General features: G+C 51.1%; 4 protein-coding genes across 8 annotated transcripts; 2 read left to right on the top strand and 2 right to left on the bottom strand.

Annotated features, from left to right (window-relative positions):
• Positions 1-58,370: 58,370 nt before the first annotated feature.
• LOC142063042 (endothelin receptor type B-like) lies at positions 58,371-71,892 on the top strand. 2 transcript variants are annotated; one of them, XM_075106339.1, is made up of 8 exons: positions 58,371-58,455; positions 62,900-63,427; positions 65,289-65,401; positions 66,151-66,355; positions 67,051-67,200; positions 67,942-68,075; positions 68,718-68,826; positions 69,714-71,892. In XM_075106339.1, exons 2-8 carry the CDS (start codon positions 62,930-62,932, stop codon positions 69,858-69,860), a joined length of 1,356 nt encoding a protein of 451 aa, XP_074962440.1. In that variant the 5' UTR covers positions 58,371-58,455; positions 62,900-62,929; the 3' UTR covers positions 69,861-71,892. The 2 variants fall into 2 exon arrangements, with proteins under 2 accessions (XP_074962440.1, XP_074962439.1); XM_075106338.1 differs by lacking the exon at positions 58,371-58,455 and adding an exon at positions 58,472-58,528.
• LOC142063044 (DNA-directed RNA polymerases I and III subunit RPAC2-like) lies at positions 71,329-84,396 on the bottom strand. 2 transcript variants are annotated; one of them, XM_075106343.1, is made up of 6 exons: positions 84,287-84,348; positions 81,585-81,759; positions 79,324-79,421; positions 77,563-77,639; positions 76,405-76,487; positions 71,329-76,055 (listed from the first exon to the last, which is right to left on the bottom strand). In XM_075106343.1, exons 2-6 carry the CDS (start codon positions 81,636-81,638, stop codon positions 76,008-76,010), a joined length of 360 nt encoding a protein of 119 aa, XP_074962444.1. In that variant the 5' UTR covers positions 81,639-81,759; positions 84,287-84,348; the 3' UTR covers positions 71,329-76,007. The 2 variants fall into 2 exon arrangements, with proteins under 2 accessions (XP_074962444.1, XP_074962445.1); XM_075106344.1 differs by lacking the exon at positions 81,585-81,759 and having other exon boundaries at positions 84,287-84,396.
• A 29-nt stretch (positions 84,397-84,425) lies between these two features.
• On the top strand, positions 84,426-105,942 carry VAMP7 (vesicle associated membrane protein 7). Of its 2 annotated transcripts, none has more exons than XM_075106340.1 (8): positions 84,426-84,574; positions 91,574-91,732; positions 94,937-94,994; positions 96,642-96,779; positions 101,568-101,658; positions 102,274-102,341; positions 104,751-104,843; positions 105,652-105,942. In XM_075106340.1, the coding sequence occupies exons 2-8, from the start codon at positions 91,587-91,589 to the stop codon at positions 105,718-105,720; spliced, it is 663 nt and encodes a 220-aa protein (XP_074962441.1). In that variant the 5' UTR covers positions 84,426-84,574; positions 91,574-91,586; the 3' UTR covers positions 105,721-105,942. The 2 variants fall into 2 exon arrangements, with proteins under 2 accessions (XP_074962441.1, XP_074962443.1); XM_075106342.1 differs by lacking the exon at positions 84,426-84,574 and adding an exon at positions 85,726-85,983.
• A 4,117-nt stretch (positions 105,943-110,059) lies between these two features.
• LOC142063041 (SLAIN motif-containing protein-like) lies at positions 110,060-137,416 on the bottom strand. Of its 2 annotated transcripts, XM_075106335.1 has the most exons (9): positions 137,273-137,416; positions 133,800-134,530; positions 122,597-122,730; positions 119,906-120,055; positions 116,152-116,292; positions 113,865-114,182; positions 113,521-113,658; positions 113,040-113,358; positions 110,060-111,139 (listed from the first exon to the last, which is right to left on the bottom strand). In XM_075106335.1, exons 2-9 carry the CDS (start codon positions 134,507-134,509, stop codon positions 111,082-111,084), a joined length of 1,968 nt encoding a protein of 655 aa, XP_074962436.1. In that variant the 5' UTR covers positions 134,510-134,530; positions 137,273-137,416; the 3' UTR covers positions 110,060-111,081. The 2 variants fall into 2 exon arrangements, with proteins under 2 accessions (XP_074962436.1, XP_074962438.1); XM_075106337.1 differs by lacking the exon at positions 119,906-120,055.
• Positions 137,417-139,664: the final 2,248 nt, after the last annotated feature.

The raw sequence follows: 139,664 nt of genomic DNA, 5'->3' as shown, positions 1-139,664 counted from the left end.
TGGGTATTTGTGCACGTGCAAGAGACATGATGTATAAGGAGGCTGGTGTTTCTCACAGGGGCTGCCTCTCGTTTGCTACAGTACAGCTTTATCCATGAGCTCCCGGCGTGGAAACCTTGCTACGACTCCAGAATGTACCAGGGAAAAAAAAACCCACTGACAACAATGCGTGTTTAGGATCCATTTACCAGGGGGATTTTCCCCCCCCCCCTTCTCTTAATCCCTCTTGAGCTGAGCGAACGTGAGCAAAAGAATAAAAAAACACACACAAAAAAGAAAGGGTGAGAGTGAGGGAGAAAGAGGATTTCCTTCAAATCTGCTCTTTCTGCCCATGATGGAGTCTCATTCCCATAATCATTTTGACAGGTGTGCAATGGTTGAAAAGTTAGGGGGTACGAGGGCGAGGCGGGGAGGGGGAGCACCAGAAACCCGCTTTCTTGGCGCGGGCGGCCCAGTGCGCCCAGCGCGCTGATTAGACATGACAAGCACACCTGCCGTCTCCGCGGCCCTGCAATTAAAGCCTCTTTGAGGTCCCAGGAAGTGACCGCATTAGAAAAGCCCCTCGCAGCCAGCTCCTTAGCATATTTCCAGTGTCATTAGCAAAGCGGCAAAGGCAAGGCACATCGGCGGAGGGCTCTGACATGACCCGTGCTCCCTTCCCGCTCGGGGAGGGGATGCAAAGTGACTTTTAAAGAGGAGTCTTTTTTTTTTTTTTCTTCTTTTTCTTTTTTTTCTTTAAATTTTATTTCCAAGCCCCTCTCGCTGCTCCCTCCCTCCTGCTCTTGGAAATGTTCCATCTTCTTCGGGGTCGGCAGGGGGAAGGGAGCCAGAATTCATTAAAGACAGAAAAGGACTTTGCTAAAACTGGGCAGCTTCTGGGAGGAAAAACCAATTCTGGATTCCAGTGTGCATTCTCACTCTGTTCCCTGCTTTCTCTTCTGCCTCCTCTTTTCTGCATCCTCTCCTCCGTCGCCTCCCTGTCCCCATCTCCTCTCCCACATCCTGCTCTCGGCGTTCCGCCCCCGGGTGCCCCTTGCCTGGCTGCTTGCGGCCACCGTGAGCGGTGGGGAGCAGGTGGCGAGTGCCCGGTGCACAGCGCGGAGACCCCGGCGGGAGCCGGCTCGCCCTTGCAGCACCGCGTGAGGCCAGTGGCCTGGGCACCCGCGCCAGGCATCCGTCCATCACCCCGCCTCCAAGGGCAGTCCAGCCTAGCAGCTCCTCTCCAAGAAGGGAGAGGAAGGGCCAGGGCCAGACCTCCAAGAAGGTCCCCAGGGCTAGAAGCCTCTGACGTGGGTGATGGGCAGGACTTTTCCTGAATGTCAGAGAGTCACAGAGTCACAGACTGGCAGGGGCTGGAAGGGACCTCTGGAGATCATATCCAACCCCCTGCTTGAGCAGGGACACCCAGAGCAGGGGCACAGGACCGTGTCCAGGCATGGGTTCACATCACTGTGCAGATCTGAAGGAGGTCTGGGAGCTTGTTGTGGCCCCAAGCCCTATTCCCACATGAGCTGGGAGGTCCCCAGAAGGAGTTTGCCCTTGGTCCTCAATGTTCATAAGACCTCCTGGGGAGGGAGGCTGTACCCCTCAAAATTCCTCAGTCTTCATCACAGGTCAAGTCCTAAACCCATCTCCTTTCTTACTCAATTCACCCTCCCTCCTTGCACCTCCCAAGCTCATTCTAAAGACAGGAATTCCTCCCTGGCCTTCAGACGCAGCACTTCTGCCATGCTGTGGAAGATGCTTAGAAGAAGATGCTTTCTCTTCCCTCCGCAAGCCCTCCTCACTGTCCCCCTTCAGCGTCTGGCCTCGCTGAGCACGTTCCTTCACTCCCCTCCTAAAGGAGCTCTAACTGTATCCCCCCTCGCTTGTGTAGGCACCCGGACCTTCTTGTTGGCCAAGACCTCGATCCCCCACGACCTTGCCAGGCTCATACTAACCCCTCCACCACGGCAGGACGGGGCCGTGCCCCAGCAGCACCGGAGCTGCGAAGGCACCGTATCACCCTGCGGCGCGCAGCCGGCAGGTGAGTGTGACTATTAAGTGTAACAACCCTGACAATAATAAATAATGGACACAGAGCTTTCCTGCGAAAGCGTTCAGGGTTGTTAGACTCGGCTAAGAAGCCCAGGCCTCGACAGCAGAACAAAAGGGTCCCTCAGGGACCGTTGCTGATTCCTTCGTGAACAGTGGGGATTAGCAAAGCCGCTTTAGCAAGGTACCGATAGGTCCTTCAGCTCCAGAGTATGCAGAGGCTTGAATGGATTCAGGCACGCAGCTCTGCAGAGGTGGGGCAGGGGCTGCCTCCGTTTTGCGCAGGCCAAGAGGAAGCACGTGGCAGGTTAAATAACTTCAAAAGCAGAGCCCCAGGGCCGTATCCTGGCGTGACTCAGGGCCAAAGCAGCAGCCGGTACCACTCTACCCAAGGATGCTTCTTCAGGGGGTGGTGCTCACGGTGGAGGAGCATCCAAGCCAGCTCCACCTCGGAGGTGCCAGTCCTCTGATGATTCACACCAACCCAGATATTCCTCCTGGCGATCTTGGTGGCACCTGAGCAGTAAGACAGGACTGCACAGTGCTGTGGCGTGTCCCCAGCGCCACCAATTCCTCAGCCGGAATTAAGCACAAGGGTGTCTGGGGGGAATTATTTTGGTAAATGATGTGCCTGGCTCTGCCTAACAGCCGCTTTGGGGCACTGCGCTGCTTCCAGTGACACCGGCTGTCCTTCTGGGCCCTTCTCCTCCAAGAGTGAAGGTAGGCTCGGAGCAAATTGGCCCATTGGTGGGGTGGGAATGAGGGGCAAGGAGGCTCCCTGGGCTCTTGTCTGATCTGGGGATCATAACAGGAAAAAAGAAACAGAAATATTGATTTGTTGAAAAGCTTCAAGTTCAAATATTCTTCCTTTTTTTTTTTTCCCCTCAATTCCTTCCAAGTGTCTTTGCAGAAATCTCAAAAATAAAATACTTCAAGCATCTCCCTTGAGGCTTTGCCTTTGTGCCACCATGGCATTGAGGACAGCAAGCTCTGGCTCCAAGAATAACAGACCCAAACCATGCTGAGCTAAAGGAGAGGAGGGAGAGCAATAGCTGTGGAAAGGAACATGGCCATGGACCTAAAATAATGGCACCAGACAGCTGGTCTTCAGCAGTTTTGGCTGTCGGACAGGCCTGTGCATCAAACCCTCTGTATCCACTTTGGGTGCAAAGGTCTGGATTATGTCCTTTATAATGCTCATGACAACACCACCAGCCAGCTAGTACACCTCCTACTCCTCCACCTCTGACCTACAGGCTGCCTGGAGGGGTGTTTTACAGTACAAGGATAGCAGAAGAGAGGAAGGTCCCTCTGCGAATGGATATAGCTCTGCAAACACCCCATGTGATGACACTCAAGTCCTGAGAGCTTCTCCCGACCCATGGTGTGTGGATTCCAGCCTTATAATGGTATCTGATTCCCAGCCCAGGCTCCTCCGAGAGCAGGCCAGTGCCCGGGTGCTCCATATGCCACTGCCTGCAAGCGTGAGTGGAAGCCAGCACAGCAGGTCCCCCAGAGCAGCTTCAGCTTAGCTGCTTCCAGTGGTTAACAGTCCAAATCTAAGTTGGCCAGTTCCCTTCTTATCCAGGGAGAAACAGCTGCAGGGACTTCCCTGGGGAACCCCCTTAGGACGTCCCTGCAGTGACTGCTCTCTCCTTAGGTGATGAAAAAAAAACAAAACAAAGCAGGTTTAGCTGCTCACACACATGCCTTTGGAGGCAAATCCCACCCTGCAGGTCCACGGCCACCTCTTGTCACCACCACCGCTGTGCGCTGAAAGCTTCTGCGAGGAAGCTCCCTTAGGAGCACCCCTCGCGCCGGTGCAGAAGGGCTGCAGGGATGCTCAGCGAGCGGTGCCCGCCAGCGTGCCGCCGGTCACAAGCGGCGTTACTCCACGCTGCTGCCCTGCCTGCGGAGCACGAGGCCGGGGCGGCAGACATGCCTGTCCTTTGCCTGCTGCCCAGAGCATGTGGCAGCAGCGAAGGGGGCGGAAAGCTGCACGGGAGCGGGAGGTGGAGCATGAGACGAGCGGAGAGTAAAGAGGAGGATGAGGAAAGAAAGAGGTGAAGGGAGAACGAGGAGCTAGAGGAGGGGCAAATACTGCAGGAGGAGTGAAGCAGAGCCTGAGGATGAGCTCTGAGCCCACTTCGTCACTCCAGGCTCCCCCAGGGGACAGGTATCCAGTCTGCGGAGCAGGCGAGCGCTGTTCCAAAGTAATGGTTAAATCAATGTGTTTACGGATGATGACACTAGAGTGACACACAGTGGAGAAGCCTCATGAAAAAATAAACAGGTAATAATCACACTGCGATGTGCACACTCCACTTCTCATTATTACAGAAAAAAAAGCCCACCAGGGTTCAATGCTTGAGGAGATTAACCATTCCCTCCCTGGATGGGACCCTGCCCAGGGGGTGCTTGCTCTCAGGGGGTTCCCCAGCTCCTGCCTCCCCCATCACAGAGCAAAGGGGTGCAGCAGTACTTGCAGGCGGGGAGATCTCTCTTAGCACAAGTTGAGCGATGTGTCTTATGGGGAAGTGTGGGGAAGAGGCGCTCACAGCCTGGGTAAGCAGGAGAAAGGCTCCAGATCTAGAAGAAGGTGGCAGCTCCAGTAAGAGCTTGCTGGCCTCACACAAGAGAAGCTTCCACTGCTATTTCTGCACAAACCGGCTGCTGCTGTGGGCATTGATGACCTCCACATCTCCCCCAAAGCCCATTTCTGTACCCATGGCTTCCCACGCACACACGGGCAGGCCCTGGGGACCTGCTCCCAGGCGGCTCAGTGCAAGTACAGACCCTCTGAGCCAAGTTGTCTCCTCAGATCCTGCCCTCTGCCTTCCTGCCACAGCTGCCCCTGAGGTCACAGGGGAGCTCTGGGCAAGTAAAACCGAAGGGGATCAACTTTTCAGATGTGTTATTTAATATGCTCATTTGCAGACAACTTCAGGAGAAACATTTCATGAGCAAATGGTGAATAACGCCACTTGGCTGGGTCAGCACAAGCAGTGACTCATCTGCGAGACCCTGGGGAGAGCTGGTGGGTCACGCAGGGCTCTGCAGGACCTCCAACACCAGTGACAGGCTCTCTCCATAAAGCAGTGTCAATCCAGGACACCTCCTCACCCAGACCTGCCAGACCACGGCTGTCTGTGGCCATGGAGAGAAGCAGGAGTGTCGACTTGAGGTTGTGATCACCCATAGAAAAGGGCTTGACCTGTTGGACTGTGCTGCCTTTCATTGACACTAATGGGGACCCAGAGCCTCTGGGTGTCTGGGTGACTTGCTGCACCAGCCACAGCCCTCACTGTCACGACCCCAGTGGGGAATTTACAGCAACAAATATGTCCTACGCTCTCCTAAAATGGATTCACAGCCAAGTGGTTGCTGCCGCTGCCCTGGGCTGCTCATTCATTCAAACTTTGACTGATATATAGAGAAAAGGTGGGAAGGGAGCACCTGTACCTGTATGTGCCTCAGTGTCCTTCACATGCCCCTTCACTGGGGCATGATGGCAGGAGAAGAGACTTGCTTTGATTCCCTCACTCTTCAAATCTCCACAAGAGACAGGAAAACCCCTACAAGTGTGTGTTTCATGAGTTCTGGGGAAGATTCCACCCTTCCTAAATCTGTTCCAAGAGCAACCAAACTCTTCTTTGCTGTGCACTTTCATTGCCTACCCTTTCTGTGTTTGACTACCTGATCTATGCCCCCTGTACAGGAGTATCTCCCAGTAGTGTCAGTAGTGGCTAGGTAAAGTAACGGAAAAGCCCTAGAGGGATCTAGGAAGTGGATTCAATACTGGGAAAATATTCCTGGGAAGACTGAACTGATCTCTTCCCTCTCTTGCAATAGGAAAGTTTGAAAAGAACCTTGCCTCCTCATAGGAGCAAGAGATTGTCTTCATCCCTTCCTGCTGCACGTCTCCTAATCTGTTTTCTAGCACCTCCTTACCTCCTCTGCCAGATGTATTCAGGAGTCGAAAAGTGCACAGAGGTGATGGAAGCTGGTGTTGCATCAAGTGGGCAGAACTACCCCTAACTTGAGCTGGAGAAGAAAGCAGCACCCAGTAGCTGGGAGAGCAATTTGCTGTGGCTGTGCTCCACCCTCGCCCACCACCGTTCAGAGGTGAGGTCTCTCAAAACAGCTCAACACCCTGCCGGGGTGGGAATTGCGGCCCAGAAGTTATCAGGGAGGAGAGGACAGAATACTTGTCCTCGTCACTGTGCCTGTCAAAGAGCTGGCTGCAGATGCGAGGTTTATAAATCCAGTCCTGGTGCGGCTGGAAGGAGCAGGAAATCACCATCTCCTACTTTACAGGATGCAAACAAGGGACACTTGATAAATTTATTATCAGATAGTTTAAGAAAAACAGTTGTTTTCATGCAAGAGGGGAACTCACTGCTGCAGGATCCTGGCGAGGCTAGACGCATAAATGACTTTGAAGATGTTGTTGGTGTGTTGGAGAGAACCGGTGCCACAGGGTAGAGTCTGTCCATCCACTGCTCAGCCTTGCCAACACAACTGCTTCCCCGAGTGCACGTATCCGTGAAGGCGCTGGCTGTGCGGGTTTTGCACCTAGGGCGACAGCCAGCTTGGGGTTGCGGTTCACCATTTGCACGCTGAGAAAATGGGGTATGGAAGCAAGGCTGGGAAGGGACACCCAGCTTGGTTCAGCCTTGCTTAGCTGCACGCAGTCATGTAACCGGTCCTGCAACCATCAGAAAAGAGCACATCTCCTCATCCACAACAAAACCCACCTGTTCCGCAGGCTTCCCAGCGCTGTCCCGCCCTCCAACAAGCTTAAAACTTGCATAAAATAGTTCAAGTCCCCAAATCTTTGTGTTCCAGGAGGAAAGCAACGGAAACTGAGAGCATCACAGTTACCCTGGGGCGAGACAAACGCTGACGCTTCTTACACCGCCCCTCCACCTCTCTGCCTGCTGTGATTTCAGGATACGAGATCTTTACTGTGCCAGGGTACCTTTAGATCTTAAATGTTTAGAGGAAAACATGGAATAGCCACCCAGAAGCCAAGCTACATGGTGAGAAAGGGAAAAATCCCTCCTGCCCTCAGAAAAGATCAAGAGGAACACTGAAACACGGCGTTAATGCAGTAGAAATGAGATGTGAAGAGGCGGCAGTCTCCCCTTCATTTCGCCATAGTGCCTTTGCCGCTGTTACAAGCTTTCCCGCAAGGGGCTGAGGTTTGGACAGCAGAAGAGGGAGCTCCCGTCCCTCCCTCCTCCATCTCCTGCCTTGGCAGGGCAGGAGCTCGGTGGGGTGGCTGGGGCAGAGGGGCGGGGGGCAGAGGGTGACAGCAGCACGGTGACAGTGCAAGCAGACACAGGACGGAGGGAGGGAAGGGGCTCTCTCTGAGGCACTTGGTCTGCCCAGGCATTTGCCCTTCAGCCTTTCGAGAAAGAGCAGTGAGGACTCCAAGGTGGTGGGTGCTGCTTCTCAACCGCTGTCTCCAGAGGGCCTTCAAGCACCAGATGTGTCCCCTGTCCACATGGCAGCTTTTCAGACAGGCGTGTTGAGTTAGGGGAGGGCATCACCCCAGCCTCAGGAAAGCCTGTCTCCTGTACAGCCCATAGGCAAGGTCTGGACGGCATGGGACGGGGGCAGGAACCACCACCTCCATTACCTGCAGTTCCCTCTTTGCCTCCAGCCAGAGAAAGCCCTGCTGTGGACACAAGCAAGGGCACAAAGCCATCTCGTCCCCTGCCCGCAGCCGGCAAGCTGTGTGCCCGTCTCCTTCCACTAGTCTCGTTTCTTGAATCTGTTGACTCTGGAACAGCTTCAAAGTGTCAATGCTGGCCATCTCCCAGGGAGAAGGAGCGCTTTGTAAAATGTTAGCCGTGTCCCTATTCATTACGAAGACGTGAAAGGCCGGCAGCACAGACCAGTCACTTCGCTGCTGCGCGATGGGAACAGCTTCTCGGCTTGGGCAGCCGAGACGGGCAGCTTGGCCTGATCCAAGGGGCATGCAGCCCCTTCCCTCCAGCATGCACAGCACCCTGGGCATTGCCCCCAGCCCCTCGGCACCCTTGGGGCGGCCCTCGGCGTGGAAGGATGGATGGAGAAAGCAGCTGAGCCACCGCTCCTCCACCTGGCAGCGTGTGGGTGGTGAGGGAAAGGAGGGGGAACCAAGGAGGAGGATAAACTACAGCTCCTTGTTAGTTTATCCAAGATAACCAATATTAGACACAATATTAGTTCACTGTGCAAACTGGCAGCCCTGAACTAAGACGTTCAAATGCCATCATGGCGTGCGAGGGCTTGGGATGCATCCGTAAGTCCATGCACAGGCCACACTTAAACTTCTACCTGCCACCAAACATGTATATGTGGAAGCATGCCCTCTGCTTGCTCGGCTCCGAGCTCTGCTCACGCCCCCGACAGGCACACAAACAGGTTGGCTTCGTGCGAATTCTCAAGACAGGTATGTTTTGCCCCAAATCATTGTTAGTTTCCACTTCCAGGCAGCAGAGCTGGCTCAGTTTTGGCCGCAACAGAAAAACATTTTGCATGAGGAACGTGGATCTTGCCCTAAATCTGCTCAGGAGGCGGCTCAGATCCAAGCACAGGGTTGCGCTCCTGTATGGGTGCAGCCTAGGCTGCGTGATGCCCTGGAGGATACAGACTATTGCCCTCTCCTGATCTTCCTGAAGGGTTGATCTCGTTGCCTGAGGTCCCCTCTGCTCGCTGCATGGGATCCTTTGACTCCAGCCCCACACTTAGATACGGTGGGGGAACCCAGAAGCCAACGGAGGGGTCTATGAGCCACTGAAAAGCAACTGAATTCCAACCCCACCCTCCCCTGAAGCATCTATGTAAGCTCCTTTTGGGAAGGATTTTGTTAATGCAGGGGGGATTACATCAACAGCTCCCTTCCGTGGCACTACTTTGTTTGGGATGTTGGACAAGCAAATCAATCAGCCTCAATCCAACCCTGAGGAGCGGATAAATGTTTCTCGCCTTTATTGTGAAGGCTGGGAAACTGAGGCACATAGGGATTTAAGTGGCTTTAAACGAAAGAAAGGAAAAAAAGAGAAGATAATCACAAAGCAAGTCAGCCACAGAGAGGGGGATTGAACGCAAACCTCCCGGGTGCCAGCCATCAGCTCAAACATCTTCCGTCTCACGGACGAGGCTCCCCGTTCCTGCCACAGCTGCAGAGCGCTGCTCGAACCGGGGCTGCGCACGGGGTCCGGCCTCTGCACCTCCTTGAGAGATGGGCTGGGTCACGGGCAGGTGGGCAGAGGGCTCCTGGACAAGGACACAGGGACGGGCAACACAGACGGACAGGAGAGTGAAACTCCAGCTCTGCCCAGGCGGGAAGGGGAGGTGGGGGGAAGAAGACAAGCTTTTGTTAAGAAAGTGGCTGGACCCTCAGGACCGAGAGCTCATTCATATTTCAAATACCAGTTAGACAAACAAAACAAGAACCAGAGAGGCAAGCAAGGAGCCCGTTTGTCATATCAAAAGGGGTTTCAGTGGTACCTTCCTTGCCCTCCTGTCCCCTTGAAGTTTGTAGCTGGGGGGGAGAAGGGACAGCTCCCTCTCCAGCTGAATGGCTCCCTGCCACAGCTGGAGACGGCCTGTGTGTAATTAACCTCCAAGCCAATCCCCCAGTGGTGGCTGCCAGGCAGATCAAAGGACTCACACATCTTTGTCTGAAACCGGCAGCCAAGGGGAGCTGGGAGGAAAGCAGAGTAGGGGTGGGAGAGAGAGCGAGAGCGCGCGTGTGTGCTCCTAATTGATAAAAAGGGAAGAGCGTCTTCCTCCGAGAGATCTCAAGCCCCATCAAAATGCAGGAGAAGAAGAAGAAGGGGAAAGAAAAAAGATTTCCTTTCCCTTACAGGAACATGCCAAAATCCAGCTGTTTTCAACAGAAGAGGTGGTCACTGCTATGGGGGGGCCAGGTCAGCCCCCAGCCAGGGCTGGAAGGAGAGGGCATCGCTGGCTGTGGCATTGCTCGGTGGGCGTGTGAGCCAGGGTGCTGGCTTCCACCTTCGCCCAGGGTGGGGAGGATGGAGGGGCTATTCGAGGTTTGCTGTGGGGCTCCTTTGCAAGGCGAGGATCTGCAGCAGCACTCAAAAGGATGAGGTCAGCCGCCTGCCTCATCTCCTGCACCACCAGTAAAAAGAAGGATGGAAACCAGCATGGTTTACACGTAACCTTGCATCTTCTGGCATGGGGCATGGCCAATTTGTTTACCACCTAACTGCTTCTTTTGGAGAGTGGCCCAGGCAAATGACTAGGCCAATGACGAGCTCCGGGCTGGAGCTCAAACTAGTGGTCTTGACGAAGGAACCACCAGATGTGACAGATGCCAGTGTCAGAAGAGGACAGAATAAAAACATCGTTGTGAAGGATAGCTGGATTTTGCAGGTGGTTAAAGGGGATTGACTTGAGAAAGGGTTGGACATAACAGATAACTGGAGGGACTACTGAGGGACCTCTGGGTCTGACTTAGGACAAGAACCCAAACCTCTTGCTCTGACCACAGCACAGGGGTCTAACCATAGAGTCATCAAGGTTGGAAAAGACCTCTGGGATCATCAAGTCCAAGCACCAACCCAACACCCCCAGGCCTCCTAAACCATGGCCCCAAGGGCCACGTCTGCACAGTGTTTGATCCCCCCAGGGACGGTGACTCCCCCACCTCTCGGGGCAGCCTGTGCCAGGGCCTGACCGCTCTGGCAGGGAAGACATTTTCCCTCATCTCCAACCTAAACCTCCCCTGGTGCAGCCTGAGGCCGTTCCCTCTCGCCCCGTCACTGGTGACCTGGGAGCAGAGACCAGCCCCCTCCTCACTCCAGCCCCTCTCAGGCAGCTGCAGAGAGCGAGAAGGGCTCCCCTCAGCCCCCTCTTCTCCAGGCTAAACCCCCCCAGCCCCCTCAGCCGCCCCCCAGCACACTTGTGCTCCAGACCCTGCCCCAGCCCCGCTGCCCTTCTCTGGACACGCTCCAGCCCCTCAAGGCCCTTCTTGTCCCGAGGGGCCCAAACCTGAGCCCAGCATTCGAGGTGGGGCCTCCCCAGGGCCGAGCACAGGGGCCCCATCCCTGCCCGGCTCCTGCTGGCCACACCAGTGCTGACACAAGGTGCTCCTTGGTCAGGATGACCAGGAGGGAGCAGGTTGCCTTCCCTGCTGCTGGTAGCACACCTGATGGGACAGACTAAGCATCCTGGTGTCACCAGGCATCTTCCTGATCAGTTCTAACCCTGAGGCTGCAGGACAGAGGTCTTTCCTAGAGCCTCATGGAGGAAATACACCTCACACAGCTTCACCCATCCCAAAATGAGGCATCTGAGTCTAAGCATCCCTTTGCAACTAGTGGAGAGGGACGGCAGCGCTGCCCAAAGCTGATCCACTCATCCTGAATTTGAAGTGTGAGGTGGAGGGAAAAACCCACCTGCCAAAGGGACCGGCTGTTTCCCATCAACTGCAACAAAAACCTGGACTCTGAGCAACTGGAAGGTACATCAGACTTTTCTGCACCACAGTCCAAGGGGCTTCATCGGGTTGCTCCTGAACTGTGTCCAGCAGTTTGTGTTTGGCTGAAGCACAGTTTTAATAAATAGCATATTTCTTGATCCACAGGCTTCAGTGAGGTTGGCCTTTTCTTGACCAAATGCCAAAGGCTACGTCCACACCAGAGCGTAGAGATGAAAATACAGACATCTCCGTACGGCACGTCCTCAAGGGCAGGGCAGTTCTGTAGCCAGGGGCATCCTTGAATAGTGCATATATTTACCCCAATAACTGCTCACACTGTTGTTTACACTGTGTTGTTTTGCTGTATGCAAAGTCTCACTTGGGAATAAAGCAACCTGATTCGGTTAATTTTTAAGTCATATTTTAAAAAATGCACTAAATAAAAGGGTTGAAGGAAAAATTTCAATTATTTACTGTAATGCAAATCGGGGTGAGCACCATCACAGCATCAACCCGTTTCAGGCAAGTGAAAGTCAGTTCATGAAGAAGGCGAGGCCAGATTTATCGTTTTGGCTGGCTACGGTTTCCAGTCTCATTGCGGAAGCCTCCCGTCTTGCTTTGTTTTGCTTTTAACTCAGGAAGAGAGAAGTCAAAAGAGAAACTTGCTGGTGATCAGGCGATGTAGTATTTAGACTGTCAACATGGGCATAAGTGACTGAGAAGGGAGGAAGCGGGAGTTGTTTGTAGATATTTTGCTCTGGAAATATGCAAAGAACCTTCAAAGGGACTGCAGGACCTGATAAAAGAGCCTATTAAAACTGGGCAATATGTCAGGTTATGTGCACAATGTGTTCATCAGAAGCCTTCCACGCCTGGACCGGTGCAGCCAATATGGAAGAAGGGGATGCCAACACTCTTTAAAACAAAAGCAGTGGTCTGAAGGCGATGCAGCCCTTACCACTTGGATCTGAAAAGAAACAGAGCCTGAAACGAAAAGATGCTGCTTACAGAATTGCACAGCTGAGTCTTCAGCACGTCCCTGTGGGTGCACAGGGTTATGGGGCACAGCTCACGTACGGGGTCCCTTCCTCCAGTGCTTCGCTTTTCAGCTGGAGACACCCACAGGTCCATTCTGCGCCTTGTGGAGAGCAAAAATGCCATCGATGAAACCCCAACGTGCACGGCAGATGCGGGGTTGATGGCACACTTCAGCTCTTGATATTTGACGAGATCCAAACTCCCAACTTGATCTGGAAGAAAAGGCATTTCCCAGCTCGGTGCTCTCCAAGGTGTGGCAGCTGGGCTTGGGTGTAGTGCAGCTAATCCAGTGTGATAGCCACGTCCCAGCCCAGACAAAAGCAGGAAACTATATCCTCTTCTTGGTAAAAAGAAGTGTTTTATTGCTCATATTTTTAGGACAGAAATAATTGGGGTAATAAAAGCAGAAAGAGGTTGGTTGGGGTTTTTTTTATTCCCCAAGCGAAACTGCCATAAGAGATCCCCATCGGGGGCTGGCTCAGTCCTGGAACACCCAGACTGCAAGGAGGAAAAGGCAGCCCAAGTCCTGAGGGCTCCAAAATATTGCATCTGTGCCCGGGAACGTAGCAACTCCCCAAACTTACCATGTCTCAGGTGGGAAGCTGAGGTTGCTCTGTGCTGATCGGGGGAGAAGAGCCGCCTTCAGAGCTTTGGGCACCACGGGATGCTTGGCTTCGCCCCTGCAGAGCTGTCCTCATTGTGCCCTGCGCCTGGGGGCTACGGGATGCACCCGGGAACCGCCTTGCTCAGACCATGGACCAAGGTGAAGCTCACGGGTGGGACAAGGCATTCGGGACCCGGAGCCTGGTGTTCATTTCCAGCACCTGCAGGACCCACCAAGGGAAAGGAGCTGGATAACAGACATAATCAGTGGGAACTGCTTTTAGCCGTAAGATTTCCACAGACTGTGCTTTTGCTGTCAAAAAATCTTTCTTGACCTACTCAGGTTTGAGTTAAGCTAATACTCTTGTTCCTTCAAGTCCAGAGCAGCTAATGAGGCCGTGTTCTTGCTGCTTTTTTTTTCTCCAGTGCTCATCCTGCTAGTATCTCAGCCCCTGTTCAGTTATACTGCAATAATATATACCGTAAGGCTTTCCTAACCCTGAGATTCCCCCAGGCAGATTTTGTAGAGTATCCATTTAAAATGGTATTAATGAAACAACTTTTACTTAATTAAAGCCAATTATTGACTAACCCACACGCCCAGCGATGCTCACTTGCTGACCAGTATAAAATGATTGGATTTCCCATCTCACCACCTGACTCTGAGCAAGGATTTTAGATATTAGCCGGCTTTCTGAAAATCAGTGTGCTGTTAAATGGCAAGCAGCCAGGCTTGTGGCAGGCCAGTAGCTCATGGCTGTTTTTACTGGGTGAGTTTTTACCGGGCACTTCAATGGAGGTACCGGGGTCAGGTAAGGGCAGGTTTTTGCAGAGCCGAGAATTTAGGGCTGCAGTTTTTCTACTTTATGGCAAATTTGCAGTAACGTCGTTACGAAGCTTCGTCATGAACTTCAGTAAAGCTTATTTTTGGTCTGAAGACATGTCTGTGGAGGACAAGAAGACCTGGAGGCAAGCAGTCTGCAGGTTATTGTAGCAGATAAGATTTTGGGTTTTGGGGTGGGTTTTCTTGTTCCGTTGTGATTTCCGGAACTAATTTTTATGCCCTAAACCAGCAAATTCCAGGGATTCCTTCCCATTCGCACCATGGAGTTATTTGGCTATTCATTTAATCACATTTCTTCCCCTGAACGGGACTCATACTACCGCAACGTCTCACTTCAGCGTTTCTGTTAAAAAAAAGAGGGTTCCTATTTCTCGGGCACCCCCTCCAAGCAGCCTGAGTGTCACCTCCCTCGCCCAGCCTGAGGGCTCAGCACCCATCCACGCAGCCGCGTCCCAGACGTCGCCTCTGCTGGTTTCCAGCGGGGCTGTCAGATGAAAGAGGACCCTTGTTCCCACCATTTTGTAGCAGCACCCTAAATCCTGTCATGAATCCAGCCCTTTGTTTCCGCAGCTCGTGCCTGCAAAGAGATGAAAGGTGCTCCAAGAAAACAAGTTACTCCGCAAGCAGAAGAACTAATGAAGCCCAATTCCCCGCAGGTTTGCCTCTTGTAGTTGGATTCTCTGATGTCTGGAGCGGTGTGAACTCAGACTAGAAGATGCCCCCCACCCAGGGCCTTCCAAGCGTCTTTCTTCTCCCAGGTGGATTCTCCAGTGTCTCATTAAGGTTCAACACATGCTGCAGGCTTGCCCTCTCTCAGGCTGTTAGTAGGGTTTTGGTGTTACACCCAATTGCTTTATTTCATCGTATCTTTTCAGACCGAATTTATCAACCAGAGCTAAATGTGGTTAAAGCTGGCCAATGAGTTCAGGTGTCACTGGGTGGAAAGACAGGTAGTAGATGCACAGACAAAACTCTGTGATTGCATACAGCTTTCTTCTTTGGAAAAGAGATTAGAAGTAGGCGTTCTACTTCTAGGTGCCTCAAACTTGCAAACGATCCCTGTTTCAGGATGGCCCAAAACCAAATGGACACAAATTTTCAGCTCAGTCCATGAATATAAGACTTCCTTATCATGAACAAGCTCAAAGCATGCTCCACTCCCTCCCTCCAGCCCCACGGGGGATTGCAGCTCAAGCGGGACATGAAGGTAACGGTCCAGAGCCCCGTCTCAGCACCGGCAAGTGCAAGCGCACATGGTAAGGCACAGACATGGGCTCAGGAGAGCAGAGTAGACGAAGATCAGTGAAGGAAAGACATGTATGTGTGAGGGTGCTTGCATGAACCAGCTTGCACGCACGCAGTAGGTCAGAGCCGATATTCACCCATACCCCTTGTGTCGCGGACGATGCAAAGTCAGCAATGGTCTAGACTGGTTGACCGTGCTCAAGAGACGTGACCTGTCTCGTGAGAAACCAGGGCTGAATTGCAAAGCTGGCTGAATCTTCTGGTGAGAAAACAGAAGCGCACGCAGCTTTCAGTGGCAGCCTCAGCTGTAGTGGTGGGCTGCCTCTCTTGCTGGGGCAGAGCAACCTGGCTGATGCGTACGGTGCGTGCAGATCAGGAGAGAGCTCGCTGTCACAGGCAGCGATGCTGGGGTGTAGCCCTTCCACTGGGGAGGAAGGAATCAGTATCAAAATCAATAGCTCTTCTTCTCAGGCAGGAGAATTATCTAAGCAGGGAGAAGTGGTTCCCTTGCAGCTGGTTGATTTTGGTAATCCATTATTAATGCTTGAGTTACAGGCCTGGCACTCTCAAAGGTCATGTTGGTATAAGAGCACATCAATTGTTTCCAAACATTTCACCCTGCAGCACCTTTGCCGTGGCCAGGGGAGCTAACGTGGCAATTCTTGTTAGCCTTTGCCTGTGGTTTCTCTCTATCAAGGTCTCCAGAAAGCCTTCTTCAAAATACCATGATAAAATCTGGATACAAGGGCAAATATCAGGACACACCTCATCCCTTTGGGGCTGCTTTTCATCCCTGTCAGAGAGGGGAACTGCTGAGCAGGCTATCGCCTTCCTTGCCACCCTGGGGTGCTGGTTACTGAACAGTCTCAGAGGGGATCAATGGCATTATAGACAGGAGACCTGAATGAAAAACCGAAGGATGCCATCAGAAGGAAGGATGTTGAATTTGGGTGAGGTCGTGGTTTAGTTTAGGAGTTGTGATACTGTTTAGATCCAGGCTCAACAGTCTTGACATCTAGTGTTCATGTGGCTTTGAAGCAGATGGGTGAAGCTACCTTACATAATTTCCTCCCATAAGATTTCCACCACTTTGACAGTTTATCTCCCAAGAACATCTCGAATTTTCTGAGAACAGCTGTATCACAGCATGGAATAGCCTTGAGCCAAAATCCCAAAGCCAGATCCAACTTCAGACACGAGCCTGCAGCTGAAACCTATTTTTACTATTGGCCAGCCCCAAAGAGCCTGAGCTCTAAGAAAGGTTATCTGATGTTTAGTTTAGAAAGAGATTATAGGCCCTCAAAGAAGCTCTTGACTAATAAATAAATAAATGAAATCAGTCAATTGTCTAAGGAACTCTTTAGAATTACGCCTGAAGCCACAATGGGATACTAGAGAAGTTCCTTCACTATGTTTTACAGGAGTAAAAATTTGCCCTAAGCTGTAAGACTCAAGAGAGGACAGAAAACATTTGGTTTTGTACCCACCATCACAACCAAATGTTCTCCTCCAGTCAGGCACCTTCTCCGTGGTGAGCACAGGGCAAGGCTCGCTTTAGTGCTCAAGCTTCACGCAGGGCAAGAGCTTCACCCAGGAAGGACACTAAAGAGAGGGCGGTGACGTCTTCAGAGTGAGCAAACGCTCCTCTGAGCCACCAGATAAATGAAGACTGCTCTCCGATGGATGCGCCCTGTGTGACTGGAGGCTCCAATATCTAATTAACTAGAAGGAAAGCATTTTGGGTGTTCAGCGTCGCTGCTGGGTAGATAGTCAGGTGTCTCACGAGGGCTGAACTCAGTAGGTTAGTTCATGAGACCTTTTTCTCCATATGGCTGCGAGTTTCCTTGAAAGCTGTAGGAACACAGCCTTGTGAGATCCTCATGCTTCTGCCAAACCTGTGAATTTGGCATGTAATAACTGTTATTCTGGCGGGGCAGACAGCCGTGCTTGCACACGCACAGAGATGGCATCGTGACGCAGGCAGCGCTCTCACAAAACCAGGATTAAAAACTAGCACACTTCTTGCAGGAGGGTTTGCGAAGACGCAAACTGCGCGCTCCGAAGCACGCTTACAAAGCACGTATTTCTGTGGCGAGCCTTCAACGCAGCCGGGGCGCACGCGTATTTCTCTGCAGGAGGACTTTCTCAGGGAGTGGGCTTGTGCCCCTCACCCTGTTCCAGCTGAAAAGGGCGGTGTGAAGGCCATGTCCCGCTGAAGGATTCATTTCAGACCAAGTGGGGTTTAGCCATTGTATTTCAGAAGGGCACAGGCTGGCATCTGAGAGCCCCCTTGCACACACCTGAAGATGCTGGAAGGCAGGTCTAGAGAGCAGGGATGCAGTAAAGGCTTGCAGCACTGCAGAGCTTCCAGGACTTAGTCCACCTATAGGTCAGACTGAAACTCTCTCCTGGCTTAAACTGCACCTCCCCACACCTCCTGCACAACTGTTTCCGCTATGCTAGGAGCCCTCTCCCTCCCTCCTTAGCCCAGGAAGGCGAAGTCTGTTTAGTACAGCGTTTTATGTTGGTATCATCAAGCTGGACATTAAGTAAAGGGCAAATCAGCCAGCACCGAACTAGGCTGGGCACAGATGGTGGGCAAGGTCACCTGTGGGAGATGCTGAAGAACAGGCAAGACAGACTTTTAGCTGGGTATGGTTTAGGCTTGATCCACCTTCATAACAAAGGACTAACTTTCTGAGGTCTCCACCCAGCATCATTTACCAGAATTTTCTTGAGTTACTAAGTTCTCCCCCTACAAAAGCTGTGGACAAATTCCATCTCCATCAGTGTTCCATGCTTTATGCTGAAACCCTTTATTTCACAAGTCCATTTGCTTCAGGAAAAGCTGAGTGGACTCTGCCTATGGAATCCATCTGGGATGGGGAGACAATCTGAAGACACAGCAACAAAACCCCGCTTTTTCCATGGAGAAATAGAGAACATAGCTGAGAGTAAATCCCAGCAAACTATACGAGCAAGGGGGCCCGTCTCCATTTTACCAGAGGAGCTGGTCACTTCACCAATAGCTATGCTCAGAAATACGCTTTTATCAATAGCTGAATACACTCAAGCCAGCATTTAAATGACTCGCATTAGTGTCTCTATTGCCCCTGTACCATGTCATGAGGTCACCTATTGCACATGTTAATGACCCCTAGGGTGAGAGAGTGGTTTCTGGTGTCTAGCCCACACTCCTCTTTATTCAGTCCCTGTGCATGCCCTAGGTTTTCGCCCTTGTCACTTATTTTATTCTGAATCCAAACACTGCCACACAATGCACTTGACCTTTGCCCTGGAGGGAACACACTTGGGATGAAGGAAGAATTCACTCTTTATTCCTTTCTAATTCTAGTTGTTACTATACCATCACGGACAAATCCCCACTTACACAATAGAAATCAAGTCGTCTGTTCTCGCTAGTTCTGGGACTTTGGACAGGGGTTCCTCCTCCTGCCACAGACGGTCCAGCTTCTGCCCGCATCCGGTTTTCACATTCTACATCTGTCCCGGTTAACCCTTGTCACGATGTGGCAGCAGCTGCAGAAGGGATGAGCGGGATGGGTTTCCTGCCCCTGCCACCCTGGTTGCATGTGACACGAATCTGGCAGAGGCAGGTAGCTGCCTTGCACTGCGTGTGTGGCACATTTCACAGCCCAGCACATGTTTCCTTGCTTTTTTGGGGGTTTCCTGGGACTATTCATCTGTTGTGGATGTGTGGCCCGTGTAGGGTGAGCTCTGGGCTGCCAACGTGGGGTGAGGGACATCCAGCTTTCAAAATAGGCACCCAACTGCACAAGGCATCCATCTAGCCAAACCGTGTGAGACCTAAGGAGAAATGGCAGGTCCAGAGGTCCAGACTGCCAGCAAATGGCCATCTCAGCCTATTTCCTCAACAGTCCTGACTCCTCCTGCTTTAAATTATACACTTTCCTGAGCAGCCACTCTGCCTGAGGCTTGCTTTCTGGTTGGAAGTCGATTCTGTCCCTCTAAGATACAAACCACCCTCGGAAAGTGCTCCCATTTTCTGGATCTGGCAGGATCTCCAGGGCATCCTTTGTGCTCTTCTTTGGGCCACATGCTGAAAAGCAGACTGGAAGAAGTTGGCCATTTCGCTGAAGCCAGCAGAGCTCCTCCAGGGTGATGCTGCTCTGAAACAGAGTAAAGGCAATGGGCTGGATGCTGCTGATTATTTGAGTTAAACACCTGAAAACTGGCCAGGAACTGCAGCCAAGCACAATGTTTCAAGCTGGTTTTTCAATGGAAATGAGTTCCCAACATTTGAAATATAGAGTGAGATGTGGGGGGGAAGAAAAGAGATTTTCCTCACACCCTCATTTAGTTTTAATCAGCTTTTAAAAGTGCACTGAAACCTCCAGGTTTCCTTATTAGCGGGACCCTCCCTCCCTGATTTCATGGTCAGAGCTGGGTTAGACCAGCTTTCCCACAACACACCTTGCTCTCAAACCAGCAGTAATTTGTATGGAGTCCACATGCTGATCCCATGATAGACTCATATTTACTTACTGTGGCTGGGACACGGATCTGCTCTCAGAAATCTCATCTGTACAGATGCAGAAGGCTGAGGTCAGGCTTGGCTCATCTTTCCTAGTCTCCAGTGTACCTTCAGACGTTCAACTGCTCCGGGTCATTTTTGTATCGGCGATTCCAGTGGGTAACTGGGCCCCACATCTTCTTGTTACCTATTTGTGTTGATTTACTGCCTTGAAGTTGCATAAGTGGACAAAAACCTACCCTGAGCATCTCAAATCCTGAGTGCAGCGATGACTCCTAGACCAAAGAGCATCTACCCAAATGCATAACAAAAGGCAGCAGATGCAAGGAGACTGGTTTGTAAAAAGCTCAACCCATGGAGACTGTAGTCAGTCTGGTGAGCACAGTAACAGCACAACCACTGTCACAGCTCCTGGGAAGATGCCCAAGCTCAGGGTTTGCAAGAGGAGGGAGCCTTGGGGGTGTTTACGGAGAGCTCCTCCAGGCTGCTGGGACTCTTCTATCTCCACATCGAATGGAGCGGGGTGGGAATGTCCCAGATATCAGCCCACAGCCTGGGCCATTCCACCTGCAGCAAGGCAGCTGACGAAGTGCCTCATGCACTCCTTGACTTCTTAGCTGTCCATCATCTACATGGGACACCCCAAGGGAGACTCAGCTGGAGCCAAAACACTTAACCCCCTGAAAGACCAGTCCCTGTTTTCCCAGAGAACCAGAGAACAGCCTTCTTCGTCTACGAGCATTTATTCATCCTTTATTTTTCTTCTTTTTTTTTTTCTTCCTGTTGTGTTAACAGAGCATCTAATGTGACTAAATAGGACAACCTGCTCTCCCATCCCCATGAAAAATAAATGATGTGCTTTCTCTTGACTACCTTCCCCCCCCCGCCCCCGGCACTTTTCCCACCAGGCAACTCTTGGACCTGTCCTCCCTTGGGCAGAGCTCACGGAGGGGCCTGGGAACCAACCCAACCGCACGACCGCAGTGGGAGCCATTGGCTTGAGCCAGCGAAGCATGGTGGTGGCAGGAGTTTGGGGGAGTCAGAGGAGGGTGGGGGGAAGGACAAAGGGGGTGGGTGTGTGTATGTGGGGGTGGAATCTATGTGCAGAAAGCAGCCAAGTGGCAGCTTACCCTGTTAAATATTAATCACCTCTGCTTCTGCAATTTCGGCAATGCGTCTAGGCCCACCACTGCTGAATATTTCATTAACACCACTCACTTCCAACTGCACTTCTCCCACTTTTCTTTCTCCCATAGACCCCTCTCCCATCCCTGCCCCCCCTCCGTCCCCTGCCATTGCCAGTGCCAGCCACGCCGTGACGTCCATCCCCTAACCCCACATCCTTAACTCCCCAGAGGTGAGCACCAGCCCAGCCCTGCTCTGTCCACAGTCCACCGGTCGTGGTGTCTGTGCAGGGAGACGGCGGCAAGGCCATTCAGGGGAAAGAAGATCATCAACTCCACTGGGAGAAAAATATAAGTGCGCATCAACAAGTCCCGTGCTAAATAATACATGAGGCAGGTCAGGGCAGAAATGCTGACTCTGGGCTGGGAGCTTTTTAAACCACGTAGTCTATGTTTCTTCATCACTGGCTTGCTCTGTGCGAGGACTTCGGGAGTGCAGTCAAATGTGCTAGGGTGAGCTTTGTTGGTCCTGAGCAATTTTCACCTCAAGCTCCTAATGGCAGCTTCCCCCTGCCTGCTTCTAGCCACCGATGGAGACGAGCCCACGTGGTGTGCAGCACGTTGGGTGGCCGCAACCAGCCAGGGCAGGGGCAGGAACTGGGACCAGAGAAAGGACCTTGCAGGAGATAGGAGGGTCCACCAGGGAACCCAAAGCAAGACAATGTGCTTATGCTCTAATCCAGACTTAATGGTCACTGTGCAAGCTTACCCCTCTATTCTCCCCAGATGTAGGTGCCTCTTATTAACACCAGCTGCAAATCTCTGCCCCTCCCTCCTCCAAGCCCTTTCTTTTCCGTCCATTCTTTCCTTCTGTTCCACCCTTTCTCTTTTCTCCATTCCCAAGCCTTACTTTTTTTCCCCTGTATATTATTAAATTACTTTTAAATCTTAAAAAGTTATTAGAAAGTTCAGGTTGACCTTTGAACATTGCACTTCGGAACAATTACCTCCTCCCACTGAATTCAGGTTTAAAAGTTCATAGATTCCAGTGTGATTATGTGGAGGGGGGGGAACCAAAACAAGCTAATCTGGGTCCAGACTATCTCTCCCCATGGCACACGCCAGCACCCACTTCACTGGTGGAGACTTGTTATGCTGAGGGGGAGATGCGCAATACGGATGGACTTACAGCCTCTTGCTCTAAGAGGAGGTGGCCGTGGTGGCATAGAATCGTAGGGTTTGGGTTGGAAGGGACCTTTAAAGGTCACCTAGTCCAGTCCCCCTGCCATGAGCAGGGACATCTTCAATAGATCAGGTTGCTCAGAGCCCCGTCCAACCAGGATACCTCTGTCCTCACTGAAACGTCTGGCTGCGAAGCATTTAAGTCGGAGCTGGTCCTCTCTCCTTCCCTGCCACCCTTTGTAATGAGTAGAGAGAAAAAAGCAACTTGCAGCTCGTGACCTTTGCAGGTTCTGCGAGTCCCGTTTCTCTCCACTGGCCTGGGATGTCTAGCTTGGATTTGTACGTCTAATTTTCACGATAAACCACCCCGAGACCATTAGCCAGAGTGAAAAGAGGCAAAAGGGAGCAGACAATTATTGTATCTGAGGTAAATGAAAGGCTCTCTGCCTGCCATTGCCTCTATGCGATCAGCTGGAAACAAAGCTAAGTTAGCCACCGTGGTATGTGTCTTGACGTCATCGCTGATGCTATATGACAGAGTTAACGACTCACTTGGAGGAAGACACTCAGGCATCGGCTGGAATTAGTTGTTCCTCTTCCAGCTACAGAAAGTGCAAATCCCAGGCAGGTTTTAATGTTGGTATCTGTCAAGAACAAAAATATAAGATTTTGATCAATAGCCGAGGGAATGCCTCAAGCCAACGGTACGTTTGTTGCAAGGGAGGGTTTTCTATGCAAATCTCATCGGGGGATCAAGATATTCCTTTTGTGTAATATATTAAATAAAATGTGCACTAAAGGAATTACTTGAAAATATTGAACGCGATAACTTCATCTGATTAACGTAGCGTGCTTTCTTTCCCCCTTTTTATTAAAAATTCACAAGTCTTCCCGTCCCTTATCTCAATTAAGCAACTTGTTTGTCAGGATTATTTGTTACGCGTTTTCATAAACATTTGATGAATTATATGCAAACATCTCACTAATGTATTAACAAGACTGAGGTTTTAATTACACAACACTCAAGGAAAGTGGGCTTAAGGCTCCTCCAGTGAAGTTAATTGTGCTTCCTTGTGTCTCTGTGCATTGCAACGGGAATTTTCCTCTGGGGGAAATCACATTGCCGTCTGCAGTGGCAACAGACCCGCCTAGAGCCTCTGCTAGCACCAGCTGGATGAGTATCATTCAATGCTACCGCTTCAAGAGCTTCGCTAGCCTTTGCTAAAAGGCTGCCGCTTCAGCTCAAATTTTGGTAGCAAGAAGAGGAGCTGGGAGACGACACCATCCGTTTTACATGAGTTCTTATTCGTTATTTGCCACAGGGAGGTGGCATTTTCAAGGGACGTCCAGTACAACAGCAGAAGGGTCGCGCTTGGTCCACTCCCTTGAGCTTCTTGGTTTATGAGGACGAGGAAAGTTTCAGGCTATCTGCTGTCCTGGTCTGCTACGTAGTCAGTGCAGAGATTCAGGCACCACACCAAAGGTCATCGCCTTCTGCAGATGGTCAGCCTTCAGCCCTAAGGCCTCCCCCTTGCCTACACAGGGAGCTGGGATATTTTGATGTCAGGATAACTCACGACCTGCCTGAACTGGGCTACTGGTGTCAGTGCCTGGGTGTTTCACAGCAAGCCTAGCTGGCAGCCTGGGTGAGGTTCACAGGCAGGCAGGCAAGGAAAAAGTGGTTGTCCGGGTCTGACGTGCCAAGAAGTGAACAAGAGAAGCCAGGTCTTCAGGTCAACAGATTGACCATGGCATCACAGGTCATTCATGTATCTGAGAGCATTCAGACCCAGTGCTGATGCTATAATATTCTTTACTTTGCCCGTCTGCACACCGAGATTGATTTAAGAACTGTGAATGGAAAACTGGACCTGTTTCAGTCAGTGTTAGCTGCTGCTTTAAACTATGTTGAACTCAACTGCTTCGAACCCACTCTAACCCTGATTTTCTTCATTTTTTTGAGACTTGATGACCAGCACCTTCCAGAGCTCCCCCGCAAGGGACACCCATTGTGCGGCTGTCCAGTTTATATCCACTCAGCCAAGAAGTACTGGCATCTCCAGGGGTTCCTCCGTCCTACATCTGCCACCAGAATGAGGTGAATTTGCAGTTCCTGAGACAGGTCTAAGAGCTGTTCCTACCCCTGAGAGCGTGGAAGGTCAGAGGCACGATAGCCCCATGCCCTCCCTCCGCCCCCATTACCACCGCCTGATTCAGCATCCGCCCCACGTTGCTGGGCAAGGCGAGGCCGAGCAGAGCACTGTCCTGCTCCCGCCGCAGCTTCACCCAGCCACGGTCTTTCACAGCGTAGGTCAGGGCTTGCACCATAACTTGCAAACAGCTGGATTTTCTCATGATCTTTCTCCTGAGGCAGGATTTGTCTCCATCCATTCCTCCTGGCATGAACAGGCAACGTAGAGGGCCATCTGCACGGAGGACCTGTGCTGCTGTACAACCACAGGGTCCCAGAGCCCCGTAAATCCCTCACTCCTTGGCGTTGTCGTGAGCATCGTGGAGGTGCCCGGAGCAATAACTCACCAGTGTTCAGGTTCCAGCTCTTGAGCAGAGGCAAAGAGCGTTTGGTTCAAGCCAAAGCACTGTCAGAGGTTAAGGAACCCCCCCGTTATCGCTGCACACTTCGATCAGTCTGGGGCAGAGGACAGAGCCGCGCTCTTGGTCGTAGGTACTCTACGGAAGGTTTAACAGACCTTGTGTCAAGGAGCGACCACCATGGCCCCTGCTATACAGTCATCAACCTCTCACTTTACATTTTCCCTTAGAGATGGTAACTTGAGCGAGGAGGAGGAAGGGGAGGATGCTGGAAGGAAGGGAAGCCACGGAGCAAGCCAGGGCTGAGCAACGGCTGGGGGGTTTCCTGACACATGCGCAGAAGAGAGGATTTCCCCCCTAGCTCCTCTCTTAGTCAAACTCTTCTTTCCTCAGCCCTCTTTCCTTAAGAGAAACTCCTGCACAAACCTTTCCTTGCTTCGCCTCACCTCCTTTCTGTGTCTGGACAGCACTTCTTGCTTCGATGGATGTCTCTAAATAGCTCATCATTGCCTACGCTGCAGCTATTCATTAAAGGTTTCAATATCCGTTCAGCTCTCTGCTGGGATCTGGGCTCCTAGAAAACCTCAGCACTGAGGTTTTCCTTCCTCAAAAGCCCAAGTCAGACCTGAAACATTTTTGCAAAATCATTGGATTTTGATTTCCACTGGGTTTAGAATATTTCACATCCTAAAAACAATTTAGAAATCCCTGAAAATCCACTTGAAAATTACATATTAACTTTGTTCTGATACTTGTGAGAGCATTATTTGCTCAGTATCGTTTCTTTATGTTTCTGTTGGAGCTGTGCATACCTCATGACTTGTTAGCATTAACGGCATGTCATGACATATTATGATACGATAGGACGGCCGACTATACTATTCCTTCTACTTTTAACATTACTTTAAAACTTCTGATTTTATTTTCCGTTCTTTTCACTTTGCAAATTGGACCATTTGCAGTGTTTGATATCCTTATTTCAGCCAGGCAACAATTTCAGACTATTTTTTTTTTTCCTAAAATCAGCTGCTACCCTAATTAGTACTGAGCCCTTCTCTCTTTCGGAAGTATTAAAACATCAAACTGTTTCATTAGGCCAGTGAACGTTACTGCCTTTGATTAATAAAATAAAGTGAGCATGTAATGCTAATTAGAGTATTAGCCGTTCATTACTGTGTCATTTATTTTGTGACATGTAACCAATAACGGGTCTTACAGGACTTGTTCTAGGCATCACTCATTTCTCCTGCAGGCTTCTCACGATGGCACACGCGCTCAATTCAGTTACAACATTAAGCCTAAGGAGTAAAATTTGAACGGCTCTTTAGACAAAATTGAAAAGAAATAAATCGTTTCAAGACTCGTCTTCCATGGACGAGGAACTCCCCTCTCCGAGCACAGCAAAACCAAGTTTTGAACCGCCTGGGCTTCCCTGCCAAAGGATATCGAGCTCTAACCGTGCCGGTGGCGCCGCCCGCAGTTCTGCCAGCACGGCGGTGCCTGTGAACGCCCCATCCCGCCGACGCCTGGGACCGCGGGACGCGAGGGGCAGAATCGGTCCTTCCCGCGCCCCTTCCCGCTCCCCACCGAGGGCGACAGCCTCCGCCTAGGCGTGAGCTGGTTCTTCTTTCCCACTCCCAAAGTGTACCCGGGGTAGCCAGTGAATACAAATCAAGGCAGTAGCGTTAATATTCTCATTACATTTAAATCTAATGGGCTTTTTTAATATTCAGAATCAAAGGCACTTCACCACCAGTAGATTTTTTTATACTTTTTTTTTTTTTTTAAAAAAAAGGGAGCCCTGCATCTCATTCCACTCTTCCTCCTCCTCGCCTTTTCTTTTTTAAATTTTTTTTAAAATATTTTTTTTATTTTAAGCCAGGCTAATCCACCAGGGAAGGGCCGTGCCTATAAACAGATGCCACTCACAGAGGGTCTGGGAGGCCTTCACATCATTAGATGATGGTGAACTTTGAACTTGTGATTTGGAGGCTGTGTTTGCGGAGGAGGAGGAGGCGGCAGCGGCAGCAGGGATGAGGCCGGGGCGGAGGGTGGAGGGAGCTTGACGGGGCCTCTCTGGTGAATTGCTGGCCTACCCAGCACAGGAACGCTCAGGACTTCAAATCGGCTCCAGTCACTTTGAAGCTCCTCTCTCTTAATCTCTCTCTCTCTTTCTCTCCCTCTCCCTCTCTCTGTCTTTTCCCCCCTTGCATCTATGAATCATTCATGCCTTTTTTTTTTTCCCCTCAGAGGTTCCTTTAGGAAAAAAAAATAATAAAAGAAGAAAAAGAAGGAAAAAAAAGGGAGAAAAAAAAATATACACACACGCTCACACAAAGCCCTGCCTGTGTTTATGTCCTTATTGCTCTGTGTAGCTTATTATCGCCAATGTTGAACAAATTACTTACATGGTGTTTGCAATGTGCTGCCATCCCTCAGAGCGATGCTCGTGATAGGGCTGACTATTTTATTTTAAATGTTAATGGGGGCACCAGGTTCAATGTAAATACACGGTGAATAGTATTTACACAGTGCGGGGAAAAGAGCCTGGCCCCAGTGCTGGAGCTGCCAAATGCAAAGGTGAATTTGCACAGGCATTTGCCAGAGCCCAGGAGTCAGGGACTAGGGCGAGCACAGCGACCGCAGTGGGGTGGGAGAAATGCTTTTGGATTTATGTAGGTCCATACGTACCCGCGGGAAGGGTTTGATAGCCTTTGGGAAAGTACACGAGTTTCAGTGCAAGCACACAAACCTGGTCCTGAAAATTAGATGCTTTGACTTTGAGAACATACCTCTGCTCCCAGGCAAACCCAGGAAGGGCTTGGTCCCACGTCTGTGGTTGCACCCGCGTTTGCTCTTGGACTTTGCTGAAGAGAAGGGTTGAACCTGCCTTGCCCGTGGGAGCAGCCCCTGGCCTGGGCCACCCCAGGTGCTCCTTGGATCTTGTCTTGGAGAGCCCCGGCACACACGAGGCCGAGCAGGCCGGCAGAGCATGCTCACACATGTGCAGTCTGACCGGCTACAAAGCAGAACAAGTGAGAATTCACCGCGTCTTCACCGGGACGGGGGTCCAGGCGTGCATCCTATGGGGACTGCTTCCCCCCGAGAGCCAAGCGGAGCCCAGGACTGGCTCCCGCACGGAGGCCGGGGTCGGGCACAATGGGAAACGAGGAACAGCAACGGCTGTTTGCAGAGGGACGGTCACCGGGAGGGGCGGAAAGCCCATCATGTGAGGGAGAAGGGTCGGTAGATGGGATTGGGGGGGGGACCCATCACCTCCGAGTAGGTGAGCAGTGGTGTTACTATAGCAGCAGGGGAGCTTTAAGGAACCAGCATCGGTTTTCAGAAAGATCCCTTGGGTCTTGACCACCCCAGCATCCGTGGATTTCATTTGCCACCTCTTGCGGTTGCAACCGATCTGCTCCTGGCGACCGGCACGAACGCTCCCACCACAGCAAGCCTGAGCTCGGGAGTTCACGGAGCTGCAGCAGAGGCAGACCTGGCCCAGCAGCTGCTGCTCGCCACCCTGAAGAACACAAACATCTTGGATTTACTGGAAATAGCTCCCTTTCGGAAGCCCCACCGCCTGGCTGAAGTCATCAAACTAGTCGCACCGGCTCACCGCCACCCTGCAAGACTTGTTCAGACCCCGCCACGGCGCTCGCATCGCTCACGCTCCCCTTCTCCGCTCTCGCGCGTGTCTAACGCTTGCAAAAGCTGCTATTGCAACATCATGTTTGACTCCTGGAGCGCATCTCAAGCCCTCAAAGCAAAAGGACACCCCGGGGTGGGGGGGGAAGCGGGGGAAACCGACGCGTTGAAGGGTGGGCGTGGGTTGCTCGACACCACCCAGCTGGTTAGCGGGGGTGGGAAGAGAGCCAGCGCTGGAGCCTGCTGTTGCGCCTCGCACTGCTGTGAGGTTAGGAGTAGGGGCTTCGCCGCATTTGGAAGGAAATTCAAGGAGGATACCCAGCCTTTCTTAGCTCCTGGAAGGCCTAAGTAGATTGATGTGGGGTTAATGCCATTAGATGGGGATTTTAAAATGCAGGGGGCTTTGTACAAGGCTTGTTTCCCCCCGACACCTGGACTTGGCAGCAGATAGGTCCTGCTGCACTTAAGCATCCAGCTAACTTCAAGATTTCAGCCTCTGCAGCTCAGGAAGCTTTGTAGATATTTGCTTAATGATGTCTCTGAAGGGGGAAAAGAGCATTTGCTGTCACCACGTGGCTCCCAATCACTCCTAGGATCCCAACGGGCTGGTCGGTACAATCCCATTTCTAGACTGAAGCCCAGTCTAGGGTAAATGGTTTATCCATCCTGACACAGAGAATCCCTGGATGTGCTGAGACCTGAACCCGCGTTCCCTGCTCTGAGCACACCTCCTGGTCACATTTCTAGGCCACATCTTGGGAGATGCCAGGAGAGGCCACACAGTTATACACGGAGGAGTATAACTCTTTCAGCTCTCCTGCAAATCTCGCCGAAGGCTATAATTTTTGCATACCACAGTTTGCCCAGCCCTAGCAGGAGCTCCTGTGTTCCTACTCTCTGTTCAGACCTCCAAAGCAAAGCCCTTCTCCAGCCCAGCACAGCCAGCACCATGCACAGAGGTTTTATTAGATGAGATATATGACCTATTTAATATGTAAAAAATAAACATCTTTGGTATTAATAATAAATAATTAGGGCTCGTTCCAGCTGTAGCTCTGCAATATACTGTTTACCATTGATTTTGTTTCCGAGGAAAATACTTCTACTGGTGCAATGCTTTGTACATCCCCAATGCCTTTTTTCTGTCTTTTTTTTTTTACAGATAACAAATTTTCTAAGAATTTTAGGGTAATAAGTGTTATCAGGAAAAATGTGAGAGGCCGCCCACCTCACCGTCCAGGTGCGCGTGCATCATTTTTCTCCATTTCTGATTTAAACCCTGAATCCCAAGCGCGAGATCCAGGCTCACCAGCCAACAGAGTCCAGAGAAGCCCACGTAGCGGGGCTGATTCATCTGGCAGCAGATTTAATTAAACCAAAGGCGGTGCTTTGCCACAGCACGAGCACGCCCTCGGGGGGACGCCGTCACGGGATGCGACGCCGTCACGAGCAGCGAGAGGACACGCACGTTTGGGGCAGAGACCGGCAATGTCCCCAGCAACCGGCCGGCACGGGACACCCTGAACTCTGTTGCTGGAAGCTAGGAAAACATCAGGAGGGTTGCCTCTGAATACACATTTTCCTTTTACCCCTCTCTGTGTAGCTGTGACCCATGGCAGGCACGGGGAGACCTAGGCGGGGATGCACACACCAGGGGCACGGCGGGAAAGGGGACGGGCAAGGAGAGCTTAGCTCAGCAGGCACTGGCTGGCCTGTGCTTCTAGACCAGGGAACAGCTCCTGTCCTGTGCAGGTGAGGCTCTGAGAAGAGACAAGGAGGCACCTGGAGACACAGGACAGTCATTTTAAGTTAACTCTGAGCCTGCACTAGCTATCGGCATGTCCCCAGTCCCCCCGGTGCTGTCACCAGCAACCCGCCTGCTGCCTCCAGCCTGCAGTGCAGCATCCAGAGCTTTCCTCTCATCCCTTTCCTCTCCTCCAGCACCTTCTCGGTGGGGCGGCTGCGGGGCCACCGACGGTCAGCCTCGAGCTGTATGACCCCTCGTGCTGCCGCCGTAGAGCCTGGGGGCCATTTCCCACCTCTCCCCAAAGCAGAGGCAGCTCCTCCTGACCTGCCGGTCCTTGGGAGAGGGCGCGAGCATCCTGCACAAGTGCCGGGGTGCAATCCTAGCCGGGAGCCCCACGGCAGGGCTCACCGTGGTAGAAGATGCTACACCTACATCTCACCGTTTAATTCCCCAGCCGAGCTCGGCAGACCGCTGGGAGCAACAAACAGCCCTCCCTCAGCCCGCAGAGCATCGCTCGAGTGCTTTTAATCACAGCTTCTGAAGAGAAAGCCCTGCTCTCCCCATGCTTGCAGGGGTGGGCAGCTACCCCCAGCCCCAGCCATCTGCTCTGACTGCTGGGCATGGCAAGGGAGGGAGGGACAGACGGACGCCTCCCGCCGAGCCGCTTTGGGCAGGGCTGCCTGCGAGGCCCCGGCAGAGCAGAGGGCACCAGCTGCGGAGCCGGCTCTAAAGCCGAGTGGGGGCAGGGAGAACAAAAGTGCTGTTTGTCCTCGCCCCAAAAATCAATAGAAAAAGGGTTTTCCCAAGAGCTGTCAAGGAAAGGTATTCGGGTGCTGGACCTGAAAACCAGTGCCTTCAGCAGTAGGGAGTTACTGCCTTCCCCAGCCCCTCGCCCTCCCAGTTACTTTAATCTAGAAGGAAATTTTGGCACAACAGGAGGTGTCACTAGGTTAAAAAAAACACCCTAATTTTCTTAGACTTACCTGTTTAGACGGGAGCCAGGCACATACCTCCACAGCATGCCTTTTCGGGAGGAAATGTGATGCTCTGGGAGGGTGCACTCTGCAGGAACCGCACCCGCGCCTTGGGAGAGCAAACTGGACTGGGGGAGAGAAGACACAAGGGTTAAACACCAGACTTTAGGGGAGGCTCCTAAAACTTCCCCGCTCTCTGCACAGAGTCGGTAAATACAGGAACGGCACGTGGAAAAACATCCGATCTTCCCAGGCTATTGATTTTTGACTTTCATTCTCCCGGACGTCGCCCAACTCGTTAGCTTCGGATCAGGCAGACTAATCTGACCTGGTTCTTAGATCTTAGGCTGACCAGCCTGAATAGAAGTCGCCTGCCCAGCCCTAGTGCACCGTCTAATGGGCCATCTGCACGCCTCCAGGGACCGGGGGATTGCCGGCAGCTCCGTAGGGCCTTGGGAAGGATATCGGTATCTGAGGGCTTCCAGCGCTGCGGAACAGGTTTCCCCCACGCATTTGCAGCAAGGCACGAGTTTGAGTCAAGGTTAAAAACAGGCTTTGGAAACGAAGCTTCGGGTTCAAGTGCAGAAGGGACTCTGCAGGCATACACTGGCTTCCAGAAGCCAAAGGCTGGTGCCAAACCCCGCTAACACCCGCCGTCGCTGGGGGAGCTGGGGCTCGGGCACCCAGCTAGAGAAAGGAGCGTGAGCAATCAGCTGGAGGCTTATTTCTTGCCACAAACCCGCAGCGTTCAGTTGCACTTATTTTTAGGTAGAACCAGAGCAGATTGGTAGATTTTTTTGGCAGTTTGATCAAAAAAACAAGAAAAAGAAAAAAATAAGGAAATAGGCTGAAAGGAGCTTTGGTGTATGAAAGCAGAACAGCATTGGTTTAGACCAAGCCTAAGCTCCGCATCCCAGTTTGCTGAACTTTCCAGGCAAGCAACATGCAGACCACCTGCCCCTTTTCCAAGCAATTAATTTCTAGCCTTTGTGCCTCAGTTTCCCCACCCACCAAACAGAGATTGCCCCATGGGGTCTCCTTTTGCTCTGTGATCTTGAGAAACAACTCTGTGAGGCTCTTACTCTTTTTATCAGCAAGCCATGCCCTCTGTGTCTCTCTGAGCCCTGAACAGGCTCGTGGACAGCACTCTGGCCCCTTTGCCCTGTTGATAGCGGCTGCGGGGGGGAGTTTGCCAGCCAGCGGGTGCTGTCGGCGAGCTTGCCTGAAAATTTGGACCAAGGCTGGAAAATTGGCTATATTGCTTAAAGCGAGCCCAAAGCAGAGAGCTGGGGGAGGCAGCAAGCAGGAAAGGCAGAGGAAGGAGGGGAGGGAAGGGCAGTCTGATGTGGCCAAGGCAATCACGTCCCACCAAGATATTAGGGCTGGAGGGCAAAGGAGCCCCTGTCCTACTTGAGCCACACCTTTTGCCTTCGTTGGTCAGCTGTGCTGAGCATCAGCCATCCCTGGAGGAGCCTCTTGGTGCGCCCATCTCAGCCCACCCCTGGCCCCATCCCTGGGGCATGCTCTGATCCTGCGTGGGCACGAGGAGGATTTTCCTTGAGTCTTGGGTTATAAGTCTGCATCTGCGCAACCAGTGCAGGTGAGCCGAAATACTTCTGGATCACGAGAAACTCTTGTCCTCTCCCTCTATCCAGGGCTCTCTCCTTCCCTTCCCCACTAGCTTTCAATTATTTAATTTCCCTTCCCCCCCGCCCAGCATCTGAAAGCCAAGCGTCTTAAATACAAATCACCTCCAAATCATTACGTGCAGGACCTTTCGGCCCTCTTCAGAGCAATGGGCCGTGAGTAATGAGCTCTGCTGAGAGTTTGCTGGATTTCACATACAACAGATGTAAAAGATGGGGCTGGAGAAGGGGGAGGAAAGGGGGAAGGAAGCCAGATCCAGCTGGGGAGATGAAATATTTGCCACTCACCTTTTCCTTCATCTGCAGCAGGGCAGAGGACCAGGTCCTCCTGCAATCCTGCTGTGCAGCTCCCGAGCTGGGACCAGGTGGACAAACAGGCAGGGTGCAGCTTGAAATTCAAGCCTCGAGCCCTCCAGGTGCTCAGGCATCCTTCCAGGGTGGGGGTGTCACCCCGGACCTTGCCCCCAGCAGACCATGAGCAAGCCCTCGTCTTCCAGGAGTTGTCCTCTGCTTCCTGCTGCTGCAGCAGGAGACGCTGAGGCGCAGGGCGTGGGGTTGTCCGAGACGCCACGACCTGGGCTTGGGTCCAGCTCCTCTTGCTCTGGCCAGGTGATGCCCAGGGTGGCAAAGCCTGCACAGAAACCTCACCGCTGAGACACCGTGGGCAGGGAGAAGAAAAGGCCACAGGCCAGACAAAGCTCAGTGCAGAGTTGGATTATCCCTGAGCTCACCCGAATCAGCCAACTCCACCTTTGAGGGGACTCTCACGGACACCCCAATGGCTGGGTGCCTCTCACACATCTCCATCCCCAGTTCCTTTGGTGCAGAGCCAGCTATTTTGGGGTGGAAGAAGCCTGGTGGAAGCGATTCACAACATACCATCCTGCCCTCCCAGGCTGCATCTGCGCCTCCCTTGCCACGCATTTTGCAGGTGAGCGTTATTCCACGCAGCACGCGTGCTACCACCCACAGCACCCCACGAACCCGGGGGGCAGGATGCCATGTGGCTCAGGGTCACCAAGGCCAAGAGAAGCTTTGCACCCCGATCTAGGACGCTACAGGCTCAGGTCCTGAAGAGATCAGACGATGCATGGGGTGGTTTCACCTCTGTGCACCAGCTTCCAGGAGAGAGCAGAGCACAAGATAACCAGCAGGGACCCCCGCCACGAAAGCAGCTGCCTCTGTGCCATGCCCCTCAGCTCCTGGGGGCTCTCAGGACACCAGCAGTACCAGGCAGGGACCTGCTGTCCCCATGGAGGAGGAGGAGCACAGCTCCACTGCCATCCCAGCCCCTCCACTGCCCCTTTTAGCACCCATGCCCAGAGCACAGAGTTTGCTCCCTCCAAGCGCTCTCCTGGCCCCTGCCACCAGCCACCATGGATTTTGCTCCTGCTCCAGCAGCAGCGAGTGCCAGCAAGCTCCCACACACAGAGCAAAACACCCTTCAGCATCTCAAGCAAGACCCCAGCCCCTGGCGCTGGGAGAGCCAGACCTGGCCAGGGCTCACCCTCCTCTTCCTGCCTGGGGAAAGTTGGGGATGGAGGGGATGGGGGGGAGGAGAAAACCAGAGCAAACCCTTTCACCGCAGACTTCAAAGTCATCGTCAGCAGGAGCCTTCGGAACAGTTTAAGTACAAAATGAATTGTTTTAATATTTAATCAGTCTATAATAGGCCTGGGGATCCCAGTGGAGATGGTTTGCAGTTGAAAGGATGTCCAAACTGAGTATCCCCCCCTCCAGAAGGGACAATGGTCCTGTAGGAGCCTCTGCCCCCAAGACACATGTAAGGACAATCTCCTCTCCACCAGCTCCCCTTGATGCTGCCCAGCACCTGGGACCACCTCCCACCCACTCACCTGACATGTGCTGTGGGCTTTGAGAGCCATAACCATAAATCCTCATCCTGGAGGATAATGATTTCCTTCTCTGATGAGCTCAGAATAAATTCCAGCCTGGTCCCCTCCCACCCTCTAACACCCTCACAGAGGAGCCAGACCCCCCTTAGCCCACTCACTCCCCCTTCCCTGCGGATTTGTGGATCCACGCAGCCATTCAAAGGGCAGAGCCCCAAATGCTGGCGTTACTCAGGCTCCGAAGCCCTTTGCTTTTCCATGAATTGGGGTTCTTGGATGTGCAGGGAATATAAACCAGATTCTGCTCAGCTCAGCCTCTCTCCTCCAGGCTCAAGCTGCGGCCACTGCTGGGCTGCTGCTGCAGCAAGGCCAGGTCACACAAGCGGGGCTCAGCTCCGGTCCTGCTGCACAACCCCCAGTAGCCTCACCTGAAGGGATGCCAAGGGACAGGCAGCACTGGAGAGGTCCTTTCACTGCCAGCAGGAGCACCCAGACTGTGTACTGGTCCCCTCTCCCTTGCTGGAGTTAGAGCAACACCTTCTGGCCCTAGAGCTGAGGGCTCACTGTGCATGGGATGGCCTTATCGCATGCGAGCCTTGCGGGTGGTCCAGGAACAGAGCATCACTGCTCCGTTTTGCAGGTTGGGAGCTAGAGGCATGGAGCCCCGGTCCCAAGCACACCCCTTCCTCAGTGATGTGTGCAAGAGTCCCCAGGCACAGGGTGCTTCTGCCACTTCAGCTGCCTCCTTCTTCTGTGGGAAGAGGGAAAAGCTTCTGTTCCGACCAGGAGGCACAAGTAATTTGCTCAGTGCCAAGCCCCTGATCCACCATCACGCTCACTGTCAGAGGCTCCTTCATTCCCAGTTAGCACCCGAGTGTGATCCTAAAGCAGCTTCCTCCTGGTACTGGGATTCAGCCACGTGCTCCAGCAAACTGGAAGTCTCACTCCTAACTTTCTGGAAATCTCATATTTAAATTGTCCCAGCTTGGAAGACTGGAATAACAGACCCAGCACAGAAATCACCTGCTGTGCAGCAGCTCTCAACACACAGCTCCAAATACAGCAAGCTCTGCTCTTGATAGGGGCCGCTAGGTATTCACAGAAAAGCCACTAGCGGGCTGAGGATGCGATAGAGCAACACCGTACGCGGACTAAAGCAGAGCTCTGCTCGTTGCTCTGAATACAGCTGTTTGGATGTTGCAAGGACTTTGGCAGCGAGAAACGCGTCCCATCTACAGCAGGGTTAAGGGCTGCGCGCTGGCATCTGGGAGGGAAGTGCGGGAAAGGGTGCTTTTTCCATCCCAAGCAACATTCAGGAGCGCATCTCCAAACGTCAGCAGTATCATAGGCTCAGCCCCTGCAGTCCTGCTGCCCGGTTGCTTCGGGCCATAGGGGGTTGCCACCGGCTCAGGCTCCCAGCAAGCCCACGTAGGAGCATCGATGGGCGGAGGAAAGGAGCCTTCCCTGCTTCTTACCCTGGTGCAGGAGCAGGTTATCCGCCCTGCAACAGGAGCTGGGATCCCTGCAGTCACTGCCAGCGGGCAGGAGGGTCAGAGCAGCCACGGTTTGAGCAGCAGCAGCTGGAGGGACCAGAGATGCCGGTGTGGCTCCAGAGCCTGATGCAGAGGTGACTTGCCCCCCGAAGGGCAGTGCAGCACAGGCGTGCCCAAAGCTGCAGCAGAAACAAACAATTCCTGCCTTTTCACAGCCTTCACGAGAGGAACACCTCCACCCCACAAAAGACGACCTTCCCCAGGATGGGGTGTCCCCCCCGTTTGCTACTTTTTTGGGGAATCCCCAGAGCTACCCCACCATGGGGCAGCCTGGCCTGGCCCAACCGTTCAGGATGATGTTATGAGAAGGATCCTGGGGAAAAATAAATAAGTCTAAAACCATTATCAATCAGGGTTATGCTTCCATTAGTTGCCCAGAGAGTCCTTTGCCCAGAAGCAGCCTTTGCCTCACAGGTTTCGAGTTACTGCAGTTTAGCTGTCAGTAACTTGCTGCATGTAATGAAAAACTCTGTGGGCCCCGCACGGTAGATCTGGGACCATTAAACATGTTGAGTTATTTTTACAGCGTTTCTTATAGGAAGGAGGGGTGGGTTGGGGGGGTGGGCGTGAGTGTGGGTGTGAATCTAAATTCTCCTCTACCGCCAGGAGTGGAGCAAGGTCTTCAATCACTTTCCTACCAGCACCATCTTCTGGCCAACAGCAGCCCGTTGCCCTGAGGCTGGAGTGCAGGCAGCAGCCCAGGGCCCTGCCAGATGCAGGCAGCTGAAGGGTCAGGCTGGAAGGGCTGTGTTGGCTCCTGGTGCTCTGGTAGCACACGGGATTGCAAGTCATCTCCCTCTGGGTTGGGGACCTGGGGCAGGGTCCCAGCAATCCGCACTGGTGCAAAGGAGGGCCTCCCACCGTAGTTGCTCCAAGCTACTGTTGGGTTTGTAACACAGTAGTCCAGTCGCTCCACCCCGGTAACACTGACGGGAGCCCTGGTGAAGCCTTCCGGGGTGCCCAGAGGAGATTCCCAGCTGTGCTTATCTCCACATGCCTGGGCAAGGAAGGTCTCCTCACCAGCGGGAGCCGAGCACCAGAGCCAGGGGCAGCCCAGGCTGCCGGGGCCGCCCATGGGGAGAGCTCTGCCATCCCACGGGGACCTGCTCTGCCTCTGACCCACAACCCCACTCCCACTGTTTGCAAACGTGGTTTTCAGACGAGACAGCCCAGGCAGCTGGCCCTGCAAGGCGGCTGTGCAGTACCCCTAACCCTTCCCTAGACAGCCCTTCAGTCAGGGACGGATGCTTTTATCTCACCGTCACTCCTGTAAGGGAACAGGCTATGAAGCAGAGCTGTTTGGGTCCAGCATCAAACAGCATCTTCCCTCCTGCTAGGTGAGAGCTTCTAGTCTCCTCTCTTGGATGACTTCAGGGTGCAGCAGCCCCAGGAAAGGACCCACATGGCCACTGAGCCAGTCCCCAGGAGATGGCAGCAGCCAGCAAGGGAGCCATCCCCCAGCCAGAGATTCCCCCTGCTAGGGGCCAGGAGATGGACCAGAGCTCTGGGAAGACCCTGCATCCCCATCCCCGGAGCTGCGTAGCCTCCGGGAACCCTTGAGCCAAGTATTTTGTGCTGTAGCATTTCACAGGCCAGTTGCAGGAGCTGGAAAACTCCAAAGCTGAGAGCTCAGCAGTACCGTTATGCAATGAAGACACAAGGCTGGAGCAAGGACTTTCTCAACATCCAAAAGAAACCCGTCTCAAAAAGCACGGTTGTGCCGGGTCTCCCTCCTCCCCTGCCCAGGGCAGTCAGCTGTCTCTGGTCAGGCTTTCCTTTCATACCGACGGATGGGCCAGTTACCAAGGCCTTGTACTTCGTTATCCTCACACCACGTTTGAGGTCTACTACACCTTGCTTAAGGTGGGAGAATAAGCATTTCATTCTGAACTACAGTTCTCACTGGATTTTCAAACCCTGGTCCTGTTAGTGTTGGACTGGAGTGTCCAGCTTTTTCCTCAGCTAGAAACACCGTCAAAGAAATAGAATTCAAAGCCTACAAATGCTGACTTTCTTCCTAGAAATAGTATGTTAACATTCACGCCCATTTCCATCTCTCAGCGGCTCCATACAGGCACCAGGAAGGCAACCAGCCCCTTCCTGAGCAAGCCCTAGGGCCGGGGCTTCAAGGGAGCCCCAGTGGGCTAAGTCCAGCCCATTCTCCCCAACCGAGGCACTGCAGAGGTCACCAGCAAGTGCAATTGCACTCCTGCTGCCCTGGCTCATGGGGCAAGGACACCCTCTGTCCACCTCCTCCTGCCCATGCTCCCGGTCACCGCTGCCCCTGGGAAAAGCCAAGAAGCACCCAGCGATCTCTTTCTTTGAGGCTCAGGAATACAAAGTCTCCTTTCCCTCCTACATCCATTTTCCCTTCAGGAAGTCAGTTCCTGACAAGACCAGGGATAACCACCTGAGCGAGGTGATGACCAAAGCAGTCAAGCCAGCGCCAAAGCAAGCAGCAATGGTCTCAAAGTAGCTCCGGCAGCATCCTGCTTTCTAAGGGGGAGGGAAGGGCTCCACTTCCCACCATGGCAATCACAGAGCAGCTCTTCCAGCTTCATGGGAAGAGCTGGAGAGGAGAGGAGAGTCTTCCCACGTGCTCCACTTTGGCTTAGCGCTTGGTACCCCTGGCACACCAGCTGGTCCCTCGGGGACCCCATCAGTCACTGCACACCCTCCAGACCAGCTGTCCTTCAGTTTGAGACTGGGTCTAGAAGGTGCCATCTTCAGCCCTATGTCCTGGCCTCACTGTCCTGCCAAGGGCGTAGGTACAAGGGGGTCTTTGCCAGCTCCTTGGTGGGCCCTCAGCAGAGGTGCCCAAGGTTGGTGTAGCTGCCCAGATGACATCAGGCAACAGCAGCGGCCAGCCTCAGCTTCTCGCCATCCCCACACAGGGGACACCACGCCTGAACCAAGCAGCTCTGTCACTTTGGAGCAGCAGCCATCGGCAGGTGCAGAAGGCTCCAGACTGCCTCATCCCTAGTCCCAGCTGCTGCAAGTGCTAGCAAAGTTTACAGACACACACCATAACAAGCTGGTGCCAGGGACATTTTTCCAAGCCCTGAGAAGTGGCACAGCCTGATCAACACAGCTAGACCGTCTCCACAGCAAGGTCCATATCTAAGCTGCATGTTGAGACCCTCCTGGACCCCACCAGCTCACAAAGCAGACCTGGAAATTGTTTGGATGCTGTTATTTAATCCAGGCTGAAACCAGGCCAAGGGCCATCTCATCAACATAACAGTTGCCTTCTAGGACCTAGAAATATTCATTAGCACCATGATTTGTTAGTACAGACACAGCCAAAGCCTGCGGCTGTGGAGCATAGAGAAGACCATGGATTCATCCCAGCATCTGAAGTATCTCTAAATTTTGACAGGTCCAATAGCAAAGGGAGTTTGCACTCAAACATTTCAGTTTAGCTTTGTTTTGCCTGGGAACACAAATGCTGCGGTCCATCAGTTTGTTCCTGGTAGGGCACTGGCTCTTCTCTTTGGACACCTGCTCTGGTTTTGGTACAAAACCCGCAATGTTTCTTTCCCCACAGCCCACTTCGGTCATGCCTGGCCCTGGTCTGGGGTCTGGGGAGCCCTCTCCGCACTCCGACAGAAATGAATGAACGGATGTGATTCGTCTCACTTGAGGCAGACTCCAGGGCACAGGGACAAGAAAGAAAAAAAATCACACCAGCTAATAGAAGGGGAAAAAATGGGCACAAGTTACATACAAAACCCCGTGGTTGTGTGTTTGGGACAGACTCTACACCCACCTCCCTGAAAGTCAAAGCCAGATGGCTGTTAGAAACTCCAGCGGCCTCCTCGCTTGGCTATCACACGCTGTCATTTCGGAGGATAAAGCAGCTTTTGAGTCGTCACAGGCTGTGGTTAGCCTTTGCAGCCCAGCTCTGAGAGGAGCCCGAGCCACAGAGTTGCAGCCCAGCACGGTGTCCACCAGTAAGTCCTTACCAGCAGCCTCTAACCATCGGGCGGACACGGTCCTCCATCCCCTCGGAGGCGGTCGTGGTAGGCAGCTCTCCAGCGAGCCCCCAGCTGCAGAGCTGAGGACAGAAGGACTCCACTGGTTCCAGAGGATGTCCAGGCATAACGGGCCACACTGAGAACAGAGCAGTGTCTTACACCACAGCAGGGCTGTCGCACCCCGCCACAGCACGGCCCCCGCCACAGACCTGCGCTCCCAGTGTAGCACCTCCTGATGCGCCGGTATCACATCCTGAAGTTAGACAGATGCAAGGATGAGGGGAAAGGCAGGGCACTCATAGCTGGCTGGACACAAAAGACAGCTAAACCCTCTCAGGACACAAAAAAAGCACCATCAGAAATCACGCTGTGCTGCATAATCCTGCCGGTGTCCTCCCCTGCCACCAGATACATGGAGGGAGGCAGGGGGGATGTGGGGCTGGGAGCCCAGTAGCTCACGTTCGGTGCAGCGTGCCAGAACCTCGTTGGTTTGCTGCCACTGCCACCACCCCCCCACCCCAAGCAGCTGGCCCTAGGAATCATTTTCTCCTTGTTCGGTAGCAACAACATCAATAGTTTCAAGGAAGGGAGGGAGAAGAAAGGCACAAGGAGTTGTTGCACCACCCTTCTCATGCGCGCCGTGTGCGGGCTCCATCCATCCAACACACACACACGAACATACCGTAGAGACACTGGGACTTACAGCAGTCTGGGTCAGTCTATGTCGACGACCCCATATCTTTCCATACAGACAGGCAGGATATGAGCAAACCGGCGGCTTGGAAAGAAGTTAAACTCTGGGCAAATGTTCTGGAGAAAGAATTCCAAAAAGTCCTTTCTTCTCTGCAGTTCATTGACACATCTAAAGGCAAGACTCATGTATTGCCAATAAAGCTGAGATAAGCCTTGCAGACCATTGCACTTTCAAGGAGGGCTTGGGGTGACATTATTTCACTTGAGTTTTGGCTTCTGCATTTTTCTCCCATCACGCGCCTGTGGCCCACTGAGGTGCTTCTGCTCCTGCTCGTTCTCTCTCTCCACTGCCCATATTTTGCCCCAAAGTTTCCATGGCTGCCCAGCTGCTCCTAGGAGAGCTAATGGGAACCAAGGTGTTCAACAGTCCCGCTGGAGACTGTGGTCACAGGGTCAAATGCTCTGTCTGTACTTAGCACTCATTGACTCATCCCAGGCTGGGGTACCAAGGGAAAACCCTGTAATTCCTGTAACAAAAGCCAAAAAGACACCGTTTGGTGGCTCAGCTTTCTCACAGGGGACATAACCTTCACCCCTGAGAGGAAGGGCCAGACCCCACCGAGGAACGGCAGCTCCCAACAGCTCCGTTGGACGCGTGGGACTCTGCGCCTTGCCCACAATTTGCAATGCCCACGCAGTCTGCGCTTGGTTGCCGTTCACCTTGACCGTCATGGGAAAACAGATACCAGAGACCTTTCTGACGGCAGCAACTCCCACGGAAATCACCCTGCGGAACCACCACCTCACGCTGAAGCCAATCTCCTCCCCGGTCCCACGCAGTGGGAGCAGCAGGAGGTCGTATTAACGCCCCCACAAATTTCTGGTTACAGATTGGATGCTGTTTGTGGGCACAGCTAATATCATGCTAGTGTCCGATGAACTGACTGACATGGGGCACACAAATTAGCTAAATGACACCCCAAACAGTTGTGGCTACAGGTTGGATCCCCAAAGGCATGAGCTGGGGGAGAATCCGCCAAAATGATGCTTGCAAGCCCAATGCCCCGCAGCAGGCATGGAGGAGGTGAAATCAAGGACTGCCTCCTCGATTTCACCTGCAGGCAACATTTGAGGTAAGAAGGGAAACAAAAGCTGATCCAGCAAAAACAATGGGTAACATTTTTTGCTCTGTTAAGCAGGACAACGGGCAGCTGTTCCCTTACAAGACAATCCCAGGCATCTGGGGCGATAGCTGCTACCACTGCCCACGGAGAGGGTCATTGCCAGGCAGAGCAGACACTGCCTCCGCTCCTCCCCATGACTGTGGGTGCAGGGGGGCAGCTCTCCAGGTCTCTACCCTCCCTAGACAATCTCTCTGACCCTCATCCAGCCCTTACCTCTGCCATGAGCATCCTTACCATGACAAATTGCGGTCCTGCCTGTTCCGGCGGCAGCCTGGTGCCGGGCTCTCGCGCTCGGAGCCACGCTGCTCCCGTCTCAGCATCTGGGATGCTGGGCAAACAGACTGCCCTGCAGCCAACACCGCTAGGCATCGCGCGATGCCACGAAGCCGTCCCAACACAGAGAGACCCAAACCACTACCCTCCTCTGTTTAATGGGCATCATTCAGAAGCCATGCAGGGATTTGAGCCTGGCAAGGCTGGAGATGTCTCCTTTAACCCTGGGGGTGGGTGGTAGAAGGGGCTCCTGGGCAGGGAGGTTCTTTTTGGTCTGTGTTTCAGGGCAGAAGGTTAATTAGGTAGCAGGGTAATGAGGAGTCATTAAATCCGCCTGCATCACGCTGTTAGCATAACAAGGGCAGACAAAGAAGGTTAAAGCTGGGATTCTTGTTTACCCATTGCCTTCAATTAACCTTTCCATGTTTTTGCAGCACTCTGGGCCCCAGAGATAGGTTCTGGGTGCCTCTCAGAGGCTGTTAATTAGAAGAACAGAGAAACAAACTTTTCTTTTGAGTTACTAAGCACGATCATTTTGGCTTTCAGCTTAAAATAAACAGGCAGGACCCAGCTTACCCTTTGAGCAATGCCACTGTCCCATCAAAGTTTAAGAGGGTGAATAAGGTTCCTGGGGTTTATTTCAAATTGTTACTCCATTCTTGCTTTCACCTCCCGAAGTGGAAAGTGCTGGGGGCTCATCTCAGACCCTCCCCCAGCGAGAGCTCTTTACTCTGCCCCCTGCAGCACTGTGTATGCCAGGCACAGCTAGGGCAGCGTCCCCTAAAACTGGAGGGTGGGCTGTTGGGAGGAAGGTGTTCCCACCACCTTATTCAACACACCTGAAGTGGTCGGTCCATCAACCTTCAAGAGCCTGTGGGGTGCCCACAGGGCAGTGTGCATCTGTGGGACGTACATGAACAGCAGGCGCGTCCCCGGGAGTCACGATATGAAAGGTCTAATCCAGCACCTGTGGATGATTACCCTGACTGGGACAACGCAGCAGGCACACCACACTGCACAGGATGGGGAACAAGCACCTGGCTGCAGGGTTCCGTTCCTCTATGTTGACTTTTGCCTAAGCTTATGCAGAGAGTATCTCCCTCTGGGATCTTCAGAGACTTCATCCTGCCTCTATAGACTGGAGGCAGGCTCTTGCTCTGGGGGAAACTCCTTGCCCAAGTTTGGCAGGCTGCAACCTGCCATAGGAAAAACTTTGAATGAAAAGGCTTGTGAAGCACTTGGATGCACCCTCTGGATGCCAGGACGTCTTCAGCCCAGTGCGTTGTAAGAACAAGATGGACAAACCCCAACCAGTGGGTTCGGCAGGGCTGACCGTGGGTGGAGGCAAAGTGACAGACTCGATGCTTTCTGGGATTCCCTGTTGCATAAGATTTCTTACATGTCATGAAGAGCAGGTGAGGAAGGTCAGAGAAGTCTGATGGAAATTTACAGTGAATGAGACAGAAAAGAGTCTGGAAAGGTCCAGGTACTTTTCTTACTGTGATCAATAAAGATCCTGGCTCAGGGTAGGAGGTGTTGGTTTCTCCCATAGCTTTTTACCAGAGCACCAAGACACCTTTCTTCCACTTCACCTGCTCTCTGTTGGTGTTCTTTCCTTCTTCCATCTTTGATCTGCTTACAGATGGGTGGTGAAACTCTTGGGGCATCCCAGCTCTCTGACCCAGGTCCTTTCTTCCATAGGCTGTCAACAGAGCACACAGGGCTGTCTCGCCTGCTTGCACAGCGAGCATTTTCAGTGTCCATGGTGCATTCATTGCTGGAGAGCCACCTCAGCATAAAGGAACCTCCCATCATCGTATGTTCAGCAGCTAAACAGAGGGCATCAAATACTGCCCATATGCTGCTTTCCTGTCTTAAATCCCAAAGGAGAGCTGTGGGTGACAAATGAGAAGCATTCACAACAAAAACCTTCTCCTCATCAGTCCATAGCAGCAAAAACCACGTTGCACAACTCCCCAGAAAACATTTTAAAAAGCCTAAGAAGGGAAATTGGGAGCATTTTTAAAATAAAGCCCTCCAAACCCCCCCACATTTCCTTTCCCTCTCTACCTCTCCTGCTTGTGGAAGTTAATGGAGCAGGGAGAGGCTTCCTGAGACAGGATGTTCCCACACACGCTGTCCGTAAGTCCACCATCAAGATGGATTGGCCATGGTGGGGCCCCGCGCTGGGGTAACAGTCCCCAGTCACATGCGCTGCTTGTGACCCGGCAGGTCTCCTGGGACGTGCAGCCCTTCCACAGAGGGCCAGTGTCTCCACACAGAGACCCTATTGAGAAGCCTCACATGAAACCAGTCAGTCCTAACATGCGTGACTGGGTTTTGTCTCCAGGCCATCCTTAATTTACAAGGCAACTCCTTTTTTTGTATTTTTTTTCCCCTCCTTCCCCCTTAGAATTATTGCAGCTCCACTCCAGCAGGATGAAAACCTTCTCTGAGCCCCTCCGTACACCCATGTCACTTGACTCACCCTAGACTCTGGGGGCAAGTTTCACGTTGCCTCTCTCAGCACATCCCCTCCAGCACGAAGCTAGCAAGGACGAGCTGGCCACTCCGGTTGGAGCCGGCGCTCAAACACGACGAGAGGGACACTTAAGGGTTACTAAAGGGACTTGGAGGTTAGTGGCATTAGAGGACTGCTATCTGCTGCTGGCATGAAGATGACCTTCGGGCGGTTAAATGAGATGTTTAGTTCTGTGGATGAATGGATTTTTAACTGACAGTTAATTTATAAAGCCAGATTCGTGCATGTGCACTAAATGCTTTTTCCACCCCTTCTTTCAGGATTACCTTGCAATTACTAATAGGGGTGAGAAGGCTCACACCAACTCTTCTTTCTCAAACTGCTCTGGGGACATGAATTTCAGGTTCCCAGTACCTGGCCCAGAGAAGACTGCCACGCACCGTGGTGTGGGGTTGCCTGCCTGCAAGGCTCTCACCACCAGCTAGAACCATCCTGGTGGCACGATTCAGCCGGTGGTGTGATGCCCTCGCAAGGCTCCTAATGCATCTTCCACCCCTGATCCTGTCACCGCTCTGGGGTGGCTCTACAGCTGGCAGAGCAATAAAGCTCAGCTGGTGTTATGCAAAGCCTCCTCCGTATCACACACCCCACACCTCTTAATAAAAGGGTCAGATGCTCTTTTGGCAGTGGGGACTTCCCGGGGCAGAGATTTGTCAAGGTTCTTTGATGGCATTCATGACCTGCTTTTCTTCTAGCAGGGTCCAGTTTCAAAGGGTGAATTTGAAGCCAGCACATACTGGAACAGGCCAGTTGTAAGTTAGCCACCATCTACATTAAATTCTGGTTATCCATGGCTCGTCCCTGAGCTGGCTACCGAGCTGTTGGAAGTTATCGGTTATCAGCAAAGCCCAAAGTGAAGAAGGCCTTGAGTTCCTCATCTCTCTTCGGCTTTTACTCCCTTTCCCCAGGGATAACCAGAGCTCACGCTATAGGGAGAAAGCATCCTCTATCAGAAGTTAGGGGAGGTGACACACACTTGTGTTTCCCTCTGCCTTCTCTTACTCCCAATGCATTTTTCTACTGGCTTTGAGGCGTTTTCCACTTTATCCTTTCTGACTCTATCGCTGGTGAACAGCCAACCAACACTGTCTGCAAACCGCAGCGAGGGGGGTGGTACGGGTTCAGTGTGGGGAATCGCCTCGGTCTTGCTCTCCCCATAATTCTAAAAAGTCTAAATTACATCTTGTTTACCCCGTTCATCTCCCACTGTTTTCTCATTCCCGTTTCCTGGAAAGGTCATCAGTCCTTGAAGAAGATGAAGCCTGCATTGGTGACTCTTCAAGAAGAGGCCATTAATCTTTATATAATTATCCGCAGTTATTTCAGGAGCAATAACCCATTTGTCCAAACTTTTCTCAGGAGCTTGTTAAGCAGGGTGAGGGAATGGAAGGTAGGAGAGATGGGGAAATAGTCCAGAGAAGGCACCACTGAGCTCCTGGGTACTGCGGCTGTCGTCGCTCCTCTGCTGGCATTGTCCTGCCAAGGTCAACGAGGATTTGCACAGCTGACCAGGCTCCAAGTCCCATGCTGGCAAGACCACAGGAGGACCTGGTGATGTCCCCAGATCCTCTGTGGGCTTTACAGACAGTGGCTGTGCCTACATCTGTCCTGACAGTGCTAGGATTTACTGTAATTTAACTGACTTCTAATACCCCAGGAAGATTGTTCCAGTACTCAAACTGCTCACATCTTCCAGTTCTCGATCTGAACTACTTAAATGAAACAGATCCCCCAAAATATATAAAGGTAAACAACATTCAGATATTAAACAAAAACCCAAATCCACTTCCATTTTCTATCAAATTAACAAAGATACCGCATAAATACGCAAAGGATTATTTAAAGGCCACAGCAATTACACAGGGCAGCAGAGTTCGCTCAGCTCTATGAAGCCCTATGATATTGTCAGTTTTGCAACAATATTTATTGTCAGTTTGACAACAACATTTAGAATCCAGTCAAAGAGCTGGTAAAGGGAAAGGAATATAATAGTGACATCGCAGCTCTGCTGCCACAGGAGCCTGCCTTTCATCAGGCTTGTTAGCTAACAGCAGCAGTGCTTCCAACAGAGGTTTGTATGAGGTCTTCCCAAAACAGCTCAGGGAAACGCACCTTGTGACATATACCATCCAGATGAAAGAATGCTGGCAAAATAAAAGAGATTTCTGTGTCAACGTACTAGATTTCACCCTCTTTCCTGTGCTTCCAAGTAAGATTTTTGCCACAAAATACAGCCAGGGCAGCCTGGCAGGTGTGATTTGGCAGGACCGTCTGTGCTCACAAGCAAGACGTCATTCTGTTGTTCCCTTGAATAAGCCACACAGAGCTAGAGGATCCCCCAGCAGGGAACGCCTCTGAATCCACACACCTGATCAACGCAGTCATTCAGGCAGCACTGTTATTTAGTCTGAGTCTGCAGAGGTTATCCAGGCACACATGCAGAAGATTAATCCTCTAGCGTATGTTATCATATAATACCAGTTCACGCATCCACAGTCAGCCCATCTCCTCTTTGCCCCACGCCCCTGAAGCCACGTGCACATCCCAGCAGCTCCCCTGGCTAGCCTGGGAGGGCTCAGAAGCTGAAGCTCAAATGCTACCTGTGCCACACTCGCCCTTCCAAACCATCCACCAGATCGGCTACAGACCAACCTAGGAACCACTAAGGGAACGGCAGTTCCACGTCTCTCCAGGACAGCAAGCGCGTCCTCGATCGGGGCGCTGCGGCAGAGCCCCGGGTGAAGCGGGGTGTTCCTCGGACAGGGCAGCACCAGCACTTTGGGGGATACTCTGTCAGCTAAAGTCACCCCCAACTCTGACAGCGGCAGCCCTGCCCTTGTGGTCCTAAAGGGAGGGTCTGCACTTGCAGACCGGTACTGCTTCACCAGGAGGACCCAAAACTCTCCTTTCCATCCACCTACAGCCACTTTCTAAAAAAAAACCAGAACTAGTTAAAACGTGCTGTGCCCTCTGGCAGAATGCTTCACCGGTCTCTCCAGCTCTGCTCATCCCAAAGTCAAACCCAACAGGGGCGTAAACCTTTGGAGACACCCAGAGAAGATGCTACCGTGGGCTACTTTCTGAACGCATTTAGACACACCAGCCTTATGGATGTTTTTTTTTTTGCTGAAACCGTCACACCCAAAATGAGCTGGAAGTTTCCCTCCACCTTCCCAGGGAGGAGAAGACAGACCAAAATACCCCTGCTATTTACTTTTTGTTTATTGCTAGGAAACAGCTACCATCATCACAGGATTTGGGGTTTTTTTCCTGTCTTGTGCCTTTGGCTGGTTGGTGCCATCCGTTACCTGACCAAGCCCGGCACGGCCAGAGCTGGTTTAGGGAACAGACCTGCACAGCAGCCTCCGTTCAAGTTGCAGGGCTTCATTATCAGGGCAAGCCATGAAAGACCTGAGGATTTCTTGTTCTGGGATGCCAGGGGATATATCTTCTCGCCTTTGATATTGTGAGTTTTGCCTACTTTTCACAGACTTTTCCGAACTAAACACCCCTGACCTGTGCCCCTGCACTGGGCTCAGCGCCCATTTTAGGTTTGCGTTCTTGATTTTGTAAAAATGTCAAACCACAACGACAACTCACCCAGCTGAAGAACAAGCGTCCTGAGCCCTACTTGTTCACCACCTACTACGCACGCCAGGCAAACAAGCCGCTTCCCCGAGTCCGACCAAAGACCCAGCCCTCAGGCCCCGGCTCTGGGGGCTGTTTCCCCACTGGGCTGTTCCAAATAGGCCTTTCTCATCCCCTTACTAGCACATTTCCTCTCAATACGGATCACTGAGTCGAGCAGAGAGCCAGGCCCGCCACAGGAAGATGCGAGTTCAAACCCCCGGCCCAAGCTCAGCAGAGGACGTGGACGGGGGGAGCCCTGCCTTCCGAAGGAGTGCGGCACGCACAAGGCTACTGGATTTGCTCTCGCTGCAGACCACAAATGCCAATGGGGACAAGAGGAGCATTGTCACCAGTCCTGGAACACTTCCACAGAGGGTTCCAACTTTGACAAAAAAACAAGGCCGTGGCGGTGGTGAATTTTAAAAAATGAGAAAACCCAAGTTAATCCAGATCTTCAAAAGGTTCTAACAGAAAATCCCTAGTAGGTGCAGTACAGAGAGGACACTGTTCTCACATAATTTCCTATCCAGCGCTTTACTACCTCCCTCCCCACAGAGCTGGAAGGCCGGATGCTTCTCACTGGCAATGCCAAGCTGACTCGGACACCAGCCTGGTAGATGTGTCCCCCCCCGTCTCTGGAGAATCCTTAGGATTTGTGGGGTTTCTGGAGAAACAAGTTCTCTTTCCACCAAGGTCAGGATTAACATCTTCCCATCACACCCGTTTCAGCAACATCTTTGGAGTACAGAGATGTCCGCAGTTTCTGGGACTTCCTTAACGGCTCCCTCCGCCCACGAGGAGTACGGTTGTCCTGAACTCTGGTGGCTTGCAACCAGGGCCTTCTTCTAAGGCATCCGAAGACGACAGGAGGCTTCTGCTCATTTGCAAGCCCCAGCTTACCAAATGTCAAGCAGGAAGTCACATATACACACGCACGCTCAGACTTGACACTAGGCCATAATGGACAATCTTCAAAGAGAAGCAGCTGGCAAGCATCCCTTCCTACTTGTGAGTACTGCCATGAAACTCCCCGTGCCTCAGAAGTCATTGCTGCGACCGCCCTGTCATCCCCAGCCAGCTTGACCTCGGTTGGCCTCAGCTGATAAGAAAGTTACAAACAAAAAAACACACCATCGAGTGCAGGGTCAGCATGGGCTCGTGGGAACGGCAGCGATCTGGCTTTGCAGGGCAGTGGTGCCTTCTGAGACATCCCCTCCTCCAATGGCAAGGAAGAGTCCCGGCACCCCGTGTGCTTTAAATAAGGCTATTCCTCCACTCACACCCCGACCAGTGGGAAGGGACGCGGCTGCGAACGAGCACAGACACACGGGCAGACGCAAGCACTCAAAAAATTAGTATTTTCTAGCCCTTCGCAAAGGAGCACATCAGCTGAGCGCGGGGGGATCCAGCCTGGAATCGCTGGAGGCTTTGCAGCGTGGGGTCCACGCAAGGTTGCCTGTAGTTCCTCTCGGGCACAGGTCACGAGTAGGGCACTGACAGAAGTATGGGGGAAAGGGGGCTTTTCATCCCACCGCTTCAGAGCTTTCCCAAGCCAACAGAGCATCTCTTCAGACCCACCCCTAAGAAGGGAAATGAGTGAGGGCAGGATAGGCCTGAGCACCGTCATTTGCTCTCTTTACTCTCCATTACTACACTGGTCGTGCCAGGGGTTAAAAGTGGGGGATATCAGCCCAGAGAGGGGAAAGGATCTTACGAAGTTCAGAGATCAGCAGCACCAGAGCGCTTGACAAGAATGAAAACGTTTGCTGCAGAAAAGCACCCCTGGAAAGATGCCAGAGCTGTGCTCCAGGACTCCAGATCTCTCTGGCAAAAGAGGCAGGGTAAAGCGAAAGCTGGCAGCAAGATTTAAGGATCACAAGTAGAAATGCAGGAATAACATTTTTGGTTGTGGGGTTTTTTTGAGTTTTTTGTTTTGTTTTGTTTTTAAATAATGCCAATGAAGATGTCTGTCAGTTTCTGAGCTTTCAAAGTCAGCATTCCCAGTGCCCCAGAACTAAACCCAAGCCTTCCTGGCGGATCACCAAACACAAATACACTGAGCATTTAAGTTGGATGAGAACAGGCCTCCCCAAAGCAGGAGGATTTGCCTGCTTACAACCCTAGAGAAGCATATTCCCAAAGGATTTGGTCATGCAGGTCCCCAGCAGTCTCCTCTCCAGAATGTTTTACCTGCTTGAATTCCTGAGGGACTGTCCCCAGGTTTTCCTCTTTGGGTCCCAGAGGAGAGCTACTGTACCTGATGTCTGCAGGAACATTCTCTCCTTCCAGCCATCCCTGCTCTACTGTATGTTGCTTCCTACAGCACGGTCCCTACATTCGGGTAATGCAGACTCACCCCAGGAGATATAGGGGGAGTAAAAAAGCAGACACACCCCGCTGGCTAATTTACAAGACTAATTACAGCCAGGCTCAAGTGATGTTGACTGAATTATATTGCTTCCCATGGGCACAATAACTTCTCATCATGTTGTGTTTTCAAGCAGAGGACGAGAACAGATGAGTCAAGACCAGAGGCAGAGCAGGACCCGTGCGAGGGCACATGGGGGCAACCAGAGCACTGCAGCAGCGCAGGAGGGCAAAGGAAACGGGAGAGGAGAGGTGATGGGAAGGAGCTGGAACAGGCAACGACATGGTCGCAGACTCCCATTTCTTCCTCGAGGTGAGCCCAGGACGCCAGCTTGGGTGCAGCTTTCCCCCTTAGAGATCGGCTTTCCCCCACCACCACTCAGCCACGCTCCACATCCCTGCTCCCAGACTTGCAGCTCTACCATAGGGCACCATCCCCATCCTTCAGGCACCATCTCCATCCTCCCGGCACCATCAAGCCCAGCAGCTCCCTCAGGGACATGGAGCCAAGGGGACACCCAGCCAGCAAGGCAGAGCCTCACCAGCCAGGGCCTGTCCCACAGTACCTGAGCAAGGCGAGTAGAGCAGGGCTGGAGAAGGCAAGCCAGGTTCAACCAAGCATTGAAGTCATTGGGTAAGCTCAAGGTGACAAGGCACATTTTGAGGTCAAGTCAGCCCATGGGTCAAGGTCTGGCTTAACAGAGCCCATGGCTAAGCAGGAGCATAGCTGGGACTGAGCTGGAGACTGAAACTCCTAGAGCTGAACTGAAATAGTGCTCCAGGGCCCATGGGTGGGGACGGAGGTGTCAGGTGAGGCTGATCAGGGCCGTTACAACCAATTAGTGCCCTAAAGGTCCTGACAGCCACCTCCAGCCCAGGCCTGAATACATTTCAGGGTAAAGAGCTGCATTCCTTTTGCATAGGGTGAATGAGTGTCTGTATGTCCGTACGTTAGGGGGTGAAAGATGAACCTCTTAAATTATTCTTCCAGATATTTCTCTGCTGTATGACCATACCTGTATGATCTGAGTCCTCTCATATGACCACACACAAAAACCAGAGCACAACTGACTCCCTGTGGGACATTTTTATCTGCAGGTTAAATCCAGTGATTCAGGCTTGAAGTAGAAGCAATTATTTTTGTTTATCGATGCTTTAAGGACTGCTTTGACTAGAAAGCCATCAACGTGTTCCCACAGTTTGCAAACCTGTGAGGGATGGATGCCCTAATCTGTGCCTCTCTGCAGACCACAAAGATATGCCGATCACAGCCGTAAGCTGACTTGTTGCCGTGCCACAATATCATGGGACTTGGCTTTATTTTGGTGTTGCAGCTTTAAAAAGTTAAAAGTTAGCTCCCAGGCAAAGCCATGCACTGGGATGACTTACTCCAAGACGAGCAGGAGGGCTGCAGATCAAAGGCCAGGAGCAAACTCTGTTTTAGCTCCAAGCTCCGGAGAACTACTTCCTATATCTCAAACTGGGAATGCTGGACCTAAAGCTACTGGTCCAAGACAGTCCCAGAGCACACAAACAGCCCAAAACTTGGTTGCCATTCACTTTATCTTGGGCTGACCTCGTCCATCATAGTAGCACTCTTTCGGTTATGCTCATTCACAAGGTCTTTTCTGTGAGCTAAGAAATTCATGCTTCTTAGGTTTTACTTATTAGCCCTTTCTCTTGTGATAGTTGAGTTTCATATGGACAGGAATAGGTTAGGTAGGAATAGGGAAGAGCAGAAGGCTGTTGAGTTGATGGCCACCAGGTGACCCGAAGCCTGTGCTAAGAGGGACAAAGGGATGTAAGAGGACGAACACAGGACAAGTCAAAGCGATGCATCGAGGCACCTACACTCAGTGCAAAACTGTGATTTTTCCACACCTTGGCTTCTTGCACAGAAAATACGTTGTAGAAGCCGTTAAAGTTTAGCTGCAGAGGTAAGTTTTCAGAGCGCATCCTTCCAGCAGCTCACTAAGTTAAAAGCAAAAGCTCTGTGCTCTTTCCTGTGACATGATAAGGCTGTGGTATTTCAATTCAACACAGACCTGTCTTTCTTCTCAACAAATATGACTGAAGCATTAGCAGGAGACACGGACGGACGGACTGTGGTCTTTAGCAGGATCTCATCCAGATGCTCTCTCGAGGACTTGAGAGTATGTCTGATTTCCAAATGAAATCTTAGCTCCAGGCTGCAGATCAATCGACCTGGCGTAAAGGTAGCATGAAGACAAAGTATCAGTCTCCTCATCCAATATATCAATGAGGAGTCCGTGATTTTCTGAGCTATGGCTCCTCTGAGCTTGCCATGCGAAGGACTAGCGGATCTTGCCAAGACACCTTCTGTGCTGCTTCCATGGGCATCGGTTAAGCACAAACGGCAGCAGAACACCAAATTAATGATAGCTGACATGTCATCTCTAAAATGTAAGGGCCATCTGTGTAGAACGGACCCCATGAAGCTATTGCTTGCCTGCACGATGCTGCATTACTAGTTGCTGCTGGATTGTACCGTGGCTTAATTCAGAAGTAGTTTCTCCCTTCTGACAATTTAAGTGACCCTTAACATCAGCCTTGAAACTGAATTTTGTTTCAAGGACACTAGCTGGCTGTGCAAGAAGATTGCTGTTTTCCTGGGGGTCTCTGAAGGGGGCTGGAGCCGTTCTTTGTCTCCAGCAGAACAGAAAAGCCCATTGATGCCTCTGTCACATGCAGAAACATGACTGTCCCAGAATAGGGCTGCAGGATCCCTCCCCAGTGGGGCAGCAGCGGAGGTGCCATGCGGACTCGTGTGCTCTGGGAAGAGCCAAGGGGAAGCTGCAGCCTCCACAGGCCAAAGGGTTAACGAGATGCCATGACTTCTGCCCCAGGCGGAGATGAGCTATTTGAGGTGCGCATTTCCTGAGCTGTCAGGGGACTGTACGAGTGCGAGTGCGGAGGGGCAGACTCTCTTAGGGAACGGTGGGAGGTCACCTCCTGATGCCCTTCGAAGACACCCGCCGGTAATGAACTTGTTTGCTCCCTCCAGACCGAAGGGCCAGCCTCAGTGTCACAGGCGTCCCCCAGGACAGAGAAACGCACGGGGAGATGGGAGGGCGGCCGATCCCTAAGCTGGGCTCTCCGGTTTGGTTTGCTTAACAGGATGAAGAAGGTCTGGATGGCGGTTTTGTTCTCCACTCTTCGGAGTGAGGAGTCGTCTCCCATAAACAAGGGTATGCAGTAACTTTTCTATGGATTATCCGCAGCTCTGATCCATCAAATCTTCATCAAATCTTCATCAAACCTTCAAGGAATCATGGAAGTGAGTCAGCGGAGAAACACAGATAATTTGGTTTCACACGAAGAAGGACGATATCTCCCAAACAACCAATATAGAAAATCTCTACCCGATTTACACATCTGGACCACCGAGAAAAGCTAGGCTGGTCAAATTCTCAGTGGCATCTTTGGCCAAATCTCAAGATGAGAGGGAGTCTAATCCATTCCTGTGTCTGGATCCACTCAGAAAGAAGGCTGTAACGGGGTGTACACACAACTATTTTATTGTGAACTTCCGCAGTTCTCCCCTAAGTAGCAGAGACCCTGCACAAGTTCACTCATGATCCCCGTGAAAAGGGCTGAAAAAGGGTAACCACAAATTTGAATGTGTCGGAGTCAATTATAAACCAAGGCAAAAGCAGCATTTCCACTATCATGTTGCCTGGCAAATGCCAACAATAACACCGGAAAGTTTTCCCTGCTGAGAGTTGTCTCAGTTGTCATGGCTGATCTTCATTACCTCTTGAAATTAGAAGTCCTTTATTAATTTCAGGATCTGTCCCTCACTGATTTAGTTCTACTTACGCTTCCGCACTAAGTTATTTTGTTCTTTTCTCGGTTCCTAAAGGAGACTTGATCAATCTCTTCTGTCTCCTCACTTCACCTAGTTTAAAGACTAAGATCCATATCAAGACTGGGACAAAGTTTCTCAGAGTCAGGGAAGAGATTTACTTGCACATTCCACGTTAATGAGGATTTTTTTTTGTCTGTGCCTCCAAGGTATCTTTGAAAAATGTCATCTTACAGGTTGGATAGCCTCTTGCTGTGAGGTGGTTTGCAAGGTTGCGGTCAGGTCAGGAGTCCTGCTCGGTGTTTGGCGCGGCGCGGATGGACTGAGGAGTCTCCGCAGGGAGGGTTTAGGAATTAGTACTGATTTTATGAACTCGCTGAATCCTGACATCTAACCCCCTAATCCTTCTGCTGACAGGGCAGGAGGCGGCCACCGCACGCAGACGTTGTTGCAGCCTGGCTGGATCTTCTCCCTGGGGAGCAACAAACTTGTCCCACAAATAAGGTGACAAACCAAACCTGGGTTCTTACTGGTTTCTGCTCCTCCCCCTACATGCTCCCATCACAGGAGTGTTTGCCAGGGTTATTTCTGGGTGCAGAGAGGCACGTACCTCTGCACTGACCAACCGGCTGGCTGGCCCCAGCCAGGCCAGGCAGGGGTTGAGCTCTGCTTGCCTTCCTGTAACTGGTGATACTGGTTTGGGTTTGTCCTCACTGCTGTGCCGGTGGAAGTACAGTGGAAAACAAGTTATCTCAGTGAAGTTTGTAATTTGAAACATTTGATCAAAACCGAGATTAAATTGACTGGAAAGAAGGACACATGAATGAAGGCGGCACAATCACATAAACCTGATTTCTTTAAAGAACAGACCAGAAATAACTACCATAACCTCAGTCTGATCACTTGTAGCCTGGGAATTGCCAAGGTTTGAAAGCTTGGAATTACCCCAGATGTTGGTCAAGGAAACCAGACGCTACTCCAGGACCTTAGGAAGTCACAAAAACCCCAGGACAACGGATGCTTGGCCATCTGCGCTGGCAGAAGGAGGGCATGCCTTCCTAACAGAAGGGCTCTTTTTCAGCTGAGGGAGCAGCTGAGAGAGAAATCTGTAGCCATGAGACACAGAACAAGAGAACGCCCAGGATATTGGAGGTGAGAATGTAAAGTCTGAAGAGATCTCAAAAACAAAGGAAAACCAGCAGGAGAAATGTGTCCAGATGCTTTACCACTGCGAGCCGATCGATCCGCTTCTTGTGTTGCCTTAAGAAAAGAGTAGTCTTATAATTTCTTGCAAAATCCTCAGTAAAAGCTTTAACTACTCTGTGCCGTCAGAGTACTAAATGGTCAAAGAGCTATGAAAACGTATTTTAATATATAGTAACTGAAGACCAACAATGGCCAACAGGGCTGAAAACAGCTGGAGTCCAGCCTAGCATTTCCAATAGGGAGCAGCAGAAAAATCTGTGCTCCAAACACAGCAACTAAGAGGTTCCATAAAGACACAGTGCGGGCGCCTCCTCAGCTCAGAAGCTTACAAGGATCGGAGTAAGACACATTGGGTCTAAACTCAGCAGCCTCACGATTGTCCAGGAGGAAAAATATTAACTGGGGCTGGACGTGGGTCTGCAAAGCCAGGATGGATATGGGCCTCTCCAGCCCCAATCTCCTTGCCGCCCCCAGCCTCCGGGTGATGACTGTCACTCGTTTTCCTCTGGGTTTTGATGAATCAAAATTATTTGTCGCTTTTGTATTTGTTGCTGTCGTGCCGCACAGGCTGAAGTGGCCTGAGGACGGTCAGACAACACGAGCACGTAGCGCGGAAGTCTGTCTCCAGAAGTGGGTTGCAGCAGATTTGCTGCAAAAAAATCCTCCTACAGGATAATCAAGGACGTAGGAGTACCTTTGCATGACTTTGCTGGTTTTTGAACTTACTAGGCTGTTATAAAAAAAAGTACTTTTTTTTTAATAACTTACATATGCTCCAAAGTTTCAAAATTTCAATCAAGGGGTAAGAAAAAAAGAATAGAGTGGAAGGGAAAAATAATAGAAAGGAACAAACATTTTATCTGACATTTCCAAAGCCAGGCATACTTAAGCAGCAAGTACATTTTGAAGACTGGTAATCAAAGATATAGTAAGAAAACTGATCAGACAAGATCATGGCTTGAAGATAAAACAATATACAAATAACATGATACAACAGAGAAAAGTTCAGAGGTGGGTAACAAGGGTGAGCAAGGCTGTGAGATGCCGTCCTACAAGAGATGTACTTTATTCCTCCCAGGGGCAGGACTTGGCACTTCCCTCAGTTGAACTTCATGGGGCTCCCGTCAGCCCATTTCTCCAACCCGCTGAGGCCCCTCTGGCTGGCGGCACGACCCTCTAGTGTGGCAGGGAAACGTGGCCTTGTTCCGCGTGAGATGCCTTCAGTCTGAGAGGGAGCCTGAACCTATTCATCTGCCCTTGTTTTGGGGCTAAAAGGGCAAAGGCATTCCTGTATCAAAGTGAAGTTGCCCCGACTTAGCATAGCTGTGCCATGCCAGCACATTTCTGAGCCATCCAGGACCCCAGAGCAAGGTCATCTGGCATTTTTTTTAGCCTGTCTCATACCAAATAAACCTCCCGTTCCTGAGAAGAGCTGGGTTCACAGCATGGGGAGGAAAGAATCTTTCCTCTCCAAGCAGGTGGGCCAAGTTGGTTGGGAGAGGCTTTGTCCACGGGTGTGGAGCAGCACAAATGGTCTATGGGTTCGTATGGTTTGGAGAAAGACAGGAGGATTCTCATGAAAGCACTGCTCATGATCTGCTGTTCAAAGGCAGGTGGAGAGCAGAGGGGAGTCTCTGAGCCAGGAGCATGTCTCGAGACCGGGCTGGTGGGGGAGGCTGGCGTGACCCTACGGCACCACCGGCTGCTCAGCCATGAAGTGTTCTGCTCTGCATCTTGAACAATCGGATGCTGCTTTTCAGGCCGTTACGGATGCAGAGAAACCACAGCAAACTAAAACAGAGCTGGTATGTGAAAAGGCACCAGTGCAACTACTTGTAGATGGGAGCATGGTCTGAAACCTGTTCCCAACCTGCTTCACCTAGACCAGGGCTTGGGGAGACCATGTTAGAGGGAAAACTGAGGCTTGTCCTTCCCCAGCACCTCAGTAAGGACTGCTTATACTCCATCCTCTCTGCAGACGGGAAACCACAGGTCCCCCCCCACCTCGCCTGCAGTACTCATCTTGCCCCCGATCCCCCCGCCTCGCCCGCAGTACTCATCTTGCCCCCGATCCCCCCGCCTCGCCTGCAGTACTCATCTTGCCCCCGATCCCCCCTGCCTCGCCTGCAGTACCCATCTTGCCCCCGATCCCCCCTGCCTCGCCTGCAGTACCCATCTTGCTCCTGAACATTTCCTCACAAGCTCCAGGTGGAGCAGCCGGCTTCACACACCCTGGGCAGAGAAGGTCTCTTTTCCCCAGAGGCGCCCAGGGCTGCAGCTTCCTTCACCAACGCGCTGCCATGGGGCTCCTCTGAGCCCGTCACTACAGCATGCCACACAGGCACTCTCTCTGCGGTCAGTGGCCTTCCCCCAGCTCCCTCCCTCCGCCTCGAGCTTTATTTGTTTATTATTTTCATCTCCTTCACAGAGCTGTCCCGCGTTTCTCCTGCTTCACCCTCCTCCTACATCCCTGTCCTGCGCTTCGCCTATTGGTTGCAGGGGCTGTGCTCAGGGGGAGCCCTGTGATTTTCTATATAACCCACCGCTCTGGTCAGAGGGACCTCAGCAAGTCGCGAGAGGGAACAAACATTCCCCTGAGCACGAGCCCCCCCACAAAAGCAAACTCCAGGATCTACAACGCTGCGGTTCTCCCAGGGCCTGCAGGACATGCCCAGCTGCCCGTGCAGTGGGAAGGAGCTGGTGGAGGGAAAGAAACTGATCCCAGGAGCATCCGAAGTTCGCGGTTACGAGGAAGGTAACTTAACTCCAGCGAAAAGCTTTGCCGTTCCATGCACTAATTTGCAAACAAGATGATTTCCTCCTTCGGGGTGAGTTTTTGCACGTCTTTCGGATCCCCCCACCCGCCGCCACCCTGGGGGAGGTGTTGAAGGGACCACGGTGCCCGCGCAAGGTCTACCAGCTGGGCAGGGAGAGGGCACAGGAGAAGAAATCCAGCACACCTGCACGGGGAAGGTCTCTCCGCTTGTGGACCAGGCTGGGTTCAGGTCAGGGAAACAGCTGGGGATGTGGTGTTATCATCTGCCTTTCTCCCCCCTTTCCCTCACCCATGGCATTTTTGCTGCAGGAGATGTTTATCTGCGGGAAAGGTTTGTTTTGCGCTTGGCAAGGTTAGTCTGGCAGGAGAGCACACGTGGAGCCGCTCTCGAAGGCAGCCTGCCCTGCTACAGGCAGGACAGCCGGCAGCGCGCCCTGGCTGCAGAGGCTGGCTGGAGACGAGGGTGCCGCCGGGGAGGTGGTCAGCAATCCTGGGCTCCCAGGCAAGCGGAGTCCTGAGCCCCGCGGCCCAGGCGGGAGCGGGCTGCGCAGGGTTAGGGCAGTGGTTTTCAGTCCTGTCTCCTCTCTGGGAATCATTCTCTGATGCCCACGTCATGGTTTCAGCTGCGATTTGGACTCAGCGTAGCACAAAGGGCATCTCCACTTCCAGGTCTCTAAGCTATTTGCTACCAGAAGAGCCCCAGCTGGGCAGGTGGGACGGGGATGGCTCCTCCAGGCACCCCAGCTCAGCAACATGAACAAAGCTCAGAGGATTTGGGGTCAAGCAATGCTGGCTTTGGCTTCACTTCTGCTGGGCACCGATGCTTCTTGATGCTCCCGTGCCTCAGTTTCCCCCACACGTGAGAAAGGGTTATGCTTTCAGGCACTCTGAGATGTGAGAGGCAGCACAGTGGGCAAGAAGTAAATAAGCTGTTGAACAGGAGAAAACAATGCTTTTCTTTTACTAAATTGCCGCATTTTAATGCCAGATGAGGGAGAAGTGCTTTTTTTAACTCCATGCTTTGCAGCCGTGCTGTGGAGGGGACGGGCAGCGTCCCGTGAGCCGTGTCCTGTGATACTTACTCACATGAGCTCTCCTGCCAAACACCCGGGGGCTGCGCAGCCACGCCAGGCTCCGCAGTCGTCCGGCGGGGGGGCAGACAGGAGCCACCCGCTGCCGCAGAGGGCCCAGCACACAACTTTCCAGGGATGCTCTGGTACCCCTCTGCCAGGGGCTGACTCGAGGAGCCACCGTCTTTCTCCAAGCCCCCAGACAGCCCTGAGTGGCAGATATTTGTCTGTGCCATCCAGATCTGCTCCCCCATGAGCTGCCCAGACCCTCCAGGATCCCAGGCAGGAATTCTGAGCTGGGTCTGCCCTATCCTATGAGCCCCAATCCTGTGGGCATAGTGGGGAGGAGAGGAGGGCATCGGTCACGGCACTCACCCACCAGGCAGCTGCCCCTGGTGTAGCTTGGGGCAGGATGGAGCGCTGAGGGCCATAGCGAGGGTGCAGGCTGAAGACCCTGCCCCATGTCAGAGCAGGGATTTGCACGCAGGTCTCCAAGTCAGGTTTGTGCTCCTTCAGGTTATCCATCCATTCTCTCCCTTCTGTTCTCCCCCCGCCTCCCAACATAGCCGGGTGCCCGGCACCTGAGCAGGAGTCACGGCTGAGAACACCAGAACAGGTCAGAGCAAAGTCCACCCTGGTGAGCTGTCTCCAGGACAGCAGCCGGAGCAGATGCTCAGGTAAATCAGGAAGAAGGTGGTGTTGGAGAAGTTTCTCTGGTCCCAGACTTGGCAACCAGGGATAAAGGATGTGCTGAGACCAGGGAGGTACCAGGGCTTTTGTAGCCACCAAGGACCAAGGTTATTCCAGCAAGCAGGTGGGAACGTTCCTCTCCACACACTGGCTGGTGACAACGTTATGAGTCCTCAGCTTCGACCTCTGTATCTCCAAAGGGTGCTTTGCGGAAGGAGGCTCCTCCTAGTCTGGGCCCCCTAATAACCAGCTACTCTGCTGCATGGCTTAGTCCCTTCCCACAGTATTTTATACCACGCCACATCCCACCATCCCCTCCTTAGGGATTAGCTCTGCCCATGCAGAAGGGACAGTACGGGCTGAGGATTTCCCCAGTTTTCAGAGCACGTTCACCTGCAGGTACCCCTCAGTGACAGGAAACCTACGTACCCCCGAGAGCCAGACAAGGGTTGTTTCCCAACCATCATATTGAGAATCTTCTCTAAATGCTCTTCAGGTCATTGAAAACTGCCTTTTCTTTATTTTTTCCAGGCAGAGGCAGGCAGATAACTGCGTAGTTCCTGTTCTGGCTCACACCAAAGCGGCTTATCTGGAAGATAAGTTTGTAAAGCTGTTTGAGTCCGCAAAGATAAAAGGCACAGGGAATGCACAAGATTGCTAAGCAACAGGCATGAATATTTTAGCAGATAGAAGCATGCTTAACTTTCCTGTGGTGAAACATATCTAAGGTGCCGTTATATGGATTATATGGATATAAGGATTCAAACTAGAAAAGAAACATCTTTACAATCTGGTTGTTTTAACAGAACTGAAAACTCTCTAGTTCATGAGGTCTAAACTGCGATTGGAGGGATTTGGATATTTTCTTGCCTATATTTGACACGTAACTGGGAATAAATTTTAGGCTTCTTCCTAACTGTTTATAGTTTAAAGTCCTAAGGACCTGACCAAAGGACGTAAGAGGGTGAGGAAGAGATGAGCCTGATTTAGATTTTCTGGCAAAAGCAATAAGGTGAAACTGAGAAAAGCCTAAGTCTGGCTAGGCTGGTTTGTTGGGAAAGAGTCTAACTTCATGCTGATTACGCTTGGAGTCTTCCAAACAATAGAAAGGCACAGATGTTTCTGCAAAGCCTGGCCTCAGCCCCGACACGTGAGGAACGCAGAGCTGTATCTAGAGAAGCTACGGTTGTACCTAGCAGGACTCAAGGCTGCCTTGGCCGTGCCTTCCCAGGGCGGGAGCAGCAGGCTCCCAGCACACATGCATTGCTGGGCCTGGCGTCCCCCCGGTCCCGGGCAGGGGGAACTGTGCTACAGCCCGGGAGTGCCCTGGCTGAACGGCCCTGGGGAGCAGATCCCTGGCGTTTGATTTGGGCTGGTTTGGGCTCAGATCCCAACTCTGCCTAGTGGAGTCAGACTGAGACTGAAGTCCCATCTCTAATCCCAGGCAGGCCCCCCGATCTCTGCCTAACTGGCTTCCCTGGAGCACAGCACATCCCAGGGAAGTCCAAAAAGGTTTCCAGTCTAGGCACAGCAATTTTTCCTTCCCTCAAAGCTGTATAGTTTCATAGTTTGTCACCCACTCAAACCCGGAGACCCAAGCTCTGTCCCTGTCTGGGGCACAGACGGTGCTGGGGCACAGACTGACAGGGCACTGACATCTTCCACTCCCTCTCTGGGCTCACTTCCCACTGGCGGCCACACCTGGATCATCCAGAAGCCCCTTCCACAAACTCACATCATGCCAGGCCAGTGCTACAGCCACCCTCAGCTTTCTCATGCGGCTGTGGAGCAGCAGCTTGGCTAGTCCTGCCTGAAAACGTCTGAGATTTGCAAAGCAGAACCCACTCTGCGGATATTTATTAGCAGTGCTCCAGCCTTGGTGAGCTGGAGGGGCCTTTTACTGTGCTCAGCAGTCAAAACGGCAAACAGCACAGGGAGATTTATGTCAGTGAGCATTGAGCTGAACGGGCGCAGTGGATTTGGCAAGGAAGTGGTTCAATGAACGACGATAAGGATGGGGGAGGGGGGGCCGTTCTGCTCGCACATAAATTGGAATAAGATGTCAGTTATCGATACAGCGTTTCTGGAAAAACCCTGGTAGTATTTTCCCATCGTGGCTCCCAGCAAGACTGTGCTGAGCCTTTTCGCTTTGCCCGGAAAGCTGGCGTACGGCAGACACGGGATCGGCTGAAGAGCGGGATGTTGGGCTTGCAGCATCGCCCAGGTGTGCACGTGTCGACAGGGCAGGCGACCCAAAACCGCTATTCCACACAGTCAGAAGCTGAATGAGACATGTGGGGTGGGCATGAAAGGCGGTGCTGGGCAGCAAAGTCAGATTGGCTGGGTGAGCAGCACCACCAACCTCAGAAGGTGCAATAGCTGACTCAACACACCTATTTAGAAGAGGCAGGTGCCCTCCTTTGCTGAAACACTGTGTAAGAGGCAGAAGAGACTGCCTGTTTTCCTTTTAGTTTCTATTTCTGAACAGGCATGTTTAATTTTAGCAGCAAAGACTCCCAGCCACAGGGGTCAGCTGCTTTGACCAGATGGGATCTAGTCTGTGACGATGGACTTTCTCCGGCAACAGCTTTCATTCAGTCTCATCTTGGTCCTCCTTCCTCTGCCAACCGATTTCTCTCCTTTGTCCCTTTCTCCATCTGCAGGTCCAGCCAAGACCCGAGCAAGGACGTCCCATGGGCGCTGCGAGGACTTCTGCACCCAGCCTTGCCGTTCAGTCCTCCATGGCGAGAATCTCTGCTCCCACCGCTCTAGCCATTTTCCTGACTTGCCTCTTCTCTGGGGCACACGGCCAGACCCCAAGGGCTTTCCAGGAGAGCACGGTCCCCTTTGAGGTGCTCAGCCAGGAGCAGGCTTACAGTCTGGTCCAGGCAAGCCTGTTCCAGGATGCCAAGCTGTTGAACCACTCGGAGAGCCTCCCCAGGAGCACCAGCTCCGAGCCACCCCTGCTGCCCGTTTGTGTGAAGCCTGCAGATATCAGACACATCTTCAAGTACATCAACACCATCGTGTCCTGCACCATCTTCATAGTAGGTATCATCGGGAACTCCACGCTCCTGAGGATCATTTACAAGAACAAGTGCATGAGGAATGGGCCAAATGTCCTCATTGCTAGCTTGGCGCTCGGAGACCTTCTCTACATCCTCATTGCTCTGCCCATCAACGTATATAAGGTAGGCTCCATGTGGCAGGAGGGCTGCGGCAGCCTGGCGAGTGCAGGGACGGTGTCTGCTCCCACCTCGAAAACCTGAACAGCAAGGCCCCTCCAATATTTGTCCCCAGTCAAAACCAAGGCAGGGAAGATTTACATTTTAATCCCGCTTTTGCCACACTTAATGGGAAATGCACCCTTTGGCCAGGGAAAGGGTTTGGGTCGTGTAATGCATGTTTAACAAGAACAGGGTGACAGCAACAGCACAATATCTGGCAGACCTGCCTCCATGGGATGCAAACGCTTCTCCACTTCGGGGGATCTGGACTGCAGAGTCCGTCTGTCGTGTTTATATCACAATATCGGGGTGCTTGGGCTGGTTTAAGCCTGGCTTCCCAAAGAAACAAGGCTTATACAACAGGACTGTGAGGGCATGGGTCTGACAGCCCTTCCCTTCAGGAGCTGTTTGCCCAGTTCTGCCACATTTCACAACTCTGTTGTAGGAAGGTTCTACGTATCATAAAAAAAGGGGATGTGGGACCAGACGGAGGCTGTAGGAATGACCTCACTGAGGAAAGCTGGCAGATAAACCAGTCAAGTCACAGCTCAATACCCAGCTCTGTGTCCTGGTCAGCCAAGAACTGGGGTCGCAATGGGCTTTGTGCAGAGTTCATGGCTTAGACCAAAGACCTCATCCACAGGACACCTCCTGTTAACACGAGCTGCTGGCTTGGAGACACACTTGGCCATCTCTTGGAGCTGCAACTACCACAGTCTGCAGCCAACACAAAGAAAAGTCAAGATATTTTGTCCAGTCTAAGGATGGCGTCTTGTACTGGTGTTGCTTGTCTCGTAACTAGAAAACTGGGTCAAATCTCCAGAGCTGGGACTCCCTGCTCTGGCCACATCTACACTGGTGTTTCCTGACTAATGTTCAGGATTTCCCTAGGCCACCTGAGCAACCCCTCTCCCGTCTGCACCTCGCCCTTCCAGCCACCTCCTGGAGGGGGAATTGTTGCTTGTTTGAGAAGCCCGAGCTGACTATGAGCAACCTGGTCCTAAGAGTAGGCCAGTTCCCTCACGGTGTGTCTTGCTCAGGACACGGTGGCAGATGAGATGGGTGGACTACCCAGGTCTGCAGACCAAAGGAAAGGGTAGGGTTGGTCGCTTGCCTTCGCCTGAGACTCCGATTTCCAGGAGAGCTTCTTGATGCTGAGGCTGAACTAAAGAGCTTGCACGGGGCAGGCAGTTCTGAACAGGGGTAACCTTAGGATGGGCTCCAGGTGTCATGGGGATATAGGGGCTGGGAACCTGGGCTCGCTCGCATCCTCACGAGTGAGTGGCCTGGATTTCTCCTGCCTTCAGGGCATCTTGTCCCCATCGATACCCTCTGCTTGCCGCAGCTGAGCTTGGGGCCACAGTGAATGTGTTCTATAAGGAGTCTAGGTGTGGTAGAGGCTTAGAGTATGGTAAGGGCTTAAGACTACACGGCTTTGAAAGCCACCTGAAAGAAGCTGTCCTTGCTGGATTTTGGCTGTTTCAGAGAATGACACCCACTTTCCCTCTGAAAGTGGCCCAAAGCCCATTGTGGTGTTTAGGATTCAGATCCATTCAAAACCACCCATGGTCTGGAGTCACGACCTGGTGTCTGGACCATCCTTCCATCAACTCATGTCATAATAAGCCCTTGGGGAAACAAATGGTTCCCAGTACAACACAAAGTACCGGAGAGCACAGACCGTGTAATCCCAGCAGAGGTAACCTCAGAGTGCTTTCGGCTGCTCTTTGTGGGCTTCTTGCACCTTGTGGGTAACCACCCGCTATTACGGGAAGCCGGACACGCTTTCCCAAAGCGGCCTGTTAACCCTGTGGTTCTTCCCCAGCTCTTGGCAAAGGACTGGCCCTTTGGCGTGCAGGTCTGCAAGCTGGTCCCCTTCATCCAGAAGGCCTCAGTGGGCATCACGGTCCTCAGCCTTTGTGCTCTCAGCATCGACAGGTAAGAAACAATTTCTACAGCTGCACTAGTGACCAGCGACAGGACCCGAGGGAATGGCAGGGAGATGTGCCAGGGGAGGGTTAGGCTGGGCATTAGGAGAGGGTGGTGGAGCCCTGGAACAGGCTCCCCAGGGAGGCATCACGGCACCAGCCTGGCGATATTCCAGAAGCACTTGGACAAGGCCCTCAGAGACACGGTGTGAATTTGGGGCTGTCCTGGGCAGGGACAGGAGCTGGGCTCGATGGCCCCTCCAAACTCAGGACTTTCTATGATTCTGTGATTCTAAAACTGCCCATATGTGCCTATAGCATGTCCCTTCACTGTGACCAAATGGCAGCCTGTGGGGCGGCTTGGTCCCAGGCCAAACTCAGAGACGGGGACAGGGTGCTGTCTGTCGTGTAGAGCTGAAATCCAACAGGAACTGACTCTGGTGACAGAGTTTAAATCCTGCTGGAAAAGGTAAAGGAGAGGATCATGATGTGCTGGACCAACTGCTGGAGTGGTGGGGAAGGGTGGCACCTCCCCAACGGCAAGTAGACGATGGCCAGGGATAGCTACCATCACTTTCATCCACTGAGCCCCTGCTTCAGACCTTTCCCATTCCACTGAAGGGGAAGGTTCAGGGGTGGAGGAAGGCGTAAGGGAAAGGGCTTCTGGGGACAACTCCAATCTGCACCTTCTCGGCCCCGTCCTGACGGTTGCTTTTCTCACTCCGACCTGCTCCTGTTGCGTTCCCACGTGTTGGGCAGGTACCGAGCAGTGGCGTCCTGGAGTCGGATCCAGGGGATAGGAATCCCCATGTGGAAGGCCGTGGAGGTGACGCTGATCTGGGCGGTGGCCATCGTGCTTGCAGTCCCCGAAGCTATAGCCTTTGACATGGTGGAGCTCAGCTACTGGGAACGACACCTGTGGGTGTGCATGCTTGCCTCCGAACAGAAATCCAGCTTCATGATGGTATGTACTCTGTCCCACCCTGGCTGCACAGCGAGGGAGAGGGAGACACAGCAACCAGGGCATCCTCCCCCCTTGATTGGAGGGCTAGATGCTTCTGTAGATGTCTTCTTCTAGCCATTAGGGTGATCACAGAGAGAGCAGAATCAGACAAAGCACAGAACACCCAGCATTGTAGTGACGTGGGGCAGACTTGCTTTGAATGGGGGGCCAGAAAACAGGCAGCTGGTCTTTAAGCTGTGTCGTATCTTCACCATCCACATCAAAAGGTCATGACGCATCTCGGGAAGCCTCAGAACATGCAACGCTGTCCCAGCAGGCCAAAGAGAGCCTCCGCAACCAGTCTGCATGTGTAACCTTTATCACAGGGTCAGCTGAGGGTGAGCAAGGGAACGAAGACCCTTTCAAAGCCTCAGAACTTATCCCACCGTGTCTGCCAGATGAGCTCCTTGCAGCTGTTCCCTGCACAAGAGTGCTAGATCAGCCTGGCAGCCAGATGTCAACCAGCCTTTACTTTAGGTTAAACATGCACCAGCCTCCGGGGAAGATAATCCCACGCGCACTTAGCACAGGAGCTGTTACACTTCCACACATCAGAAATGTCTGAAACAGCATCGCTGCCAGGGACAGGGTCAGTTCACGCCCCAGTTACCCTCCCTCTTTGCCCAGTTTCCAGCTGCTCTTTCTTTTGCATGCAGTTCTACCGTGATGTGAAGGACTGGTGGCTTTTCGGCTTCTATTTCTGCCTCCCCTTGGTATGCACTGGCATCTTCTACACCCTCATGTCATGCAAGATGTTGAGCAAGAGAAATGGCATGAGGATTGCTCTGAATGACCACATGAAACGGGTAAGAAAACCAGGAGGGCAGAAACTCTGGTGTTTCCCAAAAGGGGAGGGAGCACGGTAGAAGGGGAGAACATGTACCTGTCCTGTAAAGGACACGTATGAGCTGACATTGCCTCACAGTCGCCAACAGATATTGGCACACTGATGCAGATGCATGGATTAAACCATGGAGGTGGACCTGCAGCTCTACAATCTCCAGCCTCAGAGACAACCCAAACCACTGGCCTTATGGCCGTGGACCAGCTTGATTTTCAGTTTCTTATGGCTGTTTATCTCTGGCGGTGCTGTGCCAGCCCAGATCCCACCAAACCGGACCAAATGCTGAATGTACCGCATCACAGACGAGGCATGCACGGAAAGGAATAGTTTACCGTCCCCTCCCACACTTTGCAGACCAGCCAGTTGCCACGATCGTATAGTGTGACAGGTGGATGGATGAGGCTCCCGTATCCCAGGGAACATCACCCCAGCGAAGTCACCAGGAGCAATGGTGGGAAGGGACGTGAAGGACTCTGGTCCATGCTGTGCTGCTGGTACCCCACCCGCTTCTGCAGCCTGGAGCTCAGAGTCCTCCTCGTGATGCAGGAGTTGGGACCTGCAGGTTGTGCTTTGGACTCAGGAGGGTGTCACAGAAATGACTTGAAGGGCCCTTACTCAGCACGGGTAGACGGTGCTTTGCTCCACCCGCTCTCCAATACTCAGCCAGACCTTCCCTTCTCTCCCGCCCACCTTCTCTTCGCAGCGCCGGGAGGTGGCCAAGACTGTGTTCTGCCTCGTGGTGATCTTTGCCCTCTGCTGGCTGCCGCTCCACCTGAGCCGCATCCTCAAAAAGACCATCTATGACCAGACGGACGCCAACAGATGTGAACTGCTCAGGTAGGGGCATCGGCAGGAAGGCACCGTGCTGGGAGCCCCTGCGGGCACGGGCAGAGGCTCTGCTGGGCTCGCTGCAGGCTGGCGGAGTTACCTTCCAAACACCTCGTTTCAATAGCTCCTTTCTGGATGGCATTGCTCTCCTGATAGGCACAGAGCAAGGGCGTGGGGGAGCATAAGAACAGGAGAAATTAAATTTCAAAATGTGTCTATAAAGCTATGGGTTAAAGAGGTCTCCTGGGCAGAGAAACATTCCCTGCAGGGCTAACGGGACTGCATCACGTCTGAGGGCTGCGCACACTTTCTGCCACTTGGCAGGTGTCTGTCCTCCCCTCTCCTCTTCACCCATCACGCCAAAATCCAGTTCAGGCCAGACACTGTTACTGTGCTTGAGTTTGAGAACATCAAAGTCAGCAGGGGAAATCAGATGTCCTGCTTTTGGTCTCCTCAGGAAACGCTCCTCGCAAGGAAAACTGTCGGGCAATTGCCCAACTGCAGGAGGGACTGTTTTGTGCTCCCCAATATGCTGTCACTGCCCCTCCACAGAGGCAGGTTCCCAGGCCAGGCAGTTTGGAAACCCTCCCTCAGTTCTCTGCTCAGCGACCTTCCAATACATCCACCCTCTTCTCTCCCCTCCTCTCTCAGTTTCCTCCTAGTGATGGATTACTTTGGGATCAACATGGCCTCCCTCAACTCCTGCATCAACCCTGTGGCTCTTTACTTCGTCAGCCGGAAATTCAAGAACTGCTTCCAGGTAGGGTTGAGCCTTCCAGAGCTCCTGGCTACGGTGACCGTTCCCAGACGCCGGCCCCGGGGGCACAGGCTCCTGCAGACCAGGCACGGTGCAGCCAGGAGCACCCCCATTGCCGCGGACTCGGGTACTTACAAGATGAGGGGAAAGGTGGAGGATGGTTTGGCAAACAAACCCAGCCAGCAGCGGCAGGGACAGGTCTGGACCTCACAGCTCCTGGCTCCCAGACAGGTGCCCCGTCAGGGACACGCTGGGGCTGCCAGCAGCCCACAGGATTCCCCTATTTGCTCATATACGGATCATATTTCCCTCCCAGATTTTTCCCCTGCTACGGGCCTCTCTTCCCAGCTTCAGATACTCGCTGCCCCGCCATGGGGAGGCTTTTGCCAGTGCAGGACCTAGACAAGCCAAAAAAATCCCTGCAGTTCTGGATCAGAAGCATCCTGATAAGCCGTTACACCAGGGCCTGGGGCTACTTTAAACTTTGAGCCCAAGATATGCAGAGATAAATTTTCCAGAGTAGTGGAGCCCTGAGAAAGGAAGGGGATGGGATGGGATGGGATGGGATGGGATAGGATGGCAATCACCTCCCAGCTGCTGTGGCAAAAAGAGTTGAGCCCAGCTAAGCATTATCTGTATTTTCTGTCCCCCAAGGACAACTGCAGAAGGTACCCAGGATTTTGGTACCTTCATTTGCAATCCACGCCAGCCCTGTCTTGAAAAACCTGCTCCCAGCAGATCTGCGGGACAGCGAGGCTCAGAAACGCTGCGTTTCTCAGCCTGGCACTGTGCAGGTTGACTTGCCAACATCAGTAAGGGAATATTTCCTCCTCTTTCACCTTATAACCCACGCCCGTAACTGCCTTCTCCACCCTCTTGTCTCCTCGCAGTCCTGCCTGTGCTGTTGGTGCCAGAGACCGGCCCTGAGCATCACACCAACAGACGACAAGGGCTATGTTGGGAAGTGGAAAGCCAACGGGCAGGAGCTTGGGCTGGACCGGAGCAGCTCCCGCTTGAGTAACAAGTACAGCTCTTAGCAAGGCCGTGGCACCTGCGGGGCCGAGAGGAGAAGGCACTGTGCCAAGACGGCAGCACCCCTCCATTTCTCTCACGCAGCCGTTTCCCGGCTGGGCCCGAGCCGTTTTTGCCTTTGTGTCGTAACCCACCTGGAAGGAGCTGCAGCATTTCGTGGACCCCTGGGACTAGCTCTGAACACAGCCACCGAACCACGCTGATCCGTCCTCCGGTCCGAGTCGCCTCTGGAGGAGGGGGAAGGGGATTCAGATCCTTGTAGGATTCTTCATTTCCTGCAGGAAAACCAAGTGACTTACGGCCCTTTGTCTCGGGTGGAAAGGTGGGGTGGGGAGATGTGGTGAAAAGGGAAGGAAGGTTGAGATGTGGTCACTTTGAGATGGCTGTGGGATGAGGTGGAGAGGGAGAGGACCGTGAGTGACAATTTCCATCTGAAAAAGCCAGAGAAAAGCTTTGATAACGTCCCTTATCATCTCCCACTGTTGCTGGGACAGTTTGTCCCCGGGCATAGAGCCAGGACAAGATCCAGGCACCATGTATGCCTGGTAGACCATCAACAGCCCGAAATCTCCTCCTGTTCGTGGCAGGGAGAGATGGGCAGTTACCTGGCGTCATTGTGTGACCAGCCTGACCTGGGGAGCCCTAAAAGCACCCCCTCCTCTTTACCTTTTCCTGGGAAATCTGCCCCAGGCTCCCCACGCAGGGGCGATGCTCACCCCACCTCTGTGTGGCACAAGTGATTACACGTGACTGCACAGCTTGGGGTACCAGGTGTCCTTGGCAGAAGCTGGCGGAGCATCCAGCCAAAGCACCGCTCCAGCTTCCCCCTCCGCAGGGACAGGCGAGCTCCTGGCTAGCCAGGCACGTTGCTGGCCCAAGGGGCCAGGGGAGGGTTTGTAAGCCCCGGAAAGGGAAGGCAGAGATGGCTCAAATCAGGATGAGGCTGGGACCAAGGAACCGGCCCGCACCTTTCCAGCCCCCTGCGTAAGCTGGAAGCAGCCGATTCTCCCCCCTGACATAGGATGCAAGGGAGAGGATCCAGGAGATGTGCCCTTCCAGAAAAGCATCCGGCCTTCAGCAGCTGTAAAGCCCACAGCCTCCTCCCGCTGCTGGCTCCTGGGCCGGGGATCGCCTGCAAGACCACAGCTCTCAAGGGACAAAGGGGGTGCCCTGCATTTTGATACCTCTGGTTCGTCTTCCCCCAGCCAACAAGGCTGAGCTCCAACGGGGCAGTGGGGCTGGTCCCCGGTGCGTCATGGCCACAGCACCACGACACCAAGGTTCATCCATCTGTAAGGGAGAGAGATGCTCGTCCTCATGGTCGAACTAAGGTGGAAAAGGCAACGGGGAAGGTCCGATCTCAGCTGAAACAGCTGCTGGAGCTAACCGAAATATGGCAAGGAGCTTTCACAAATTTACTGTTTAAAATAATTAAGCCCTGAGTGCTTTTCCAGCATGTTTTTTCTAAAAAAAAAAAAAAAAAAAAAATCACGCTCGCACCTCTTGCCAAAACTTTAAGAAAACCTATGAGAAAGTTTTAGTTACCAAGTTTTTGGTCATTTTGCTGTTGGTTTCTTCTTCCCTCTTCCCTCTCTCTCTTTCTTTCTTCTTTTCATCTTGTCATGGAAAAAAACAGAGAGAGGAAAAAGGGAGAAAAGACCTGCAACTGAAGCAAAACGTTTTCCAGGCGTTGGGTTTTTTTTTTAGCTTAGCTTTCACTGAAGTGCAAACGTTTTACCAACAAATCACATTTCTGAAAGGCAAACGGGTTTCAACGAAAACAGGAGGACTGAGGAATATCTAGAGCAGCACGTTTTCTATAAACTTACCTACCCACCAGAGCGGATTTGCCTGGGCTCGCCTCGCAGCACTGCTGCTGTGCTCTGCGCTAGAGCCGGCTGCGTCTTGTTGGCGGATGGGCAAAGTCAACGGAGAAAACTGATAAAGACTGAAATGTTCCAGCGCAGACATCTTCGTAGAAGGATTTTTTTTTTTTAACGATTGTACTTATAAAAAAAAAGAAAAATCTGAAATCTATGTATTTCTGTATTTGTCCACATTTACAGGCAAATGGATTCTGTGATGTCCAATCAACACCTCACACCGCTCCTGGGACATAGCAGTGGGTAAGCCAGTGGCACATCAAGCCTAACGGAACGTCTCACGCAGATCCTGCCCTACCCCAAATTATGGCAAATTCAGTTCCTGACGGCCCGGCTCCGTGGCGGTCTCCTGCCGGGGCGAGGCTGGCCCTCTCCTGCACACCGCGCCGGCCCTGCCGGGCTCGAGCAGCCGCCACGGAGCGATTCGCTTCAGGCTAACACCTCCGCCGTTGCCGCTCTCTTGGCGCTCCCTAAAACTCGTGCGAGCTCTGGGTCTAGCGTGCTCGGGAGGTGCCAGGGCAGCTGCAAGGGACGGGGAGGGGAAGAGACAGGCGGGGTGCGCTGGCCTTTCCATCTGCTGCTACATGCATCACCAGGGGTTTTCCACTAATTACAAACCTCTCATCGCTTCGAACAAGGGTCTGTGTGTCGGGCCACGCGACGGGGAGGCCCATGGAGGCGCTGGATCACTTGTCAGAGAAAGAAGTCCCGTAACAGGCAGCATTTAGGGCGCTAGTGCCAACTGGGACGCTCTGACCCTACGGCTACAGCTCCCCTCCCGCTCACCTGAAGTGGCTGGTGCTTTGGGCACAGGTTGAGCCAACATCTTTCTCCCTCGGGGTCCTCAGTGCGTTGCACTGGCCTGGAGCACAGCCCCGACTCGGGGGGACCCCACCGTGGGAGTCACATTGGTGAGAAATGCTGTGTAAGCAGGGGACTTGCTGGCTGGGGGCTGATTTGGGTGGGTGCCCTTATAGCCTGGACAACCTGGAGAAGTCTGACAACCCTAGCGAGCAGAGGATGCTGTGGGCCAGATCTGGAGATCTGCCAGGTGAAGCTGATAAGTCTGGGTCACAGTAGATAATTCAAGGCCAGTAGATGCACGGAGCAGGGCTAGCTTCAGCCCCGAATCAGCACCGAGCACAAGCTGAGGATGAGCACGCACACAGACAGGGAACGTGACTTCCCCTGTCCTGTCCATCGCTGCCCCCCCGGCACAAACACGGCCCCTCTGCCGGCCCAGGCGCTGGGTTTCAGCGGGTTTGTTCCAAGCTGACCCTGTGACACCAGACACAGGGCTGCGCTTAATCGCAAAGAAATAGCACCAAATAACCAGAGTTGATCCCGCGGGCAGTCAGGGGAAGCAGCTTTCGTCAGAAACAAGATCATTCCAGACCCGGGAGGGATGTGGGCACCAGCTTGTTGTACCAGGACACAGGGGACGGCCATAGTGTTCTCTAGAGGGCTGAAATACTTTGGGGACACATGAGCCAGATAAAATGGACCCAGTGCCTCAAAGAAGCAGGAGAGAGCATCAAGCTCCGCACGTCCTCCTGGTAGAGAAGCCACAAGCGTCAAAAAGGTGAAATAGCAAAGAAAAAAGAGAAACGTAGGAGTTTAAAGCTATAGAGCTGTCCCTGGCTGTCGCCGCCCTCCTTACTGCAAAATAAAGTTGGTCTGGAGTGGTAAAAGTCAGCCTTATCATGCCAAAACAAGAGCAAACGCAGCCCTGCAGCGCGGTGCCTGCCAGCAGCCGAGCAAGGGCTGTTTCCGCCTCACGCTTGCCCAGCGCACGGGAACCCGCACGTTTCAGTGCTCAGCTCCCATGCACTTCAGCGAGGACCGAAGCATCCTGATGGTTTCCCAGCAGTGACCTTTGGTAATGCGGTAAGGAGCAGCATCCCCAGCGCTGAAGAGGCACGATCCTCTCCCAGGGACAGGCAGAACAGCCAGGACGTGCTAATATTCACAAGACAGATACCAGTTACGAGCACGCAGGGGAATCCTTTTACCTTACTTAACCTCCTGGGCCCCATGTGGCTAACGTCTCTTTTTATGCTCCAGGAGCAGATTTAATCATATCTGCATTAGCAGCTACGCTCAGATCAACATTTTAGCCTTAAATGCTTCAAAACCAACCAGCGTCAGATCTGCACGTTATTAATATTGCAACAGACTGCCGTGAATTCATCCCAGCTCTGGACATTGCTATCGCTTGCTGCACAGCTGTTTAACAGTGACTCCAGCCTCCTTTGGTATCGCTTTCCCCTCGTGTTTTCCTCCCAGATGTCTCCCACGAAAACCAACATCACAAAGTTTGTCCAAGAGTGAGAGGGGAGGGAGAGAAGAGAGCTGAACTACCAGCTGGAAATGGTACCCTTTTGAAGCTCTTACATTGTGTTGGCATCCAAACGGCACTTTCCCAGCCCTAGGAGGTCTCCCTTAAGCCACAACCAAGACTAAGACCAGCAAGTTTCAGTGCAGACGGAAAGTAACGAACAGGAGAAAAGGAGGAACGCAGGCACAGTCTCATTTTAGCTGCTCATGGAAGTGCAAATGCAAAGGCAGCTCCTTGCTGCCAGCTCCTATTGCCCATCCCCACGGGAGAGCTGTACAGTTACGGGCACTCTCATCCTTTCCCTGCTCCTCAGGCAGCGCACGTCCAGGAACAGAGCGGTCCTTGCAGCCCAGCTCAGGGAACACGTAACCAGCCCACAGCATCCCCTGATGTTGGAGGAAGTGACCAGCAGGTCAACGACCAGCTGGCTTCTGAGACCTGATAAATAATCTCCGTGACACCTGGGCTGAGATTGAACCCAGGTGCACGAGTCAGCTCATGGCTTATTCACCCCTTCACCCTTTACCCACTGCCCTGGGGAAAATGTTTTCCTGCTTTTTTATGTCTCCCTCTTGCTTGGGCTGGGGAATTCTCCAACCAGAAAGTCCCCCAGCCTGTGTTTGCTCCAACGCAGCGGGGTGAAGCACTCCCCAGCACCCACCAGGCGCAGCCCCTCTTCCCCACGCGCCCCTGCTGCATCGCAATCCCCGTGTGAAAGCACGCTTTAGCCACCCGCGGGTTTCAGCGTGAAGCCAGAACAGACAGGATTAGCCAAAAGCAAACCCAGAGCAGGTACCCACTATGGATGCGGGACCACGTTGGCGTGGGCAGGATGAATCCATTGCAGCAAACTGAGAGGCAACGGAGCCGTGCTATGAAACGCAGAGCTCAGCTGGCTTCTTGGCCTAACGCCGGCGAACACAACCCCGCCGCCAGCCTGTCAGAGAGACCACGTCTGTCAATTCGTACTTGAAAGAATGAATTCATAGAGAAAAACCTGACACTTTACATCCTCCCTCTTATTCCTCTGTATGTTAATAAAACATGCTGGTGTTTGAAAGGAAAATCTCTGGGTGTTTCTTATTAAGCAGCGGGGGGTCTGCAAAGTCTGCTAAATACTTAATTGAGTGTCAGCAGGTTCCTTTGGTAACCGCAGACCTTCACCGAGGAGACAAGCGGTGTCCCCCCTGCGCAGAGCGAACCGGAAAGGTTCACAACCCTGCGCCCGGCACGGAGCAGAGAAACTCCTGCAATTTCATGCCACGTTACGCTCGACAAAAAGGCCCTCGCTTGGCTAGCTGCCAGCGGGGCCGAGCAAGGCCAGGCTTCCAGTGTTGTACCCTTTAAACCTGCTCACGAGGAGCTGCCTGGGCTCGCCTTTGTCTGCTTTCTTCAGGGGGATGAAAAAGGCAAGTGGATTTTTTACTCATCTCAGCCCCCAAATGAGCAGAGTATCGTTTTACAGTGATGTGTTTAAAAAGGAAGACTGGCCCTATCGGTTGAAGTCAGCTGCACTGGTGCCAGTAACAGAAAGACTTAAACTGGGAGAAGGCGCTGCCTCTCTAAAAGCTTGATGTCACACAGCCCTGAACCCCTCTGCTCCCCGCGGGCTCTGGGGCAGGCTAATTCTGAGCACCGGACTACCTGCAAACTCTGCAATCTGAAAATCCTGGGCAAGAAACAGCCACAGCACTTGGAGAGGGAAAGAAATAAGATGGAAGAGTGAAAGGGCCACCTTCTAGCTGTCATATTCCATACCTGTGTTGAGCTGAACGCAGCGTCACCTCCGCGGCACCAAATTTCATAAACTTTATTATTAGAGAAAATACAGGTTTGCATCAAAGCAGTCATAAAAAACAGCCAAACTCTTGGCACAGGGAACGTAACGCACGGACCTTACACGCATCCATGGGGACTGCCATCCCCAACTGCTACTGCATCTCTTCCTCCCTCTGGGCCCTGTATTCCTTCATGCTCCTCTGCAAACAAGAGCAAAGGACACGCGTTAAGGGCATGTTTGTGACTGACTCGTATACCACAGCGCCACCACCCTGGTCTGGGCTGTGACTTCTCTGTCCCGTGCCTGGAAAGGCTGAGGGACCCGAGAAGCTCTGACAGAGCTCCAGGTACTTTCAGAAGTGCCTGAGCTTTACGGTCACTCCAAGGGAAAGGAAGCCAGGCCGTGCCGCAGGTCAGGCAGAGAAAGGCTGAAAAAACTATCAGGATTTTCATGTCAGAAGTGCCTACAACACAGGTCTCAGCCCATTCCTCTCCCCTCTGAGACCAAGAGATGGAAAACGCCCCTGAGCTCCTCAGGAATAGTCTCACCTCAAAGGTGTTGAGCACGTGTTGGCAAACACCCATCAGGTCGTTCAGGCCTTTCCGGAACGGCTCAACAGCAGGAAGGGCCCCTTCAGGAAAGAAAATGCGTTAGTGAAGTGGGAGGTGGCTTCCAGAGGGGTTGGTAGCCCTCTCCCTCGCTGCTCCAAGGCAGCGCGGCCGTTACCACCATGCCCAAAGGCAGTCCCCGTGATGGGGAGAGCCTCTTAACACCAGGTCCGTGCCCACACGCCCACCGCCAGCAGGCTGAGAGCTGAGCACAGTGCGGTGGCGCAGGAAGAGCAGACACTTACCCGGCAGTCAGTCCCATGGGGAAGGGGTTCCCTTGGCAAGGCAAACAGCCCGAGCACTAATTAGTTTTAGGAAATTAAAGAGTCAGCAAGCACAAACTAGATACTTGTTTCCAGAAAGTGGCTTCTACGTATCTGATGCCCAAGGGAACAGTCCTATGAGGAAGGAATGAAATAACACCGCCCCTCTAGGCAGCGGACAAAGCTGCAGGGCCTGGATGGAGGGCAGGGGGCTGAGATGAAGGGGTAGCTGTGCTGGGGGGAGTGAGTGACTGCAGGAGGCTCAGAGCTCTCAGTGCTATCTATTATCAGGGAACAAAGTCCTCTCTGGGAGGCAAGTCAAAAGACAGCACAGACTGATGAGGCTTTTCAAAAGAGCATTGGGCAGAGCCTGATGACCAAAGCTGCAAGACAGCAGAGAAGGAGAAGCAGAGACAAATTATCTCGTTGCAGCTCTCTGCCAGCACACTTTGGCTTTGCTTTCCAATCCCCGTGCTGATCAAGGGGCAGATGGAGCACCCATCACCTGTGACAGAGAGCAGCCTATCTGCCCTACCCCTGCACTAGAGCTGGGTGCCTGCTGCCAGCCAGCCCAGACACCTGGGGCCAGGCAAGGCTCCTCGGGCCTCAGCTGCCTCAGCCCTACAGCTGGGAAGCACAAGAGCTGCAGCATAACGGCTCAGAGCAGCCTCTCCAGCCAAGAAACAGGGCACTGCAGTTGCAGGTGGCTAGCGGAGAAGAGGGAATAAAGTGTTTTTCTTTATTTCAATGACTCATGGTGGAAATCTGACATGAGCAGGGGCAATTACACACGCAAAAAAGGCCCCGGACACAAAGGAAATGCGCGCACCCATACCTCTGGTCTGGATCCGGAAGTTGATCTTGCTTTCAGAGGGGTGCGTGATGCAGTAGCCGCAGAACTCCACGTCAGGGCTGCAGGAGAGGAGAGAGGGGAAGAGAGCAGTGAAACCCACACCTATCCACAGCAAATCCCAGGAAAGTCAGAGGCTCAAGCCTCCAGAGACCTGCTGGGGCTCAGCATGTTTCTAGAATGACTGAGGGTCTTATGGGAGGGATATGCTGAAGGGAAACCGCCTGTGTAACCCTATTCACATTCCCCCATCTGTCTCTGAGCTGCAGCTGGAGCTTTGCAGGGGAAGGACATGCCTGGCATGATCACAGGCACCATCCCGGCACCACCAGCCGCCCACTGGCAGGCCTGCAGAATTCAAACAGGGGATCCCGGGCGCTTGGAAACCTCGCTGTATGCAAACCTGTTGCAGTTCTGCTGGGCAGAAGAGGCTGATGGGTCTAGGGTGCTGCAGGGATGTCCTGAGGTGGTCTCCAGGCCACGTGGCATCCACCTTCGTAAGGTGAGGTGGTTGGTAGAACATTTGTGTACCCAGCAGAAAGAACAGCCCTTTGCAAGAAGCCTGCTGTTTTTCTTGTCATGGTGACTTATCAGAGGAATTCGTATGACATTTGCAATGCAACTGTCACTTCAGAGGGTGCACTGAACTTCCTGCCAGAATTCTGCTGAGGCTTACCAGCAGATCGTCGCAAACCCTCAGCGCTGCCCAGTTCGAGAAAATCGGGCAACTGGGGTGAACCTATTTGTATATTTTGATGGGGGCAGCAGGATAATTACTTTCCAGCATTAACTCCTGCATCTCCATGCAAGCATGAAAGATGATCAATTTGTTTAATACTGGCTGTTCCTACCCTCTTTTCTGACAGTGCTGGTCTCAGAAAAAAATAGATACCGCGCGACCACATGTACTTACGTGGAGTCACACATCATTTTACCCAGGGCCAAATAAGACATTCAGAAGTCTTCCACATGTCAGATGTGACATTTCCTCCACAGCTAACCATCAAGGAGCAGCGAGGGCTGGCTGTTCCCTAAGGGATGGGGAGCTGGGGGCCATGAACAGCACGAGAGCTGCCATGCCAGAGGCCTCACTAGCTAGCCCACAGCACCCAAGCGAGGGGGCAGGGTGGGTGGGTCAGCCAAGGGTCCAGATCATCGGGAAGGTCTGTGGGGACGAGGGAGGTCTGAGGTCAGGCCAGGAAGTCAATCTGCAGGTCAGTGTCAGGTTGGGTGAGGGTAACGAGGGTCAGGCACTACCCAGTGATCACCAGGCAGGAGTAGAATGACGAGGAAGGGCTGATGTCAGGTCAGGAAATCAGTGCGTGGGTCAGCATCCAGGTGAATGGAGTCCACAGCCCAGGCTGGGCTAGAGACCCATACTCTTCCTAAATAGCTCAGGAGGACTGAAAGCCCTGAGCTGAGCTTAAATGGGGTGCCTGGACCCATGGGCAGGGTGTGGGTGGAGGCCCCGGGTGGGGCTGGTCAGGCCCACTATGGCCTGTTAGTGCTCTCAGCACCCTGACACTAAGAGCACAAGTTAAAAGCGAATCATGTGAAAAGAGGTAGTAGGTAAGGAGCCTTTGGTACCATGTGTGATATAAAGACTCTAACAGGTGTACACAGAGGTAGTTTCTGATTGTTTGCTCTGTTCCAGCAACACCTGAGCTGCAGATCAGTATGGAGAAGGCCAGAGCAGGCGCCAGAGGTACCCTCAGTGATGCCAAGCACCGCAGAGACTCCACTTACTTCTTCATCACCATGTATCGGAGGGAGTTGCCGAGTGTGTGGTCCTCATCGTGTAACACAAATGTGACGCAGTTCCCATCTGTCCCATCTGCCTGGACCTGCCATAAATGTGGAAAGAAGAGGTGCTGTAAGGCGCTCTGAGGTAACAAACACCAGCCACAGGGTGAACTATTGTGCTCAGCTTCACCAGAGTTAACTGGGAGGGCTTGTAGGTCTGGCTGGGCCACCTCTGTGGCTTGCGCCACGGGTGCTGCAGTGTGACCGAGAGCACCTTCGCAGCAGGGGGGAAAGCTGTAGAATTACAGACTTCAGAGAAACCTCTCCCCAGTTATCAAAGCGCCTGTGCGTCATTCCTCTTCACAGGAGAGAAGAGGAGCCCAAAGCAAGCTGTGGCTTTGGGACCCGTGGTGGAAAGAAGCTGGGAGTGGCTCTTCAGGTTGGTGAGATCCCAGGTCTTGCCACCAGTCCGTGGTTAGACAGGAATGAGAGGGACAGGCAAAAAATCCCCAGGGAGGAATGCTGTCTGTCAGCAGGGAAATCTTATCCCAGATCAAAACCAAAAGGAGCTGTAAGCCCAAATTCACATGCTTAGGGTGAGCCTGGGGAGCCTCAGGCTGCTGAGCCCCACACGTAAAGAACCCTGCAATGCCAGCAGCCAGCCCCTAATCCTCCTGCTGCTTTTGGCTCCGGCACCCAAAAAGAGCTTACCAGCTAACGCTTCCTGAGAAGGCTGGTTTGGGATCCTCTCCAAAGCCAACAAGTCGCTTAATTAATTGCTTAGCTGTGAGAGGGCTGCTGAGCCTCTGACCCTTCCCCAGGCTCAGCGTAGCCACCGTGGAGCCTGATGTGCCCAGACAGCCCCCAACCACTTCCCCTCTCGGCAGCAGAGAGAGGTTTCAAGGTTAAGTGCGGAACTGGGCTAAGACAAGCGTTGATCTCTTCGCATCCTGCCCGTGGCCAAATCCTCAACTGCTCCAGGGGTTTTATAACCCTTCATGTTTCCCCTCGGGTAGTAGTATCCCCTGAGCAGCCCCGCTCCTCCTGCTGCAGGTACGGTCGCCACGGGGAATTGACTCTCCAATTCAGAAGGAAAGCACAGACTGTTTTCTGCAGAGGAAGAGATCACCCAGGCCTGCAGCACAACTCAAAGGCAGGCTCCCCGCGTACCAGCTATTGCGGAAGGGAAGGTGCAATGCAGATGTCTGACTGACAGGATCTCCCTCACCTCCCAGCATCTCGCAATCCACAACCAAAGCAGTAAGTCTTGCTGAGTGATTAAAATAAGGCAGTAAGTGGCAAAACCGCCTTCCCTTGGTGTGGAAGGACAATGCGTAAGGGACTTCCCACAGGTCCCTCAGGCAGCCAGTGGCAGGGATGAGACGCCCTGCCTGCTCTCCCGCTTGCTAGACCCAGTGCCCTCTTCCCAAAAGCAGCTGCTGGCCTCAGTCTTTCCTACCGTGAGGCCTTGCAAGGAAGTATTTATTAAAATCATTAGCACCAATCGTACTCAAGAGCTCTTTTTATTCCAAAGATTACAGGCCCAAACATGAGCAGACAAACTCAGGAGGCACCCGCATACCAGGACAGGTCACCTGGCTCCCAGTTTGCCCGCTGAACCCAGTCACAGGGTTAGAAGTGTGCCCAGGGGCCAAAATCCCAGGCGTCCCCTGCACCTCCATGAGACAGGCACAGCTTTGGTCACTGGGCAGTGATGCTTCTGCAATTTGGTCACGCGATGGGACTTAACACCTTAGCTCGGGTGTAGCTCTGCACACACAGGGGCAAAGAGATGCTTTTCCAGACAGCAAGCAAATATTTACAGCTCAGTTACAAATGCTGCATAAAAATTATTTGAAAAATAGGATAATGGGGAGTTCAACAGGCAGCGCTGGGAGCTGCAGCAATTTCAGACTCCTTCCCAGAGCTGAAGGAACACGTGGGTGTAGGAAGGGACGGACGCATCTCTGGCGCGGTGGCTGGGCCAGCTTGTGGAGCTGCAGCAAGTGCCTCTGAGCAGCAGCCCAATGAATTTAAGCTGCCCCTGCCCCTAGCACAGCGCGAGGGCCACGTGCATTTGTCTGGCAGATGAAAGCCAGAGCACGGCTCTTTCATGCAGCTGTAAGGAACACATTGTGCTGAACCTGTCTGCTCCACAGAGACTTGATTTCTCTGTCCTATTCCCTGTGGATAGTCCACAGATACAATTCTGGATCTCAGCAGGACCATAAGCTTCACTGCTTCTCATCAAGCCGTCGGCCCACCTGGTCAGGTGTCTGGCACAGACGCTGTCCGATGCTCCTGAGGAAAACCGACATGTTCCCCTGAAGGACAGACTCTCCCCTGTTCCTGCAGCAATCGGGTCTGTGCCCTGAGGCAGACGGCTGCAATCTCTCAGCATGTTTCTGAGCTTCATCTCCAAGGTGTCCAGGTATCAAACTATTCATCACAAGAAAACTTGTTCTCCTATGAGCCAACTTTTTTAAAAAAAAAAAAAAAACAAAAACCAAACTGAAAAAGCCCTAATGCCCTGGAGTAAAGAATTAGGTTTGCCTGGAGTTTCTCCTCTTTGGTTACACACTGCTTTGCTAGTCTCTACCAAATTGTCCTTGTATTATGGTAGAGGCAGCAGGAAAAGCCGATGAGATCCTGAGGCAATTTTAGGATTGATCAAATTCACTTGAGCCCCTCAGAGACATCAGAAATGGAAAAGCCTGCACCTCCCCCAAGACGATCCGGGTTACACCCTCCCCGCGAGGTCAGGATACGGCCCCTGCGACCCAGCTGCCCATGCATTGGCTGCCCTCCTCCTCCACCAGCTCCACGAGCCTAAGAGCTGCAATCTCGCATCATCCAGAAGCTCTCCCGCTCAGAGGGGCTGTGATTTATGATAATGAATTATTTAACGTAGTATTTGGTGCCTGGGCAGTGCTGTGGCGGATACATTAGCAGAGCACTGAGATGGATGGGATCAGCTAGACGTGAAGCGGGTGGGGAACAGTCCTGCAACTCACTTGTTCCTGCACTTGCTGCAGTTTATGCATAACTCGTCTTTTGTGCCAGAATATTTAGTCTTTTGCTGGTCTTTGTAAGCCAGTATCACTTTCTACACGTCCTCCTGTTTTCTGTATGGTACTGCATTCCTCACAGTTTGTTGCCAACAGCCCCTCTAGTAGCTGCAGCTCTCCAAAGATCAATTTCACTCATCACATCAGACTTGCAGGATTAGGATTGTGCTTCCTGGTGCAATCATGGCTTTCAGCCTGTGGCTTGCACAACTAGGGAGAAGAATACAATCTACAGAGCCTGGAGAAGGTGACTAGCAGAAACCAGGGTAAGAGGCTCTAGGGTCTTTTGTGCCACTAGGAAAAGTTTCGGGGCTGTAGAATGACAGTCTATGGAAAACCATTGTATTAAACCTTCCCCAAAGGCAGCTTTTAAAGCCAGGCGACTTACAGAGCCCACTTGTTTCTCCTGTGTGGCTGCCCTGGAGCTCAGCTCCCCCTGTTTTCCACTGACAGACAGACAGACCGGTGCAGGGAGCACCCGACAGTCCTGTGTCAGCTCCCCCTGTCACCGTGTCTCGGTGGAGCTGCCAGCTGAGAGCCCAACAACCCTGTTAGCATGAAGTGCAGTGCCACCTAGTGCCTTCTGCCGCCTGCAATGGGTACCGCAGGTGGGGAGAGGGTCCGAGAGCTGCTGCCGCGGGGCTCTGCAGCCTGAAACGGGTGTCAGAGAGGAGGTGAGGTGCGCTGCTGGGGCCGGCGGCTCACAGGGAAAGCTGCCCGAGGCCTGGTGTTCTGCAGGGCTCGACAATTCATCTTTAAAATGCAAGGCTTGTTGTAGAAAATGTTAGTCCTAAGCAGTTTTAAAACAGGTTAGGCCCGACCTCTAGCTGCTTTGGTTCCCTATAGGACAATCTCATAGAATCATTAAGGTTGGAAAAGACCTCTGGGATCATCACATCCAACCGCTAACCCAACACCCCCAGGCCTCCTAAACCATGTCCCCAAGTGCCACGGCTACATGTCTTTTGAACCCCCCCAGGGCTGGTGACTCCCCCACCTCTCTGGGCAGCCTGTGCCAGGGCCTGACCACTCTGGCAGGGAAGGCATTTTCCCTCACACCCAACCTAAACCTCCCCTGACGCAGCCTGAGGCCGTTCCCTCTCGCCCTGTCACTGGTGACTTGGGAGCAGAGACCGACCCCCCCTCACTCCAGCCCCTCTCAGGCAGCTGCAGAGAGCGAGAAGGGCTCCCCTCAGCCCCCCCTTCTCCAGGCTAAACCCCCCCAGCCCCCTCAGCAGCCCCCCAGCACACTTGTGCTCCAGACCCTGCCCCAGCCCCGCTGCCCTTCTCTGGACACGCTCCAGCGCCTCAAGGCCCTTCTTGTCCCGAGGGGCCCAAACCTGAGCCCAGCACTCGAGGTGGGGCCTCCCCAGGGCCGAGCACAGGGGCCCCATCCCTGCCCGGCTCCTGCTGGCCAAACGCTGAATCTTTCAGACATTCGACTAAAAGGCAGGTCCCTGCTGTCTCTCCCGCGTCTCCCCGGCTCTTTCCTCCCCGTGCCGCTCGCAGACACCGCAAGGGAGCGGCGGCTCCACGCCACACACGGCCGGGCGCTTTCAGGGCTTGAAAAAGGCGTGCGGGGCCGCGCCGTGCCCGAGGGTCGCACGGCCGGGCCGTAAGGCAGCGCGGGGCCGGCCTGCAAACCGACCTGTGCCGCGCCCCGCTGCCGCGATGAAGCCCCGGGATGCGTTTTTGCCTTGGATCTACCCTCATTATCGCGATTTATCCCGACGCCGCAACAGCGTTCCTCACTGAGCCGGCGCCCGCCAGGCCCGGGAAGCGCCGGTGCGGCCTCGGCTGCCGGTGCCAGGGGAGAGCCGCGCCGAGCCCTGCCCCGTCCCTGTCCCCCTCAGCGGGCAGCCGCCCTCCCTCGCTCCCTCCCTCCGTCACTCACTCACCGTCTCCAGCGCGGCCTTCCTCTCGCCCTCCTCCGCCATGGCCGCCGGACTACAACTCCCGGCAGGCTCCGCGCGGCCGCAGCGGCACCCCTCGACTCCCGACAGGCACCGCGCGCGGGCGGTGCGGGCGGGAAACTACAACTCCCGGCAGGCAGCGCGCGGCGCTACGGCCGCCGGCGGAAGCGCGTCGCGGCGGGGCCGGTACCGGGGCGGCGGGGCCGGTGCGGGGAGGAAGGAGCGCGGCGGGCGGCGGCGCCCTGCGAGCGCTCCCTCCTGCCGCGGCGGCCGGTGAGCGGCGGGACGGAGGGAGGCCGGGCCCTGCGGGGGAGCCGCCTTGTTGGCCTTCGAGCGGGCGGTGCTGTCTCCGGTCCCCCTCTCCGGGGGGCGGCAGGCCGCAGCGGGGCCGGGGCTGACTGACCGACCGGGCCGGGCCCGCCATGGCGGCGGTGGGAGCGGGGGGGAAGCCGGGCGCCGGCGGCGCCTCCCCGCAGACGGAGGGGGCTGGCTGGGCGGCCCCGGCCCCGGGGGTGGGCCGCTCCCCGGGCCGCCGCCGGCGGTCAGGGGCCTCCCCTGGTGCCGGGCGCTGCGGGGAGGCGCTGCGGGCCCGGGGGCGGATGGTTCGGGAGCCTGGGAAGCGGGTCAGTGGGAGCACACGGCCGGGAAGGACGGCCGTGGCCGCTGCGCTGCGCTAACCCCCGAGCGGCGCCTTACTGGTGTAACTGGGAGCCAAGGCTGGCGCGGATTTTAAAGGCCGGACAGCGATGAGCGATCGCAGTGACGCCTGCGGTGGGGTACCGGGGCGGGGGGACCCCGCAAGCAAGCGTGGTCGAGGGTGGACGTGTCTCCAGAGAGCTGCTGACCCAGCCGCTGTTGTATTCTCTTCCTTTACCCCTCCTGAAGCGCGTTCTGTTGCCTTCCAGGAGAGGTGACGGGCAGGGAGGAGAAACTGGATTAATGTTATTTAGCAATTGTTCCCGTAACGATGAAGCGGAGGTACCTGAAGTAAGCTACACGGGCAGGGAGGAGGCTAAACTGTTGAGTTGGTGCATGAATGTCACGTTTCCCAGGCTTAAAGCGAACAAATAAACTACAGGGCTTAATGTTGGACTGTCCTTTAAAGGAATAATAGCTTGCAGATGCCAAGGAAGGGTTAAAGGGAAGCCTAGGCTACCTTCTGCTGAAGTCACCGTACTTAAACCATCATCTTATTGCAGGCAGGCGGTTTGCAGCTCGCAGGGTTGCATCACCTACGCTCGTTTGGCGTTTAACGCCAGTGGTAACGTGATGCCCCTTGGTTTCTGTAAAGAGGATTTCTGGGAATATAAGCAGTAACGTCCCCTGTCACTTGTTGGCACCGAGCCTGTGAGTCGTCTGGTCAAGGCGAGGAGCTGGTGAGGGCAGTGCTGGTGATGGAGGGCAGGCCCAGTTTTCTGGCCCCGCTCCTTGCCCCAGCTCTTACATCTGCCGTCCCATAGTTTATTCTAGATCCTCAGTGAAGTCAGAGCAATGAACGAGTTATTTTGTGTCTCCCTTGAAAACGGTAAATCATCCCTCCTGAAGTTTTAAACAGCCCGCTGAAGACTGAACCTGCGTTTCTGCCGTTCTCTAAGAAGCTGCAGGTTTTCTGGGCCCTTCTGTCGAATACCACGAGAGCCCTTGCAGACAGCAGCCTGCTGCGTCTTGCAGCACGACTTGCAGTGAGTAAATAGACATTGCGATACAAATGCAATACTCGACTCGCCTTTGTGCTTCATCTCTGTTAGTTGCCAAATGCTTCTGGCGCTGCTTAAGGAGCTCGTTGGATCCGTGGTGTTTTCTGGGTGCGCGAGGAATGCGGCCTTTCCCCCCTTTCCTCCTGATGCGGAGCCTTTCGGTGCCAGACCTGCCTGGTAGCTCTAAGTTGGGTTTTCTTCTAGGAAGGTTTGGTCTTGGTCACTCCCGGCCATCCAGTATTGTAAGTTTAGATAGAAAACGGTTGTGATCCCCAGGTTATACAAAGGGGTTGATTTTAATGGATTTAATTCCTGACTCTCTTGTAACCTCTGAGGAGAGATCACTAGCAGTTTAATAGATTTGTATTACAACAGTAACACATGAGTTTTCCAGGGCTGTGTGAGACCCTGCTTATAGAGGGAAATATGGTCCTTGTTAATCTGTTTTACTGCATTTAATCCATTCTGCTCGAAGCTGGGGGCAGGTGTCGCTGCAGAGTACATGGCTGTTGCCTGCGAAGTGAGGCTGAGGGCGGTGAGTTCCGTGAGTTGATTTCCTTGCTGTCGCACGGTGGGATCCTCCAGCGTCACCTCCCTTGTGGTACCAGTGAGTTCTCACCTCGCTAATGTCTGTTCTGCAAATGTCCGGTATTGAAAGAATGGAGACTTGTAGAAGTTGTCTAAACCACTTTATAATCCTCAGTTTGAACCTGGAGTTGCTCTACTCAGGGAATTAAGGTGTCTCTTTGCTCGCGTGGGCTTTCTAGTTCTGAGGGCAGTTGCTCACTGCCTTGCAGCCTGCTGATCATCTGCAGTGGGTGTGGGGGGGCTCGTGGATGTTTTCTCTTTTACAACTGCTCCTCTGTGTTGGCCCCGTTGGCCGAGTGACTGCAGTGTGCAGAGACTGAGCTCTTGATAACTGCCAGTCACCTGATTGCTCAGAGGCTTAGTCCTGTTTGTTTATTTTTGGCTGTGACCTGGTGTCCTACCACGTGCTGACGCAGTTCTGGTTCAGTTGCTGGGCCGGCCAAAACATCGCAGGCGACTGTGTCTTGGTGGATCTGAGGGGATGTGGTTGTGTAATAAATCCCTCCTGGGTTAGTTGTGCTGTTGTAACTGTTCACAGATTGAGTTGCGCTGCTCAGTGGCTGGGAAAGCTGGGGTTGGCGGCACCTGAAGAAGGTCGGGTGTTGAGTGAGTACAAAACAGAATAAAATGCAGTTTGTGTCGTTTTCATCTTCTGACTAAGTTAGTCAAGGCCAAGGTGTGGGATAGGGGAGGAGTCTGTGCTTGTAGAGGATCACTTGTGGAGGACTGGACAGTTGGATTTTCTTGTGGCCACAGGTATTACTGTTTGCTGGCAAAATGTTCTCTCTCTGTAGCCTTGTCAGATGGGAGCGAGCTGCTGCTGTCTCTTTAATCAGGAGAAACTAGGAACAGTGGCGTGGCAGTTAATCATTTCTTTTTGCAAAATCAGAATCGGCTGTGTGGCTGCCCTTGCCTCTAGTGTGATAAGCATTTAACTTGAGTTATCCAAGGTTTAGTTCTATTTCATCTTTGTCTATGGATGTGTTGGGTCTGGGGATTTGCTTGGCTTCAATTCTGCTCCAGCTCCTTCAGGTGGAGGTAGTGGCTCCTCCGGGAAGGTTGCCAGGAGTTACTCATTCCTTTATGTTTTAGCTCTGGGTAATCCCTGCTTCGGCTCAATGCCATGTCATTTAAGATAGGAGTATTTGGACACTGTGAGCATCAGGCTAAAGCTTTTGGTCTCTTCAGGCCTGTGGAGGCGGGACTCGTGATTAGTAGTAACTTACTCAGCTTGTGTTTAACTAGAAGGAGGTGAGCCTTGGCTTAGAGCACCACAGGCTGCACTTTGTGACCCTCAGACTTGCGTGTCTGTAGCACTGTGCTTTCAAGAGCTGAGAGCAGCTTTTTAAGGCCCGAGGCAGCAAAATATCACTAGAATCTGTGACTACTTTTCCTGCTCTAATGAAATCAATGTGTGGTTGACACAGCAATTTAAGGCTGGCTTAAAAAATAAATGGCAAGCTGTGCTAGGCTGGCCACTAAGTCTTCCGTGGCGGGATGTCAGAGCTCGGGGCTGGAGCACCCCCAGACGGTTTGTGTGTACGCAGGTTGGCCTGTCTGTGGGCCCTTCTAGCTACAGCTTGCTGGGAGGCAGCATGGATTTTCTGCAGCGGGGCGGCTCTAAAACGCTCTCAGCATGATGTGATCTGGCAGGCCGGTTCGGTGCTGCTGGGAGGAAAAGGCTGTGGTCATGCTCCGAAGAGGCTTTGCAAATGACTTGGCTTTCTGCTTGTTGTGTGACGTTCTTGGTAGTTCAAGTGCTGCAGGAGATGACAGGATGCTTTGGAAGCGGGTTTTTAAACTCCTTTAACTGGGAGCGCTGAGACTTTGTAGGCTTTTGTGTGACTCTGACTTGTTCCTGTAGAAGAGCGGCCCTAAAGCTGAAGCACTGTGAGAGTCATAACCTTGGCTGGGGCTGGGCCGTGGGTCTGACTTGGCGGGCAACCTGCTTTGCTGCATGAAGATATTATTTCCACAGTATTTCTCCCTGGAAACAAATAATCATTGGAGTAAGTGATTCTCTGTGCTATGAACGGCCATAGTGAGTCAGCCCGAAGGTGGGACTGGCTCTGGTGCCTGGGGAAGAAACTCCTGATGAACTGTTAGGCTCCAGCGAGCAGCCGCGTGGGTGATAATTGTTTAATAGTGATTCTTTTCCTACATAAACTTGTCAATTATCTTCTGAACTGTGTGAAATCCTTTCCTCTGCGATAACATGTGGGAGCGACCTTTGGAGGACACACTGTGTGAAGAACTACTCTCTTCTGCTGGAACCTCATCTTGAACTTTCTTTTCATTTTTGTGTTACAGATCGTGAGTAATCACGACTTCTCTGCTTTATGGTCTTTCTCCTTGGGTATCTTTGTGCTGAGGAGTTTCCTTAGAAAGTGTGAAAGGCGAAAAACTGTTATGCTTGTTGTTGCATGTTCTGTGACTTCCACAGTCATCTTCACGTGGACATTGGCATTGTTTAATTGACCACAATAAGCACCACCTGTCCTTATGTTTAAAGACCATCTCCTCTTAGAAAAACACACCCAAATTCTTTTATATCTGTAATGCTGACGGGCTTGATGTTAGAGGGCAGTTGTGAGCTGCAAGCCAGAGTGCCTGTGACTGTGGGAGGAAACAAAAACAAACCTAGATGTTTGTTACCTCTTCACGCCGATGTTTTTGAATGAGCTGGAGCTTGCTTGCTTCAGTCTGGAGGGGAGGGCGGACAAGGCAGGGGAACGACTGTTTGCAAACCCCAGTTCCTTTACCAGTAGCGAAAGGGGGTCCGCCAGCGTGGGCACTCCTCACCTTCCTTATTCCTAAGGGGTTTTGTGCAAGCGTGTCAGCTGGATGTAAATCCTGTTGAAATCCCTGAGCTGTGTCCCGATGAGGTTGGTGTCTAGGTGGGAGTGGTGGGTGAATGCTTGGATGCGGTGAGCGAGGACAAGGGAAGCTGTCATCGCAAAAAGCAGCAGGTAAACACAACAAGCTGCCGCTGTTCCGAAAACAGGTCTTGCTCTCAGAGTAAAGCAGCAAAGCAGCACAAGGGGCTTCACCCGTGCCCTTGGTAGAAGTGCAGGGGCATGGACGTGGGTCGGAGGAGTGCCAGCTTTAGGCCAGGAGGAAGCGAAAGTAGCAGATCTGTTCAGGGGAGCTGCTGCCTAGTGCTCTGCTGTTTCCTCCCCCCTTCAGTTATTGATGCCCTTTTGTTGCGTTACTAATCGGGAGGAGTGAAGGAGAACAGCTTATCTGGGCACTTGGGTCTGCATGGTGTGAGGCTTTGTCTGGTGGGTTCTCCCTTCCCCTTTCCTGGCGCTGTTAAGGCTCAGGTTTTCTCTAGAGTGCGCTTGGCTGGCTGCTCCGCTCCGAAGCAGCGTCCTTGGAGACGCCTTCCTGTCCTGCTCCCACCTTGCTTGCTGTGGCCCCTTGTCAAGCTCGTCCCCTTCGGCAGCGCCGGCTCTGAACGGCTCGGCGCTCCCACGTGGCTGTAGCTTAGCCGTGGAGTCTGTTCTCTGAATAAATCCACGAGCTTATTCTCTTTCCCCTCCAATGTTGAGCACTTAGACCTGTGGGAGGTTTCGGGGAGTACCAGATCGTTGCTGGCCACGCCTGAATCTGTCAAGCTCAGACTGACAGAGTGAGGGCCGATGCGGTGGGGCAGTGATTGTATCTCCACTTCACAGCCTTGTTAACAGCTCTGCATTCCTCTGCCACCTCTTCCGCTGTTGCCGTGGCTGTTTGTGCACCACTTCGGGGCAGCTCTGTCTGCACAGCGCTCGGCAGGACTGACCCCCGCTACAGAAGAGATCGATGGGTCCCTGCAGCCGGCGCCGGAGGGGTGGGAAGTCTGGCTGGGTGTAGCCTGTGTTCAGTCCTCCTGCCTGTGGCCTTCGGATCCTGAAGCTAAACCGCTGCTTCTCTGCTGTTGTACCTATTTCTCGAGAGGCCTCCGAGCTACTTGGCTGCATTGAAATAGGCGTGTGATCTTTCCAGCCAGAATGCAAAGTGGAAAATAAGATTTTTGGGTTTTGCAGGGTCAAAAGCCTTCTTAAGTCTTTCCTAAGCAGAAAAGAGGCGTATGGATGTGCTGGATCAGCCGAGCAGATGTCACAGCTGTGATCTGACACGTGGTTTCACATGTTAAATCTTGGGTCTGTCGGTAGATTAATGTGATGATACTTGAGCTGATTAAGTGTGTCCCTTTATATGACAGCAGGCGTGTTTTCCCAGCTCTGGAGACTTCACAGAAGTCTGGCCCTCAAACACATGCACACTGTAACCTGTCCAGTTGGATATGGATGCAAGAACGTTGGCGTGTAGAAATGGCGCGGTGCTGAGGGTAATCAGCTGGTGAATGTGCCGAGTGGCTTTGAGACGCGCAGGTTACGCGCTTTCACAGAAGCCTTGGGACAGCGTACGCTCAGTGAGCGTCTCTAGACCATGAACAGGAGATGTGTGTGGTGTGACTCTAAGCAAGTGGCGGGTTTTCTGCTTCAGTTTGATAGCGATCAAAGCCAAGGCCTCACCCCCGAGCAGTCATGTGTTAGGGATGGTGGGCTAGGCCTGTATAATGAGCTGTTGTTGACAGAGCTGCAAGACAGTTACTTCCTTTCTGAACTGGAGCTTGCTGGCCGCAGGCACTTTTGTCAATAACGAGCAAGAAAAAACTTAAGGGTTTAAGAGCAAAAAGAGAAGTATTAATAGCTAGAAATCTAGGTGGAAACAAGGTAGGCAAAATTCATGATGGGATCACTGACTGTAGGACGCCGTGTAGTTGCAATAAGAAAAACCTTCTAGAGGTTATTGTAGCCTTGGTGTTGTTCTGAACAGAACCTAAAAGGGGAAATGAGAGCAGCTTTCTGATAATGGTATCCTGTCGAAGTATTGAACAACCTGATGCCTCCCTCCCGTTCCACTGAGGGAATACTGTGAAGATTGATGCTTTCTCGGCCAGAGAACGCGAGTCTAATTCTTGCAGTGTTTTTATTTCCAGGTAGCGTGAAGTCATGGCTATCCTGTTCGCTGTCGTGGCGAGGGGCACAACCATCCTTGCCAAACATGCCTGGTGCGGAGGAAACTTCCTGGAGGTGACAGAGCAGATCCTAGCGAAGATACCATCTGAAAACAACAAACTGACCTATTCACATGGGAAGTGAGTAATGCTTCGCTCCTGGGGATGGGAGGAGGGACTAGTGAACATGTGCCAGGGCAGGAGCAAACGGAGCGTGGCCAAACGCAGATTTGGGTGCCTTGGTTTGCTCGCTGAATGTGCGGCCAGCTCAATAGCTACGTTTCCCGCCCCCCTCCAGAACTTTGCAGCATAGCCAGGGTTTGAATTTAGCCTCAGCAATAAGTACCAAGGCAGCAGATATGAAATTAAGTTTTCTAATTTTATATAACTCCAGAGTTGGAGGATGCTCAGCTGTGGGTAGTAAGTTGTTGGAGTCTTTGGGGTTGGGCTTGTTGAAGACTTTTGCTGGCTTTTCTGAGGCTTGAGCATGGCTTTAGGTAAATAGGTCTCCCTTCTTAGATCACTTGTGGGTCCTGGTTGCTTTAAGGCATGCTGACGGATGTTGTAGTGCCATCCTGAGCTACCACAAGTCTGGTCTGTGGGTCGGAAGGGTTTTTGCCAGGCTTGTATAGATCTCTGAACAGCCCTTGGTCGGCGTTGGTAGAACGGAGGGATTAGATGTGACATTGCCTGAGACTATGCTGACTTCTTGCACGTGTAAAGTAGGTAAGTCAGTGTGCTGGTGTGCAAACCAAAGGAAGAACTGTGGAGAAAGGAAATTTAGAAGCGTGGAGCCCACCTCGGCTCTGTCTTTGGAATGGGCAGTGTGGCTGGAGTCTCGGTATTGCCCCAGCTGTTGCTTTAAAGCTGTTTTGGCTGCCTGAGGATTCAAAAGGTGAGGATTGGGGCAGTCTGCCCACACCTTTCCCTGGCTCGGAAGCACTAAAGTCCCTGGGGGAGAGCGGTGTGAGCGAGCTGCCTGCCCTGGCATCTGAAGTACTTCGGATGCTGAATCTCTTTTTTGTTTTCCTACTGTAATTTTAAGGGTACAGTTATTTTCTTTAACTGTGCCTTGAGTGCTGTTCAACCAACTACAAAGCTGAGTTTTAGGAGTGCCGTAGAGCATTTTTATGGATGGAAGCTTGAATTGTGGTGGAGATTGGTTTGCTCTTTGCCGGGGAGCACCGAGGTAACTAACACATCTACACTTGCAAAGCACGCTGTGAAGTGCAGAATCTTTTGCTCGTTACTGACTTTCCTTTCACGAGGCTTTAACAAATGTGGCAGAAGATCACTGCAGTCTGTGGTTGTTCTGCTTTGCATTGTGCTGTTAAAACGCACAGGTGGTGTTCTGCAGCTCCGGGCGCTGAACTTGGCATCAGGGTGTCGCCTCTGCTGAAGTTGGTCTCTTCTGACAAGTCTTAGATTGCCTTGTTTTCTGTGATTTGGACAACCACATCTTCGGTCAGAATCTGCCAAGCCTGCCTTCCCTCTAGGAAAGGGGAAGGGAGAGTTCCTAGCCCTCTCTTTGGGGGGATTGGGCATTTTCATAGACACGTGCTTGGAGCTGGCAGCTTCTTCCTGCTGTCAGAAAGCAAGGTTTTGGGTTTGCAGAGATACAGAACAGCCTCTCTTTTTTCCTTGACCGTGATAACTGGGCAGAATGTGAAAGCTGTGAAGCTCAGTTGAGTGCAAGGAGTTGTCGCTCTTCCTGTCTGTAGGGTTTCAGGGATCCTCCTGCCTTGCAGGGTTCCAGCCTGTAGGCTGGAAAAGAGCCCTGTTATCTGTCTGTCTAGGATCGCTTCTCCTCTTCTGAAAGAGGAAAAAAACTTGAGTTTCTCTAACTTTGTTTGAACTTCTTAAACTCATTTAATGAGTTCTTTTTGTTTGTAAGAACTTCTGTCTTTTATATAATCGCCGAGGAAAAGCAGCCCTCTAGCGTCAGGATTTCTCGAGGATGTTCTGTCTCTGCTGTTGAGATTCTTCTACGAGTCACTGCAGAGCCTACAAAGTCGTACCAGACAAGCTGTACCTCTGTCCTTCCAGGAAGGAGAGGCAATGGCTGCAGATATGCAGGGGCTTTTTTTTAATGAGACCAGATCTTCCGGGCAGTAAACTACTGTACTTCTAACCCACCCCTAAAGCTTATTTCATTGTCATCTTATTTATATAATACCAAACCTGAGTTTGAAAGCTGCTGAGCTGCACCCTTAGAGCTGCACCAGGCGACTGCTGTGCAGCACATGCACGATCTTGCTTTTATTCTGGAGTTTGCAAGAGGGTCCACGTGCTTACTGGGAAAGTTTTGGGCGTACACAAATGTCAAAGTGAAAGGATCCACAGGGTTTTTAATTAGGGGGGGGGGAAAGGATTCGTGTGGCATTTTTGGAACTCTTACTATTTTGTCCTGCCGTACTCATCGGAAGAATGCATCACCTACTGGAGCATCAAATGTGGCGAGGGGGCAACGTGATAAAAAAGCAACAGCTAAAGCCAGTGAGCTGAGCTAAATGCTCTGAATAGCCCTTGTTTGGGTTTAGTTGTGTTTGAACTAAGGACTTTTTTTTCCTGGTGGGCCTAAAATAACAGCTTGTTTTAATTTTGATAGGAGAATATTGCTTTGAACTGGTTTGTGCTGTTTTTCAGGATACTGAGGGTTGCATTAACTAACATCTGTGTTCGCTCAGCACCACCGAAGGCGTCTTTACATGAATAGTTAACCTCGCCACATGGTTCAAGCCTGTTTAGCCTGATTATTGTTCTAATTCATTTTCTGCTGTGGTTACTTTTGCCTCTTTGCCTTTGCAATGAAAACCTAAGGCAGCACAACCCAGTGGCCACACACAAGGCTAAAGAAGCAGGTCGCTACCAGCGCGGTTCACTGAAGTATTGTCTTTCTGGTCACTCTGATCAACTGCAGCTCTTGTCGCACGTGAACTAGTGCAGGGATGCTTGTACGTACATCGATGAGGATCAGACACAAATCTTACCCCAGTATCCCGGCAGGGTTTTGCATTTACAAGCAAGTGTCTGGCGGAATGTGGAACTGAAGCCGTTTGGCAGCTCCGTGTTCCACGGAGTTACTGCTGCGAAGTACGCGAGGGCAGCGATTCTCTAACACGTAGGCGGTTTCTCATTCACTGTAGCTTGGAGGAATGGAGATGCTTGCCTTGACCAAGATGGCTGGGGCATGGAGGCATCTCTGTGATTTCCTGTAGAGTACCTGGAATTTGCTCTTCTACTTCTCCAGCCCTTGAAGGCCCGGCAGGCAGTAGTGTCTTCTAGAAGATTAGTCCTGTGGCAGCTCCAAATGACCTCTTTTTTTTCCTTTTTTCTTTTCTGCAGTTACCTATTTCATTACATCTGCCAAGACAGGATTATATACCTCTGCATCACAGATGATGTAAGTATTTTGGTTACAGCTATTGCACAGACAGGTTTTGGCTTTTTTTGTATCTGTCTGTGTGGTGGGTTGGTGCTGGCTGGATGCCAGGTGCTCCCCAAAGCTGCTCCATCCCCCCCCCCTTCCTCAGCTGGGCAGGGGAGAGAAAGTATAACGAAAGGCTGGTGGGTCAAGATAAGGACAGGGAGAGATCACTGGGCAGTTACCAGAGTCAGTTTGGGGAAATTAATTTATTACCAGTCAGATTGGAGTAGGATAATGAGAAATTAAAACACCTTCCCCCAACCCCTCCCTTCTTCCCAGGCTTAACTTCACTCCTGATTTTTCTCCACCTCCTCCCCCCGAGCAGTGCAGGGGGATGTGGAGTGGGGGTTGTGGTCAGCTCATCACACGCCGTCTCTGCTGCTCCTTCCTCCTCAGGGGAGGGCTCCTCACACCCTTCCCCTGCTCCAGTGTGGGGTCCCTCCCACGGGAGACAGGCCTCCACGAACTGCTCCACCGTGGGTCCCTTCCCCGACTGCAGCCCTTCGGGAACAGACTGCGCCAGTGTGGGTCCCCCACGGGGTCACAGGTCCTGCCAGGACCCTGCCCCAGCGTGGGCTCCTCTCTCCTGGGAGGAGCCTGCTCCAGCACAGGCTTCCCACGGGCTCACAGCCTCCTTTGGGGGCATCCGTCTGCTCTGTGGGGTCCCCACGGGCTGCAGGTGGATCTCTGCTCCACCCCTATCCTCCATGGGCTGCAGGGGCACAGCCTGCCTCACCATGGCCTTCACCAGGGGCTGCAGGGGAATCTCCACTCGGGTGCCTGGAGCACCTTCTCCCCCTCCTTCCCTGCCCTTGGTGTCTGCAGGGCTCTTCTCTCGCATGTCCTCACTCCTCTCTCCAGCTGCAGTTGCACAGATTTTTTTTCCTCCACTTCTTAAACGCGTTACCCCAGAGGCGCAGCCACCATCGCTGATGGGCTCGGCCTTGGCCAGCGGCGGGTCCGTCTTGGAGCCGGCTGGCGTTGGCTCCATCGGACGTGGGGGAGCTTCTGGCAGCTTCTCACAGAAGCCACCCCCGTAGCCCCCGGCTACCAAACCCTTGCCACGCAAACCCGATACAGGATATCAAAGAAAGATGATAGTAGGTGCTAATCTGAGGTGCCTTTTTCCCTATTGGAGCTACTGTTTGTGTTCTCATTCACATCAGTCACAGCTCTGAAGTTTAAGCCTGGAACTCAAATGCACGTGAATAGTTAGTTTTGAGCTTAAGTTTTTGGTTTTGCCTAGTTTCTCTCTTGGCAGCCCCAGCGCAGTAGAATCTAGGTGGAGAGGCTAGCCTTTAATTGTCAGTGAAATATGCATAATACTCCTCGGTTCTCGAAGTGTTGAAGCAAAAACTTCTCCCTCACTGGAAAAAGGTACCAGGCACAGAATTAGAACTGTGGATACCCCAGTAAAGTCTGGTGCAGCCAGTGTCTGGGAAGCTGAGACTGAAATCTGGCTGCTGTTCAAACCCCAGGATAACCAAAGCCCATAGTGTTACATGCGGCGTTGCCTGGTAAGAACTGATGATCGCAGTTTCTCTACAGCTGGCTACGTGCTCTGTAAACTGCATTAGTCCTGATTGACACAGCTCTGGACGTGGTCTGCTCTCTTCCTTCCAGGACTTTGAACGATCCAGAGCCTTCAACTTCCTGAACGAGATCAAGAAGAGGTTTCAGACCACCTATGGCTCAAGAGCACAGACAGCCCTTCCCTACGCAATGAACAGCGAGTTCTCGAGTGTCTTAGCGGCGCAGCTGGTGAGATTTGTTGCTAAATGGGGTTTCCCTAGGAAGCCAAACTTCTCCCCAGAAATTCTCCTTGTATTTTCTCACTCGGAACTGAAGCACCGTGCCGAGTCGGGGTATAAAGCCGGGGAGTTGGCTGTTCTCCCCACGCTTACCCGGCGGCTGGGTTGCTTCACTATGTTGGTGGTGAAAGCGGGTTGGGGTTAAGAGTGATGCATTAACTGTTGGTACCAGGTAGCGGCACTGGAGATTAGATCTTAATGGTAACATTTGAAATGTCAGACCTAGTTCCAGTTGACTGCCCAGGGCAAGCTGATGTCGCTGTCACGAAGAGCAAGACAAATGCATGTTACTTCATTTCTGTTAAACTAAACTCTAGAACTTGAGTAGTAATCCCTAACTGCCTCTCGCTTCTCTCCTCCTTGCTTCAGGGTAACTCAGTGGCACGCTGCTGGAGTGTGACAGCGCCTTTCCTTACAGCACTGCGTCCCTTTTGGGGGGAAAGAACTGGGCCGGGGTTACAGTCGAGTGCTGGATTCTCCAGCTGGCTTGCACAGAGGCTCCGAGATTGCTAGGAGGTTAAAGAGTAGGATAAACGACTTGTGAAAGGTCCCACATTCTCTGAGCTGAGGTCTGCCTTGGACCCTTCAAGCCCCCACATTAAAAGTGTGAGGGTATTGCAGAAGTGAGGGGAATATCTATTTTGCCCTCAGTTTGCACTTCTCAGCTGAGGCTGCAGTGGTGTTTAGGACGATGCTGGATTCTGAGTCTGGGCACTGTAGCCTTTGCTCCACCAGTGTGATCTGGTCTGGAAGGAAGATAAAGCCCGTGTGAGCGGGGTCTGTGCAGGCACCGAACAGCACGTGCGAGCCTCGGTGCGGCGCTGCGAGCTCAGCTGCAGCGAGGACGGCTGCCGTCGGGGGGCTGCCTGCGGCCTGAGGCATCTCCTTGCCCACTGCCCCAGTGGTCGCCGGCTCCTGGCGCAGGCTGGTGTCCGGGGGGGGGCTGTTGGGGCACCCCTCTCCTCGCTGTGAGAAGGGAGCCATCTGCCCGAGCTTTGCCACTGGCAGCGTCGCTCGTTGCTGTCAGCCGCTGGCACTGGGTGGCACCGCCATCCATACGTGTTCCGTGTGCTGGCCCTGCTGGCAGCTCAACTAAAGCCGAGCTCAGAGTGTTGTTGTTAGGGCACGTACAAAACACTGTCAACCGCCTTTTTAAGACATTTCCAGGTTTGAGAAGATTCTAGTCTGTTTCTCTAGTCTCTCTCTCTAGTCTCTAGCTACTCTGGGTCTGTTCTTGGACTCCTGAAGGGAGAGGTTGGGCTGGACTCCGCTTCCCTCCTGAAGCGCAGAGGAGTTACGGGCTGATTTTGCTCAGCACAGGAATCGGACGCAGCCTTGACGCCACCGTCCCGCTTTCACAGAAGCGCTTTGCTTGCCCTCCGTTGAATTTGAGGTGTGGCAAAGCCCACGGCTGCCAGACAGCAGAGGTTTGAAGTAGTTGCGTTGCTTTATGTATTTCACTCCCGGCAGCGTAGGGGTAGAGCTTCCGAAGTACTTGAGTGCACGGCAGTGTGTGCGTTTCCGTCCAGCCCTCTATAAAATGAGATGCGTTTCACAGAGCACTTTTTCTTAATGCAGTGCTGACTTGATGTGTAACCTGGGCCTGCAAACACCCCCCGCCCTGCTTCAGAGGGGGGCGTTTTGTGGGGGAGAGGAGGAGAAAAAGCAGGGAGCAGTTGCTCTAGGTGTGGGAATGGGCTGCTCTAAAAATAACAGGCTGTTAATGTAGGGAAATGGTGCAGTTTGCACATCTCCCTGATGTTTGACCTGCAGTGGTACGCTTGCAGCACCTGCAGAGAAAACAGGACCGTGGAAAGTACAGCTCTGTTGCTAGATGTAATGTCAAATTGAAAGAAGTCAGATGGAAAATAGAGGAGGAATAACTAACTGCCCTGTGACTCATATGGTCAATAACCTTAGTGCACAGAACCTCAGGCTGTACAGTCTATAAGGAAAGTGTTCTGAATCTTAACTCCTTAACTGACTACAGACAACTTCATAACCTGAGCAGTGTTGGTTTGGGGTTGTTTTTTTTAGAGACGTCCCTTGAATTAAAGATAAGGTGTCCTTGGAATATTGGCTTTCAGAGCTTGTACCCAGTCTGTACCTGGGGCAGCTGCAACCGGTGCTGTACCCACAGCTCTCGATTTGCTCCGCTCTGGCTGCGAGTGTGTCGGCGCTGCTGCTGTTCTCCGTGAAGGGCTTGGCTTTTTTCCTGCTCCCCTACTGAAAGCGCCAGGTTAGGTGATGTTACAGGCGCAGGAGGCCTTTGCTGGTGACCCATGAGCGCAGCCCTTGCCTCTCAGTGTAGAAACCGGGCGAGCTTTGTAACGCTCCCCAGCAGCAATAGTAGCGTGCTGAGGTGCGGGGTGAAGCCAGGGCTCTGAGGCGGGCGAAGGCGAAGTGAGGGCTTGCGCTTGCGCTGTTGCTGCCTGAAGTTTGTGTTGGCGTTTGAAAGGAGCCGTTCGTGCTGATGCCCTCAGTGACTAGCGGAGGTGGTTTGGAGCGTGTCGAGATGCACAGAGTTCAGTGCAGAAACTGTTCTTTGGCTTATGCAGCAGATCGAAAGCAATGAATAATAAGGACCCAAAAGGACCCAGTGCATTGCGCATGAAAAATGAGATTAACTTCCTATGTGTGATAGGACTGAGTTTTTCTTCTCTGCCAAGCTTTGATATGTAGAGACTGAAACTATATGAAGTGATGACTCATCAAATTGTGAGCTATTCATGGCTGGGCTAAGCTTAATGAATTGCCTTATCGGAAGAGCCAGGCGGTCTTCAGAGCCCTGGTGGTGATATTCCTCTCAAAATCCCAGCCTTTCCGTTTCTCTAAAGCACGAGAGGAGCTGCCTAGCTTAGCTTTTGCATATTGATAGAAACCCGGGCATCAACTAATAGAAGTCAGCGATGACGACAAGCTCTTCCCTCAAACGGCTCTAAAACTTGCTGAGGTGAGAGATCAGGCACTACACGTAGCGCCAGAGCAGGGCTGCTACCTGGGTGACTTCTGTAACTTAAGGAGTTTGTCTAGTGAGAGGCTGAGGATGGATGAGGAGATTATCTGGCAGTTCAGAGATCATGCTACAGCTCAGGTGTAGCCCACCGATAACACTGAAAAGAGAGGCTGCGCTTCCAGTAAAACCAGTGACCAGTTTTGACGGCATGCCAGTTCTGCACAGTCTCCTAAAAAACCAACCTCTGAGGAGAAGGGTCAGAGGAGGTGTCGCCTCAGTGCATTAACTGTGACCTGAGTATGTCAACGCTGTTAGTGTTAGAGGCTCTCGCTTCCCTCGTTATCAGAAATAGATGCAAATCAAATGCTTATTCAGAAGAAAATTGGGGTTTAAGTAGCCGCATGTGTGGTCAGGAAGTAAAGCAGTCGCGATCTAGTCCTGGCCTCTGCTGTCAGCCTCCTTAGGTGGTCCCTTACTGAAGTAGGGATGCCTTGGGAAGGCCTCAGGTGTGAGTGCCACGGCTGCCAGCTTAGAGAACAACCGTTTCTCTGAGTTGTGCTCTAGAGACCTGTTTCCCTGGGTGAGGGTCACTTACAGGGAGTGGGGTAACGGCAGCTGCGGCTCGCAGAGCTGGACTGCAAAGGGCCTGTGGTGAGAGCGGTGACTTAAAATCAATCCCGGAGTAGCAGAACTCAGTAATCCAATGCTGGCTTCACCTCAATTTCCCTCCTTTGATTCTGCAAGCACCACGAGACTCCTTTTACCCTGGGGACGTTGGCTGGTGCCTCTCTCGCCTACCAGCCTGCGCTGTGCAGTCACCGAAGGTTCGCTTGTGATCCCAAAACCTGAGGAACAGTGAAGTCCCTGTCACCTCTGAAGGGAAGAGAATTAAGGGTGAGGGATAACGTGCACAGGTTACGTCGTGTCACGTGTTTTTCCTCTGCAAGGCTGCAGAACGGAGCGTGCTTCTGTGGGTATCTGAGAAGGTAGCAGGTGAGCTTGCTCCGTATGGCCGCGGAGCACGGCACCGGGGTATCGTGCGTGCCTCTCCCACTCGCTGTAACGCACCTGAGGGCTTCGATATCGGCAAAGCTGTCGGCCTGTGGCTTGGAGGTGGAGTGTGAAATCCTCCGGGGTGGGTCTAGGACGCAGCAGTCTGGCTCCTGCCTGCTTGAATCCTCTCTCCAGGAAGAGCAGTTAGGCAAGACCTGGCCGTCCTCAGCACCTCCCGGCGTGGGGCTTCCAGCTCACAGGCCCTCCTTGTCTTTGTGGGAGCTCCCTCTGATGCTCACCTACAGAGGCGGCTGGATGCTGTCTCGCTTGTGAAATTGCAGTGTTCCAGAGATAAGCAGAGAAGGTCATGAAGGTGTGTTGCCTTCCTAAATAGCTCAGAAATGAAGTGCGGGAGCAGGAACGCTGATGGAAGCCCGGGCGTTTAGTGAACCATCTCTCGCAGGTTCTTGCCTTATCTTCCCTTCCTTGCTGCCAGTTATTTAGACTTTGAAAGGGGGCTGTTATTTCTGGGGACTCTGGAAGCCGGAGGCACCTGGCTGCCGTGCGGCTCCTGCGGCGCAGGAGCGGATGGGCGTCTGTGATCCGTAAGTGGCTGAGAACGTCAGATTTTGGTCTACTGCCCGCTTATAGATGTCTCGGGTAATTTGAAGACTCACATTTATGTCTGTGCTGTTCTGTAGTGACTGAGAGTTTCCTTTTTTTTTGCCTTAAGGAACTGCAGTGCAATGTGGAGGGTCTCTGCTTTCACTGACTATTCGTTTGTTACAGAAATACCACTCGGAGAGCAAGGGCACTGACCAGGTGGCAGAGACGCAAGCTCAAATCGATGAACTTAAAGGAATCATGGTTCGAAACATAGGTATCTGGCTTCCCTCAGTGCCACGCGTGCGGCGTTCCTCTGGGCCGGGCTGGCAGTCCCGCAGGGAGAGGAGGAGAGCGAAGCTGGTGGGGGGGCAGCCTCTCTTGGGAGGAGGAACCCCTGAAGAAGGGGCTGGGGGAGCTCCGAGTTCGCAAGCTGTTCCTTGCGTGGAGCCTGGCCGAGGGCGGTGCGTGGGCGTGAGGAGTCCTGTTTGAGATGAGCTTGCACGGCTTGTGGTGGGGCAAAGCGTGCTCTGGGCTTGGTCTGCTCGTCGCTGTGGCTTTCCTGCAGCTGCCGGGAGGGAAATGCTCCTCGGTAGCTTATGTTTGGGGCTTTTGTGTCAGACTCTGTTTTGGGTTTTGACAAGTCTGGCCACTAACCAGTAGAAGGTTAGATCTGGAGTTGACCAAAACTGAGTCAGGTCAGTCCCAAACGTAGCCTGTGTGATGCGAGACTGTTCCTTAAGTGCTGTTGCCTGGGAGTCCCTGAAGGGCTGAGAACTACTTGGTGTCTGATAAGCTGCTGCCAAGAGCTTGCAGTTGGGTGCGGGTATCGGAAGCAGCTTTTTGCACTGGGATTCTACCAACAGATCTGGATTTTTATCTCTTTCTCCAGACCTTGTGGCCCAAAGAGGGGAGAAGCTGGAGTTGCTGATCGATAAAACAGAGAATCTTGTGGATTCGGTAAGTCTGGGGAAGAACTTAGAAATGGGGAAATAGTGTTACTGCATCAGTTGGGCTCATCAGGGAGCAGCAGAGGTGAAGACCAGCATCTAGAGCTGCTTTTAAGCAGACCCTGAAGCATCTAGATCTACAGGGGATCCTTCCCTGCGTCAGGCCCAGGTCCTGTCTGCTCCTTCCCTGCGTCAGGCCCAGGTCCTGTCTGCTGTTCCCCAAGCTGCATCCCAGCCTTGCAGCTCCTTTAGGAGAGCAAAGGTGTCCCGTGCATCTGTTCTGTATCCTGCCGGTGGGATTTGTGGGTGGCTGTTACACAGCGGCAGCGCCACTCCCCATCCTGATAAGGAGCCAGCTTCAGCTTCCTCCTGTTCGCTACAACCAGTGCGCGGGCTGACACGCTGCCAGCACAAGCGGTGGTGTTTCATGTCCTCAACTCTTGCACCCGCTCTTTATCTGGGGCGATAGGAAAGCTAAAGATCATAATTAAAACCTCTCCTCCAGCCTGGTCTGCAGTCAGCTTGGTGCAGGTAAACTGGAAAATTGTTAATCTGTAGAGTTGTTCTAGTTTACCAACAGGGAAAGTGTAGTGCATTTTAATAAAAAAAGCTGAGTTGTTCCGCCTAAATAACCTGTAAAAGACTCTGGACCTTCATGGGGTGTTTCTATGTGAGAAAAGACTGCAAGAAACAAAAATTCAAAGCGCGATGTTATCTAGTAAAGTGGGACGCTCTGGAAGCTTTCTTGTCTCTGCTCTGGGAATGCCTAGACCTGGCTCAGTGTCCCCCGCTGCAGAGCCCTGGTGTGGTGCCCAATTCCTTTGGCACCTGACCCTCAGAAGGCAACCCGCGGCCCAGGAGAGCGCCACTATCTCCCGTACGGGGCTTGTGGAGGTCCAGGCGTCACTAAGCTGGCAAAAAGCATTCCTGCTTTAGAGAGCTAGTGGAGATGCCTGGAGCTCAGCCAGTAGGGAATGCTGTCCTCCAGCTGTCGGGTGCTTAAACCTTAGTGCTTCCTCCGGTGGTGGCAAGAGGTGGTCTAACCTCAGGTGATGCTGCAGCTGGGCTGGAACGTGATTAGGCTGAATTCATGTACGGGCTCTCCCAGGGAGTGTTGGTTTTTGGAAACCATGCAGAAAATGAAGGAACGGGCTGTGCCTCTAGTGATTGTCTTGCAGCCCAACGGTGAGCGTCCTAGGAGAGCCCGGGCTGAAGTTCTCAAACTTCAGGGTGGCTGTTTTATCACTCCCGTGTGAGCCTTGACCACCAGAATATCGTCCATAAACCAAACGTGTTAGAACCCTCTTAGCAACAGCGGCAAGGGCCCGCTTTGGGGAGGGAGGCCTGAGGAAGCTGGTGGTGGGAGTAGCCCTGTCCTCCGGAGAACTAGTCTGGGCTGAGGCGAGGCGTGCTGGGATGCAGCAGTCTGCTTCCACGTGTAGAAACTGCACAGCCGAGCAAGAGGCGCTCCTGGAGCTCAGAGGGTGGCTGAGCACGGGGGTCGGCGTTAAGTCAGAGTCGCAGCTTGTGGGGGTCGGCTTTAAGTCAGAGTTGCAGCTCGTGGGGGTGCGGTTCTGCCTGGTGTAGCCTTATCTGAAAAATCTGGAGGGGGGGTTTGCGGGGAAGACCTGAAAATCACCAGCAGAGCGTGCTGCTGAGTTGGCTCGTTGTGGGTGCTGCAGCCTGTCCCTCCAGGCCTGTCCTTGCATGAGCCGTTGAGGGAAAGCGGGTGGGAGTAGTGGCACTAGTACAGCCCGCTGGGTGTCTGAGGTCGTTCGGTGACCAAAGCCTGCTTTGAATGGGTGGCGTTGCAGGATGCCGAGAGGAGACTTGGGGCAGGGCGACCACAAGCGTTCCGTAAAACGCAGCAAGCCCAAATCCTGGAGGAAAGTTCTAGCACTGAAGGACTTGTCTAGCCCCTGTGGAACTGCTGTCAAGAGTAGCAACATGGGTTGCCTCATTTCAGCAGGTGTATTTACAGTAATAATGTCATGTGTAATATGTTGGTGATCAGATCGGTAGTTCCATAAATATTTTAGAGCATTTCAGTTCCCAAAAGGTTGGAAGCCAAACAAGAACCCAACCAGAAGTGCTCTGAGGTAGGCTAATCCTACAGACCTAGTGGTGTTCTGTGTTTAATCCTCCCGAGCTGAGCCTGGGAAGGCACAACCCTGAGCTGGTTCTGGACTTACCCTTTATCTCGCCCCTGAGGTAGTGCGGGAGGGTTTTCTCTTGATGCCTGCTCGGTTTTGTGGGCAGGTAACTGCAGGAGTTAAATGGCTCTGGAGGCAGTAACTGCGGCGGTTTGGGTTATTAGGGAGGCGGTAGCTGGGAAGAGCCTCTTTATCTGGCTTCTTGGGGCGCAGCTGCCTGTGCAGCAGGTACAGGAACTCATTAGTTGTTTTACTTTCTCTTGTAGTCAGTCACTTTCAAAACTACCAGCAGGAACCTTGCTAGAGCCATGTGTATGAAGAACCTCAAGCTTACCATCGTCATCATCATTGTATCAATTGTAAGTATGGAACACGATAACCTTCAGCTCTTAAGTCAGGCTTAACTACAGGAAAACTCTAATAGCGTATTACTGTCTTAAGACCTGCATGTACTCAGCTCTGCCTCAAGAGTCTTAACTGTAAAACAAGCGTTTTCATGGTCTTGTGCAAGGTGCGGAGAGAGGAGCAGTGTGCCAGGCAGCTTTTCTTGTCAAGGCAATAGGAAAAGCCTTCCAGACAGCGCCGTCTAGCTTCTAAGTGCCTCCCACAGCAGCTGCGTTGCCAGCTCCATTAGAAGCTAAGGCTACTCTATCTGTAATAGCTTTTTAGGCCTCTTAGTCCTGTCGGTATCTCGTTACTTAACTTCGCAGTAGCTTTTTTGGATGCGATGGTGTACCTCCGGCCCGTGATAATCACAGAATGCCCTGAGCTGGAAGGGACCCACAAGGACCATCGAGTCCAACCCCTGTCCCTGCACAGGACAGCCCCAAACTCACACCATGAATTCACAAAATTCATACCATGGGAAGAGCAAACAGTGCTAATGTGAGGCTGCTGGAGTGTAACTGCAGGTCAGATGTGCCAAGTACTTTGTCACCACTGAACCCTCGTCCGTGTTTTGCCGGAGGGTGGCTCTCATCCCCACGTTGCTGCAAGGGCGTGGAGGAAGAGCCCCTGGCACGACGTCCTGCGGGCATTTGACATGTTATTTGCGGGTGTGATAGGCTGGGGTTTCCAGGTGTGTGCTTTGATTGCCAGGCCAAGGCAGCCGTTGACAGAATGATGCAGGTCTGATTCTGTACTGAAGTGGCTGTGTTCTCTCTCCAGGTTATCATCTATATCATTCTCTCGGCTGCCTGCGGTGGGCTCGCGTGGCCAAGCTGTGTGCAGAAGTAACAGGAGGCAGCTGGTGCTGGTCATTTGGAGATGAGAATCACAGGAGTGTGAAGAAGCAACCTACAGAATAACTCTTAATCTTTCACTACTGACACCTTCTCATTCTTCCATCCCTCCAGGACTTCAGACTTTTTGCCTTATCACCCCAAACAGGCCCAGCTGGTCACTGCTTCTGTGCAGCTGTAACCTCGAGAACGGGCTGTTTTAAATTACTTGAAGGGATATTTTTTTTTTGTTTGTTTCCTTTTCTGTCCCAGCTGCAGCCTTCTCAGCTGGGTGGGCGGTATGTCCAACCCTGGAGGGTTTCGTGCATGCTCGCCCCTGTGTCCGTGTAGCTTTGCACTTTCCTGTGAGCGTGCAAGTGGAGGCCAGTCCTGCGAGCGACTGTCCCGCTGTGGGGATGGCGCTGGAGGCTCGTTCCGGGTGGGCTGAGCCAAGGGAACAGGGGAGGGACAAGATGGGCGCAGGTGAATTTCCACTTTCTACCACTACAGGAGATCCAGGTGCCTCTCCCCGCATGTCTGACCTCAGGTCGCTCTGCAGTGTTTCAACACGTAGAGGTTGCAAGTGTAATACTGGTAGGAACGGAAGGAGTGGCTTTTGGGCTGGGGCTTTATGCACTGTAAGATGTAGGTGCTGCTTCTGTATGAAATCTCCCTTTTCCTGGAGGTCTTTCTGCAGGTGGTAGGAGAGGGTGTTGAGTCACCTCAGCGTCTGGAGATGGCTGCCTCTTCATCCTCACTTCTTCCTCATCTCCCCCCCCTTAATTTGTGGCTAAATCAATACAGTAAAGGAGACAGTTGCATATAGTTAAGGTTGCAGTAATGTATCTGCTTTCTCATGTTATTTCTCCTGTTCTTCTTTTGAGGGTGGACTAAAATGAATACTAATGGTATCACTTGCTAAGGTGAAACTGGGGGCCAATCTGTTGATCTGGCTTGACGAGGTGTCAGGTATCTGCTGCTCGTGCTTCTACGCCGAGGGTGTGCGCTAAAAACCAGGGACAGAGAAGGGACGGAAGGTCGGAGTTGATGGATGTTTACTTTCTCTATGGCCTGAAGACGAAAGGCTCTTTCAGAGGACGTAGTAGCATGTACTCCTCTGAAACGAAAACTGAACCAAACCCGAGGCTAATAACCAAACGTAGGATGAGGTACGCTGACGATGTGCTGCTGTCAGAGGACAGGGAGCGCTTGCCCTGCTGCTGGAAGCTGTGAATGCTGCGTTTCTGTCCCAGCCGGACATGGGCACCGTCAGGCCGCTCCCGGCTGCTGGAGCCGCGGCTGCTGTTGCCTGGGGTGAGGGGCTTCTCCTGTATCTTACAGGCTCGTTTCCAAGAGAATAGAAACAACTGAAACTTCACAAAGGCATCACGTGGCCCACAAAGGAAGCGGCACCGTTTTGGCCCAGGGAAGTGGCTCCTAACGGCGGGTGGAAGCTGCCGAGGTATGGGAGGGGGAGGCTTAATTTGGTGGCCAAACTCAAGCGCTTGGTTGGTGCCGGGGCTCCCTGTGCCCGGCAGCGCCAGCTTGCCACAGGCCTTCACTGGCTTTTCTTGGGGTGTTACGCTGGCCTTGGAGCTTCCCAGCAGGTGCCAGATAAGGAGTTAGCCTATAAAACTTCTGTGCTTATTTGGATTTGTTTTCTACTAGGCTGAAATTTAACTAAGGGTGATCAGATCTTGATACCCCGAAAGCGTCGGTGGTTCTGAGCAGCGCTGCGGTCACTGGCAGCGGTTGCTACTCGAGTTAATTGAATGTAAAGCTCAGAGAAAGGTTTCCTTCCTCCTACCTCCTGCTCTTACAGCCACCCACCGCTTGGTGTACGACTGTGCATGTTTTAGGGATTGTTGATGTTACCGTGTTCATTCCTACGATTTGTCATCTTTATGTACAAATATTTTTAAAGAAAAGACTTCCTTTCCTTTTAAAGGATGCACTGAGGCATTAGTGTAAAAACAAAAATTACCTTGATTTAAATAAAATCACTGTACAGAAAGCGGAGTTCTTTAGTTTTGTGAGAGGTGGGTCTGGCACTAGGTGTAGGCCAGTGGTAGGACGCGCTCCGTGAAACCAGCGTGTGCTGCGTGTGACGCTGCGGCGCTTGGTGTCCCCCCGCCCGGCGGCTTGGGGCAGTTGCCCGTAGCAGTCCTGCTGTGAAGTAGCTTCCACGCCGGCTGCGCAGAACCTCTCGGCTGTGCAGGGATTTGGCTCAGTTTCGATGCAGGTGCCAGAGCCTGTTGTGACTTGACAGGGGCTTATTTCTGGTGGGGGAATGACTCTCTGCTCCTCCTGGTTGTGAATTCGGAGCCTGGGACTCGCTGGGGGACGCGGTGCCCACTTGCTTGGAGCACTCGTGGGTGGAGAGGATGCTGGAGGAAGAGCGACACAGGCAGCGGCGCGGTGGTGTTACTTGGAAGTTACGTGGAAGTCTGTGTGAAAACTTTTAAGGCGCTTTTCTGGGATACAAACCCCCACGGTCTTGAGGGAAATCCTTAGCAAGGGAGGCCTTTCCTCTTATCTCGTCATGGCTGGGGAGGACCCGCCTTTGCTAGAAGAGTTTAGTGCACAGACTGATTCGCCATCGTCCACGGAGCCTCTGTAAAAACGTTGTAGCCTTTCATCTCCCTCAGGAACACGAAATGCTGAGGTAGCGTTAGGTTTTGGAAGGAGGCTCGTGCATCAGTGTGAGGGAGTCGGATTTCCTCTTAAACTTGCAGAAGCTTTGAGTTCAGTTGATTGTTATCTTGGTTAGAGGCAAAGCTGCATTCTGATGGTGTCTGCTAGGGCTCAGGACGATACAACTATAAAAATCTGAAAGATGATCACTTGGTGTGAGAACAGCTGAGAGAAATTAAAGGACTAAACTTAAATTAACACCTCATTAGTGTGGCAGTTATTACAGAGCTGGGTTTTGTGCTGATGTTCCTGTGGCCCTCTCCTGAAGTGGGACGGCCACCTCCAAGTGCTTGTCAGCGTCAGACTGACACATGAAATGCCCTGGTTAACCTTCTTGCTTACTCCTCTCTTCAGCCTCTGCTCTGTCTGGAAATGGGTGTCCAAACCTGTATCTCTGTGGGCATCCATTCTGCAGTTCTTCACAGAAATGATACCACGTCCCTGATAAGCTTTGACTAGAACCTTAAACTATTTAAACATTTTACTTTTCCAGAAAGCTTTTTTTCTTTACTGAGCATTAAATATCTGTGAAGTATCCACTAAATAGCAGCAACTGTCTCAACTTAGGAGGCTGTAGAGAAACACACTGCCTGGAGAACGCAGGCATGCGCTTACCTTTGGAATGCAGACCACGGCAAAGGCAAAGGAGGACTCGCACACTAGAGAGAGCGGACTGAAGCGTTGCTGGTCTTTCATCCTTCCGTGCACTGGGAAGGTAAATGAGTTCCACGTGACCAGGTTCCAGCTCTTCTACCAGGCAGAATTATTAGACAAGAACCTTCGCCCTAAAGGAAAGGCCCTGACAGGACAGTGCTGGAAACCTGCAGAGCTTTATCAGGGGGGGAGAGAAGCCTATTTGTGTAAAAAGTCATCTCTGACCCTTCCACCTGAGGAAGGGAGGTGTTTGCATGCAGGGAAGGAGCAGCAGCCCCGGGGCTGCCTTATCTGCCTCTTGTGACTGTAGCGGTGCTCTGAACAAGGACCTTCCTTCTTTGCTGGCTGGGAGATCTGTGGAGCTGCTCGGAAGTAGGAGAGGGTTATTCCAACTTCAGGAAAATGGTGCTCAGCTCCGCCTTCAGAGTGTATAGTAAAACAGGGGTACACGTTTGCTCACTCTAATGGACTACGAGAAAGAAACCCTTGCTGCTTTTCAGTTACAAGCTTACAGGTGCAGCTCAAGGGGTGACAAACCCAGCCTTGGTCTCAAAGCTCCTAGTGTGTGACTAGTACTGCACAAGGGGTGAAGGGTCAACTAACCAGAGTCAGACTCTTCCCCCTTTTTTTTTTTTGCTTCCTAAAACAAACCTGGTGTGAAAAGTGATTTCTGCTATTCACCAGCCCGCAGGGCTCCCTATCTGTGAGTGTTGTCGCCTGTATTTTGTTCTGCTGAGGCCACCTGTGGATGTTCTAGGAAAGACGTGAACTGAGTGCTGTGAATTGTTTTCCTTTCCTTAGATTTTGTAAGAGTGGGGTGGGTGTTAGCAGATTAAAGGTAAATATCAATAGTTCCATCATAAGAGGCTTCCTCTGGTGACCTGTTTACCTGTGCAGAGCTATAAGAGCTGTAGTGTAGAAGCAGGCTGCTGTCCTGTCGCGAGAAGCCTCATTCCTAACACAAAAACCACTCACAAGTCAGGCTCGCTGTTTGAATAAAGCAGATCTATTTCAGCACCATAACATTTTATTAAACTACACTATCAAAATCACATTGATGGCAGGGAGAACATCGCTATCAGTGCATATTTGCCTGTACTAAGACTGTATTCATAGCATCCAGCACTCGCTGAGGAAAAGGACACTGAAACAGAATCCTTCATAGCCAAAGAGACAGTAGAAAACTACAAAACCAGGGCAGTTAGGGGCTAGCTGAAAGAGATGGGAGACACTTCAGGTCGAATCAGTCAGGGAGGGTTATTTTTAAAAAGTGTCCTTCTAACCCGTGTTCGTTAACTTCCTCATCTGAGCTGTGAAGGTGCTGGTAAACAGCAGTTTTTAAAGGGCATCCCCTGTCCCTGCGACTGCCTGTTCCCAAACCCACACAAATATTGTGTACTGCTCCTCCACTTGTGAACCGTGATGCACACACTCGAATGCAACAGCTTGAAGTGTACTACAGTTATAAAAACCAGCTTTGTCTTCTAGAACAAACAATAAAAAGTAGCAGAAATACATTCTATACAGAAGTAAAAAAAAAAAACCAAAACCAGCTGAGTTTCAGACAAATATTAGAGTACATCAGGTTGAGTTTAAAAAGTCTTACTTCTAACATCTATGTAACTATGTCTAGTCTCCCCGCGCCACAGCAACGCTGCTTTCTGGCACAAACAGCTGCCTTTTTAAGCAAGCGCCCTCAGGAGCCGGTCACCTAATGTGTCGTTTGTGATGAGCCTTCCCAAGGGCTGCAAGTGGAGGTTTACGTGAAATAAGGCTATTTTCAGTCTTCATGTGAAGACTCGGATTTCAGTAATGTTTTGAACAGTGGAAACGCAGTAAAGCCGTTGTCTGTTCTGCCCCTAGGAGGTCAGGCTCTTGGCAGAGCAGCGGAAGGCGAGGAGAGTTAGCGTTTGAGGAGAGGAACTACGTACATCAGGCTGCAATCTGATGGGGCTCTCGAGTTTCAGTTTCAAATAACGTTCTTACGCCCAGCCAGCTGGGGGTCTGCTTCACAGAGGTGGTTGGGTCGTCAGTAACACCCGTCCTTCCAGGACTCGTCCTGAGTGGCCTGCGCTGACTGGGGAAATCTGGTTTGAGAGACAAAAAGAGAAGTCACCCAACAGCTACAAGCAGCGAGACCCCCCAGTGACATGTGGATGTACGCAGGAACGCGTGTCTGAGGTTTTAGTTTAGGCCGGGCTTCTGCAACAGCTCTCTCTTGACAATGCCAACATCTGCCTGCCTCAGGCGAACTGCTGCCCTCACACGCGTGCCCAGCTCGCACCGCCACCGGGAGGGCAGCAGAACAGCACCGCAGCAGCGACGGCCGGCAGTTTAGAGAAAGTGACTATTACTGGGTACTCAGCGACACGTGTATCCTGCGCTGCGAAGTTATTAACACTGCTCTGGGTTTGCCCCATGACTGAGTCCAAGAGGAATGTTTTTCCCTGCGAATACGACTAAAGATGTGAAAAATAATCAGGTTGTATGTAGAGTACTACTACAAATAAAGAGTTTAAAAATTCCCTTTTATTTTTTTCTAAAGTCAGTAGATACAGTTCAATTTGTTGAAGGCTACAAGGGGATGTTAAAAATCAACTAGTGTGTATTGGTCTGATACTGACTCAGCTTAACTTCCCTCAATCGTAACAGTTTACACTATAATTGCACTGCAAATAGCTCTGCAGTAGCTTTTGGCAATTTGGTTGTGGATTTACCACACACACAAGCACAGCAGATGCCTTTGGACACCGGGGTAAGAGCACGCTTTGCTAAAATGGCATAAAACAGTCCATGGCTGTAGTTGTTGGGCACATCTTAGAGGTCTTATTCTTTAAAGAGACTGAACTTGTTCTAACTGAACAGCTGTTGCTTTAGACAATCTACAAACTTCAGCTGCCTGCTGCCGAAATACTTGGGAAGCTAATCAGAAAAGCTAGAAAGAAATGTGAAAAAAAAAAGCCCCCAAACCCACAGCATCTTTCTGGATTAAGCTGTGTCCCCTAGATCGGTTCAGACTTGTGCAACAAGAACACAAATGGCACGTTTTTGGAAGCCATATATGCATGTTCTGTTTTCACCCTTTGTATGAAGTTACTATAACGATACAGAATCGTGCTTAAGACAGGCCTTGTTAATTTGTCCTACTTTTCAAGCCCTTCTAAAAACTCGTTAGGCCTTGGACAATGCCTACTTAGGGTCCTAACTACAGGCTAAGGAAGAAAAACACCCCCACCAGACTGATGTGGGAGACCTGGGGGTGTTGGGTTGGTGGTTGGACTTGGCGATCCTAGAGGTCCAACCTCAATGTTTCTGTGATTTTAGCAGTAGCAAAGCTACAGAGGCACCAAAGCAGGTCATCTAGGAAGATTATTATATTAACAGTAAAGAGTTTATTAGTCATTTGGAAGAGATGTTTCCCTTCCCAAAGCCAGATGTACACACCAAATAAGTGTCTGCCATAATGTTCATTTCTCAGACAAACAAGTTTGAGCCTATGCCTCTTTATTTCCTGGATCGTTAGCTTTGTCAAAAAAAAGTACTTTTTAAAAAAAAAAACCAAACCAAAACTGATGGACTTCTGAAAAATTGAATCGTTTGGTCACAGATTACAGGTAAAAAGGGGTATCTCACCCAGAAGCTGGGGAGTCCCAGCCTGTCTGTTCACGCATACATTCACAGAATTTAATTTTAGTGGTATTTAAAGGAACTGCAACCCCTTGCAGCTCCCTTCTGATGACAGAAGGAGCTCCTTGACTAGGGGCAAAGTACTTACTGTCCATGAGCCTTCCAGCTCAGCACCACCCTTTCTTTAAGGGCTGCCCAACCACAGCCCTACATCTAAAGTTTATCAGGAGCTCTGACCTGACTCTATGCCCATGTCACACTTCAAAATCTGAGATGAACACCACTTTTTTATAAAGTGTTTCTAATCCATGAAACAGAGGCAGATGTTGGAGTCTGCGAGGCTTGGGGACTCGCACTTACCTCTTGGATGGCGGTGTCGGCTTGCTCTTGGGCACCGAGATTCCTCCGAGGGACGTGCGTGCTTTAATGGGTGAGTTTTTTGCCACAGTGACCATGTTACTGCTTCTGGTAGTGCAACTGCTACTGGAAGAGCCTGTACTAAGCGAAGGTGCCTGTGGTTTTCGAACTCCGCTAGCGGGACTTGTGTAACTGCAGGCTTTCACTGGCTGCCTGGGTGTTAACAGAGAGTTTGTGCATGACCCTGCTTTCATTGGCTGGCGCACTGTTAAGGGAGACTGCCCAGCACCGGAGGAATACCTGAGCTTACTGGGAGCCAGACCTAGAAATGGAATAACAACAGGAAGGATAACCCAGCTGGCAACGGTATTTTAAGAACACTTCAGGATACCGGGCCTTTTAAGGGCCTCGGGTTTAGTCGGGTTGGTTAAACAGACAAAAGGAGATTGGCCACAGGGGTGGGTACAAAGGACATCGCACCCACCTGCTGACCGCTGCTGCGTTCTTGGAATTCGACTGCTGGGCACCTGCAGATCTGACTCCAAGCTCCGACTGCTCCGTACAGACTCCAGAGCTCGAAGGCTCGTCCTGGCCAGGTTGGGCATGCTGTGGCGCATCTCCTCTGAAATCAAGAGCAAATTCTCTATTTGCTGGTTCTGGTAGCAGTGGAGATGTATCACGGTTTAGACTATCTCTTGAAAAACGTACGTGCTTAAAAGTAGGCAAGCGTGTAACTGATACTTAGCTTCCACTAAATAACAGCACTTTGAGATGCATAAGCCAACATCGCTTTCATTGACTCACCTCAAAAGCTCACAGCTCGCTTACCTTCGCTGTTGGCGTACTTGAGCCGGTCTTGCATCGGGCTTTGCACAGATCTCCTTGGGGGACGGATACGGGAAGTAGATGACCTGCCATAATCTGCACTGGATGAAGGGGACTGACATCGGGGCGAACTGAGCGGGGACGGAGAGTATCTGTGAGCGCTGCGGTATGACAGGGAACAATCATAGTCATCCTCATCCTCCAGGCTGTACGTGTCGAACTCCTGGTCACTGTAGGTACCTCTTCGCAGAGAGTGAAGGGAGGCACTGGAACTGCGGCGTGATACAGAAGCAGAGCTGGAGGCACAATCCTGACGGAGGCCTGGAGGTAGAGGGCAACATGGCTCAAAGTCATCGCACTTCAAAATAGAAAATCCTTACCCAGTTGCAACGCTCATTCGGAAGCAATGCCTTTCTCAGTGATTCATTTCACCTTGGAAGGAGAGTCAAGTTAATAACTCCAGCACTCGCAGCATATGTAATCTCTAAACTGGAACAGTGTCACCCATATCAGTACTGCTTAATTAGAGCAAAGAGTTAATATTCAAATTGACCTGAATGACTCCGTATGTCACGTACACAAGCAGCTGTCACTGTGGACTATATATTGCCACGCAAGCTCAGTTAGGTTAACGAGGTATAGGAGTCTAATTTACAGTATTAACTTTTTAGTTCAATTAACCACACACCCACCAGCATTTCAGCAGGTTGAAAAAAAGATTTGAACTTCTGCCTCCAAGTGAAAACAAACCAGCTTCTTACTGATGCCTGCAGTGCATCTGTCTGCTTTATTTACAGGTCCTTCCCCAACTTAGGCCTTCATTTAAGCCCTCTTGCCTAACAAAATACGAGCAACTTCTTACCAAGAACTAACTTAGCAAAGTGGTTGAAGGGACTTTTGAGAAAGGCGTCAGTTAAAGCTCCAAACACCCCTCTTCTCAGTGCAGGCTCTTCATTGTAGGGATTAAAAAAAAATACCAAGCATTCCCCACTCTGCTCCCTTCACAATGCAAATACGAAAAGCTTCCATCAATCTGAGGATGAAGCACTTTTCATGTTCCACTGGAAACTTTGTAACGTGACAGGACTTCCTTGAATTATTTTTTTTTTAAAGTGATCACAAAGCATAAGAAAATATTCAAGTTTAGAAAGAAAAAGGCCGTTATTTGCTTTTTTCAGTTTAATATAACTTTTCCTCAGCTGCACTCAGGTGCAATATAACAATAACAAGACCTTGTGTCTTTTGCTCTTTTTGGTCTCATATTCCAATTCCTAGATCCCAGCACTTTTTAAATTTATAAAGGCACTGTACTAGAAGTAAGCAAATGTTCTCCGGAAGAATAACAGAGAACATCATTCTCTATTTCCTGGAAATCAAATTAATGATTAACTTGCACAGAAAAAACAGATCCAGCCACTTTGTTCCACCTTGATGTTCAATCAGGACCTCACCCAAGTCACAGTGAGGTCGCTCGAAAGCTTACCAATGATTTAACGGGAACCAGCTCAGGGCGCTGAAACCCCCACGCACCGGGACACAGACGTGCTTGATGCTGAAGTTAAATTTGCAGAGCTGTCTCTGAGACCCTTACCAGAGCAAAACTTAAATTGTACCTTCAGCTCTTTCAGTTTTGGTAACTCTTGAACTCTTGGTTTTACTCAGCACAGCAGCGAAATACTACTTGCATCTTCCGTGGAATAAACAACTGGTAAAATTTGGTCCTCTAGACAGCTTCCAGTATGATTTCAGGCTGCAGTTAGGCAGCCTGCTCAGAGAAACAAAGATTTACAAGCAGAAGAATTTTGCTGGGTTATTCTTCCTGCAGATCAGTTCCCCAAACCACTACACAGTGCAGTCACACAGCTGCAGGTTGTCGCCTGTCCGGACAGGCGGCTGTGAGCTGCTGCTGTTTGAACTGCCACTAGTGTGAAAGAGTTACTCCTAACGCTGCACCTGCATTTCAGAGACAATCCGGGATGGAATAGTTTTGAGTATTAAAGGGCGCTTACATATTTAACAAAGCAGGGTTGTGGATAATACTTTCAAGACTATTCTCTGCTTTGAGAGGCCTAATCTTGAGAACATTATACAACTGCTACGTTTAAGTGGCAGTTTGGGTCTGTAGATTTTTAAAGGAAGCCCCTGCAAATAACAAACATTTCAAATGATCTATTAAATTCTTTTTTTTTTTGTCAGGGAAAGGGGGAAATCCATCTACAGATGGTTGGAATCCATCTACATTTCTCTGCAATTCTAGAAATGTAGCACAAAGGAGACGGCTGTCACGTACTCTCTTCCTGAAGGCGTGCCATAACCTGGACGTCAGTCAAGTCCTGCAGTTTGTACCCCATGGAGATGGAGTCGTCAGATGTACTCAGCTCGCTGTCCACAGATGACTGAGAGCTCAGTGCAGAATGCATGCTCAGGTAACCTTTAGGAGGGAAGAGGAGGGAGGAACATAAAAAGCATTCAGACATCCAAACACAAAACAGGAATGAGCAGCAGAGTATGCATTCCAGTAATAAAATCAGGGCAGCTGTGAAGCTGAGGTATGGTTGCTAGAAATAATTAAGAAGTTGGAAATTACTTGAGAACACAACGCTCGGTATTTTAACCTGCGGTTTTCAGGAGGCAGAGTGTCTCTGTGAGGGGAAAAAATTGTGGATTTCCGCCCCAAAGGTGGCAAAGGGATGGCTGGTAATTCTGAGCTTAGAAACACGCTTTAAAAGATCAGTGTTATTTCTGCCTATTTTGAGAAAGGGGCAACTATTGCTCTAGATATTAAGCAGCAAAGTTGTACTTGCTAGGGTATTGGTGAGCACTCACAGGAACAAGAGGATCGAAATGGCTTTCCGAGTACAGTACCTCAAACGTCAGCCATGCGATCTGCTTATGCAAAGTGGAGTTTACACTAGATTGCCTCCTCCCCATTCCTGAGCTTTATCCATTTTTTTCCTCTCATCATAAACTAATCTCTCTCTTACAGGGAAGGCTATAGCTTGGTCATTCAGCAGGTCATAAAAACCAAACTGGAAGGATCTTTCCACCAGGAAAGTTGTTCCATAAGTCAGGCATTAGGAAGACAAATAATTTTCCTTTTCAATAATAATAATAACAATATCATCATCATCAAGTGCAAACTTTTACCTGTTACTACTTTTTCTTAAGTCAAGCAAGCCTGTATTTTCCATGGCATAAGAGTACTACTGCTTGCTACTGAAACAGGGAGATGAGAACAAGCCAGGTGACTTTGGGGTTTGAAGGACCAGTACCGGTATACGTGGGAGGCTTTAAGTAGCCCCACGCACAGAAACGCGGCATCGCAGGGCCTTTGGTTCTCCTCAGGCACTGCTCGTCCTGGCGCCCGGGACGGCTGTTACTGCAGGAAGGCTAAGCACCCCCAGGAGCGAGCTTGTCTCCCTCTGCAGGCGCAGGCAGATGCAGGCAACGAGAGGAGAACCTCGCTACCGCTCCATCAATGCTCATTTGGGCTGGGGACAGTGTCTCTGAGAGAGAGCACACAATGGTGAGCGTATCTCCATCTCCCTTTCCCATTTTATAACTACTATTTGGCTTTGTATTAAAAAAAAAAAACAACCCACCAAAAACCCTACATTAGTAGAAAAATTTCTGGAAACGCAGAAGGATTAGTGAGTATAAAACCTCGACGTGGCAAATGTGCTCATCTCTGCCACACATTACAAAATCCTGTAATATGCTCCTAGCATAACTAACCCTCGAACACAGACACGTAAGACCATATAACTTACGGAGCTATTTGAGGAGAGGGTACATTATTACCTTAAATTAATTCCAAGACATGGTTGCAGTTAGTACGATATAGATTTAAACCCATCAAAAAAACCAAACCCCAAAACAGTTAAACCTCACGATCTGACAGAAGATCAGATAAAGCTGGTAGATCTGCAAGAGCCTAAGAGCACTTATCACTTCCAGCTAGAGCAGGCTTAAGAAATACAAACCCCGCTCAAGCAGGGATTCGAGTTCATCACTCCACTGAAAAGCAACAAGTGGGCTGCAGCACACCGGCCGACAAATCACCAATGTGAGCCGGCCTCCCAAAGCGCCTACGTGATGGCCTTCACCACCGTGTTACACAGATGCACACCCCAAGTCAGGACCCTCCAGTACCAAGACTGCGCGGCTGCATAAATAATCCTGTTTCTTTGCTTCGGGTGTCAGGAAAAGACACTGAACAGTTGAAATAAAGCCAACACGAGGGCAGGGGTTGCACCTGTAGGATGTAGGATAACGAATAAGCACAGGCTTCCTGCTGTAACTAACACCTTCTTTAATACTAAAAGGGGTATTTTTATACAGCTGTGTCTTGGATACAGCTTTTTAAAGCGCACAGCTCCCAGTTCAGGTGTGCGTGCTCGGTCTGGTTGTTGCATTTTGACTTGCAGGCCTATTTAACAACAGTCAAGGAGGGGAAGGAAAACATCCATATTTTTTCATCACTAAAAGCTGTTGCGGCTCAACATTGCGAGATGAGCCGATTATGGTTTTCATTACAGAAACTTCACAATATACCACATCGGGATTCTGGTTTTGGGTTTTTTGTTTAGTTTTTAAGGGAAGTTACTGTGAAACATTTTTCATTTGAACGGTAGGGAAGCTCTGTTTTTCTTAGAAATAAAATTAGATTGGAGTCAATCAAGCTGACAGTGAACTTCAAACTCAGGCACACGCTTACACAAGTCACAAGGGAAGAGCCACCAAACAGCTGAAGTGACTCTCGTGTATAATCCTGCACGGACAAAGCCTGCTCTGTACTCGGCTGTTCATTTGGTACCCTTGACTACTTCAGCACATGTACAGAGTGAATGAAGAAGTCGAAGCTGCACAGACACCTTGGTTTTATGCTTCAGTAACTGCTTCTGTGTGAAAAAGTGGCTCGACACCTAGAGTGCCAGCCGACCTCGTAGTAAGAGCAAGAAATTGATTTAGAGGTTTTCCCCTGCAGAATTCAGCTTGCAAAATTAATCCTACATGTACTGTTTTGATTGCAAAATAGAGATAAGGGTTAATTCCTATTTACAGCAGATCTCCAGAGCATACCTGCAGCTGTGAAAACATCCATATGCACCCCTTTTATTTCTTTAAAAAAAAAAAAGTTCATTTAATGTCAAGTTTCAAGCCAGAAACTGTTAAACGTGCTTTATGTTTTTAAACATGCAAATTAGGATATAGCCATTTCAAAAAAAAAAAAAAAAAACCACAACAAAAAAACAAAAATCAGGGCAGACTCCTTTAATAACAAAGCCAAGAGGCAAAGCATTTGTACCGTGAAACAGAGCACGAACTGCATCAAGGATAAACGAAGCTCCCGCGAGAGCCTACACGGACTCCTCAGGCAGCAGCGCAGACGCCGAGGCAGACCGGAGGCCAAGCCGTTCCGCAGAAGCTCCGTTATCATGCCTACAAATACAGGCTTCTCACAAAATTGTGTGCGAGTTGCCTCTCGGGTAGGAAATCCTTCTCCAAACACAATTAAGTCTGCTGGAAAGCTTGTGTTATTTTGTGTTTAGCTGCCCGCTCAGCCAATTTAAAGGCATATCCCGGAGACTACGCTGTTTATCTTAAATCACAAGGCTTATTTCTGTTGCCTACATTAATCAGTATTTTCAAAAGAAACTTCACAAACTCTCAAGCCAGAAAACTGAATCCAAGTAACTTTACAAGAAGTTCACACCTACGTATGAGAACATTATTCTAGAGCAGTATTTTTTTTTCCTCAATAGCTGTTTTCTGTTTTAAGTCACTTAAAATTAGTACAATTTATAAATATCTACAAAGAAAGTTATAACAACAAAACCATGAAATAACTACAAGACATTTAGAATGCAAGGAGGTTTTCTCCCACATAATAGATGAAACCTGGGTCAGTAAGTGAGCAAATGAAAAGGAGAAAACCCCATGGTTGGAGTTGCATCTCTCGATGACTTTTCCCTGTGTCAATTAGTAATACTCCTTGCATTTTAAACACTACAGGTTTGCACTGCTCTACTGACATGCCATACCTGAGCTGCCACAGGTTAGTAGTGCTTTGTTAGTCGATTTGAGATGCCCGGGAGAGTTTAGTGCATTGCTACAGGAGCCTGCCTCTGTATTCAAATTATGTGCGCTTGGTGATGCCAATGGACTGCAATACAGGTTTTTCCATCTACTGGCTAGAAGGAAAAATACAAAAAAAAAGCCATAAAGGTTACAAAATTATTTTTAAAAACAAAGACCACACGATAAAGGCATCAGATCAAACAAGATTAAATATTCTAACAGAGGTACGTCAAGCAAGACATCTTGATGGTGTCGGTCACAAGCTGCAGGAAGCTAATGCTCCCCTTTAACCTGTTCTGTCACTTTGAAGAATTCCAAGAGTAACTACTGACAAACTTAAAGAAGCCATACAGCGCTGAAAGTTTCAGCCCTGGTCTTCAGAGGTAACTGTTTTCATAAATATCTGTCACTCTATACCCCATTTCATTTTAAAGAACTCCATTGAACTTTATGTTTACACATCGGTTATTTTGAATTTTTAATGATGGAATCAAACCAGCATTAAACCACAAAAGCTGTGCCTTTAGATTAAAAGGAGAGCAAATTAATACGAAAAACAACCGCTCTGAAATATTTATTCAGCACACAGACTCGTGTACGAGTTAGTGAAACATTCAAAATAAGACAGGTAGCAAACCTTGGTGCATCCGTGCTTGCTGAAGCTGGAAACGAGCAGCTACCGCGCTATGGAAACGACAGCCTATGAGCTGGATATATTGAAGGGGCTGCTGAACTCCCCACCGAACCCTTACCACTGGGAGAACAGGAGCTAAGAAAATAATCAAGATTCGCTATATAAATGGTTTTCTCTTTTATTTCCCCCCAAATAGAAAGCCAGACTATTTTAGTTAAAAAGGACTGAGAGAGCACGAATAAAGCCTGACACATTTCAGACAGAAAGCAAAGAGTTAATCAAATAAATCTTCATTCAAATTTTTAAGCGCAGATGGCTTATAAAAGTAAGTGAAGGTTGTTCTCAAACTACATTCTGTTATCTCAACTCAGGAATTTCAAGGCTAAACTCCAAAGAAGCCTGATTACAGGCAGTGCCAAAACACTGTTCGTGTGTAAACTTAAAAAATTTTTTAAAAAAACAAAACAAATCCCCAGACCCCCAGTGGCCTCTCAGACTTCACACCACTGGTCAAACTGAAATCAAAATAATTGTATTCCCGCAGAAGACAAAGCCACAGTTCAAAACACAGGCAGGCACAACTTTTCTACCAAGCTGGGGGTTGTGTTTTCAGCAGTTAAGAACATTGCTGAACTTCAGAACACGAATCCTCCCAGAAACTTTGCTTTTTCAAACGCTGCCAACCACAGCTGCTGTGCTGAGATGTCCCTGAGTCACACCAGGCAGGTGAGGTCGCAACACGCCCTGCTCTGCAATGCTTTTCAGTGATGTGTTCGTAGAAAGGAGTAATGAAGCTAGCCATCCCTCCAGCTGCAGGGGCAGTCACCGCTGCCTCCACAGGAAAGCTGTATGGCACCGAAAGCGCTACAATACAGAAAAGGATTACTTATGCACTTCAAACCCCTTGGCTATTGGCAGTTCAGCCCAGGACTCGCACGTTTTACCTATGGACAACCCTACCTGGACCTACCTGATGGGTTCCAGGGGATGCACTACAGATACATAGAACAACCTTCTCAGTTTTGTAATGAAGTAAACTATGCACCTCTTCTAACAGCTCTCACATCAGTGAGAGGCTAACAAGGGATTGGTCCTTCTGTGCTCTGAAAAGGAGAAGATGACACACAAACCTACGCCCCCAGAGTACTGCTGCGATGGCGGTATGCGACTACCGAGCAGGATGCGCCGCAGCGTTCCTGTTGCAGGCAGATGAAGATTAACATTTTCCCTCAGTGGCTGAGGAACACAGCTGAAAGCCACCAAGAAGTGCTTTTAGGGGATGATAAAACTGGAAGCAAAACTATGTTTCCATTGACACCATTTCTTCAAGTTACAGATTTTATCATTTCATTATTGCAAGCTTTGAGCATCAGACAACTGTTTTATCCAGGTAATAATACTAAAGGTGAGATATGGTAAGAATAACCACCTTTAGAAACACTCAACAACATTAGAACTTTTCATACAGGAAAAAGTTGCAATAAGAGTTCCAGATGATTCTCTCCCCCACTCCCCAGAAGCACATTTGTTCCTTTATATATTTTTACATTAAAGATGTTTAAATATTTAAAAAAAAAAAAATCAAGAGCCTGAAAACACTAAAACATATTTTAGTTTAGTGTTTAGGCTCTGAAGATTTTAAAAAAGACCAGAAAGCAAGGTGGTCAACTTGGCAATTAATTTGAAATGCCTGGGTTTGTGTCTTAAAAAATACATAGAGGTAAAATATCACAGTTCGGTTCGTTTGGTCTCTTACTTGACACCAGCACAGTGTTTACAGAACAGCCTCCTACCTTCCTCAGCTGAGGCTCTACCAGTGTAAACCAAGAGCAGGGAGGTTTTCATACAGTGACGAGCTTGGCACCAAGAGCACGACGTCCGAAGCGCGAGCTCTGCAGGTGTTCTGCACTACAGCAACTGCAAACCGGGCGTCTCCTTGGCTTTACCGCTTCTCGGTAACGCAGAGTGCACGAGCGGAAATCGGAGACGCTTGAAGCAGCAATACTGATAGTTCACATACCTTGATCAAGTCGGTTTATGAGAGTTCGGCACGCTGCCTCTGTCTCGGGACTGGGATTATCCAACACCTGGCGGTACCATTTTAAAGGTGAGTCCGTTTTCAGTTCTGTAGATTTTCTTGGGGACACGTAGAGCCTTTGCAAGGATTGAAAGGAGACAGTAAAAAAATGCTCAAAGCCCACAGCCACCAAAGTAGCGTTTACTGAAATGTACTTAACAGTAAGCAATAGAAAAGTTATCCAAATTAAAAATGGAAAACAGTTAAAGTTTAAATTGTATACTCTGACTCAGAAGCAAAATTTACTATCACAATAGTAAAATTCACTCGAAGATGGCTTGACAGAGAAAGAGAACAGCTCCTGCAAGGCAAGGTTCATGCCTGGGCTGTTGGAATACTACTAAAGTTAAGTTGTTGGTATAGTCACCATCACCTCTCACCCCTGCCTCTCCCTCCACTCCTCCCAAAAACAAACATCTTGTGACAAAGACAGCAAGGGTGAGGGGGTGGCTCTAACATGAGACTCAAGGTGATCTCTTTTGAGAAGTCTAACTGTTCTATTTTCTGTTAAAACCCCCACGGCTCTGGATGTTCCCCCTGTATTGCGCTGCAGGCACAGCCTCTCTCCGAGATGCTGAATGGGTAAAAAGTCTATGCACAGATTTCAGGGATAAACCATTTAATTGGACGATTCAGAAATCTTCAGACAGGTAGGAAGTATGACTGTATGCTGCCTTTCTTTTTTATTGTAACATTAGATAAGTTCTCATAAAGCCTAAACTTTTGATAGTTCTAATATGCCTAGCATGGTTTTGCATATACGTGCAGGATTAGCCTTACGTACAGACAGACTTAATCATCTTATAGTCTTGGATTATTTACAACTGATTGTGTGTAAAGTAGCATCTTAACTGTATTTCATAAGTAGAAAGTTTCTCTCAAGAAAGGTCAAAGGGTAGACGAGCCAGATCAAAAAGAACTCAAGAATTTTACTTGTGTCACACATTTGCATTTTTAAAGTCAAAAAATCCCAACAGAAAAAAAACACCCTATATTTTAACATACAAATAGGAACACACTTAAAACTTGTGAGGGGAAAAAATATTAGTATTGCGTACATGTAAAAGTTGAACAGTTTTTAATTCTTGCATGTCACTTAGAGAAGACCAGCCCTCAGGTAGAAGGCATTGAGATCTCAGTCAATGAATAGCACGAGAGAGGTGGGAACAGAAACAAGAAATGCTGTCATTAACCGAATCTGCCCGCAGACGACACCCGTCCTGCATGCAATAACATATACCTTACCTTAACGTCAGAGCCCCAGCTAAGTGGTCTTAATACACGTGCTAATATATTTACTGTGTGATGAATGCACTGCTGCAAAAAGATAGTTAATATAGTATCCTGCTGAAGTCCAAGGATCAGAAAAAGGACTGACGGGGAGGAAAGCAAGCTCTGCGATGACGAACTTAAGGACCTGCCTCTGTGCAGTTTCTGGAGGAGTCTGAGAGGTGATTACCTCTGAACTCAATAAAAAGCAGCAGGGAGATTCCTGAAAGCAGAAACTTTTTTGATCTTGTAAACAAGACCATAAGAATCTTCAGCTTAAGTTTCAAACTACTGACTTTGTCCACAAATTAATTTCATAGAATTAAGCGTACCAGAAGAAGAAAACTTCCAAGTGCAAAACTTGCAAGTTCACCTTCCTCAGTGCAAAATCCAGTATTTGAACATAAAATGATCATGAGGATGGGTTTAAGATTTCAGGGAGTGTCTGCATGCGCTTCAGTTGCCTCCTACTCTCTCTTCTAGCAATAACTTTTGACATGGCTGCAGCAAGACACAGCAAGTCTTTCTGCTCCAGTTACCCATTCTTACACAGACACCTCATATTCAATTCAATTCATAAAACACTCCTTTCTACAACAAAACTAATATGAGCCATCAGATACCAATTTCTAAAATACCCTCAGGTTTAAAATATATAGAAACATCCTATGGGACTCTCGGTTGCGAGGTGACCTATCCACAACAGCAGTACTTGGCTAAAATAAAACATACAAACAGCTGGGATATTTAAAATACTGTACTGGCATCAAAATGTCCATCCAACCTACCACCCTGTCTCCTACCCTGCATCCAGGGAAGGGTAAGTACGACACAACCAATCCAACAGCTGTGCTGACACAGAACGCTGTCCTGGGCTCCCACAGTTTTGCAATGCGGGGCTATCAGACTGGGCATCTCTGCCTGCAACAGCTCTCAAAAGAGCACCTTTCAGCAAAGGCATCTAATCCTGTTTTTGAATGCTTTTAGCACCCACAGCACCCTACCGCAACGAGTCCCGTGACGCACCGGCGTGCAGGGTGAAGGGCCACCTCCATTCACCCGCTCTGAAAATGCTGCCTGCTATTTACTCTCGATATTGTCTGGTCCTTGGGGGTTGGGATGCAGGTAGGAGGTAATTATTCTGTACTGCCTCTTGACATGCCACTCATGACTTTACAGATCCTAATAATATTCCTGCCCCTGGCCAGACCCATCTTCTTCATTCAGTCTCTTTAGTCATTTCTCACACAGAAGCTTTGTGGCACCCAGCTTTCCACAAAACCACATGCAAATTAAAAAAAAATCCAAAATCTAATTTGCTATCGACAAAATAAACGCTGAGAAACACGAACACAAAATGTTCCTGAATGTGCAATGTTATCTTTTATGAAAGACCCCACAAACACATCTTGCTGCATCTCTCCACGGGGAAGCGAGCATTGCAACCACTCAGAGCCGGTAAAACAGACAGCAAAGTGCTCTCTCTCTGGATTTATTTTACAGTTCAGACGAAAAAAGCAGCAATAAAACCATCAGACAAAAAAGAGGCCAACAGCCTCCTTAGGGCAGGTCACGCTGTTCTTCACATATTTTAGGTTAAGGGAGAAAATCCCAAGCTGCTCTAACCCAGCTCCTTCCATGCTGCTACGCAGGTTTCCGCCCAGGACTGCAGCAGCTGAAGCTGGTAACGCTTGTTCGATTGCTGGAACCGTTTCCTCATGGAGCAGAGCCACCTGCTTCCCAGGGCATCAGGCCCCTCTGCAGTCTGCCACAGCACCCTCATTTTCCAGCTGACAAGTCCATTGGCAAGAGATGGCCTCACTTACAATTTCACTAAACTCAATTAAGTCAGCACAACCCCATTTTTCAGAGCACTGACAGGTCACTTATTTAAAAAAAAAAAGAAAAAAGAAAAAAAAGATTAATTCTGCTTTGATTTCACAGCGCCAGGTTTATTATTTTCCTTTTTAAGTAGCTTTGGGGAAGGGGTCAACATACTTAACAAGCTGACTTCTCCGAATATGTTGGCACAGCTTACGCTTCTGGAGCACTGCACACCATCAGCTGGTAAACTAAAACCACCAGCCCCACAAATAGAAGGGAATATTTTTCTGGCCACAGTATTAAGACCCAAAAGTCACCCTTTACTAAAGGCCCCCGTTAGCCACCGTGGCACAACGCCGCAGCGACAGAGGCCGAGTTAACATAGTATCACATTTCTAGCTGAACTAAACCAGGCTTTCTTCTGAAAAAGGTTTTTGTGATAAGCTAAACTCCCTCTGCTCTGTTTACAAATATGCAGAATTTTTTTTCTGGTAGTTTTATCCTCTAAGGCTGTTTGATTTTTCAGGTTAACTTAATCCAATAAGCATTGGAAAAAATGTACTCAGGCACGCCATTAGCCATGCATACGCCTGCCAGTTCACAAGTCAGCCAAAGTCTTTCGGGTTTAACAAATACCTGATTACTGAATAAGCTTTACCTTGCATTTTGTTCCTACAGCTCAGCAGTCTGGGTGCGAAGCGCACTCTGTTTAAATGGCAAGAGGTTATGCTTTGAATATTTTCTTTTGTCAAATTGCAAATTATTATTAAGAAGTCATTTAGATAGTGACAGGCCTAATACAAAAGTAAGCAAGTAAACATTTGGGCATACATTCTCCCTTTGATGTTTTGGGGTTTTGCTGCATAACTTGTTAAATATCAATGGGGTTTTCTTCAGCTTCTGTGAGGAAACCTTCGGATAAAGCATCTTTCGTTTCTCCTTACTAGTGTGTACGTGTTTCACTTCCCCATATGAAGTATTTTATGAAATGCACCTCTGGTAAGAGCCAAGTAGTTCTAGCTGTGCAGCAAGCACAAGATGAGATTTTTCTTCCGTTAAGAATGTAGGCACACAAGAATAAATTCATGGGATTCTTTGCACTTCATTCTGACATATTCCAACGTACGAAAAGCCGAGCATCTTCTAGAGACGCTATTTTTCTTTTGGGGTCAATGTCACAGGAGGATTTATGGGAGTTAATGGCCGCTATTGTTTGATTTTGAAAATACTGCTTCAAATAAAAATCCCAAGAACCTAGAAAATACTATGACAACTTTCTCAACTTGCACACTGCACTAGGGGAAAAAAAAAAGGCATCTTTGCAATTCAGTAACTCATCAGATCAGTGATAAGAGTGCAAGCCAGCATTGCCTGAGAATTTAAGATCCTGGTCACACAGAATATTTGTACGAGGAAGTCTGTAGATCATAAGAAGAGAATTCAGGCTGCAGAAGGCGCTCTAACTAATATGTTAGGAAATTAAACTGAAAGTAAAGTGAAGCTCAGTTTTTAAGACACTTGCTTGGTTTATTATACACCTTCCGCAGCACTGAGCGCCAGTAGCTGCAGCGGTACCAGAAACGACAGACATTACACCGATGTTCAAACCTTTGAGTTATATACATCAGTGCGCAGAGAAAGAGACCTGAGGTAACTGAATAAGTTCGAAGCAATTTAGGTTTATAAGCTACGCCTCCGTAACATGCCAAGAAGGCAGCTAAATTCTTCTATAAAGCGTGTATTTCAGATAATGCATTCATTTTCTTTTCCTTTATACATCAGACTTCAGAGAGTTGATTTTCAGATTTGTTACTGTGCTCATGCTGTTCTAATCTCAAATCTAAACACTATTGTTGAACAGAAATGCCAACACCAACAATCCAGCGTTGTGGAAAGCAACAGTGGAACAATACTGTCCGGGTCTTGAAAGGACAGAAACATAAAAGAAAAAAAAATCCTGTGGAAAACAGTCCACACAAAAACATTCTAGCATTAGCCCAAGTAGAGGTTTGAGCCTTTAATCCCACAAAACAGAAACTGGGAAGAGGGAAAAAAATTATACTGCAAAACCCAGAAGAGGCACGATTTTTCCATGTCTATCCAGTGACTCATCCCGCTGAACAAAATACCAAAAATCTAGTCACTAAGTCACAGATGCCCTAAACATCGCATGAGCTGAATCTGATGACACAGCCAATAGTCTGCACGGTGATGAAAAGGCACCTTGTGGGACAACTTAAGAGTCGTATCACAGGCACGCTGCACCCGGGTGCCGCGCAGCATCTGTAGCAATCTCACCGCAGCAACATAAAAAGGCTTTCCTCCCCCTACTCTGGCAGCGCCACCGAGCACAGCGATTACCGTGCCTGCACCTCATTTTACAGGGGGATCTGTGAGCCAATACCTCAAGCATTTCAGTAAGAACTCAGTCATTTTAAGCCTCTGCCATCAAAAGCAATTTAACCTGAAAGGTCGTATTTTGCACACAAGTGTCAGACAAGCAGGTAGATTTTTCCTTTCCGATTACTCCACTCCAGCACTGGCAATTACTGGCAGCGAAGACTGTGGATGGTAATGCTGTCTTAAAGCTGCATAGGAGGGACTGAAGGCGCTCATCTACCCAGAGATCGTGCCCAGCGAGACACGTTGCACAGCGTGTCGTAACGGCTAAGTGCAGCTAGCGCAGGGGTTAACACACCATCCAAACAAGCGGGACAATCGGGAAATGTTTCTGGTAAGTCATCTGTGCGTTACTTAATGCAAGAGGCCTAACTGATCCAGCATTAAACATACCTCTACAAGGTTTTCATACGATGATTTGCTGGTTTTGGCTGGGACGGAGTTAATTCTCTTCACGGTAGCTGGTACGGGGCTGTGGTTTGGAGTTGTGCTGGAAACAGTGCTGATAACCCAGGGATGGCTTCGTCCCTGCTGAGCGGGGCTTGCACAGAGGCAGGGCCTTTCCCGCCCCTCACCCACCCCACCGGCGAGGGGCTGGGGGGGGCACGGCCGGGACAGTGACCCCAGCTGCCCCCAGGGCTGCCCCACACCACACGGCGTCACGCTCAGCACACGGAGCTGGGGGAGGAGGGGGAAGGGGGACGCTGGCAGGGATGGCGTTTGCCTTCCCCCGTCACCGCTAGGTGTGATGGAGCCCTGCTGTCCTGGGGGTGGCTGAGCACCCGCCTGCCTGTGGGAAGGAGGGAATGAGTTCCCTGGTTTGCTGCGCTTGTGCGCGGCTTTTGCTTTACCTGTTAAACTGTCGTTACCTCAACCCATGAGTTTCCTCACTTTTACACTTCTGATCCTCTCCCCCACCCCGCACCGGGGGGCAGCAAGCGAGCGGCTGCGTGGGGCTGAGCTGCCGGCTGGGGTTAAACCATGCCAGATGACCAGTCTGAGAAACCAAGACCATGCTAATTACTGTTTCCATGTCACGCAGAGTCTTGCCAGCAAGGAAAGATCGCAGGCAAACTACTACACGGCCTGTGGAAATGTACGAATCAATTATGTAAGGTTTAGGGAGCTAGAGTTCTCCCCCAAATTAGAGCCACAAGGTGCCATATTTTTCATGACGCTGTATTGGTGTGCCACCTGCATTTTTTGCAGAACCACATCCTGTTTTGGTGGAACTTGTCCAGAAAAGTTTTTCCAACCTCTGATGGTACAACAGGCTAACAACAATGATATCCTGCAGCATGTTGAATTAAATGCCTTAAGACATTAACACAGGAGGCCACTGGATGTGGGGCTAAGGCTGAAAACATACACTCCCAAGAAACTCCTGAATAGTCATTTATTTGAGCAAACCATGCTCCTTCTTCCTACAGGGACTATTTCAGGGGCACCCTGTGTGCTGTGTCGAACTCCTGGATTCGAGCGGCAGACAACACAATGCTGAGGTGAAGGCAGCACGACCTGTTTGCGGTTGAAAGACAGGCTTTTGGGAATGAAAGCCATGCAAGGCGTGGATGGAGCAGCAGCACAGGGATTCACCCGAGTGACATGGACTCCTCCTCACGCCACAAAACAACAGGACCACGTAAGGCTGAGTAGACCTGGACATTCATGTACACACCCATCATATTTTACATATTCTTCTAAAAGGAACTCAACAATTCAGAAGAAACCTAAAGGTTCCGTTACATGGATTTGCTTGATTGTTATGGTGTGTTTTGGGTTGTTTGTTTTTTGTTGTTTTTTTTTTTTTTTAAAAGCAGAAGAACATACATCAAAGCTTATCTGAAGCCCTGTGTTAACTGCTGGCAGTTTTGCCACTGGGATCAAGCTGTTCAGCACCAGCGATACTGGGGAGACATGTACAAGGGCCTCCCTCCTTCCTTCCTTCCAGGAGAAAACCTTGATGTGTTCCAGGTGAGGGATGGACAGAGTTTGGTGCTCATCCCATCAAAGGAGATGGAGGCAAAAATAGTCTAATCCAGTAAAAAGGAGAAAGAGTACTGAAAACGTGTAAGGGTTTTCATTTCTGCCATTTCTTTCTCTCTCTCTCTCTCTCTCTTTCATCCAAAGACACATTACTAAAAACACTTTATAGTTCAGAGGGGGTTGGAATTTTAATCATTTCATCATAATTCCCAGGCAAAATTCTCTCTCCCAAGTCTTACCAGTAAAAACAACTGACAATTGGCAAAACACCAAACAAGTAGCATAGGAATGCAAAACAAAATGCCAAACACAAATCACTGCATGAAGAACAATCAACTGAACGCACAGAAAACCACAACTTAATTCTTGTACACGGGGAGTACTTAAGAATGGCAAACACTAAGGAAGACAAATAAGGTAACGCCATCACAAGCATGCCTTGTTTGTTCGCTTTCTGCTACAGCTCAGGAGCTGACCTGCACTGAAGCAGAGCATCAGGGAGTAAACTGATAACCAGCAAGGGGCAAACAGCTCTGAGGTCTAAGCAAAGCATCGTGCTGAACTCCACAGCCCAGAAAGCCAACTTCTGCTTGATTGGGCCTCAAGGATATTTACAATTTTGAACAGCTATTTGAGAAACTGACCTAAGAAAGCAAGCGAAGGGACAGACACCAAAGTAGTACAGAGTTACAGCTACTGCAGGTGACCCGGTACCTCAGGTTTCACAGGGGTTTGGTCATCACAATGTTGTTTTTAAAAACAAAACCTAGACCAGGCAAATCTTGCTGAAGCCAAGGGAAGCTGCACAGAAACATTTGCAAGTTTGATCCAAATAAACCCAATAATTTCAAAACAGCGCAGAAACTGAGGCTCTGTCTGCACCTGCAGAGAACAGTAACAACTCCTCTAACCCGCTCCTTCGTGCTTCCGCCTTCACCCTCCTGGGGTGATGGTTTTGCTGTTTCCACTTGGGCTCAAGGGGCAAAAATCCCCACGGTAGGCTTCACCAGGGGTTTCAAACCTACTAACAAGTCATGGGGCATAAGCACAATACCACAGCAGAGATCACCCTAAAGCTTGGACCTGTTCTTAAAACTAGAATGACATGAAGATATAAGAACTAAAGCCTCTTTTTGACAGCTTCCCGCTCCCCACCCCCCATTTTAAACACTTTCAAAAGTGTTTAAAAGGAGTTCTAAGTATTCTTAAAGGCATAAAGCATCATCCCCTCTACTAGATAATATTAAAGAAAAGGTCAGCGAACCAAAATTGTTGAAATTTATCAGTTCAGCAGTGACAGGAAAAAACAAAGCCACTCTGAATTTCTCAGAAATCACCAAAAATCCTAAGTATCAGAGTACACAGGATATGTTCCAATATTCACTAGAGGTTTTTTTTCCTAATGTATAATATTAAATAAAGGACTGCAAATATAGCAATACGGCAAGCTATTCGCTTTGGCTAATACACTGCTCGACACACTTGGATACTACTTCCACCCAGGTAGTACAAAATTCCCCTCACTCAGCAAAGCCCCCTTACTAAAGTTGATCTTAAATCCATATAGCATTAAGGGGAGGTTGTTGTTTTGTTTGGGGTTTTTTTGGGGGGTGGGGTTAGAGGGGTGGAGTGCTTTTGTTTTCGTTTGGTTTTAAAAAAAAAGCCTCCCCTCTCCCCCTCACCACTGTTTTCTGGTTACTGCCGATAGGAATGCATGAGTATCTGCACGGAGAGTGTGTGAGACGGGCTCATGAAGAGAATTTAGGATATTTGGCAATAAGCAGAGCCATGCGCTCTTGATTGTACATACATTATTCATTCCCCACCTTCAGTTTAGCTGAAGAGCTCTGGAACAAGAAGCTGTTGTAAAAACGGCTTCTTGTTTTACCACGTTTGTTTGACAAGAGGAAAACAAACCAGCAGAAGCAACGCACCATGATCAAAGGTAATTTATGATAATGGCACTTTCACAAGAGCTCTGTAGTACCACCTTTATTTAAACTCATTGGGGCACCTCTTTTTAATCTGTAGCCTCTATCGACCAAATTTGACAAGAAAACAGAGGTATCAAGACCACAGAGATCCTACAAGGTCAAGTGAGGAGGGTGCCTGGTAAAGAACCACGACCTCATAACCCAGCTCAAGGGGAGGTTAATAAACCGAGCCTGTGGGTGCAGAATCTCTCCTGATTGCATGGGACAGAATTCACTGCCCGTGTAAATCTCAGGCTCCGCCCGGTTTCTTTACCAAGGCAATACAGGTGGAAGAATCTCTCACATCACACTTTATATAAACGTTAACATAAACCTAGTTGTTTTCATTAACATGGAAAAAATGAAGCCTGTCTTCCAAATTAAAATTATTAAATATATTCCCTTATCTTTTAAGAAACCAGCTCAAAATGCTGTTTAGGAATGCTGAAGAGTTTCAGTGATCATGTTAGAATCAGTATTTGGGTTTTAAAAGAAACTTTTACTTGCAATTTACTTGCTTGTAAATTAAAAAAAAAACCACGACTGGCAGCAGAAGTTAAAAACAAATGAGAAGTCACTTGTACCATCCGCAGTCAGGAAAGGCATATGAGCAAAGGTTCTGAACGCACATGAAAAGAACACTTAAGAAGAAACTCAGTTCTGAGGAAGACTTTTAACTTTATACATTCCTTTTTGGAAAGGACTAATGCTGAAAATCAGCCTTCCCACATCTGTTATCTCAAAAATGCTTTCCCCTGTTTTTAATATAACCTTGAATTTAGACTAGAGCAGACATCGTTACATTACCGAGCTCCATTCCATTAAAAACCAAAAGTTTACCTTCACTTATAACCACTAACAAATTTTTAGGGTTTAAGACTTGTTTTGTATTCAAGCAACAATCCTCCAACGCTGTCTTCGCTGCCAGGTTAATCTCTAGCTATGCGATTTTGAAACACAATCTGCAGATCCCCAAGGCTGTCCTACAAAGCCTTAAAATTAAGAACTCCATGTAAAATCTCACATCACAGCTATTGCAGGAGCCAGAATTAGCCTCAAACTTTAACTAGCTTTGGAAGGGCAAGGGAAATTAATCTGCTGATTTATAAAACAAGTTCTAAACAAGGCTGCTGGTGAAGAGTAGAGTCCTACAAAGTAAGGTCAGTTCAAGATTACAACATTGATCTGTTTCAGTTCATGTCTCTCAACAAAAGGAACAGGTTAAATGCAGAGAAACAGTATCAGGAAATGGAAGTGATTCACCATCTTAGGTACTAGCAACATCCACAAATTCCAGGTGGTCTAAGGTCTCAGTCTGTGCTTTACAAGATTCTTGTTTAAATACAGTATTTGACAGTTATGCACAAAGTTTAAGAACTCCACTATTCACTCATCTGTGTGCATTATATGTAAATAAACTAATAGGGAAAGGGAGGTTTTGCCTCTGCTTGTTACAGCAGCGTCAGGAAGAAAGGGGGAAAGAGAAGCCTTATAGTTCAACTGAAAAAATAATGCTCTGGCACAATGGTCTTAAAAAGAAGAACAGCCAACAACGAGAACTGCGTTCTTGCTGCTAAAAATCAAAGCACTGTATAGAAATCACTTTATGCCCTTAAAAATTATCAGCCACCTAAACACAGACACTCCAACCACAGCCTAAGTTCCATACTTTACCGAAGTGTGGACATACGTACCAGCTATCTTCTTCTCCATCGCAATTTTCAAGTTCTAACACTTTCACTTCATCCAGGTCTGCGTTATTCAGAAGACTTTCTAGATCTCCACATTTTTCACTGGGATTTTGTTCATTTATTTTAACTGAGGAATCAATACCTGCAGTGACCAAGCTTCCCGTCAGCTCTGTGCTATTGCTCGTATCCGCACGCGAAGGACATCTACTGTTATCATCAGTCTTCGTTCCCACCTTACACGTGTTGGAAGACAAATCTGCTGTGGCACTGTTGAAACTATACTGCATTTGGGCATCTACGTCTATTTTTAAGCAGTTGTTCTCTCCTTCCTCTTTCCTTATTTTGCTTAACTGGGTGCGCAGATCTGCCATTATTTGCAATTCTTGCTTCTCAGTTATGGCATTGATGCTATTATTAATTTCCATCTCATTAAAAGCAGAGCCATGGTTATCCACACCAGTATGGATCTCACTTTGCGTGTTTGTCCCAAGCATGCTCCTGCTACTCTTCGTTCTTGCGTGCTGATTCTCGATCTCCAGTCTCCTCACCAGCTCCCTCAGCTTTCGCACCTCCTCTAGCTCTGGGCCAACCTCCTCGGATGCCGGCTCCGCGTCTGGGCCCATGGCAGAGCTCTCTGTTGAGCCTCGTCCTAAGTCAGGCTCCAGAGCATGATCCTGCTGTATGACTGGGGCATTTCCAGGCACTACCATCATCCAAAGTGCACAGCTGTTTCACTGCAAGACATGAAAGAAGTATAAAAGCTCCACAAAGATGCACAATATTTTAAACAAACCGGAACTAAACACCAAAAATTGACTTTTATAAGCATAAGCTAATTATATTGGGGTACAAGGTGACTGAATTTCATCAAAATCTGTCAAAAAAGAAGAACTGAAATTAGTATGAAACATTTCAACAAACGCAAATTACTCGTTTTAAACAGCTAGGAGGTGCAACTATTATGCTACAAATTAGACTGTATAGAAGGAAGGTGATTTAATCACACACAATAGTTTAGTTTCCATCTGTTTACAAACAAAATACATGAGAAAAGCACTGATTGACCAAAGTCAGGAAACATAATTAGCAAGGTGCTGACGTCAGACAATGACAGCATGAAGAAAATGGTAAAAACATCCTTTGTTCATTACCAGGTTTATCCTGGAAAAGCAGAAAAAAAACAACTTGAAAACATTTCTGTGTCAACTTATACCAAAGACTAACGACAATGGCTAACGATGGGAACCACAGTTACAGTGGCACAGGCAAATAACCATAACTAATGTCTTTATTGCCATATTTTCCTGTTACAAGTGAAGAGAGAGGCAAGCTCTCTGATGCAAACACGGTGGAAAAACAGAAGAAGAAAAGAGACATACATATCACACCGTAGATTACATATTCCAATAAGTTTCATAAAATGAAGCCATCTCTCTGCTTTTCCTGTCTGAAGCGCTGCTCTCCACCCTGCGGTCGTGTTGGCCAAGGAAGAGCGTGCAGAGCACCGCCGCTCGGGCAGCTTTGAACTGCAAAGGTACTCTGGCTTCCCGAAAGCCATAAAATCGCGCCGGTGCATTTAACGCACAGTTTTACCACACTCAGAGAATAACACTTACAGCAAATGCCGATTTTTCCCTATACCGGTGATTTACACACGTTTTCAGTTTCAGCGCAAGCGTTCATTTCTGAATCAACTCTTCACTGAAAAGCCCCTGATATGAGATTAAAGTTCTACAGAACAAGTAAAATAGATTCCCCTAAAAGAATTAGAAATCCTTTTTATTTTGCAGACGGAGGGCCAGCAGACAGACTGACAGACAGAAGAGGGAGTCAGCCAGCACAGCCGAAGTTGAAAAGATTTGATGCAGGCATTATGACTACAACTGAAGCCTGAATTTTCATGGCTGTAGATGTTCTTCTCCCCTCCCTTTGCTGTCTGAAAGTTTCTCCTGTTTTTAAGGCCAAACTGCCAGCAAGCAGAGGAAACCATAAAAATTAAACATCACATGAACTACGCAAGGCTGAAAACACAGACATCCCCCCATGAACACCTCGGCATCTCCCTATTACTTACTTATAACAGCAATAGTCAAGTAAGTTTCCTAAAAATATATAGTTTGGGGGATTTTTTGTTTGTTTGTTTGGATTTTTTTACTTGGCAGGGTTGGGTTTTTTTTAAGTTTTGGTCCTCTACATGCAAGATGAAAATTGTAGGCATATGTCTGAATTAACAACAAACACGAACAGCACTTACAAAGAGCTATAAGCAAACACAGCCGACCGCAGCACACTTTAAACACAGCTTTCAAAATCACGCCTGTAAGAAGCACTGCTGAAGTCATGTTGACTTGGGGAAAAGATATTTAATTTGTAGTTACCAAGCGATCCGATTCCTACTCGTATGCCCACTTTGAAAACCTCCCTGCATGCATCCCCCCTCCTACAGAACCATCCGATCTCTCGACGAGTAACAAAAGTGGTTCGATTCCCAAAGACATTTCAAAGCTATTGCTCAGTCGCTTGCTGCGGATGCGCCAGCGGGGAGTTTAAGACTTCTACTGTCAAAGCAAAACACAGCGACCCAAGGAAGGGGGAAAGCAGCGAGGTCCGTCACCCGAAAAATCAGCTCCCCACCAAGGGTGAGGAGCATCACAAATTGCGTTTTCATTCACCGGGGGGTGAGGAACAAACAGATTAAAACCGTTTTGCCTTTTCCCACGAGCAGTAAGTCTAAAACCGACCCAAATAAAGCCACAAGGATACAGGAGGGGAAAAAATATAAATCTGCAAAACTTAATTTCACTGTATAATGGGCGGGTGTGTGTCTGTCTGTGTGTGTGTGTGTGTGTGTAAAAGAAAGGAAAAAAAAAAAAAGAAGGAAGCCACATTTCAAGCCATTACAGCGTCGGAGACAATAATTTGGACTTTTTCAAAAAGACATCCGGGTTTTTAACGGCAGGTTAACGGTCCCCGCTCAGCCCCGCCGAGGAGATGGAGGCGCGGGGGGGGCACGGCCGCCTCCTGCCGCCCCTCGCCCCGCCGGGCTCACCCGGCCCCGGGAGGAGCTCCGCGCCCCGGGCACCCACCGCCCGCCCGGGAGCCCGGGCGTGGACAGCTCCCGCTGCGCGGGCACGGACACGGGGGGCCGCGGCGCTGAGGGAGGAACCGGGGGGAGATGAGGGGCGAGGGCGGCCGGCACCGGGTGGCAGCCGGCACTGGGTGCCGTGGGGAGAGCGGCGGCAGCCGGGAGGGGGCTGGGCCGCGGGTGGGAGCCCCGGGGCGGGGGGGAGCGGGGGTGCCCTGCGTGGGGAGCGGCTGCGGGGTGTGAGGGAGCGGGGCTCTCAGGGAGCCGGGGGGGGGGGGGGGGGGGGCGCGAACGGGGGGGCCCGGCGGGGTGGGGGGACGCGGCCAGCCCACCCGAGCGGAGCCGGGGGCTCCGGCCACCCCCCGAGCCCTCCCTTCCCCTCACATGGTACCTGCCGCGGACGAAGGGATGGACGGATGGACAGACGGACTGACTGACGGGCAGGCGGGCGCCGCCGGCGCCGCCTGGAGCCTCGCTCGCAAAGGGCGGGAGGGAGTCGCCGCCGCGCGCGCATTCGGACCCCGCCCCCTCCCTCGCAACGCCGCGCGCGCCCGTGTGGTGGTTGGAGGGGGGGGCGGTGTGTGAGGGGGGACCCCGCGCATGCGCGGAGGGCGGACCCCCGGGGCGCGGGTCCCGGGAGCGATGGCGGCCCCGCAGCGCTGCCGCAGGGGTTGCAGAGGACTCACGACGCGGTCTCTCCCCTCCTCCTCCTCCTCTTCTTCCTCCTCCTCCCCCTCCTCCTCCTCCTGCCCCAACCGCCCGCGGCGCTTCGCGGCCGGGTCACCGGCCCGGCCCTGCCCTCCGCAGCCCCTTGTGGGCAGAGCCCGGCGGGCTGCTCCGGGGCTTCGCGAGGCTTTACTAAGGCTTGATTCTCTGGGGAAGAGCGTGGTGAGCGAGGGGTAGAGGGCCCTCTCCTGCTGCATACAGCCCTGGAAAGGAGCCTGGTAAAAACTGGCTGGAGCCACTAGAGTTGTGGTGACGGAGCTAACCCCAGCTGGCGGCCGGTCACGAGCGGGGCTCCCCAGGGCTCAGCGCTGGGGCCGGTTCTGTTCAATATCTTCATTGATGATCTGGGCGAGGGGATCAAATGCGCCCTCAGGGAGTTGCAGGTGACACCAAGCTGGGCGGGAGTGTCGATCTGCTGGAGGGCAGGGAGGCTCTGCAGAGGGACCTGCACAGGCTGGATCCATGGGCCGAGGCCAGTTGTGTGAGGTTTAACAAGGCCCAGGGCCGGGTCCTGCCCTTGGGTCACACCAACCCCAGGCAACGCCCCAGGCCTGGGGCAGAGGGGCTGGGAAGTGCCCGGCGGAGAAGGCCCTGGGGGTGCTGGCTGACAGCCGGCTGGGCATGAGCCAGCAGTGCCCAGGTGGCCAAGGAGGCCACCAGCCCCCGGGCTTGTGTCAGCCCTGGTGTGGCCAGCAGGAGCCGGGCAGGGATGGGGCCCCTGTGCTCGGCCCTGGGGAGGCCCCACCTCGAATGCTGGGCTCAGGTTTGGGCCCCTCGGGACAAGAAGGGCCTTGAGGGGCTGGAGCGTGTCCAGAGAAGGGCAGCGGGGCTGGGGCAGGGTCTGGAGCACAAGTGTGCTGGGGGGCGGCTGAGGGGGCTGGGGGGGTTTAGCCTGGAGAAGAGGGGGCTGAGGGGAGCCCTTCTCGCTCTCTGCAGCTGCCTGAGAGGGGCTGGAGTGAGGGGGGGGCTGGTCTCTGCTCCCAGGTCACCAGTGACAGGGCGAGAGGGAACGGCCTCAGGCTGCGCCAGGGGAGGTTTAGGTTGGGTGTGAGGGAAAATGCCTTCCCTGCCAGAGCGGTCAGGCCCTGGCACAGGCTGCCCAGGGAGGTGGGGGAGTCACCGTCCCTGGGGGGGTTCAAACACCGTGTAGACGTGGCCCTTGGGGCCACGGTTTATGATCCTGGGGGTGTTGGGTTAGCGGTTGGACTTCAGTATCTTAGAGGTCTTTTCCAACCTTAATGATTCTATGATTCTATGAAATGTGCAAAATAAAAATAAGCCAGGGCCTCCCCGAGTGGCAGTAAGCATAACGTCTCTTCAGGACACACTTTCAGCAGGTGACAATAAAGACATCGTTGCTCCTTTCACATCCTCCTCCAGAACGTGTATGTTGGACCTAAATACACCCTCTGGTATCTTTCCATAAGCTTTAAGATATTTTCTTGCAGCCCTCCAGGACAAGTGCTATAAGCAGAATCTATTTTTCCATCTAAGTTGGCCTGAGCGCCAAGTCTAGCGCTGGCAATCGTGAAGGTTGTTCCCCAACACGGGGCCGTCAGTGCCCTCCCCCTGCTTGGTCACTAGCACTGCGTCTTTAGCCTTTATATGTATTTATGTGATTTCACATTAAATCATCTGGCCAAGGTTTGGCCCTGAAGCTGCAGGATCCCTAGTGATGTAAGATCTCTTTTTGTGTCCATTGAAAATACACATCATCTGTCACATAGGAGAAATCTGCGTGCGGATGACGCTTTCTCCACAAATACGTGGGAACACCAGGGCAAGAGAGGATTTACATCTTTAAATAATCCATTTTTTGTGCAGGGGGGTGGAGCGGGGAGGGGTAGGTCGGCAATTCTTCAATGCTCAGGCCAAAAGAAAGCATATTTTTTTTAGAACAGCTGCAGGTTGCTTTTGGGTGATACACGTCTGTGTGTGTGGGGCGGGAAGTGCCACCGCAGCCTTTGTGGTGATGCTACCCGCAGGTGCCAGCGGGATGGCCGTTCTCCTCAGCCGGATCCTGGGAAATGGGTGCGGAAGGGATGGGCACGACCTCC

This window comes from Phalacrocorax aristotelis, chromosome 11 (assembly GCF_949628215.1).
Source record: "Phalacrocorax aristotelis chromosome 11, bGulAri2.1, whole genome shotgun sequence".
NCBI classification, from domain to species: domain Eukaryota; kingdom Metazoa; phylum Chordata; class Aves; order Suliformes; family Phalacrocoracidae; genus Phalacrocorax; species Phalacrocorax aristotelis.
Note: the sequence above shows the minus strand (reverse complement) of the source record. Positions and strands in the feature narration are given on the sequence as shown.

Excerpts from the sequence above, each read along its gene's own strand:
- LOC142063041 (XM_075106335.1), bottom strand. The coding sequence starts at position 134,509 with ATGATGGTAGTGCCTGGAAATGCCCCAGTCATACAGCAGGATCATGCT. Across the intron at positions 120,056-122,596 it reads CATAAACCGACTTGATCAAG|CCAGTAGATGGAAAAACCTG; the intron begins GTATGTGAACTA and ends TTTTCCTTCTAG. Across the intron at positions 111,140-113,039 it reads CCGACACCGCCATCCAAGAG|ATTTCCCCAGTCAGCGCAGG; the intron begins GTAAGTGCGAGT and ends CTCTCAAACCAG.
- LOC142063042 (XM_075106338.1), top strand. Across the intron at positions 66,356-67,050 it reads AGAAATCCAGCTTCATGATG|TTCTACCGTGATGTGAAGGA; the intron begins GTATGTACTCTG and ends TTTTGCATGCAG. Across the intron at positions 68,076-68,717 it reads AACAGATGTGAACTGCTCAG|TTTCCTCCTAGTGATGGATT; the intron begins GTAGGGGCATCG and ends CTCCTCTCTCAG.
- VAMP7 (XM_075106340.1), top strand. The coding sequence starts at position 91,587 with ATGGCTATCCTGTTCGCTGTCGTGGCGAGGGGCACAACCATCCTTGCC. Across the intron at positions 101,659-102,273 it reads AATCATGGTTCGAAACATAG|ACCTTGTGGCCCAAAGAGGG; the intron begins GTATCTGGCTTC and ends CTCTTTCTCCAG. Across the intron at positions 104,844-105,651 it reads TCATCATCATTGTATCAATT|GTTATCATCTATATCATTCT; the intron begins GTAAGTATGGAA and ends TTCTCTCTCCAG.
- LOC142063044 (XM_075106343.1), bottom strand. The coding sequence starts at position 81,638 with ATGTCGGTTTTCCTCAGGAGCATCGGACAGCGTCTGTGCCAGACACCT. Across the intron at positions 79,422-81,584 it reads TGTGCCAGACACCTGACCAG|GTCCAGGCAGATGGGACAGA; the intron begins GTGGGCCGACGG and ends CATTTATGGCAG. Across the intron at positions 77,640-79,323 it reads CGATACATGGTGATGAAGAA|CCCTGACGTGGAGTTCTGCG; the intron begins GTAAGTGGAGTC and ends CCTCTCCTGCAG.